The 136,747-nt window shown below is 36.0% G+C and overlaps 9 protein-coding genes, 3 long non-coding RNA genes and 2 pseudogenes across 14 annotated transcripts; 7 read left to right on the top strand and 7 right to left on the bottom strand.

The window, feature by feature from the left end:
* Window positions 1-2,936: 2,936 nt before the first annotated feature.
* On the bottom strand, window positions 2,937-5,532 carry LOC106374204. 2 transcript variants are annotated; one of them, XR_007320431.1, is made up of 6 exons: window positions 4,971-5,532; window positions 4,833-4,894; window positions 4,624-4,741; window positions 4,068-4,520; window positions 3,623-3,905; window positions 2,937-3,524 (listed from the first exon to the last, which is right to left on the bottom strand). It is a non-coding gene; the product is annotated as an uncharacterized LOC106374204 (long non-coding RNA). The 2 variants fall into 2 exon arrangements; XR_001274850.3 differs by having other exon boundaries at window positions 4,068-4,567; window positions 4,971-5,527.
* Window positions 5,533-45,069: 39,537 nt separating this feature from the next.
* Window positions 45,070-48,858, top strand: LOC106375311 (cytokinin riboside 5'-monophosphate phosphoribohydrolase LOG5). The gene is made up of 7 exons (XM_013815184.3): window positions 45,070-45,286; window positions 45,381-45,478; window positions 45,589-45,619; window positions 45,699-45,798; window positions 47,367-47,437; window positions 47,557-47,700; window positions 47,832-48,858. The coding sequence occupies exons 1-7, from the start codon at window positions 45,179-45,181 to the stop codon at window positions 47,964-47,966; spliced, it is 687 nt and encodes a 228-aa protein (XP_013670638.1). The 5' UTR covers window positions 45,070-45,178; the 3' UTR covers window positions 47,967-48,858.
* A 1,878-nt stretch (window positions 48,859-50,736) lies between these two features.
* On the top strand, window positions 50,737-56,538 carry LOC125583434. Its single transcript, XR_007320430.1, has 2 exons — window positions 50,737-53,505; window positions 53,596-56,538. It is a non-coding gene; the product is annotated as an uncharacterized LOC125583434 (long non-coding RNA).
* A 21,783-nt stretch (window positions 56,539-78,321) lies between these two features.
* On the bottom strand, window positions 78,322-79,653 carry LOC111198417 (lysine histidine transporter-like 7; the record flags this gene model as incomplete). The annotated part of the gene is made up of 3 exons (XM_022697965.2): window positions 78,322-78,517; window positions 79,006-79,137; window positions 79,240-79,653. Coding segments are annotated over 3 exons (678 nt in total), but the record flags the coding sequence as incomplete, so codon positions are not given.
* Window positions 79,634-81,427, bottom strand: LOC106434619 (lysine histidine transporter-like 7). Its single transcript, XM_022698325.2, has 2 exons — window positions 80,021-81,427; window positions 79,634-79,847 (listed from the first exon to the last, which is right to left on the bottom strand). The coding sequence occupies exons 1-2, from the start codon at window positions 80,290-80,292 to the stop codon at window positions 79,703-79,705; spliced, it is 417 nt and encodes a 138-aa protein (XP_022554046.1). The 5' UTR covers window positions 80,293-81,427; the 3' UTR covers window positions 79,634-79,702.
* A 934-nt stretch (window positions 81,428-82,361) lies between these two features.
* Window positions 82,362-88,009, top strand: LOC125583433 (annotated as a pseudogene).
* Window positions 88,010-88,223: 214 nt separating this feature from the next.
* Window positions 88,224-89,506, top strand: LOC106434621 (annotated as a pseudogene).
* A 4,261-nt stretch (window positions 89,507-93,767) lies between these two features.
* On the bottom strand, window positions 93,768-95,572 carry LOC106434623. The gene is made up of 2 exons (XR_007320429.1): window positions 94,874-95,572; window positions 93,768-94,308 (listed from the first exon to the last, which is right to left on the bottom strand). It is a non-coding gene; the product is annotated as an uncharacterized LOC106434623 (long non-coding RNA).
* Window positions 95,573-99,613: 4,041 nt separating this feature from the next.
* On the top strand, window positions 99,614-102,550 carry LOC125583432. Its single transcript, XM_048750360.1, has one exon. It carries the CDS (start codon window positions 102,067-102,069, stop codon window positions 102,541-102,543), a length of 477 nt encoding a protein of 158 aa, XP_048606317.1. The 5' UTR covers window positions 99,614-102,066; the 3' UTR covers window positions 102,544-102,550.
* LOC106434631 lies at window positions 101,395-101,829 on the top strand. Its single transcript, XM_022698324.2, has one exon. It carries the CDS (start codon window positions 101,395-101,397, stop codon window positions 101,827-101,829), a length of 435 nt encoding a protein of 144 aa, XP_022554045.2.
* An 836-nt stretch (window positions 102,551-103,386) lies between the features above and the next one.
* BNAC03G65350D lies at window positions 103,387-105,233 on the top strand. Its single transcript, XM_013875492.3, has one exon. It carries the CDS (start codon window positions 103,433-103,435, stop codon window positions 104,189-104,191), a length of 759 nt encoding a protein of 252 aa, XP_013730946.1. The 5' UTR covers window positions 103,387-103,432; the 3' UTR covers window positions 104,192-105,233.
* Window positions 105,234-105,338: 105 nt separating this feature from the next.
* On the bottom strand, window positions 105,339-107,880 carry LOC106434625 (zinc finger BED domain-containing protein DAYSLEEPER-like). Its single transcript, XM_048750359.1, has 3 exons — window positions 107,734-107,880; window positions 106,788-107,498; window positions 105,339-106,708 (listed from the first exon to the last, which is right to left on the bottom strand). The coding sequence occupies exons 2-3, from the start codon at window positions 107,496-107,498 to the stop codon at window positions 106,394-106,396; spliced, it is 1,026 nt and encodes a 341-aa protein (XP_048606316.1). The 5' UTR covers window positions 107,734-107,880; the 3' UTR covers window positions 105,339-106,393.
* Window positions 107,881-108,909: 1,029 nt separating this feature from the next.
* Window positions 108,910-111,549, bottom strand: LOC106434640 (serine/threonine-protein kinase BSK1-like). Of its 2 annotated transcripts, none has more exons than XM_013875495.3 (9): window positions 111,122-111,549; window positions 110,901-111,036; window positions 110,629-110,762; window positions 110,431-110,536; window positions 110,232-110,317; window positions 109,967-110,155; window positions 109,734-109,898; window positions 109,543-109,656; window positions 108,910-109,340 (listed from the first exon to the last, which is right to left on the bottom strand). In XM_013875495.3, the coding sequence occupies exons 1-9, from the start codon at window positions 111,452-111,454 to the stop codon at window positions 109,086-109,088; spliced, it is 1,518 nt and encodes a 505-aa protein (XP_013730949.1). In that variant the 5' UTR covers window positions 111,455-111,549; the 3' UTR covers window positions 108,910-109,085. The 2 variants fall into 2 exon arrangements, with proteins under 2 accessions (XP_013730949.1, XP_013730950.1); XM_013875496.3 differs by having other exon boundaries at window positions 110,485-110,536; window positions 111,122-111,544.
* Window positions 111,550-119,499: 7,950 nt separating this feature from the next.
* LOC106421804 (protein ALTERED PHOSPHATE STARVATION RESPONSE 1-like) lies at window positions 119,500-122,909 on the bottom strand. Its single transcript, XM_013862624.3, has 4 exons — window positions 121,249-122,909; window positions 121,010-121,164; window positions 120,712-120,935; window positions 119,500-120,632 (listed from the first exon to the last, which is right to left on the bottom strand). Exons 1-4 carry the CDS (start codon window positions 122,495-122,497, stop codon window positions 119,915-119,917), a joined length of 2,346 nt encoding a protein of 781 aa, XP_013718078.2. The 5' UTR covers window positions 122,498-122,909; the 3' UTR covers window positions 119,500-119,914.
* Between the last annotated feature and the right edge of the window lie 13,838 nt (window positions 122,910-136,747).

The raw sequence follows: 136,747 nt of genomic DNA, 5'->3' as shown, positions 1-136,747 counted from the left end.
CTCGAAATCTTTGCAATACCATGTGACAAAAAATATGAGCAATCATGTTCCGATATATCCGCCGTGCACTGGACCATACCGTTCAAACGATGTCCCACTCGTTTCTCCCACACCAAAGTTCTTCATTCTTCTACCAGTCACGGATGCTTTGCCTTTAAGCCCTTCTAGTAAACCCCTTAATGGTTTCTCCCAACCGTCGCGATCTCCAGGGAAGCTTTCTTGTCCCGGACGATCTCCCAACCGTCGCGATCTCCAGGGAAGTTTTTCTTGTCCCGACGTAAGGGGTGTTAACCGTGAAGTCACATGTGACGTTTGAGCAAATTTGTTTTGATGGCACCGGTTGTGACTGAACGGTGTGGCATTGGAACTTGTAATGTATTCTTAAAATATAGAGTTGCAAGTTCATAAGAACTCACTGATGCAAGTGTCATGATCTATGATGTAGAAAGGTCACCGCTACAGACTTGTAATGTACTTTTAAAATATAGATTTGCAAGTTCTTTGTTGTATTTCTTCTCCTTCATGGGACATATGATCTGAAAATTAGTGACATAATCTCACCAGACCCGAGGTTTCCCTGTTTCATTGGCCACCTTGAAAACTCAAAGCTGTCTCAAGTGTTCCATAACCACCTCTTTCCCATCGTTTTGAACCGGAGCCATGTTTGTTACCATGCTGTTTGCATATATTATGGTTAAGAGTATTAAGTTGTTCTTATATTTGAACTAAATGATTTACCAGAATTAGCAATCGCACAGATTCCATGAGATTTGATTTCACTAAGTTACAAGATGCCACGCATCAATTTTCAATCGAGAATAAACTTGGAGAAGGTGGATTTGGGGCAGTTTATAAAGTGTATTTGAGAAGGTGAAATCAAAATTGGATTTGAAATCATAGGATTGGAGACTCCAACTTGACAAACAAAGCTTTCTCTTTTCTCTGTAGGAGACAAAGAAGGAGCCGATGGACGGCGTTCACAAAACACTTGTTCTCTTCCTTGTTAACTGCGACAGCTTTTTTTTCTTCTGTTTCCTTTTTTTTTATTTTTGATTTTATTTCCTTTTTTCATTAATCTTTCATGGCATAATGATTGGTGGTAAAAGTTGAGGTGAATTAGAGAGTTCACCACAGGGGGTGAACCCAAGTTTTGTTCAAGTGCATATTATACGCAAGAAACTAAATATGGCAAGCTTTAATCCAAGAAACTAACGAATAGAGAGTGAGTTTCATTTGATATGAGATGTTACCATCCCAGTGCTGAGAAACACAGCAAGGAGAAGAAGCACTTGAAAACCAAGTTCTGAACAGAGAAGATGAAACGTCGCCGTATAAACATTCCCTTTTCTTGATTCTGTGATCGGCAGCCACTCTTCTACCGGTATCCGTCCACCATCTCCGCCGTCGTTATCGTTGGAGACTGACTGTGGATCCTTGGAGAGTGTTTGTGACATGAATGAAGGAGAACCACCACTTTGTTGTGATTCTACACCAAACAACTTGGCCAATGCCTTTTTTGACATTGTATGAAAATTTTAAAACCCCTCTCAACATTGTGTCCCACATTGGATGTTGGAAAGATACTTAGTAATATATAAGATAGATGGGCCATTCCACTTATCACCAATTGGTTTTAGGTTGGAAGCCTATTTAGCTTAACATGGTATCAGAGCCCGATCCACGCAGTCCAACCAAATTCACATTGATCTGGCCCAAAGTTGGCCCATCTAGCTTATCTCTCTCTCCTCTCTCTCTCTCTGCGAGATTCGGAAGCTCCGTTATTAATTTATTGGGAGTATTTTTGTAGGGAGTCTTTTAAATTTTCTTAAATACTAAGGATAATCTCAATAATTTAACGCATAACTATTTCATATTATTTTAATTAAAAAGATACATAGCACTAAAACACAATTTTTATTTTTAAAATAACATATAAGAGTAAATATCCCAAAACAGTATTAATTATTTAAAAATATTTTATATTTTTAATTGAGTTTATTGATTTTTGTTTAAAATTTAATATTTTGGAGGTGAGATTAAGGTTAAGATTTAGGGTTATTAGAAGTACTAGGGGCGGAGCCCCGCGCAAGCGCGAGGTTATTGATAATTAAAGGTGTTGTAATACTTAAAAATGTAATAGTAAGTGGATTCAGATGTTTTTTTTGGTTTAGTCGTAGTGGTTTTAATTGATAAATTAAAGTTTCACATATTGTTTGGCGGTAATGGGTTTTACTGTAAACATAAGTTAAAGGTAAGTGCAGAGTTTGAAATTGAATTGGAGTTATGGAATTAGGCCATGTTCGTTGTTCGTTGATGAGGGAAATTGAATAGTTGTTCTTTTCTTCGAGTTTTGAGTTGTCCCGCTGAGATTTCGTCACCATTCCTGTTGTAGAATTTGATTTGTCTACTGAGTAATTTATCAAATTGAGAAAAGTGATAATTATATTGCAATGAATTGCTGACTTTGGTGGTTGGTATTGATGGAGATTTTGAATTGTTGGCAAATCTTTCATGGTCTTCTTCTAAATCTGCAAAAATATGTTTTGTAGATATCGGATTTATCGTATTTACGTTGGTTGATAGAGAAGAGAGGCAGTGACAGTGAGATTAATGGTGGGAAGGAATCTTTGGAATCTACTTAGTCAAACAATGTAACAAAGTAAGATAAAGATTCTTATTATATCTTGGTCTTAAATCATTGAGATCTAAGCAAGAGATAGTCAACCACATGAAAAAAGAATTAAGCACTCTAAATTTAAAGATAACATTTAAGCTAAAACTCTGTAATGTTTTTTTTTAAATTATGTTTTCAGTGGTTTATTTGTTACACTAAGGAGATAATTATGAGATTATTTGTGTTGTTTACTTACAATTTTATGAAATTACTAAGTCTAATATAGACGCAAGATTCCTACTATGTCAACCTCTATAAAACAAAGTACGAATCTCAAAGTATATAGACGACGTCATTTCATCTCTTTCTTTTATCTGTTGTCCATTATATATAATAGGTAACCTTCTTTAAAACCACATCTCGCTAATAGAAAACAAAACAAAAACTTATAATGGAGTTCTTGCGTAACGTAAAAAACAAGAAGTAACAGTGCTAAATTAATATGAAACTACTTTCTTGCGTGACTCCACAGCAGTACCATGCCTGCCTGGCAAGAACACTCAGTTCCACCTGACCTGGTTCTCGAATGACCCGTCAACGAACACCGCCTTCCCAGTGGACTTTGGTCTCTCTGTTGGTTGTGGTAGCTCCTTGCTTTATGTTTTAATGCATCATCATTTCGCTGCTTGTCTTTCTCCTTCTAGTTTTGGAACTATAGACACAAAATGAACATCAAACTTTTTATTTTATAAACCATCGTATTATAACCGACAAATAAAAAAAAAGATTCTAAATAATTATCAACTGAAAAAACATGAACTCATGTTTGCCTGAACAGATCGGATCTGCTCATCGATTAAAGCTTCTTTTGATTGAAAAGGAACCATAATATGTTGTCTCCACCATAAGACTGAATCAAAAAGAAAAAAAAGAAAGATTAATAAGGAATATGAGATTGAATAAAAGAGAAAAGAATCGAATCTTGTTGGGTTTTAAAAAAGTTTGTACCTTCTGATGCTCATATAGTTAGTCATCTGCCGAGTCAACTCTACGACGTACTCGTCTTCATCCTCGTTTTATGGCTTTGGTGAATCCGGGTCCGAGTCAGATCGGAGCGAGCTTGTGATTGGAGTGAAGAACGTTGAGTGTAAGTGCTCAGAAAAAGAGCTAAAGAAATCTGTGTCTTGCAGTTCAGTGGATCCCATTTGATGATTCTTTGGACAGATACAGACAGAACAGAGAAAGAAACAGAGGAAAGCATGTTGGCGAAACTCTCAGTCTTCTTCTAAACCTAAAAAAGTATGTGTTGTAAAGGAGACCGTTTTATCGTATTTAGTTTGGTTGATAGAGAAGAGAGGCAGTGATGGTGTATGCAGTCGTATTTAAGGTCCAACAGATGAACATTGGCGATGGTGTATGCTATGACTTTTAATAAAGAAGGCAGTTAACATACCGGTGATTGTGGGAGGCAATTGAAGGCCTTTCTGTAAACAATGTTGGCAATGTAACCAATTCACGCGACCCTGGTAATGTTAAAATCCCCAGGATATATGTACTGGAAACTGGCGGCTTCTTAGAGTGAAAAAATGTTTGGTTTATGTCGGTGATAGTATGATTCTTGGTATCAACACACACACACTTCTGCTTCGATAACTCTTTCTCAAGCCTTCTTCTTGGTTTAGGTTGCGCGGCAGCATGATTGGGACACCAACTTTCATGCATAATCGAGTTGTTGCAGCATAGTTGTTTATGTCGGAGCCTTGAACAGAACGGATTTGGCATAGGTAATATAAGTAGATGGTGGTTGAATTCTAATATGCAAAAGGAAATTTAAAAAAATACCGGGGAGTTCAAAGAAAGTGTTTGCAAGAGCTTGAAGATGGTCGAACTTCAGAAGCATGAATTTCTGGAGGTTGGTCACAATAGTAGTCGTGGGGACTTCATCAATAGTACCTATACGATAAAATGAGAGAAGGGAAGCTGTAACAAAACATAAGCTATGTACCTACCTGTTTCGGATAACCAAGGACTTGACAAGTGTGTCTATTGTATCTTTTGTCTTTTGCGTTATTCTCAAAAAAGGCAAGCTTCAGCACATCATCTTCCTCCAATCTTATGTCGGAAACCCTGGATAAAAAAAACAATAAATAGACTCAGAAAGATTGAAAGTTTAGTGTTAGAGAACGCCAAAAGACCAAATAACAAATAGTGATCTCACAATTTAAGCGATGCCAGCTCCTTGGCAAGAGCCATCATTCGGTCTTGTAGCTGAGCACATTCCTGTAACAAAACACAATAACGATAAGAAGTTTCTACACGGGTTGCAAAACCTTTCTGTTGAGTTTGGTTCTAATACCTCTAAATTTAACTTAAGCAAGTGTTTGTTCGTTGATATTTCATTCCGAGACTCCCACCTCTCTCTCTCTGATGTCGACTCTGTCGATAGCCATTTTCTGCGGCGGGAGGCCTGAATTGGTTAGCCATCTCTGAAGAGAAGTGGCATTCTCGACTGAATATATATCGCAGCCCCATGATATGTCAGGGACATCCTCCATGGATCGTTTTGTTTGTCTCACCGGCCGAAACAGAGCAGTGGATTCCGGGACGACATCGGGAACCAGAAGAGGTGGTAAAGAGAGGGTTAGATGTTGGGTACGGAGACAGCGATGTCAACCTTTACGTTTGCAATCATTAGGTCTGCAGATTAAGATAAGTGTAGACGGCGAGGTTGAATGGGGAAGAAAGATAATAATGAAGCCCTAATTGACTCAAGCATAAAACGCAGATTTTGACTTAATTATGGAACCAAATGTGGAAAACCCAAATCAGACCAAACACAAAACCTTTACGACCAAAATAAACTGGACATAACGTGGAGCCCACAAATAATAATGGAGAGCGATTCATCGTCTCATCCTCAGCGTTTTAGGGCTTCTCTTGGATCGGGTTTATGGGCCAAATACCTCACATTACGGATAAAAAAAACAGCCCAACGCCAATGTGACGTGGGAAAAAACTGGTTTCTCATTGGTTGATTTTTGAAGCCGACGTGGATAGGCTCAATGGAGCTCATATCCCTCTTTTATTTATTGCCATTTTGGAAATTTTCGGTTTGTGTTATTTTGTTATAATTTTATGTTATTCTAGAGATTTGTCTTTTTAACTATTAATATATTTTCGGTTGAAGCTCTATCAAATCAACTTTAACCTACAAGAAAAAGTTTAGACATCTATAATGTCATCACATTAGTCATCATCATTCCTTGATTATGTAGTGTAAACTAGTGGGAATTAATTATAGAACCTTTCAAAATCCCCTTGACTATATTTACGAAGTGATTTTGTCACATGTCATTTCCACAATCAATTTCACGAAACAAATATGACATGGCTACTGAAATTGATGACATGACTTCCAGAAAAATATGACATGAATAATTTTCTTTAATGTTGATTTATATTTTTGGAAAACTTATTAGAATATGGTAATAATTCATATATTACATTTAATATTGATATTTTTTTTGGTAAACTTTTTAAAAAATATGGTAATAGCTCATACATCAATTATAAAACAAATATATTTATATATATAACATTTCAAATTTTGAAATATTATTATTTTTGTATAATTATACAATTTGTATTACTAAAGCTTTCAAAAATTTATACAATTTAAGGGGGGTTATTGGGAGATGAATTTGTGTAGAGTTTGTGAATTTTGAGAGTTGATAGATTAAAAAAAGTTAAGTAGATTGTGAAAATTTATATACATTGATTTATGAAATTTGATCATAACTTTTTTAGATTGATATAGATTTTCATTAGTTTGTATTACCTCTTTTCTATCATTTTTTTGTAAAATAAATATAAAATATATTTATTTTCTAAATCATATAGCATGATTATTTATTTTTTGCTTTCAAATTAAAAAGAAAATAATACTGATACATACAAAACTGAACAATTTTCTTAATATTTTATAAGATTTTGTCACAAAAAAAACATAATGACCGAAAGAAGTTTCATTAAAAATATAAAAGACTATTTTACCCCTTGCGGTATAGATGTACAAGTAATAAAAAGTAAAAAGATAAAAAGTTTTTTTTATATTTTTTTTTCAAATTCGAACATTTTTATAATTTTTATAATATTTCTATTTTATAAAATAATATTTTTTTCAAATTTTCTTTTTGAAATTCCAAAATGTTTTTTGAAACTATTTTTTTTTAAAATATTTTAAAATTATTAAGATTTGTAAATGTAATTATTATTATTTATATTAATAATATAAAATTTTTAAAAATAATAATATATTCAAAAATGTAAAAGTATATAAATGTAATGAATTATAGTTTTGAACATATAATTTGGATTTAAGGTGCAATAGATATTTGGTAAGAATAATTATTTTGTTTTCTAGTATTTTTATCACAAGGATTTTGAAAATTACATGGATACATATGATATTTTGAAAGTTGAGTCTTATGAGTAAAAATGAATAGAATTCATCTCCTAATAACACTAAATTTAGTTAGAATTAGAGAATCAATAATAACTAAACTTTTTGAATAACAAGAGATTTGAATGGATTTTAAAAATTCTTAAACCAATAATAATGGATTTTACTAAGATTTTTGAAATCCAAGAACCAATAACAATGGATTCTTAAAATCACAAACTCTACACAAATTCATTTCCCAATAACCCCCTAAAAAAATTATATATCTAATCGTAAGATCATTAGTTTTTTATATATCTACAAATTTTATAAATATTGTTTAGGTTACATTTTTGATAATAATACAATTTTATATCATTTTTATTAGTTTTATACAAATTGATTTAATATATATCAAATCTATATTAAATATTAGTAAGAAAATAGTAAAATCTATAATATTTAATAAAATGTAATTTTAAATATAAGTTAAATTTAAAAAATTTCTTACTGCACGTAGTGCCCGAAAACACCTAGTACTAATTAAAAAAACTTTCTCTCTCATCTTTTCTTGAAGTTTCCGGGTTTTGGATTTGCAGTCTCTGGCCAACGCCCGGTTCGCCGGCATTGTGCCTTGTAAATTTGTAATTAGTTTATTTTGTTTTGTCACCGACTTGTTTGGGGTTTGTCTCCGGTTTTAATTCGGTTTTGTTCTTCCGTCTTGTACGGATCTTAACTCCGATTGGGTTCGGTTTATCTTTTGTTTAATCGGCTTAAAATCTCTAGCCTTTGTGTGTTCTAATCTCTTTCTGGTCTTCCCCAATCGATTGAACAGATCTGGGTTTTCACTAATGCTTGACTCTGTGCTCATGAGAATGTAAATCCTTACTTCTTGGCTATGGCGATTTAAAGTGTAGGTCATCCATGCGTGAAGATTCAAGGTGTTGCGGTTATCCGGAGAAGAGTATGAAGATTTAAAACTATGGTCGTGTTCAGACGGTGTTTTAAGGAATGCTCTAGTCCGATTAACTGGGTTCTTAACTCTTGGTGTTTAAGCCTAAATCTCAACAATCTTTTGGGATAATCAAAGCAAAGGCTTCAAACGATGCAAATAAAACTGAGTACGAGCTTGTTAATTCTAAGTGGCTTTGCATTTTCCGGCGATGATGGTGAGATGGTGATGAAGACTGCAGTGGCGAAGTCACGATGTGGTGGGGATGATGTCACGATGAAGTCAACATGATGTCATACCTCTGGATTCCTTTAGAAGCTCTACCATTTAGGTTACACGTGTAATGCACTAAAGATATATATTTCTTGTGTAATCTAGAATCTGGGCTTGCTTTTCTTTGCATTGTAAACTTTAAAGCCCACGTGGGCAATAATGAAAATGTTGACCAAAAAAATAAAATTATAGAACCTTTGATATCATATGACATAAGCATGATGACGTAATCAGTTATGTCACTTACGGATACTGAAAAGAGGGACCTACGGGCAAACACTGAAGTCATCTACTTTTGTCGGATGGCTTCTTAACTCGCATGGTCCGGTGCAAAAGCTGCCAAACTGGTTTCCGTTAGATTTGTTATTTTGCAATTGGAATTTATTGCTGCTCGGTTGTTTTGGACCTTTAGGTCAAAACAGGCGTCACTACTGAGCCGAACATCCTTCAATGTTTCTTGGATTACACGAACTTAATAAACATTTGACTCAATAGTAGGAGATGGTAAGACCATCTTTAACGCACTATGTTATGCGTTTTTTAAAGAGTGGACCCCACACTTTTCATAAAAACAGGTTTCAAATGTCGCGAAATAAGGAACTGCTTCGGTCCGTTTGTTACACTATTTCGCGGGTTCCACGACATGTGGCGGTCCGCGATTGGTTCTATTTTTAATTTTTTTTTAATCAGATAAAACAAAAACGAAAACAAAAAAAAAAAAATTTTAGAAACCCAAACGGGTTTTACCGGATAATCATGCCCTAAGAGGTTGAAGTTGCTTTTGACACGACTTTTGTTCTTTTTCTTTTATACAAAGTATACAAAAGTAATTAAGATATGTATATAAAGATATAAAAAGTAGGCATAGTCATATACTTTTACAACACTAACTGTAAGGATTAATTGCATTTTAATTATATGAAGCCAACGTTTTAAAAGTAGTTCAAGTCTAATTGCTCACCAGTTACGTGAGGATCATTTGCATTCTACTATCGGTATCGATAATTTAGGGTTGGTGGGAAGTGAGTATCTTGTCTTTATTGCGTATATGTGAGCAGTCCAATCCTTATCTGTTTTGAAGCTAAGCTAATATTTGGTATCTTAATATCCACTAAGATTGGGATATTCAACCTGATTTTTATGTGAAATTCAAAATAGTTTAAAATATTCAGTATTCAACCAAATTTATTTTAATATTTATTTCCAAACTCATTTCCAGTTTCTACTCCAGATATTTCAGAATCGTAAAATATGCATGTATGTGTGTTTATATAAACCTTATGTTTATAAATGATTTTTTAATTAAACTAATTCAAAAGGTACTGTTTGTTTTTCTTGCTTGTGAGTTGTGATTTACTTATATACTAGTGGTCTTCCGGCGCTACGCACCGGGTTCGTCTATTTTATACTTAAATGAAATTACAATTTATTTTATAGTCTTAGTAAAGAAAATATGTTCAAAATATAAAGATGAATATATGTTGAAAGAGAATGATATTTTTTTTATTATCTATTTGATAGTAATTAGTGATAGTAGTGTATTATTTTGTTTTGAAGTTGTATAGATCAATGTAGAAAAGTATAAGTGATTGTGACTGCTTGATTCAATAAAAGTAGAATAAAAAGTTGATAGTCATAACAAAGTAAATTCATTTGAAACTGAAACATAAAATAAAGTTGATATTAAAATGCTTGTGTTTGTTTTTGTGATTATCTTGTTTAAAGGAAGATAATAAATTGTTTCATCCTCTTAAAGTTGTAACAATCTTCGCCTACTTTGTTTATGTCAAAGATGTGGCAATTTGTTGGGGGCTTTATTGGTTAAATACTTTGTCTTCAAAAAGATCATGAATCGAGTAAATAAATTCTTAATCATGCTTTTACATTGCTCGGATTTGAATTGATTATTTTCTCAGGATAGCTTATTCAAAAATTCTTTTTCCTCTTCAAAATTGTCTATGTGTAACATTAATATATCATAAAGATATGTATCATTATCATAGTTTCCGGATTGGCGAAGATGGTAGAGTTTTTTGAGAGATTGAGGTGGAAGAAGTATTGATTTAACCACTCCGTGTAATGAGTTTCTGGATTGTCATTATCCCAACATTGATTAATTAACTAAATGTATTGATTCATCATCCTGAGTGGTTCCGCTGAAAAATATTGTAGGCTAAGGTTTTTGAAATAGACGTCAGGGTCTGTGTCTGAAGAATTTCCATCATAGCTGTCAATGCTTTCGTTTGAGTTATAGTTGTTGACTAAAGTATTTAATATCATCTAATTTGTTCTTTTTGTGTTTTTTTGAATATAGTTGAGAAATATGTTTTCCTGCGAATCTTAAATATTTATTTTATATTTAATTAAAAATAATAATAACTTTTAAAATTTTATTTTATTTTTCTTTTTACATATCATATATTTATTTCATCATTTAAAAATCATGAAAATTTAATTATTTATGATTTGTCTACTTTAATTTTAGTAGTTATATATTGAATTATTATTTAAAACAGTTGTTGCTTATATTTAACACAGTAAATATATAATTGTTTTTGTACGCTAATTTATTGAATCGAATAACACTATCTTCTTCTTTTAGTTTCTCAAATTATAAATTGAAACGGTGGAAAACAGCGAATCTATTATTAAAAGTTAGCTAAGCAGCATTAAAACCTAATAGTAACTATTATTCTTTATAGATATACATGTTTGTTTGAATCTATATATGTCGATATTTTGAAAACCAAATGAACTATGTTAATAATATGATCAAACATTTTTTTCTAAATTTTGAATTTTCCAAAAAATGTAACGAATTTCCAAAAAAAAAAATAATATATATATTTAAAATAGTGTATAATTTTATATTTCTTGTATTAATTCATAAGACTATAGATCTTTAACTATAACAATATAATAACTGATTTAAATAACTGATTCATAAGACCATATATAGATCTTGTAGTAATCCAGCTATTCACTTTTATAGGCATTTAGTGTGCCTCTTTACATTTGTGATTTGATTTGGTTATCTTAATCAAGCATGATTTCAGCTTTCTGCAGCCTTCCAGCTTCTATTATTCACGTGATTATCACTTCCATTATATTGCGGACAATTATCATTTCTTAAGGTCACAATTTGTGAATATTAAATAGTTATGTTGAGAATAAATTAAAAGCATTCAAAGAGGTTTGTATTTCTTAGAGGATCATGACGTTGATGTTAATTTAGGATTGATTCCACTAAAATGTAAAAATGTTTTGTTTCTTTCCAAACATTTGATAGTCGGTTACAAATTTGATTTTTTTTTAAATACGTAAGTTCAATAATAAGAAGTTCGGTTGCTATCAAAGTATCCTTGGGGCGAGTATCAGTTCTGGAAGATCTGGTTTTGGAAAGTACCAGTAATCGACTCAAGTTAGTTGATGGTGATATGATAAAGAAAAACAGATATAGATACTGCAGCGAGTTGCTCAAAAAAAAAAAAAACTGCAGCGTAATGTATATTAAGCCCTTCTCTGGTTGTAGAGAAATGCTTGTTTTGATCTTCCAAAGTCAACTTTTGCTGAAACGCACTAAAGTTCTTATTATACATTATAATCAAAAATGAATGAGTTGATCATATCTATTCACATGTTTAACTCATAATATACAAACGACAAAGAAAAAAAGTAGATTGTTGACTTTAGTGACAAACTTTAGATTAAACAATCGGATGGATTGATATATTAACATCGCAGTGGAGAGCGCCTTCTGCATATTCCCAATATTTTCTCCCAAATACCTCATATGGCATCAGATTGAATCCCACTTCTTATATGAAGTTCATAAACAATTTTAATTGCATGTATCAACCCCACAAGTGCTCCTCCTTTCTTGACATTACGGGCTTCCCAAAATCAGAGCATGCACGGGTCAGAAGATCACTAACCATGTAGTAACCAGCCAAATATTCCGGAGTGGCACCGATTGGCACTTGTGAATCATAAACTACAAGTCCGAGCTACAATACGTATAACATGTTAATTATGGAACAATCATAAAATATGACAAACAATCTAAGAGCACAACTTACTTTTGACCACTTGCTTAATGGGTCTGGATTGACTCCTCTGTTCAAAAGCACATCAGTAAGATCCCGTCTCCGAGTCTAAAAACAAAACAAACATCACGCTTGCATAACAACAAAAGACATAAGCTATAACCAAGGACATATCAGAACCAAGATCACCTTAAGTGTGTTTGTCCAGATAGATGAAGGCCTTTGCTTATCAAAGGCATCAATTATTTCCATAAGTTTAATTTCCATAAGTTCAACAAGAAGAAACAGCTGCATGAGAAAACCCCAATTCAACCTCCATAAGTAGAGAGCATTGGCAACATCAAAAAAAGGAACTTGAAATAAAAGAAAAGAGAGAGTAAATAAACCTCAAACAAAGTTCCAATAAGAAGACTATAGCATTAATAAGAAGCAAGATCAGATTTGAGCTGTTCAGCGCAATCTTTCCTGCTCGCTCCCTTTGGCCTCAGACCGTTAAAATTCGTCAGAGCTCTAACAACTGAAAGAAACATGAAATGACTATTATACAAACATTCAACAGTATATAAAGAAACAAACTTTGAGAAATGTTACTGACTCTCTTTGATTCTACTTTGCGGTAGAGGAAGATCAGGTGGCCCACGAGATTCTTCTTCAAGCTCCTTGACACATAACAAAACAGCAGTTAGTTCTTGTCTCATTCTCACGGAAGGAACCAAGATTCGTTACCTCTTCAGTTGGCAGGCGAAACGTATCCTGTTCAGATTCTTCACCAGGTCCAACTTCCTTGTTGAAATCGAGATGCTCAGCATCAGCATCTTCCTCCTTCTTCGCTTTCGCTCTGTCAATAAATTTCGTTTGAGATGAACTGTACATTGCAGGAAGTTGGGATGCCATAATTATAGCTGAAGCTGAAGCCGGTTACGGTGGGATACGAAGAGGTAGATTGATTGCTTCTAGTGAAAGGAGTGGATTAACTACGGGTAATGCGGAGTAAAGAACAGAGTTATGGATGGTGGAGACGTTATGTATTTCGGAACGTCGCTTTAGGCTTCTGTGTGTTTTCATCGTTGAGTTCGCGGCGCTAAAAGAAGACGATAGAGGGAGGAACCCTAATGCACGTGGGTTTCCAACATGTGTGTTTAACTTTGGGCTTCCGGTTTGGGCTAAATGTGCAAAATAAATAAAAGCCTAGATCATATCAATGTATTAAGAGACCCAACAGAAAACCAAAAATCGCAAACAGCTTTAGGTGTCGACACGTATCGGCGATTGCCCCTCCCTCCATGGTGACGTGGCGCAAGGAGGATGGAGCAAATCCTACTTTATTGTATAAGATATGAACTTTAACAGTCATCATCCAAATTATTTTGAACGAAATCAAAGCAAATAATAGAACATAGAAAATATCGCATATATATATATATATATATATATGTTATGATATGATATATGGGCCATGGACATCCATGGGTTTGGATTGATAACTTGGGAAATGTGCAATTTTTGGGAACACGGAACTATCCACGGCGAGAGTCTGCCTTGCATTTTGAAGTGGAAGCACTACGATGGACGATGGAGAACATGTTCCAACATTCGACATGTCAGAGCTTTGAGACGGATTGTTGATTGCCATGATTAAGGAGTCCCAAGCTTGGTCAGACTTTGCAACTAGCTGGGAGGATAGAGACTCTACAAATATGCTTTCTGGACTTTTAAATCATTCACATTCCAAGAGCGCAAAATAAAATTTTGGATTCTTTAGCTAGGACTGCGAGGTCTTTCTATAGAGATCTATGTTTTATTGGTTGTTCTATTCCGGTTTGGTTACTAAACCACTTCAAGTTTGAGTAATAGAATAGCTTTTTGACGTAATTTATATATATATCTATGTCTAGTACCTTATGATAAACATGTAAACGAAATACAATTTAATTGATTCGCTGCTTCCTCATTTCGTAGTGAGAAATTCAAAATCGAATTATAGGAAGAAACTACGATCAGTCAACTAGAAAAGTTTCAAGTAGTCAACTGAATTATTTGAATAAAAGTTTATAATCAAGTTGATCATGACCAACTAAGGGATTAAATCTATTAGCTTTAGATAAAATGTTTACACCTTTAGTTCAGTAGCATGCATGGGCATTCGGGGTCCCAATCGGATTTCAATCGGATTTCGGTTTTGTCCAATCAGGTTTCGGTTTTTTGGATTTGTCAAAATCAACCTTCTTCGTATTATATGAAAGTTCGGTTCGGGAGCGGTTCGGGTTCTATCGGATTCGGGTCGGGATTAGTAAATCTTCAAAGAACTGGTACAACCCGATATATTTTTGGGTTCGGGTCATAATCGGGTTTTCGGTTTAAAAATATTTGATTTGTACCTAGTTTGTAACCAAAACATAAGTAAAATCGATTATTCTTTTAAAAGTACCTGATATGTACCTATTTTATAACCAAAACACAAATAAAATCAATTCAAAAATAAAAAAGGAACATCAAACGTGATCATTCAAAATAGTTACTGATAGAAATAAAACCAAATAAATGAAAGCATAAAATGAAAAGCAAGTTCTCATGAAATGAAAAACATTATTCAATGAAAACAAAACCAAAATTTAAAAACTTCAAGCTTCAATCGCCATCTTCAACCATCTACCTTCATGTAATATATAATTATCTTAGATGTTCAATATATTAAGTGTATTTTGAATACATATTAGAAATTGAGATCATGTTTGGTACAAGATCTTTTTGCGATTTTGAATGTTTTGGGTTCTATGAGATATCCATTTAGGTTCGCGTTCGTTTCAGATAATACCCATAACCCGAAATACCATAAAACAAGATACATTCGGTATTTATGTCGGATTTGGATCGGTTCAGATTCAATTTTATTGGATCGGATTCGGTTCTGGTTTTTGGGTTCGGTTTATTTGCTCATCTCTATTCAGTACTCTTTGTCTCCCATACTAGCTAGCTGTCATCATATATATTAATTCTCATATGAATAACGGATTGTGTTCGCAAAATATAAAATGTATCGTCAAATTGTAGTAGATAGCGCAACTTTAATCAAAGCAACTTTGTTTCTAAGTGGATTTTTTATTTTTTTTTTGTAAAATGCTAAGTGGAAATTTTCGTCTATTTGAACATTACATTTTTCAATTTCATAGCAATTCCATTGACTTGCCAAATTTTCTTAACCAACCAAAATAAACATATAATATATTTAATTTCCTTTTCAAATATCCATTTTTTGTATCTACAGAAAATAAACAGAGTAAAACAAATGCTATAAACTAAACTAAAGTTTGACCCGCACACGGGTTTTAATTTTTATAAATTTCTATATTTATGTGTGGTTATATTCACATTTTCATAAATGTTTATATTTGAGTTATAAGACAAAACTATTAAATATATTATTTACAACTTAATATTATATATGTAACTTTATATTAGTGTTCCTCATATGTCTTTTTCGACAATATTAACATACATATGTTTAAAGTTTGCATACATTTAATTTTCAAATTTACTTACATATACTATAGTTTTTTCATAAAATGCATTACTAACAATAGACATTAAATGTTACCATTACTTTGCTTTGTATTTCCTGTTTATGGAAATGCTATATACTTTCTATACAATAGAAGATGAGATATTGTTTTACATAGAAGCATAATATCAAAAAAATAACAATCTCGGTTAACAAATATAAACCCATGTGAAGTCTTCTCTATATGGATCAAAACTTAGTTAAAATATATATTATATTTGTAATATGTAACTCTAAAACACTATTATTTATATGCCTTATTTGAGATTATTTTATACAATGTAGTATTTGTTTGATATGTAATTTTAATTAATATCAATTTATTTTCCTAATTTTTGGTACACAATTTTTTTTATTTGAAGTAATTAAATGATATTTACCTTCACGAAATGAGTAAACAAAACATAATTTTTATAGTTTCCTAACATTTTGTTGGTTATATTCCAAAATTATCATCTTGTGCATTTTTCTTTATATTGTTACAAAAAGTAAATTTTATAAAAATATTTATTTACAAATTTTTCTTTGTATTTTTATAAAAAAATTAAATTTTATAAAAATATTTCTTAACCAACCATGAGAAACATCTTATATATTAAAACAGAAGTTACAACCTTGATTCATGTGTGATTTTTTAAAAAATGGACCTAATGGACTTATTCCTAGAATGTCATGTTACATTTAATATCTAATCTTATTATTTAAATTTTGGGTCTACCAGAAATTTTTATTGGGCTATCAATAATTGGATTTAAACAATAGATGATCCATTGTATTTATAGATACTATAAATTAAATACATATAATTTAATGTTGTAATGTTATACCTCTATATGCTAAATATTTAAATATTTGTCGATGTTAACTTTTAAAATTATAAAGATTTTTTTTTAAATAACAAAAATCATATTATCTAACAATGATTAATCTTTACTACCCTAAAACAATGAAAACAAATTTTAAACTATATAGTTTATTTTAAAAATTAAACAAAAACTAAATGTTTAAACTACTATAGTTTATTTACTCGATAATATAAATCTATGAAGCGAAAAGTTTAATTTTTTTATAAACTTTCTAAATTTTTGAAATGTTACAATATCTTTGAATATGACAATACAACAATATTTTACTAATCTTTATATATATAGTTACGATTTTAATAATGAAATAATAATTCAAAAATATATATATATATAGAATAAGCAGTGCCGTCTTAAAAAATTTAATGACCTAAGGTGAAATATAAAAGAAAGACCTTTTTATAAGTTTTTTTTTAAACTTTAATTTATTCCATTTCCATGAACTAAATAAAAAATTGTGGTATTCAAAGAAAAAAAATAAAAATGTGTTTTTGTGTATAAATTAGATTTTGTTAATAGAAAAATTGAGAATGGTGTAAGTTAATTTTTTTGTTCTTATTGTACTTAAATTATATTTATTTAATCATACACGTTTTTATTATAATTTCACCAACTAATTGATATTTAATAAACAAAAATAGACCTTCTTAATTAGTAAAATAACATAAATTTTTTTCGGACCTATGGACCCATGGCAATTGTCCATGTTGCCATGGGTTAGAGCCGGCTCTGAGAAGAAGATACAAATACATGTGAAAGTTTGAAACAATCTATTCAATGAAAAAATATACAGTAAACTTATTATGTTTTAAAAATTGATAGACACATATATAAATTATAATATATACCAATTTAGAATTAAAAACAAAATATTTATATAAAAATAAATGAAAACAAAAATCTGCGCGGTTGCGCGGGTCGAGATCTAGTTTATATATTAAAACAGAAGTCACAACCTTGATTCATGTGTGATTTTTTTTTAAAAATAGACCTAATAGACATATTCCTAGAAAGTCATGTTACATTTGATATCTAATATTATCATTTAAATTTTGGGCCTACCAGAAATTTTTATTGGGCTATCAATAATTAAATTTAAACAATAGATGATCCATTGGATTTATAGATAGTATAAATTAAATAGATATAATTTAATGTTGTAATACTATGCCTCTATATGCTAAATATTTAAATATTTGTCGATGTTAACTTTTAAAATTATAAAGATTTTTTTTTAAATAACAAAAATCATATTATCTAACAATGATTAATATTTACTACTTTAAACCAATGAAAACAAATTTTAAACTATATAGTTTATTTTAAAAATTAAACAAAAACTAAATGTTTAATTATTTACTCGATAATATAAATCTATGAAGCAAAAATTTTAATTTTTTAAAAACTTTCTAAATTTGTGAAATGTTACAATATCTTTGAATATGACAATAAAAAAATATTTTACTAATCTTTATATATATAGTTACGATTTTAATAATGAAATAATAATCCAAAAATATATATATAGAAGAAGATACATATACATGTGAAAGTTTGAAACAATCTATTCAATAAAAAATATATACAGTAAACTTATTATGTTTTAAAAATTGATAGATACATATATATTATATTATATACCAATTTTGAATTGAAAACAAAATATTTATATAAAAATAAATGAAAACAAAAATCCACGCGGTTGCGCGGATTGAGATCTAGTATAATATTAAAATATAAATTTCTTTTAAAATATCTGTTTTCTATATCTTCGGAAAATTAACAGAGTAAAACAAATGCTATAAGCTAAATTAATTCTAAATATATATTCTGCATGGGAAACAATAATTTTGAAATTACATAATTACAATTTTTTGAATACTAGGAAGTATAGGACCGCCCATAATTTTCTCAGACTCAAAGCCATAATATGTAATATTAATTTCATTTTTGTGAGCTAATGACCTCTGGTGACAATTATCTTATATATGGGTCTATAATTTATTGTGATGGCTTTGATTTTTCTACAACATTGTAAGACTTTGTTTGTTGCTTTCTTTTTATTCCTTCTTCCCATTGATTTGCTTTTTTCAGTTTTGTGTTGTGTCCTCAGACATGCAATGGCGTGAAAAAACTAAGCATCATGTAGGGTCTTCTATGGTGTCTGATTCTCGAGACATTATACCTTATGAACATATCTCGCAGACTCATAATAATCACCAACGTGATAAGCATTCACGCAAGGAGAGTAGCGAGCTTCGGTCTGAGGATGCAGCTCCGACCTCAAGCAAGAAACTGGCCAGCAAAATAGTTACTCCATCTCATGAAAATGTCACCATTCGCAGCAATAGTGCAAATTCTCACCTCTGCCAGATTCAGTCCCAAGGAGTCCGCCAGGTGATGCTATGATTATGGGAGCCTTAAAAGACATGGAGTTAACAGAGCCAATTAATGTTGCTGAGAACGATGGTGGGCACTTGGACGGAGGTGTAAACATGGATGATCTGTTAGGAGAAGATTTAATGGAGATGGAGCAAGATACTATAACGAATGTTATGCAGGATGCAAGAACGGCTAGAAAAGGAAAGACTGTCAAGGCTAAGAGAGCAACAAGTAACAGGTCCAGCCATAAAAAGAATGCCCCTTTGGGCATCCTTAATAAGAAATTTGAGTTCCTGCTCCGAGGATCACCTAGACAGCGATCAGTGACACCGTCTGCTGTACCTCCTTATGAGGGTGACGGGAAATCTCGGAATGCAACAAAGAAAGAGAGAGTTGGTTCTTCCAAAACTGATGGTTCGATGAGTTCCAAAAACTCATCCAAACATTATCTATGAAGACAATCAGTTGGAACTGTCGAGGGATAGGGAACAACTTCACAGTTCGACGCCTTACAGAGATGTGTCAGAAGCATCACCCATGACTTGTGTTCCTTTCTGAAACGAAGAATATGAGGCTGCTGTTGCAAAACATTCAGGTCGAGTTAGAATTTGATCATTTGTTTACCGTTGAGCCACTTGGTTTCAGCGGAGGTTTAGCTCTTTTTTCTATGGATGAATTTCAAGTTAATGTTTTATTTTCAAATAACAGAATGATTGATATTAAGGCAGTCATTGATGGAATAAAAATCTTTATGACATTTGTTTATGGAGACCCTGTTTTAGAACGTAGGGATCAGGTCTGGGAACATCTTACGCGTTTCTCAACAACACGAAATAGACCTTGGTTTATGATAGGTGATTTCAATGAAATAACTGATCATAGTGAAAAGGAGGGAGGCAGAAGGCGTTCTGATAGCTCCTTCTTGCCTTTCAAGCAGATGTTGAGTGATTGTGGCATGCTGTTATTTCCATTTACTGGGAATATGCTTTCTTGGGTCTGGAAACGATCAGGAGGGACAACTGTTAGATGCCGACTGGATAGAGCAGTGGGGAATGAGGATTGGGATGAAAAATTTCCTCATACAGCTGTTAAGTATCTCAGGCTTTGGGCCTCAGATCATCGTCCGGTCCTAGCGGACATTCTCACAAAACCAGTAAAGCAAAAAAAAAAAGAAATTTAAATTTGATAATGAGGAATTAAGGCATGTCATTCTGGAAGGATGGAAGTCAGAGGATCTGCCTCCTGAAGCGAATATAATGGAACATATTGCTAGTTGTCGAAAAGCTTTGAGCCAATGGAGGAGACAAAACAATGTGAATTCAGAAAAGCTAGTGGAGGAGCTTAAGGAGAAGGTGGAGGGTCTATATTCGAATGATGATGCTACTTCCAAGGAAATAGCAGATGCTCTAAAGGAACTATCTACTGCTCTTAAGGCAGAAAAGATGTTTTGGAGACAGAAATATAGGGTTCTCTGGTTAAGGGAAGGTGATAGGAACTCAAAATATTTCTATGCACTAGTGAAGCAAAGAAGAGCAAGGAATATGATCACACAACTCCTAGATGAAAATGGAAATATGGTGGAGGATGAGGAAGGATTAGTAGCCATTGCTACTAGTTATTTTAGACAAATATTTGAGTCTTCCAACCCGGAGGATATAGCTGATGCGCTAGCAGGGGTCTCGATGACGATTACTGGGACAATAAATGAGGATCTAACAGCACCAGTAACTGAATGGGAGGTTAAATTAGCCCTTTTCGCTATGCACCCAGAAAAAGCCCCAGGACCAGATGGAATGACAGCCTCTTTTACCAGAAGTTTTGGAATATTTTCAAAGATGACTTAACCTGTATGGTTAATCAGTTTCTTTTTAAGGAACAATGGCGCAAGGGCTAAATGATACCAATATCTGCCTAATTCCTAATGTGGGAACCAAAATTCGCACTGTCGATTTCCGTTTAAATTAGGAAAGTAGGAGAACCCTAATTTCCCAGAGGTCCCGGATATCTGCTAATACCACACGCCAAACAATCAGAACACGAAACGAGAACAGTAATAAAATAAGAAATAAAAAAAGAGAGCAAGATAGTTCTTATTCCGAATCTGCGTTTGAGCATTTACAACAAGGTAAGTGCCTGGGCTACGAGAGCTGTCGGCGAGATTCCTACTTCTAAAACCCTAAGACGGCAAAAACCTAATTGAGTCGCAGCTCGAATAACAAAAACGGAAAATTGCCTAAAATCGCTCTAAGTGCTAAGTTTGCTGTGAAAAAGTCCTCCTCCATGCCTCTCGCCTAGGACTCCTTATATACTGGCTCCAAGGTCGGTTTATGCTTTTCCCCTTCTGCCCTTAAGCCGCCATAGCATAAAAATGGAGATATTCCATTTTTTCCGATCTTCGTAATTATCTTCAAAATTTCGTATTTATCCGCGGAAACTTGACATTTATCTTTCCTTACGAACCAAGCGTAAACCGTCATGCGGCTTACGGGCTGTTGGTTAAGAAATCGTAACTTGGGCCTCGAGTCATGTCTTAGGTCCCTTTGGGCCGTCTTCCGACTCGAAGCGTTTATTACGGCTTCTTTCGATAAAGAACGAACTTTCCACGGTTTTTACGGTAAAGTTTGATCAATAACTTAGAATGGCGGGGAATCGTGAAATGGGTTCACTACAGTCTTCGGGAGATAGCATCGAAGGGTAGACGAGAATGCATGGACTAATGTCGTATCGACGTTTCGGAAGAGCTTGGTCGCTACGCTCGATCTCTACGTAGCGACCGAACTTCGGTTCGAGAGCTCGGTCGCTACGTAGCGACCGAGCTTTAGCTCGAGCTTGGCCGCTATGTAGCGACCGAGTGGAACATGCGTTCGGTTTCTGCGTAGCGACCCTCTTCGAGCTCTTGTCCGATGACTCGCGTTTCTTCCGCAAAGCTTTTCGTAAAGAAGAATCTATTTCGAAAAAGTATTTCTCGAAGAAGGTTTCTACGTTTTCTTCTTCGGGGATTTTGACGTTAACTTCGTTGCAACCATTTTTGACCCCAACAGTTAGCCCCCCAGCTCGTTAGAGTCGAGACTCTTGCGGGCGGTTTGACGATTTTGGCAAAGTTAGGCGTATTGAACGAAGTTTACTTCAAACTCCGCGGAAGAAAATTCTCAAGAAAGTGTTTATTATTAAAAAATATAAAATTCCGAGCCCATACTTCTATAAGTAGTGAGCTCTTGTCATTCATTTGCTTCACACCTTCCCTTCTTCAAACCTTCAAAACCTCTCTAGCTCCAAATCTCTTGTTTTTAACATGTCTTCTTCCCATGGTGACAAGCGAAGTTCCGATGTGGAGATGGGCGAGGCTACATCTTCGGCGCCGATTCCGACTTCTCCGGTCGAAGCGCCGGCTTGCGTTGCCGATCATCTCTCCTTTCGAGAGAAATTAGTTCATCCCCAAGCCGAGAAAGAACAGGTTCGAGCCGGCGCCGAGTTACCGTCCTCTTCTGCACTGGCCGTTGCTCCGGGTCATGGGACCGAGGGCGTAACTCCGCGAGATACGGCAACTCTCGCAGGCTCGGTCGTTCCGGATGCTTCGGCTTTACCTGCTGGATCGTCCACGACTCTGATTCTTGTCAAAGATAAGGAGAGGGCTGCCGACTCTATGCCGCCTCCTCCGGCCAGGAAGGAGATCGTTCTAGCGCTGCACGCTCCTAGTGTTGTTCCTGTTGCTCAGCCTAAGGGCCGGAAGAGGAAGTTTACCAAGGGCGGTGACGGGGAATCTTCGCAGCAAGGAGACTCGAGCATAGCGTCGGGGCTTCGCGGAAAAGTTTGTCGCTCACTTACTTTCTTGATTGTTACATATTTTTCTAAAAGACAAAGAATCCCTAAATTTCTTCTCGTTTCGCAGTTCATGTCGTTGATCGACAGGATGATCAGCGAGTGCGGTTCGGAGACCAGTCGTCTTGCCGGGGAGTTGTTGGAACTGAAGGGTAGATGGTCTGAAACCGAGGCCATGCTGACGGCTGTCAAGGATTCTCACTCCGTGAAAGTGTCGAAACTTGAGGTCGCGATAGGGGAGCTCGAGAGGGACCTCGGGATGACGGCGAGTTCATTTCTTAAGGAGAAGAAAGCAAGGAAGGCCAAATCTTCGGAGGTGCGTTGTCTTCAGCGTCAGATCGAGGGCGATGCAGGATTAGCGAGCCGCGGTTGAGGGCGGGATGGCCGTGGTTCAGTCGTTCAAAAGTGAGACTCCTCCGACCTTAGAGGCCGAAGAGGCCCGGCTGTCCGGCTGCAAGGGTGATTTGGCAGTCGTGGATGGAGATTTCGATCATCCTAGCTGGCCTGAAATCCGCGTGCTTTCTTCCGATGTGTTCAGAAGGCCCGGAGGGGAAGGATCCGGTGCTCGGAGGTGATGCGGCTTCAGGTTTAGACGAAGCGACGGGTGAAGAGGGAACGTGAGCTCTGAGGATGACTTTGGTTAGATCTCTTGCGGGAGATTTTTTTTATGTTTGATGTTTCGGCCTTAAATGGCCTCATTTCGTGTTTCGGGACTGGCCGTATGTGGCTTTGAATCCCTGCCGCTCTGCGGCTTTTTATGACAAGATGGTTGAGTTGCATTTTTCATAAGCTTACGTATGGCGTGGAAGAAGGGTGATGAGTTGTCGTCTCATATCCTTTTTCGATGTGAAATGTTTTGTTCGAGATCTGTTTTGAGAGTTTTTCCGCGAGATATCGACTTCGCGGGATATCTGAAGATGTCGAATATAAACATAGATGCATGGTTTTGGGATCTCGTATCTTTTTGATATCATGCCTTGAGATGTTAGAGACCAGTGTGATGGGTTTAGGGCAAGACCTAGGTTTACTTTCGGTTTAAGATTTTATGCGGTGACTAGCCGGCTATCGATTTATCTGTCGCGATTTTAACCTGATTCGTACCGATTTAAAGTCTGCGATAGGTTCTTGGCTTATATGACTTGTTAGATACGAATCGAGCATCTATCCGGAGAAAATTTTTAAGCCAACCGGAAGTGCTGGACCAAAATTTCGGGTTTCTTTTATAGCGCTATTATCCTTGTGTCGGATGTACGAGACTCATCTTCGTGAGATGGCTATGTCTGTTTAGGACGTTCAAGAGTTCGATGTGATCAGCACCGAAATTGGCGGCAGATGCCGTCGTTTAGATTTTTTGCGCAAGATATGTGTTAAAATGTTCATCATTTTTTTGACGGAGTGTTTGTTTTCGTTGTTCGGAAGAAGTAACCCTCGAGGCATCTTTCGCGACGTCTCGCAATGCTAATGGCTGCTTCTCCCTAACGGCTGATTTATTTTCGAATATCGAAAATGTTTCGCGGATAAATGATAATTTGCTTGGTTAAGATATGTCAAAACATCAAAGGCGTGGTCGGATGTTTTCGAGTTTGAGAGTATACGAGTATACGTATCCACTCCCCCCTTTTTTGATGAGGGGGGACAGCTGAATTTGCCTTTCGACGAACTGCCTACGTACTCCTTACGGAGATCAAGCCGTCTCGTAGTTCGGTGATTGTGAGTTGGTTAGTGATAGTATTTTTTTGAGATGCATCGCGTTCCAGGTCCTTGGAATTTTTATGCCTTGCATGTTGGCTACTTCGTAGGAGCCCGGTCGGACGAATTTTTCGATTCTATAGGGTCCTTCCCAGTTTGCTCCGACTTTTCCCGCGTTTTGTTCAGTGGTGTTTTGGAAGACTTAGCGAAGGACTAGATCTCCCTGATTAAATCTGCGATTCCGTACGTTGGAATTGTAGTACTTTGCGGCTGCGTGTTGGTAATTTTGGATTCGGATGAGCGCTCGATCTCGGCGCTCGTTAATGAGATCGAGATCGTCGAGGAGCATTGCGTTGTTGAGCTCCTCTCGTTCGGGAAGTAATCTTCTTCGAACACCGGGGAACTCTACTTCTACGGGAATCATGCATTCTGTTTCGTACACCAGAGCGAAAGGGGTATCTCCTGTTGCTCGCCTCGGGGTGGTACGGTGGGACCAGTGGACTCCCTCGAGTTCGTTGGCCCACCTGCCTTTTTTGGCCTCTAAGAGTTTCTTCAGTCCGTCGAGAATGGTTTTATTAATCGTTTCAGCTTGTCCGTTACACTGCGGATACCTGGGCGTTGATTTGTTAAGTCGTATCTTCCATTTTTCGCAGAACGCCTCGAACCAGGTGGAGATAAACAGAGATCCGTTATCGGTTACGATTTCGTAAGGAACTCCATGCCTACAGATGATGTTTCTCCATACGAAACTTTCGACTTGGACATCTTTTATACTTGCGTACGAATCTGCCTCTACCCATTTTGAAAAGAAATCGGTGAGGACTAAAAGGAAACGCTTATGCTTTGAATTATGAAGGGGACCGACGATGTCCATGGCACAGCGCATAAAAGGATAGGGCAATGTGATGGAGGAGAGAACTTCGGCTGGTTGTCGGATGGTTGGAGCATGCCTCTGGCATTTTTCGCATTTTCGTGCGAACTTCTTGCAATCTCCGATCATCGTTGGCCAGTAGTATCCATGGCGCTTGATTTTCACTGCCAGTGATCTTCCGCCGGAATGATTGCCGCAGGACCCAGAATCTACTTCTTCCATCACTTTTTTCGCTTCTTCCCCTTCCAGGCACGTCATGAGTGGTCTGGAGAATCTCCATTTGTAAATTTCGCTGTCTACTGTTACGTAACGCGCGGCCTGTGTTCGGACTTTGCGGGGTGCCCATTTCTCGATGGGCAGGCATCCGTCGATAATGTAGTCTCGAATTTTCTGCAGACATGGGGTATCGCAGCCGTAATCAGATTGCTCTGATTGCGGTCGTATTGTAACTTTTTCTTCTTCGTCATCTTGACCTTCTATGAGGTATGACGATTGGTGGTCCGATGCTCGGGTGTTCAATGAACTCGACCGGAATTACCCTTTCAAGTCCTGGATCAGAACTTGATGCTAAGGCCGCGAGAGCATCTGCCTGGCCGTTTTCGAAATGGGGAATTCGCGTAAGGGCAAAAAAGTCAAACTTTTGAGCTAGTTTTCGGACCAGTTTGAGATACGCGTCCATCCGTTCGTCCCTGGCTTCATACTCTCTGCTGTACTGACATGCCACTAACTGGGAGTCGAAGTAAGCGTGGATGTTTCGTATCTTCAAGCCGTGAGCCAAACGCAGTCCTGCGACGAGTGCTTCGTATTCGGCTTTGTTGTTTGAGGCGTGGAATTCCAGCCTAAATGATTGCTCTAAGATCTCGCTCGTTGGAGATGTGAGGCAAATTCCGATGCCTGATTCCTGCTTGGACGAGGATCTGTCGACGTGAAGGAGCCAAGTGGAATTTGGTTCCTTGTTGGTTATGGTCTCTGTCGGTAATTCGACCAAGAAGTCCCCAAGCACTTGTGACTTTGCGCTTGTTCTCGGTCGGTACTCGATATCGTATTCACTCAGTTCGACCGCCCATTTGGCTAACCGGCCCGATTGACTCGGGCTATGCAGGATCGTTCGTAGGGGAAAAGTCGTGAGGACGACGATCGTGTGGGATTGGAAATATGGTCTTAGTTTTCAGGCCGATGTGACCGCGCATGCTAATTTTTCCATTAGCGGGCATCTAGATTCGACATCCAGCAAGGTTTTGCTTATATAGAAAATAGGTTTCTGTTCGCCGCGTTCTTCCCTGATTAGCACGCCGCTCACAGCTGTTGCTGATACAGCGATGTACAAGAACAAAGGTTCCCCCTCCACTGGTTTTGCGAGGACTGGAGGGGAAGCCAAATACTGCTTCAGCTGTTGGAAAGCGTTTTGCATTCTTCCGACCATTCGAATTTTTTATTTCCCCGTAAGACATCATAGAAAGGCAGGCACTTGTCTGTTGATCGTGAAACAAACCGGTTATGTGCCGCGACTCTACCAGTCAGCCTTTGGACTTCCCGCTTAGTCTTCGGCGAAGCCATCTCGATCAGTGCGTTGATCTGTTTTGGATTAACCTCGATGCCGCGGAATGTGACTAAGTAGCCGAGGAATTCCCCTGATGCTACGGCGAATCTGCAATTTGGCTGGTTGACCTTCATGTTATGGGAATTTAACTGCTCGAAATATTCCTCGAGATGTGATACGTGATCCTTTTCTTGGAGGGATTTGACGAGCATGTCATCGATATAAACCTCCATCGTTTTACCGAGTTGTTGAGAGAACATACGGTTCACGAGTCGTTGGTAAGTTGCGCCAGCGTTTTTGAGGCCGAAGGGCATTACCCTGTAGCAATAAGTTCCGCGATCGGTAATGAACGCAGTCTTTTCGCGATCGTCAGGGTTCATCATAATTTGGTTGTAACCTGAGAAGGCGTCCATGAAAGACAGAAGTTCGTTTCCTGTCGTTGCTTCTACTAATCGATCTATGTGTGGCAGGGGGAAACTATCTTTTGGACAGGTCTTGTTTAGGTCGGTAAAATCCACCCAAACTCGCCATTTTCCATTTTTCTTTTTGACTACTACAGGGTTGGCGAGCCAGTCTGGATACCTCACTTCCATTATTGACCCGACTTTAAGCAATTTTTCGACCTCGTCGTTGACCGCGGAAGCCCGTTCAGATCCTAGCTTCCGCCTCTTTTGTTTGACGGGTTTGAAAGTCGGATCGATATTTAATTCTTGACACGTTATGTTAATGTCAATCCCTGGCATATCTTCCGCGGCCCATGCGAAAGTATTGAGGTTCTTTTTTAGACAGGTTATGAGCTCTGTCCTCAAAGGCTCGCGGAGATTGGCTCTGATCTCGATGCATCGGTCCGGAGATGCTTCGTCGAGATAGACTGTGACTACAGGTTCGCAAGTTGGTTCGCGTTTTTCCTCTAGGGCCGCGATGTTACAAGACTGCCAGAAGAGTTCAGCCGAATCTTGACTTTGCGAACCCTGGTTAGAGACCTTTTTCTCCGTTTTTGTAGGAGTGGTTTCGAGGTCTGGTCTTTTTCGTTTTTGTTCTGCGGCGAAACACACCTGTGATACTCTTGGGTTTCCCCATATTACCTCGATTCCGTTAGGGGTTGGAAACTTGAGGCAAAGATGGTACGTTGATGGGATGGCATGCATGGTGTTCAACCATGGCGTTCCCATGATAACGTTTTAAGATGCAGGACGGTCAACGACTAGAAACTCTGTGACTTTTGTCACCGTTCCGGCTTTGACTGCGAGATTAATCGATCCGAAGGCCATGGTCGTTTCTCCCGAAAGTCCCAGTAGTGGGCTAGGGTATTTCACGATTTCAGATTGATCGATCCCCATTTTCTTGAGAGTATCTTTGAAAATGATATCGGCCAAACTTCCGGTGTCGATTAGCACCCTAGCGACGTCAGTTCGATAACAAGGAGATTGTTTTGAGGTTTGGCTCGATCGACCGTTGCTCCCCCCCCCCCTTGAACGAGATGACGGTCGCGCACGTTGAGTCTTACATATCGTTCCTGATCGTTGAGTGGCTTTTGCGGGTTAGATTGATCCGTACCCCCCCTCCTTCTAGCGCCAAACTGTGGGAACTGAAATTCGCATTGTCGATTTCCGTTTAAATTAGGAAAGTAGGAGAACCCTAATTTCCCAGAGGTCCCGGATATCTGCTAATACCACACGCCAAGCAATCATAACACAAAACGAAAATAGTAATAAAATAATAAATCGAAAAAGAGAGCAAGATAGTTCTTATTCTGAATCTGCGTTTGAGCATTTACAACAAGGTAAGTGCCTAGGCTACGAGAGCTGTCGGCGAGATTGCTAGTTCTAAAACCCTAAGACGGCAAAAACCTAATTGAGTCGCAGCTCGAATAACAAAAACGGAAAATTGCCTAAAATCGCTCTAAGTGCTAAGTTTGCTGTGAAAAAGTCCTCCTCCATGCCTCTCGCCTAGGACTCCTTATATACTGGCTCCAAGGTCGGTTTACGCTTTTCCCCTTCTGCCCTTAAGCCGCCATAGCTTAAAAATGGAGATATTCCATTTTTTCCGATCTTCGTAATTATCTTCAAAATTTCGTATTTATCGGCAAAAACTTGACATTTATCTTTTCTTGCGAACCAAGCGTAAATGGTCATGCGGCTTACGGGCTGTTAGTTAAGAAATCATAAGTTGGGCCTCGAGTCATGTCTTAGGTCCCTTTGGGTCGTCTTCCGACTCGAAGCGTTTATTACGGCTTCTTTTGATAAAGAACGAACTTTCAGCGGTTTTTACGGTAAAGTTTGATCGATAACTTATAATGGCGGGGAATCGTGAAATGGGTTCGCTATGGTCTTCGGGAGATAGCATCGAAGGGTAGACGAGAATGCATGGACTAATATTGTATCGACGTTTTGGAAGAGCTCGGTCGCTATGTAGCGACCGTGCGCTCGATCGCTACGTAGCGACCGTGCGCTCGATCGCTACGTAGCGACCGAACTTCGGTTTGAGCTCGGTCGCTACGTAGCGACCGAGCGTTTGCTCGAGCTCGACCGAGCTTTGGCTCGAGCTCGGTCGCTACGTAGCGACCGAGCTTTGGCTCGAGCTCGGTCGCTACGTAGCGACGGAGCTTTGGCTCGAGCTCGGTCGCTACGTGGCGACCAAGCTTTGGCTCGAGCTCGGTCGCTACGTGGCGACCGAGCTTTGGCTCGAGCTCGGTCGCTACGTAGCAACCGAGCGGAACATGCGTTCGGTTGCTGCGTAGCGACCCTCTTCGAGCTCTTGTCCGATGACTCGCGTTTCTTCCGCAAAGCTTTTCGTAAAGAAGAATCTATTTCGAAAAAGTATTTGTCGAAGAAGGTTTCTAAGTTTTCTTCTTCGGGGATTTTGACGTTAACTTCGTTGCAACCGTTTTCGACCCCAACACCTAAGATGACTAAGCCAAATGAGATGACAAAGTTTAGACCAATCAGTCTATGCAATGTCATCTATAAAATAATATCTTATGTCTTATGCCAAAGATTGAAGAAGGTTCTTGCACAACGGATATCTGAAACCCAGTCAGCTTTTGTTGCGGGAAGACAAATCACAGTTAATATCATGATATCCCAGGAGATGTTCCACGCGCTGAGAACCAAGCCAGGTGGAAGAGTTAAGAGAATGGCCATAAAAACGGATATGAGTAAAGCATATGATAGGATGAAATGGTCATTCATTGAGGCTGTCATGCGAAAGATGGGTTTTTCAGAGATATTGATTGACTGGATTACGAGATGCATCACCTCGGTCAAGTACAAAGTTCTCATGAATGGAGAACCAAGGGGAAATATTGTCCCATGAAGAGGTTTATGTCAAGGAGATCCTCTGTCTCCTTTCATATTTATTCTATGCACGGAAGCGCTCGTTAGCCTTTTTAATCATGCAGAGAACCAAGGGAAGATAACGGGGATGCGAGTCGCACGCGCTATCCCCTCGGTATCACACCTTGTCTTTGCTGATGATAGCCTTTTCTTTTGTAAGGCGGAGCCCCGTGAATGTGAAGAAGTTATGAAAGTAGTCAGGAAATATGGGCGAACATGAGGTCAATGTATCAACTTTGATAAATCTTCATTACTCTTTGGTAAGAGGATTTCAGCAAATGATCGACAGCTAATTAAAGATACACTTGGTATCCAAAACGAAGGGGGAATGAGCTCCTACTTAGGAATTCCAGAGGATATTAGTGGCTCAAAGTGTAAGCTTTTCGCTTTCTTAAAAGGAAAACTACTACACAGAGTGAATGGTTGGACTGGTTGATGGCTATTAAAAGGAGAAAAAGAAGTTTTAATTAAATCTATTTTGCTAGCTCTTCCGACATATGTCATGTCCAGCTTCTTGCTTCCTTTGGAGATATGTGAGAACCTTGCAAGTGCCATCGCACAATTCTGGTGGAGCTCAAATCCACCAAAATGAGGAATCCACTGGGCTAAATGGGAAAAGATGTGTGCACCTAGAGAGGAGGGAGGAATTGGTTTTAGCATGATCCATGAATTCAACCAAGCTCTTTTAGCGAATCAGCTTTGGCGTCTTGTTCAATTCCCAGATTCATTAGTGGCGAGAGTTCTTCGGAGAAAATACTATCGCCTGAGTTCGCCTTTGCGAATCGGCGCAGTGGATAATCCATCTTATGTGTGGACGAGTATTATAGCGGCAAGGAAGCTATTACTTTTGGGTATCAGGAACAAAGTGCACTCAGGATATGAAATTAATTTTTGGTAAGATCCATGGATTCCTTCAACGCCAGCAAGGCCGGCTCGTCCCAGGGCCCCAGTAGTACATCCAAGGATGAACGTCAGTAGTCTTATTAATTTTGAGTCAAAGGAGTGGACAAACCGATGATTCAGATCAAGAGGACATACCGATGATTCAGAGTCTAGCCATAAGCCATGCTCATCGAAGAGATACGTTTTGCTAGAGCTATACCAAAAATGGTCAATAAGCAGTCAAGTCTGGATATTGGGTAGCTACAAATATACTGACAAATGATGAGGAAAAAACAGTTCTATAGTCTAGTATAACCAAACTTCAAGCCTTTGCTTGGAAAGTGAATGCACCACAAAGGATTTGTCATCTTATATGGCAATTAATTTCAGGGCAGGTAGTGGTCATAATGAATCTGGTACGTCGCAATATGCGATGTGATAACTATTGCCCAAGATGTGGAGAGCCAGAAGAAACTGTTAATTATGCGATCTTCGATTGCCCACCGGCCTTACAAGCATGTGCATTATCATCAACACCGTCAAGCTCTCAAACTTTCCCTATCTCGAGTATATACACCAACATGGACTATTTATTTTGGAGGAAGAATAGTATTATGAAGCCAGAAGATGGTAGAGACCCTTATCCTTGGATAATCTGGTACATTTGGAAGGCTAGGAATGATAAACTTTTCAGATGATTAGACAGGGATCCACTGGAGCTAGTCAGATATGCAGAGAGTGAGTGTCAAGCCTGGCACAATGCAAAGGATACTATACTTGTTCCTCCACATGCACAAATTGTTGAAGAAACACAAGCCTTAAGCTTGGGTAATATTTGCATGGTGGATGGTTCATGGACCTCCACAAATCAATTCAGTGGAATTGGATGGGTTTGGAAGGATAGCATGAGAAATATCCAACCAATGGGCACACGGAACTTAAGGAGGCGAGAGACAGCACTACACTCGGAACTGGAAGCGCTAAGATGGGCAATGGAAAGCATGCTACAACATTCGACTTGTCAGAGATTTGAGACAGATTGCAAGGACCTGATTGCAACGTCAACGGACCCACAAGCTTGGCCAAACTTCTCATCTGAGCTAGAGGGCATTCAAATTCTCCAGATGTGTTTTCCGGACTTCAAGATCAGCAACTTCCCAAGGGTGCAAAATGAAATTGTTGATTCGCTAGCTAGGAATGCCCTTTCTTTTCATAGATCTCTTTGTTTTGTTGGTTGTTCTATTCCGGCCTGGTTACCCAGACCACCTCAGGTTTGAGTAATAGAATAGCCGTTTGTTGAAAAAAAAAAAAAACTCTCTTAACGCTGTTTCTTCGTGATTATAGTATTGAAAATTCTTAGGAATTAACCAAGTGGTCTTGGCCTACTGGTAAAGGGATTCTAGCTAGAGTTTCTGCCATGGTTTGATTTCCCTTGGCCACCCATAGACGCTTTAAGTGGCAAGAAAATCCGGATTTCTATGGACACCTTGATGATTAATCGTTGGACCTAAAAAGCCTTTGGAATCACACAAATGATTATTTGCTTAAAGAGGCTATAATTTAATAGATGATCTATAAAGATGACGCTTAATGATTGTTGTTGCTTCATCTTTATCCTCTAAATTTGCAATTCCTAGATGAATCCTTATGAACGAAGGCTTTTTTTTTATCTTGATCAAACGTTTTCGTTGCTGAACAGATTTAGTGCTTATTTTTCTTGTTTAAGTTAATTGTCAGTTTATCTCATGTTTGATTTTGTTTATATCTAGTTATTTTTTGTTTGTTTGCGTGTAATGTTAATAAAAATATAGAGATAACATTCTCGGCCCGTTTTACATAAATTGTTTTGCGCATCTCTAGTGTGACAAATAGTCATTCTTTATGTAGTTCGACTATAATTCAATATCGCCAACTTCCATTGTGCTCAAGTGAATTAGTAAATCGGAGTTTTTAATTCAAACACATTAGCGATGCGTCATATATCTCAAAACACATACAGTGATCAACTTTAAAATTTCATAAACGGAGACAATTTTTCTTTCTTTCTTTTCAGATTTTGAATCTTTTGGTTTAGGTCGAGAGTGTCTTCCAAACTTACTAATTCTGAATACCCGGACGGAGACAATATAAATACCTACAAAGACATCACTTTATTTTCAGAGTTCAAACGAACAGGGGGGGGGGGGGGGATGTAGGAATTTTTTAATATGGGGGCAAATCATGTATAAATACAAACATAAGGCTAAGATATGAAGTTTAATCGGAAAAAAAGGTAAATTATGGATTGAGCAATAAAGAATTTAGAAATTTTGTGGGGGCAAGTGCCACCTCCTTGACACATACACAAGTAGATTCGCCACCGAAGGGCCATACCTTTTAAAGGTATGAACGATAAAGTTAAGCTCGGTAATGTTTCATTGCAAGACCCAAATCTCTTAAAAACACTTAAGGTTCAGCTTCAACTAATCGAAGCATCTATGCAAGAAAAAAGTGTGGCGGCTACCTTGCATCACCAAATTGTCTACCGAATTCAAGACCACGCTCTTGATCTTGTACTACCCTCATCAGACGAAGCGCTATATCTCGAAGTCACGTCTGCGTCCCAAGCACCAAACTCAATACAAATCCCTCGACAAATTTCTCGTGAAGAACTGTTGTCCCGGCTACCGGAGTCATGGGTAACAAGTTACGAGAAGCTTCATCAAGCTACCTAGTCGCCTATCCAATCATCCGATGTCAGCTTTCACACTCGGAATGATGGAACAACCGAGATCAAATTCGAGAAACCCCGATCATCGTCTTTTCGAAGGCAGCTGTTCACTCAATTCGCGATACAGATCGATGAACGAAGCTTCCACGGCCCAGCGAAAGAACAAAATCCTAAACCAAGTTCCTTTGAAAAACATGGAACTGTAATCTATCCTTTCAAAGACGAAGATGGACATTGCTATTTCGATGTTTGTTCATGTGCTGCTTGTGATGAAGCAAGCTACGAATCTGATGAAGACATCTGCACACGTCGAAGAAAAAAGAAAGACCCGCTCTACAAAAGATATCTCGAGGGAGACACTTCGGTCGGTCCGCTCGGCGAAGGAAAATACGACTTTATAGTCCAATACTCCGACAAAAGGGAAGAACCAAAGCAGCAGATCATGATGATCAATCCAGACGAGTTCCCACCGCAAGAAGATTTTTTAAAGAACAACATCGCACATTGCCCAAAGATTCTTTTTCAAACTATAGACTCTTCTGGTCCCAGCCAGTTAAGTCAAGCGGAAAAGGTCCTCAACTGGCAAACAGAGAATTCACTTGCGCAAAATCAACTTTTATCAACAATAAATCATAAGGTTGATCAATTGGCAGAAGGATATAATAGCAGATTACTCAGCCTCCAAAATTCAATCGCTGAGATACATGGACGACTGGGCAGTCTCCATCAAGAAATGATTACTATGGCAAAACATATGATGGCAAACATGACTCAATTTTGCAACAAAGAAGCGGAGACGACTAGTCTTAAAAGCCAATTACGAGATCTCCAAAAGTGCCTAGAAAGTATGATTCATAATCAGCAGCAAACTAATACATACTTTAATCCCCTCAGAGGCACATCTTCAGGCATGCCAATGTATCAAGGATCCTACTCTCCCGGCTTCCTCTTTGGTCATCAGACTCAAAAGACAACATCTCCATTTCCGAGATTTCTATCCTTCGACGAAGCCTTTACATCTCGTTATGGCTCGACGTCAACCAACTATCATCCCAAGACAACTCGCTCAAAGCCCCGGCGTCAAAAGGAATCTGAATTTCAAGTAAACTCCAATAAGAAACCGACTCTTACATCTTCCTCTAGTCACGAGTCAGTTGAAGACAACAAAAGGAAAGGAAAAGACATTGGAATAATCGAATTTTCAATGGCCAGCCTACTCGATAACCTCAGCAAGCTTCCAGAGTCGCCTGATCAAAAGGATCAACAACCCTTATCTTCTCAACAATCCTCATCTTCTCGACAGATCGCAAAAATCAGTCACTACTCAGATACAAGTTCCAGTGACTACGAAACCGAATCAAACGAAGGATCCCTACCAAGACAATTCGCGATCGGGGAAGGATCAAGCACTCCAAAAAAGGAGCCAAATAGTAATGAAGTCTATTCCAGTGATGAAGAAATGATTATGTGCCTCCTAGACATGAGATTCCAAGTAAGCAATTTTCTTCAAAGATTATGGGGTTCACATTCGATGATATCCCATTTGAAAAAAGGAATGATCGTCTTGACGAATTTCATGCATGGATGAATTCTGAGGCTATCACATCCCCTTTGCAAATGTTGATCCAATAATTCACTGCAAGACTATCCGGAGCACTTAAAGAATGGTGAAATTCACTCGGCGAGTATAGATAGCAGCAAGTATATCAAACAACAATACCATTGCTCCTTGGAGAAATTCATAGAGAATTCATCGGTACGCCCACACACCAAAAGGAACAGCTACAAGAGGAATTCTTCTCAGCAAAGTGCTGTTCGTTGAGAAAGAAAGATCTTGCAAAACAGTTTGAGAGACAAACAGGGAGATACTACGCACTGAATGGCCTTAACAATCCAAGCCTGAAGCATGTATACCTCTCCTCCATCGATGACTATCTTAGTCAGCAGACTAAGCTATACATCAGAGATCAAGGACAAACAATCGAAGAAGTTTCTATCGGACAAATACAGCAATATGTTTTCAGAACACTGGACAAACTCTGCAAGCAGAAAGAATTCTGGACGGAGTTCATGGATAGATCGAAGCAGCTATCAAAGATATGCTCCAGACGGGATCTATCAATCAAGTGTTCAAAGTCCAAGAAATTTGTTCGTGTGGCCCATGAGAGAGACGTCGAAAACTCAAAAAACGATTCTCTAAGCGCCCCGACATATTCAAACGCAAGAGATTCTTCCGAAATAAACAGAGCTTCAAGAAATCAATGAAATGCTTTCTATGCTGAAAAGAGGGACACTTCGCAAAAAACTGTCCAAACAAATCAGCCAAGAAGAAGCAATACTTAATCAACTCAATATCTGAAATCGCACCAGATATTGATCTCGAAGGCCACGATTTATAATCGGTTCTATCTTATGACAGTGACGACAACAACGCTATTTGTGGTTACTCAGATTACGAAAACTCTTCTGAGTCATCTCCCGACGAAGATGATGATTGTTGCTTCAAAATCACAAAATTGCCACGTCATGATGAAATACAGACTCCGCATTTACCAGTGACGATCTTCAACCCATCTTGTCAAGAAGACCCAGTGCACGCCACTGCATTCATAGATACTGGAGCCCATACAACAATTATAAATCCCAAGATTCTTTCTCCGTCAATGTGGCTACCTCATCAGCAAGAATTTCGTGTCGCAAACTCGGGTTCGCTGACAATAAAGCTCAAATCAAAAGAATCAAAATCGAACTTTTCCCCGGGTGCCACATAACTGCAGAAGTACTTGGCTCTGCCGCACCTTGAAAGGATCTAATACTAGGATTGGATTCTTATTATGCCTTCAAGAAAACATTTGATATCTCAATCGAACCATGCGGATTAAGATGGAAAAATCACTTCAAAGCCTTCACGACAATTCCACGACTTTTCACAATTGAAGGATTAGTCTCTCAAGAGTTTACAAAGATCAAAGAAGAATTGACGGAAACATCATGTGCAGACTCTCATACAGAATTCCTCCAAAAATGCAACAACTCACTATGGTTAAACTCGGAGTTCTTTGTTTCCTTGCCTTTCAAGGAAAATATACAAACTACCCGACAAAAGCGAGTCATGCAGGAATGCCGCAAACCCTGCTGCAACAAGCAAATGAAGAATGCGACCAGCTAGTAAAACAAGGAGTAGTCTCTGCAACCAACTCTCCCTGGGCATGCAAAAGTTTCTACGTTAATAATCGTGCGGAACAAGCAAGAGGGAAGCTCAGACTAGTCATCGACTATAAGCCGCTGAATCAGTATCCACAGGACATCAAATTTCCGCTACCAAACAAAAGAGCGCTTCTTCAACATCTTCATGGGGCGACTATATTCTCCAAATTTGATCTTAAGTCAGGATTCTGGCAACTTGGTGTTCATCCTGAAGAAAGATACAAAACTGCATTCTGCCTTCCCAATCGACATCTTCAGTGGAACGTCTTGCCTTTCGGCCTCAAAACCGCACCATCATTATTCCAGCAAGCGATGCTTCGTATATTCAAGCCTCTGCTCCACACAGCCTTGATTTATATCGATGACATACTATTGTTCTCGTCTACCGAAAGAGAACATGTTCAACTTCTTCAACAATTTCAAAGCATCGTTATACAATATGGAATCATGCTTTCGGCCCGAAAAATGGTCATAGCCCAGCCCAACATCGACTTCCTTGGAATGCAAATCACAGATGACAATTTTACACCACAGGCCCATCTTGCTACAACACTCTTAGATTTTCCGACGAAAATCTCACAAAACGACATGTCCAACAATTCCTCGGTGTAATCAATTATGTTAGTGACTTTATTCCGCAAGTTTCGCAACTGACAAGACCGCTACAGAAGATGATGACAAATAATCCACCACAATGGACAAACCGACAAACCGAAGCTGTCAGGAGCCTAAAAATAGAGGTGCATAAGCTACCACCTTTAAAGATTCCCTCCACTGGGACACGCATTTTATAGACTGACGTGAGTGACAAATATTGGGGAGCCATTTTATTTGAAGAAATAAATGGGAAACGTCAAATCTGTGGATATAAAAGCGGACGCTTTAAAGATTCCGAAATGCATTATCACTCCACGTTCAAAGAAATACTGGCCGTCAAGAAGGCTATCGAGAAGTTCGAGTTCCATCTGATAGGACATCGATTTCGCATCGAAATGGACATGTCATCTTTCCCAAAGATGTTACAATTCAAACAGAAGATGGTCCCACATCAGTAATTATTACGATGGAGCGAATGGTTCTCAAAATACGATTTCGAGTCCGTCTATTTAAAGGGCTCGAAGAACACCCTCGCAGACATGCTCAGCAGAAATCCAGTAAAAGAAATACAAATAATGGAGAGCTCCTCAGCAAAAAGCTACTATGACTTTGCTTCAAACATGCCCGACGACGCTCACTCGCTCATCAACAGAGATGCCCTACACGAACACCTCCGCGACAAGATTTTCTTCTATCAATCCATCATTCTGTCAAGATACGGAACCCATAATCGTCTTATTTCACCAATGGGAATACACCCAGACTACCCCTTCGCTCATCTCTACAGGATCGAAAACGCGTTCATGCCAGAAGAAGTCCTCTGTTTTCTCTGGTACCTTTGCTCTATCTACACTATCGGTTTGACCTTTGATTTTCAATGGTTATACCACTACATCAGCACACAATTCACCGACCCTCAACGAGGACACAAGGAATGTCTCTCGACATTTCTAACATGGTTTGCGCCATTATCTGTCTGGAATGGTAAGTTAAGGAAATCAGCAAAAGCAACAGGCTTATCATTCAAAAAGCTAAAAGGTCAAGGAGGTCTCAACCCCTTCTTCAACCCTCACACAATATACTTCTTCCACCGCCCAGTACAAGTCAACAAGAAAACCGGCAAAATTCACGCATTACCTACTCTTATTCACCACAACGACTACCAACGAGGAGTCAGACCAGATTTCAACCTCAATGACAACAAGGCATATGAAGACTTTCAAACACATGTGTTCATCCTCAACAGTGCCACACAGAAATTTCCCATTCCTTTCATCATGAATTGGTTCTATTACCCGATAGATTACCAAATGAGTCTCGACGAAGATCTTCAGTTCTATTTAGATAAGCGTGCCAATCCGCCGATTGTTCAAGATATCCCAAAGAAAGAAAAACGTAACTTTGAATCCCAAGAATGCCCGCCAGAGTATTTTCAAGACGCCCAGCTCCCCGATGACTCAATGAACATTGATGAAGTCAGAAGAATGTTTAATATTGAAATAAACGACGACTCACAACAGCCTCAGGAAGAAGAGCCAGAAAATGTGTACGAATATCCAGGAGATGTGTACGAATGTCCAGACGATCACTACGGATGTTGTGAGAAACACATCATTGAGTTCGAGATGAACCACTAAGCAAGTCGTCTGTATAATTATGTAAGATAAGTGTGTTTAATTATGTAAAATAAGTATGATCAATAATGATGTAAGCGATGATGTAATCGCTACAAGCTTATGTAAGCATGTTGTAAGCAATGATGTAATCGCGGAGGTAAGCGTTTATGTCAGCGCCTTATCTTGCACTATAAATATGTGTGTACCGCCATTGTGAAAGGGAGATATAGAATAATTTCATAAAAAACCCTCTCTCTAAAGTTTCTCTCTCCAATGTTCTTCTAAGCTCTCAAAGTTTTCCAGATCTTCTCTCATCTTTGATAAGCTTTGTTTTCTATCTTCGATCGCAAGTCCCGATTCTGTCTATTGCATTAATTAAGCGTAAGCGTTTCGGTCAATAAGACTTTGTCAACACGACTTTCGTGGGGAGGCGATTTCCTAACGGTGGTTGAGCCAGGCTAGAGTAGTACCCATTGCTCCAATTACTTGGAACTTGTCATACCCTCTTCTGTCAATAAGACTTTGTCAATACGACGATCCGTTTACCGCTTAGCATAATGGTATCACACCTTAATATTAGTTATCTATAATAAAATAATTTTTCTTTCCTTTTTAATCAATGTTTTACCGGACAAACGCTTTATATAATAATATACTAGGGGTGGGACGAATCCGGATCTCTAAAAAAATTTAAGATCTTCGGAGGATCCATATATCTAGTAAATTTAGGGTATCTAGATCCGTCAGATCTGTGATTTTAGTATTTGAATTTCAAATATGTGTCTTTCGGACATCCGAGTTTCGGATATCCGTCTAGATATTGTAGTATCATTGAGTATTTGGATCCATAAATAATTTAAAATTCTAAAATTCTAAAGATAATATATAAATGAAATATTATACAAAATTTATAATTTATTAAAAACTAAAATAAAATATTATAAGATTAATTATATATATAAATATTAATATATAAAATATAATTATTAATAAAATTTAATATACTAAAAAAACAGATCTAGATAACTAGACTTAAAAATCAAGATATACAGATCTAGATCCGATTATGATGGATCCAATATTTTATTAACTGTATCTGGATCCGGACCCCCCGAATATCATATTTCTGGAGCGGATCAGGATCCTACGATCCTGGATAATAATTCACAGCCCTATAATATACTATATAGATAGATCCCGTGTTAAATTTAAAATATGGAGATTTAGTCAAGTACTCTCATTTGGAAATGAAATTAAAAGAATGTACATGATTAGACATAAAAACATATTGTTGTAACACTTTCATACCAAACTTTTTTTTAAATGCTCAGACTGCCACTTTTCTCATTTCTTTATCTTCTTCTTTTCTTCTTGTTTTTCTGTTGCATTTTTTTTCTTCTTCTTCATTGTATACGATTCTTCTTTTTCTTTTTCTTTGCAAATTAATTCACATAATTGTTTTTAAGTTCAATTGAATCACGTGTAAATAGATTTCCAACAATCATTTTTCATCATTCATCAACATTGAAAGTTTTTAAAAAATCTGGGTTAATCAATTTTTTTTCTGAATCTCCCAACTGGTGCCAAATTTAATTTCGACACCATTTTTTATGTCGACCCTCTTCCTCCTCTTATCATATTTGACATTGTGATAAGAATTTGACAAAAGCTGATATAGGAAGTGTTAACAGTCAAGAATGTAAAAGTAAAATAGTTAATGATTAACTTAGCAAGTTACGACAATTGTTACCATGTTAACAAATAATATAACTGATTATGAAGATGATTGAGAATATATGACAAAAAAAATATCAAATTATTTTAATTTTTAATATACTATATTTTTTTAAGATGTTATCATATGTGTAAAGTGTTAAAAGAAACAATAACATAGCGAGTAAGGAATATTATTTATTCTTTTCTACCAACTCATGAATCAACTAATAAAATATGTATCATATAACAATTCGGCTCCGATTGGTAACCATCACGTAATCGCGGAAAAAATAGTTTAGCTGTGGAAAAAACTAATTAAGCTGTGAAATTTTTTAAAATTCGCAGAATGATGGAATACATGTTAAATTGAACAAAATATTTATATGTTATTCACTTTGTTATAAAGAAAAAAAATGTGAAAATAATTAAAATTTATTAAAAATACTTTAGTTCTTATTATAAATATTTAATTTATCATTCAATGCGTTTTAATAATAGATTGACATTTTATAATATTACAAAACAATTTATAGTATAACATTATTTATAACATAACTATTTATCACTACAAAATTATTGCTATTTATTTAAAAATATAAAATGTTATTAGCATATAATTTAATAATATGAAAGTATTAATTTTGTAAAATTTTCCACAAAAATCTACTAAAACTCACTTTTTCACCTAATGAAAATTCTCTTTTTTTCAGCAAAAACGCGAATCTGCGTTTTTGTGTTTTTTTTTCATTCCACAACTTCTGTTGATTGGTAAAATATTTGCGGAATTGCGTTTGAGACGTGATTCCGCCATTCCGCAAAGTTACCAATCAAAGCCTTCATCTATCAAATAACAAAGTATATATCAAACAATGTATCAGCTAACTAATTACTTATAAGCTAACTAAGAATCCATTAGATGACAATAATTATTTGGTAACATCTTGCAAACCATTATGTCAAATATATATAAAAACAAGCAAAAAATGTATCAAACTATTTATCCCTAACAAACAATGTATCAACTGAAAAACATTTATTTGTAAAATCTTACTTATCATTTATCAGTTAGGAGCAATATTTTGTAACAACTAACAAAACATGTATCTAAAAAAAATGTAAATTGGGGTTTTACTAAAACATAATTAATATCAGATATAAAAGAAAACATATTAACATTGTTGTTATCCAAATCATAAAACAACGTTACGAATTCACTTTTCTCTTCTCTGTTTTAGGCTGGAACAAGTTTACCGGTTTGGTTTTCTAACGAATGAATTTTTGGAAGATTATGTAGGAACTTAAATTGAACACAATAACTATTTGGTAACATCTTACCAACCATTATATCAAACAAAACCATGTATCAACTGAAATATTCCACTATCCCCTTCATCAATCTCCCGTAAATCTAGATTTTTTCAGCTTCGCCTCAAAAATGGTGTGGCCTCGACGGTCACATATGCGGAGGATTCCAGACAAGTGACAAAGACAATCGATTCTTGGATTGCATCCATGGTCTTGTGATTCAAAATCAAAGGCAAGATAGTGGTAGGAAAGCGAGGTGATGTCGGTGGAGTAAATCATCGTTGCGGTAGTAATAAAATTAATAAGAATTAAAGGAGGTGGTAAAAATCTGGGAGTGATTTGGATAATGATTTAGAGTTGGTGAAGAAAAAGAAGAGATGAAGTTTCAGAAGAGAGAGATAAGAGAGAAAACGAAGAAGAAAGAGAAGAAAGAGAACTAGGAAAGTAGGTGTAGGGGCAACCTTATAATCTAACAACTCACAAGGCATGTCTTAAGCCTAAATCAGGCTCCTTTGCCTATTTGTCCCATAGTCGCAAGTGCATTTTATGTGTTATAAAGAAAACTGGTTGGTCACTTAGTCTATATTCGTTCTCGGTTACAAACCCAAACCAAAAATCGAAAGTCACAGCCGATGGATATTTCTCCCTTAATCTCATGGCCATGGAAAAGATTACGAACTCAGTGTTGTATGTATATATGTGTGTGGTACATAATAGTCTGTTTTGGTAATTTCACACATTAGGGAATACAACAGGCCTCAAGACCCGTTAGTAGACCGATAGTACAAAGAGGGTCAAGTTGATCTATTATTTTTGCAAGGAAGATTATGCGAAACGCTGTTGCTAAGGATCGCATGGAAGAACACAGTATTGCGTCTCTGCTCATCCTTGAATGAGAGAAAGGTCTATTTTGTTCTATATAATAGTAGCGGTGTAAGTATTAAATATGATGAATTGATGATGAAATCTTGGAGATGTTTTCGGGAAGACTAATCAAGCCTTTACTTCCAGTTTTGTGAGACAGTCTTGAACAAAAACATGTTTTCTTGGGAATCAGACATCAGTATTAACTTATCCTTCTGCTCTCTTCTCCTCTTTATCCCTAATCTTTGACTGATGCTCTTAAAGACTAAAAAAATTTAGCATAATGAAACAAAGAGAGAACAAAGTAAACCATTAATGGATTTCCCATTTGTAGCACCCGGTCGATATGAACTGTATTCATTGAGTTATTATTAGTTAGTACTTAGTAGTAGAACTATAAGTTTTTTCCAATAAATATGAAGAAGAATGTTTTATACTGATTATGCCTTTCTTGAATGAATTAAAGTTGGTACAAGGCTGGCCCTGAATTTTAGGGACTGTAGAAAATTTAGTAAAAAATTTAAAAAATTTATTTTTACAAGTTTAGAGATTTTTATCTATATAATTTTTTTTAAAAAAATTGAGGATTATAGGCCAATGTTTCATTTGGCTATGCCCATGGCCGACCCTAAGTTGATATTGCACATAGTTTCAACTGATTCTCTGTTTTTTTTTTTTGAAGCAGTAATGTTTAAGCTTTAACTTGTTCTTATGTTAAAATAGAGAACAATTTCAAAATGTAATACTACTGGGTTCCAAGTTTAGTTATATACATAGAATAAAAATATATTCTTTGATTTGAGAAAAAGTGAATAATCATGCACAGATAGAAGACTCAAAGATGTCTTTGTATCTAATCTAATCACAAAGCAACCAACTTTGCAGTACTTACGGGTTAACTAATCTTCATAGTTCCGTAAAGAGGGTCAATGAAGGTTTGGTAGATGATATTGATGATGGTGACATTTTGGTTTAAGTATATGAAAGGTTGTTAAAAGGGCGTTATCATTTCTTTGACCGAGTCAAAGTTAGGCATTGACCCAATATAAGCAGATAAGAACTGTGTGTTGTTTTGGTTTCAGAAACACGAACTACGTGTCGGTTGAGTTGCAATCTACCATAGTTGCGAATTACATATAATGTGTAAATCCAACAAACTAATAATGGAATGTTGTGTCAGGAGAAGTACACTCCTTACATGTTGACACATATACACCAAGAGTATGGGTCATGATGTCGGACCCATGAAAATTTAGCCACATTAGTGTGGATCAACCCGAACTCGACACGTTGAGCCAAAGGACGAAACATTGTATGGAGAAAAGTGGAGACAAACGGTTCGATGATATGATGAACCATCTTGCTAGAAAAAGGAAAAAAATTGATAGACCTAACACACAAATGTATTATGACATCATCACACCAACTTTGAATATGAAGTTAGGAACGTGAGAAATCAATCTTTGTTATTTTGATTATTATAAAATAAAGAGTTCTGATTGGTTTGTTATACTTGTTTAAGTTCCCCTCCAAAATTTTTAATTTTATTTTTGAACTATTTTAATTTTTGTTCTATTCTTGTAATTTCTTTTGAATTTTAGTTTATATCCTAAAGTGTTTTCTTTATTTAAAAAAAAAACGTTAAAAGCAACCACTCTTTAAACCATAAAAAGAAAAAGCAGAAAGCTTGTTACTTGAATGCTATTGGATATACGTGGAACAGTACTGTCTTTGTTGCTTTGTTGTGCGACTGTATCTATACAATTTCTTGTCTCATTGTCTAAGTTGCATCACAAAGTGAAACAAGAAAGAGTTAGCTTGAACCACACGTTCTTCTTCCTATAAAGAAACTTATTTTCTTCAAATCCACAAGACAAAAACTGTTTTGGTTAAGAGAATGGAAATAATGAAGTCGAGATTCAAGAGGGTTTGTGTGTTCTGTGGAAGCAGCAGTGGAAACAGAGAGTGTTACAGAGATGCTGCCATTGATCTAGCTCAAGAGCTGGTTCGGTTATCTTTATGCTATAATGAGAGTCTTGAAACCTTTGAAAAGGGTCTTGATTTTTTTTTTTTTTGTCTTTCTCTGTTTTATGAAACAGATTACGAAGAGATTGAATCTTGTGTATGGGGGAGGAAGCATTGGTCTCATGGGTTTGGTCTCACAAGCTGTTCATGAAGCAGGATGTCATGTGCTAGGGTATGCTCCTTCAATCAATGATCTCTTCTTTAGATGTGTGCCCTTCACTGCTTAATGATTTGATATTGTTGTGTGAGTTGCTTCCATCTTGCTTTGCTGTTATGGGTTAGGATCATACCAAGGACTCTTATGGACAAAGAGGTAGGATTAAACTACTTTTTTGCTTGAATGAATACTTAGTGTTCAAGTAAGTTCTTTAAAACGTGATTTTTTATAATAGATCACTGGAGAAACATATGGTGAGGTAAGAGCTGTGGCAGATATGCATCAAAGGAAAGCTGAAATGGCAAGCCACTCCGATTGTTTCATCGCATTACCAGGTACGAAGTAACTAAGTAGCTAATACGTGATATCTTTGCAAAGTATGTAGCTTGTGCGGTGAATAAAGACAAAAGGATATTTCTTAATGAATGACCAAAATGTTTACAAGAAAAGAACCCTGAGAGAGACACTCCTCTCTTGTATATGAATGATCATCCAAATGATAAAGCAAACGTTACTCCCTACTCGCTACTTTAACGTACTCCTCAAGATCCTTGCTCCAACATGTCACGTGAGCCGTTGGAGCACATGCTCTTGTCTCCCCACGTCAGCAGCTTATTCCTTCCTTCTAGAAACCGTCACAAGATGGAACCAACCCCACTTGGGCTCAAACTGATATGATAGAGGCCCTCCTAGGTAGAAGAGGCCTTCCTCTTCTGAGTATTGGTAAATGATAGACGGTCGTGAGGCTTCATAAGTATCAATACCCTGCCTTTCAAAATCGACCTTGGCCTCAAGGTTGAAGCCAGTGTATTTCTTCTGCATCTTAAGCTTATTCCTTCCTTCTAGAAACCGCCACAAGATGGAACCAACCCCACTTGGGCTCAAACAGATATGATAGAGGCCCTCCTGGGTAGAAGAGGCCTTCCTCCTCGAGTATTGGTAAATGAAGGGCATGGTATTGATACTTATGAGGCCTCACGACCGCCTATCATTTACCAATACTCGAGGAGGAAGACCTCTTCTACCTAGGAGGGCCTCTATCATATCTGTTTGAGCCCAAGTGGGGTTGGTTCCATCTCCGGCGTCTGTCTCGTCTCCATCTTTTTCGGTGCCCATGATTCTCCAAGATCGCAAGTGCTCTGATACCAAGTTAATACGTGATATCTTTGCAAAGTATGTAGCTTGTGAGAGAGACACACCTCTCTTGTACATGAATGATCATCCAAATGATAAAGCAAACATTACTCTCTACTCGGTACTTTAACGTACTCCTCAAGATCCTTGCTCCAACATGTCACGTGAGCCGGTGGAGCACATGCTCTTGTCTCCCTACGTCAGCAGCTTATTCCTTCCTTCTAGAAACCGCCACAAGATGGAACCAATCCCACTTGGGCTCAAACAGATATGATAGAGGCCCTCCTAGGTAGAAGAGGCCTTCCTCCTCGAGTATTGGTAAATGATAGGCGGTCCTGAGGCCTCATAAGTATCAGTAGCTTATATACTTTGTAGACCTTAAAAAGTGTTTGTTACTCGTTAGGCTCTGTTATAATAACTCTCAGCCCATACCACATCTAACAACTTCTATAAATGGAGAGTGCCCATAAGAAGGTATTGTCAAACTAAGGGTGTCCATAACTTTACAAGAGATTAGTTATGTCTGGTTTGTAAATTTGTAATATAATCTCTATGTCAAGTTGGAACATAATAGTATTCCATTACCACTGCAATTAAATGCAAAAGATGGGTTCTTACTTGACAGTTAAGAAACAAGAGACTATAGCAGTTATATATGATCAAATAATCCTTGTAAACTTGAAACTCGGCCAGGGTTTTTCAAAGTTCACATCTTTCTTCCAAAAGAAGATTTATTAATAATTGATCTGTTCATGCAAATTGATATCAGGTGGGTATGGAACACTGGAGGAGTTGTTGGAAGTAATAACATGGGCACAACTTGGAATCCACGACAAGCCTGTAAGTAATAAAAGAAGACACTTCACTTTTCACTGTGTTGCTCTCTGAATCACTAACCAAAATCAAAGTATAATAGTCTTGATATTTTGTGTTTCCATTTTGGGGGAAAAAAACTGTAGGTGGGTTTGTTAAATGTGGATGGTTATTACGATTACCTCCTCACCTTCATTGATAAAGCCGTTGATGATGGCTTTATCAAGCCATCTCAGCGTCACATCTTTGTCTCTGCCCCTAATGCCAAAGAACTTGTTCAAAAACTTGAGGTGGGTGCCCACCAAAACTTTGCTTTGCCTTTTTTTCCCTTTGAGATTCTGACTTAGTCTTGTAAAGATGAAGATAACAAAGATAAAAACTTTGCATCACAAAGTTGACTTTTGTTTTTGATTTTACTCAGGCATATGAGCCTGTGAGTGATGGAACAATAGCAAAATCAAAGTGGGAAGCTGAGAAGAAAGTGCAACAGCCGCAACAACAACAACAAGTAGTGTTCTGTTCTAACACAAGCATCCAGACTGAGATTGCTCTTTAGACTTTTAGAGGGTCTTTGTCGAAAGAGTATTCAAGGTCCATGGATAAAAGTCAGTGGGAATTATAAAGTTTGTTGTACTACATATTATTTTGCTTCTATCAACTAAACTTCTAATTTAGATTAAGAAAATGCTGCTACAAAATTCCAATATTCAGAAGATTAAAAGTTGCAGATTGCCCTTAATTCAATCAATGAAAATTTTTCTTCAGAGGATTTATATAGTTTATGTTAGTCAAACCTTCACTTGGAATCAGAACTTGCATCTACACCTGAGTTTTTTATCTCTTGATTTTTTGTCTGTTCTTATGTTTAGGAAGAAAGAAGAAATGAAAGAACTTAGCATATGAAATATTCTTCCTGAATTAGTTTATGTGTAAGCTAGCATTCACATCTCCTATATTGTACAAAACTTTGTGGGCACAATGACCTATTAGATGTTAAGAACTGAGACTCTGTATTTGATTAAAGATTTAGAGAGTGACTCAATTCCATCGTCAAGATCTTGAATGCATGTCTCTAAGATCTCCACATCCTCCATCTTCAAGGACTTTGAAGATTGGAATTGCGAATCCACTTTTGTGAATTCATTTGCTTCAGCTTAACATGTAGCTTTGTTCTGGCTCATCAGCTTTGAGACCAATAACCATTTTCCAAAACCCTCCGATCAGGACATGAAGCTAAACATAGATTCAAATACACACAATTGTTGTGGCTTCTATTTATCCAAACATAACCAAAGCCAGAAGCACTTAAAGACAAAATCGAACAAGGAGTGCGACAGCTCGACGGCCAGCTTGCGCCCTTGCTCAAGGAAGAAATGTGTTGACCCGGTCAGCGAGTATGGGTGAAGCAGTCTGACCAGTATTTAATGATGGGACGAGCGACTCAAAAATCAAATATGTAACCTCATCAGCAAGGACAATGAGCTGTCTTTTGTCTCATTCGGATCATCTCACAACTATAAAAGAGGCCCTGTTGATCGAACAAATGACCGACTTTTCTCCCAAGGAATCCTAGAGAGAGATTTTAGAGAGATTACTTCGCGACCTCGATTCATTGCACGTCTGCTTCTTGCTTCAAAACTAGAATTGGAATCGAAACTTTGTGGAGGTTTATATAATTTTGCTTCCAAAACGCTTCTAAAATAACCTATTTAAAACATGTTAAAAACTTAAGATTCTATTTTGGAATCAGGCTTCCATTTAAGAAAACACAATGTAAATAAAAATAAAAATTGTTTTTAATATGAAATCTGAAATTTAATAGTATTAAAATAGTGAGAATAGAAATATGCAAATATTAAAACTAATACTACAAATTATCTTTATGCACTCAGTTTTTTTTTAATTAGAGATATACTATATATATATATATTCAAATAAATTATGTCAATTATTTATGAAATATTAATATAGTTAAGTGGATGATAAATTTTATAAAATTAATTTATTTGTATTTTTAAAATTATAATATGAAATCATTTTAAATTATTACAAATGGATAAATTCTTAATTTTAAATTGAATCATACAATTTTAGTAATAAATTTTGTAAAATTTTCTTATCTTCTAATATACATATATATATGGATTACACTTCCAGCACATATACGAATCCTAATTTTTTTCAAAAATTTCACTTTCTGCGCTTCTCCATATCCGCTTCCAATTATAGAGCATCAGTTTCAATGGGGGATAAACTTGGCAAGAAACATGATTTCTTTAAATTTTCTCTGATCTTTGATATATATTTTATATTATTTTCAAAAATAAATAATCTATCTTATTAAAGTAGAAGTACTTTAAGCTTTTGTTTGGCAACATGGATAAAAAATAAAATAAAAGATTAATCATGTTGCTCGGAAACATTGAAAGTAGTATATTAATAAAAAAGTAATGGACTTATCTCATTAAGAAAAATTGAAAGTCCATTATGTTATATTAAAAAAGTAATGTGCTTTGTTACTTGGTATACATAGTTCAAATCAAAATAATAATTTAAAATTTTTATATCAAAAATTTATTCAAAAATATACATATATTCAAAAATTAATTTTTAATAAAATATTTTCAAATAACCATAATAATTTTTTTTCAATATATATAAGAAAAATACAATACAAAGCTTAATTTCAAACACCAACTTAAATTATGATTTTATATTTCACATAAAAATTTAAAAATATAATATATGTGATTACTTATATGATGGTACGTATAAAATACTATTAATTATATGGTTACTTGTATGATGATACTTATAAAATACGACTAATTATATGATGACACATATATGATATATAATAGTGACTAGGAGTGGGCGTTCGGGTACCCATTCGGGTTTGGGACAGGTCTGTTTGGGTTTCGGGTTTTTGGGATCAAATATTTCAGCCCCATTCGGATATTTCTAAATTTTGGTCTGGGTTCGGTTCAGATCTTTGCGGGTTTGATTTGGATTGGAATAACCCATTTAAACTATTTTTAATTTTTAAAATTCATTATATAATCTAAAGTTCTCAAAATTTAAAAACAAAATAATATATTACATATAAATTTGAATAACATATGTTAGAGTACCTAAACTTAACATATAAATTGGTTTGGTTTAAATATTTGGACAGAAAATCAATAATTATTTTAAGTATTTTTGATGTTTTGAGTATACTTTAACTATTTTAGATATTTACTTTTGACTATTTGTATATATTTTCAAGTATTTAAACCAACTTAAAAGTATCATATATATTATGGACGTTTTTATGTACATTAAATCTAAAAATAATTAATATATATAAGTATATAAATCTATTTCAAATATATTCAGATACCCGAAATACTTTAGTTCGGATCAGATTAGGTTTCAGTTCTCTAAATACCAAAAATTTGAATAATTCAGATATTTAATTAATTTCGATTCGAGTTTAGTACTACTTTTTTGGATCGGAATCGGTTCGGTTCTTCGGATTCGAGTTTTTTACCCAATCCTAAATAGTGATACAAAAACAAATAGTAACATATTTTTGAAAAATACCGCGCGGTAGATCTAGTTAATAATTAAAATAATTATTTTAAAAAAAATTAAAATTAACCACAGATCTGGCGGGTTAGCCGAAAATTTCGGCGGAGCGGGTGCAGTATTTTTACTAGGTAGATTATGTAGATCAGATTTTTGAATCAAAAAGATGATTCAATCTGCGGTGGGCGGCTTAGATATTTTATTCAGTACACGCAGCGTATTAAACTTGGATTTATAAGTCTCAGATCTATGGAATTCAGAGAATACGTAACCGATTAACATATTTTCAAAAGGGGTGGGAGAGTTGGATTAAACCAACTCATGAATTTACACACAGAAAAAAATCATTTATGAATAAAAATGATGGAAAACTAAAATATTCAAACTTTGTACTTAAAATAATAAACATTTCTCACAAGAAAGAGGTAAACTTAAAAGTGATTTGATTTTAATGAGTTTTTAGATGATTTTAGATGAATATTATAATTTGGTGTGATTTTTGTTAAACAACTTTAGAATCTCATCTAAAACAATGAGATTTGGATTTTATTTTTATAACTAAGAAATCCCTCTAAAACACCCTAAAAATATTTAAAGCACTCTAACATCTCAAACTTAAATTTTGTTCAATAACAGTGGATTTTCAGAGTATTTTATAAAATGACAAGTTTAATAACACTGGATTGGTTTTTAAAATCCTCGTTTGAATAACAGTGGATTTGTCATTTTAATACAAATCATCTGAAACTCTTAGTTGAATACACCCTCTCTATTTTGAAAGAATGTTAAATTGATTCAAACAAAAAAATGGTTTTACAATGGATGTTGCATTGTTTCTGAGTTTATAATTTACTCATAGTGGTTACATGTCGAACCTTGCTTGTTCTTAGTGTCGTTGTAGTGGCTGCTCTCTAGTCTGAAAAATTAAATCTTATAATGGAAATGCTGCAAGTTTCTTTTCTAAATGCTACTGTATCATGTGCTCAAGTAGTATGTATTCTGTTGTATATATATCCTAATTAAGATCTCAGATTTCTGTATTTTAGTGTTGTTAATCTCTAAAATGAATGTATAGTGCGTTATTGTATGCTCACAACAAAAAAAGTATTGATAGCACATTATGATAGCTTTGATTCTCAATCTGATATGAAAGATAAATTTTTCGATTTCAGTACATATAAATATTAGTTTCTTAATTAGCGCTATCATGAAAATTAATAAGCGGAATAGAAAATCACGCGTACCGTTTATACTTAGGTGAAATTTCGACAACCACGAATAAATAAATTGTTTTCCTCTCTATGATACTTAAGGTAAAAAAATTGGGCCAACATAGAAAGTGGAAAAGCAAATAAAGTGACTGAGAAAACTCTCTCTCGAGCACAAAGCGCACCGGAACCCCATCTCTGCCGACGAAACTCTATATTGACACCGTCAAGCTCAATTTCATGCTCTGTAACCGGTGATATTCTCTAGCTCGACTTGATTTGAGGAGGGTTGAAGCTCGTAATCGAATCGAATGAACAGATTTACGATATGTTTTGTTCAATCTTACAGATTCCCCCGATTTAGGGTTTGTTTCAGTTTAAAGTTCTTAACTTTGACATGCATCTGTTCTGTTCCATTTCGTCTTTAATTCAAACTGATTTAGCTTTTGTTTGGTGACAAATTATTTCCAGCAATCCTGCTTCACTCTTGTTCTAACCACACCACAGGTTATTTCCATCTTTATTTTTTCTTAGTAGTATGTTCATCGGTTAAGTTATTACATGACTTTGGTGTTGATTGAATTATGTTTGATTCTCATTATTTAAGTAGTGATTGTTGTTAAAATTTTGTGATTTTTTTTTGTCATTATATGTTATATGCTCAACATCGTCTGCTATTTGGAATGTGTTCTATCTGTTATCCTTTTGCTTGGTCTTACGGTTTTAAATAAGGATAGGTCAAACAATGTTAGAGAAGGCGTGGGTTCATCTTTCGAGGTATGAAATTAACATATATAAGTTACATTTCAGTTGGGGATTGGAGTGCTTAATGATTTGTTTTGTTTTGTTATAAACGCAGAGTTGATCCTGCTTATGAAAGAGGTGCTTGGGACTTTGTCGAAGCTGTGTCTGCGGGTAAAGGAGATATGGAGTTGATCATTGCCCTTGTACAGACTGTCACAATGTAGATCGCCATTCAGCCACTAATATAGTTGATCATCTTGTTAGAAGGGATTGGATGAGGTTTACAAGAGGCATAATGACTAGTACTATCATGGAGAAGTGAACTCTGTGGCTGAAGGCGAAATGAAAGTAAATCAGTGGAATGAAGAGATTGTTGGGTTATACAGAGCTGCTAAAAACTTAGATGAAGAGTTGGATACTGCACATGACTTCTGTGAGATGGAAGAGGGAGAGGACAAGAAAGAAGCTACATGTGCGGCATCATCACCAGGTTCTAAATCTCCAATGCACCCACTTTCTCCAAAAGCTATTCTGAAGAATACTCAAGCCGCCTCTTCTGTTTGAAGATCTCAGGTAAAGTTTGTAGTATATGGTCTAAGTTGATGTTTGTTTATTGTTATATCTTTTATTGACATAAACTGGTTTATCTTGCAAATATTGTAGCGTCATTGTCAAAATGATGCCAAAGAGAATAAGAAGTGTAAGTTGATGTCCATTGCCGGGAAAAAACAGGTGGTTGCAGAAGGACGGTGGGCTTCAAATAATCCAGAACAAACAGTTCACTTTGTTCCCTTGGGACATTATGAAGTTAAAGTTTGGATTGATGTGGTGAATATGACTTTGGCAGGGGTTTGACGTCCATCTTCTGAGATCAAGTGTTTGGGAGACGCAATTGGCTCTTGCATTGCATGGTCAAAGGACAACGTGATCTTGTGTTAAGATTACTATCAGATCTAATGTACTACTCTTCTATTTGGATATTGTTGAGTTGTAGTTTGGATTTAGACTTGTGGTTTGGGTTATGCTCTAGTTGACTAGTATTGTTTCAGATTCAGACTTTGTATTCTATTACTTTTTTTACTATCAACGAATGTGGCAAGTTATGAGATTTTATATACAAATCATCGAGGTATAACAGATAACATATGGCGTTACAATATATTTTATGACACAAGAAAGACTGCTACGAAAGTGCGTATAAATAGCATGTATAAAATTTCTATCATATAACTTACAACAATATATGAAAAGTGTAATAACGAAAGATATAACAACTACTAAAACATGCTATCAAATACAATATATAGCATCTTCAATGCACGCTATTATAAAGGTTGCCAATTAATAGCAAACCATATAAAATGCTATTATATTGTAAAACAACAATAGCATGTAAAAAAATGTTATAATATAGGGGAGATCTAAGATATCCGGGGAACATATAGTGGTTTCAATAACACTAACAAAAACATATAATAGATGTTTCCTTACGCTAAGAATGGACATTTGTTTTGTAGTGGCCTTTCCCTTGTTATGATTATTAGGGTTTTGTTGACTTAAGCATTGTATTTCTTTGTTGGGTAGAACATGCTGCAAACTGGAGTGAGTTACATAAAAATACACTTTTGTCTTTTTTACTACACAAAAAGACACATTCTGCTTTCCACACACAATTCGTGAAATGGAAACACATCGTAAAAATGGCATACCCTACGCCGATCTGCGAACGCCTTCATCAACTTGCACGATGCTCTGAGGCCATAGAGATCTTGGAAGGAGTTACCGGCCACACGTTCAACCACCAATGCCTGAATTTCTTCAGGTATTTCAAGAATCGGGAAATATTCCATTGATGAAGAGAGGGGTGATAGAGAGTAATTGTGTAAAATAGAGATAGAGAGTAATTGTGTAAAATAGAGAGTTTAAAATTGTACTGTTCGAGTACACACATTATTTATAGGCAGAGAACGGTTATATTATCGCGACGTTTTGTTTGTCTATGCCCTTATGCTGAGTTGAGCTGGTCCGTGTAGTTAGAAAAATGAAAACTAAAGATTATTTTTAATTATTTTAGTTTTTACAAAATCTCTTACACTATCTCCTTCACTTTTGTTATAACCACCGCCTCCACTATTTCTTTCAACTCCGTTACTACCTTCGTAACCACCACCACCATCGTATCCATAACCATCACCATCACCTTCACTACTGTATCCACTGCCATCTCTATTACTACCACCGCCTCCACTATTTCCTCCACCATCGTATCCACCACCGCCACCTCCATAACCACCATCGCCATAACCATCATCACCTCCACTTTCACCACGGTATCCACCTCCACTTCTTTAATCACCACCACCGCCTTTCCGTATTAATCACCACCTTCACTATATCCTCCACCTCCATAACAACTTCCGTATCCACCACTGCTACCTCTATAACCACCACCGCCACCTCTACCACGGTCGCCATCTCCACCGCTTTAATCACCACTTCTATAACCACCATCATCTCCATAACTACCACCGCCTCGACTACGGTATCCACCGACACCTCTACCATGGTCTCCACCTCCATCGCTTCTACGAGTCTGAGCCTTGTTCGTAGCCACCACAGCCTTTTTCTTAGCCACCATGCCAACTCCATAACCACCACTGCCTTTCACCGCCATCTCCACCTCCACCACTTCCACGGGATTGAGCCACAGTTTCTCTCCTCCATCTCCCTTACCATTATTCCCGTCAATATCCACGTTTCAATCACAAAAAGGAATAAAAGCAAGTGAGATTTCCGGCGACGGTTCGTACGGTGGTCTCCCACCCTCCCTTTTCCTTCACTCTACATGATAGAACAGACATCGCTCAGTCTATCAGAGGCATTTGGCTTCTCTCTCCGTGTGTCGGTGGAAACATTGGTGCGGCGGTTCCTTAATAGAGCTCTTGGACTCTGGTGACCCGTCGGTTACGGCGTCTGGCTTCACTGTTAGAGGACGATGGTAACCCTGTCGGACTATGCTAGTTGGTCATCGGATCTTGGGGTTCATCCCGATTGTTGTGAGCTTTTTTTTTGTTGACGGTGGACCTTTCTTAACGATGGCGGTTCGCTGGGATCTGTAACCTCCGGCACGAAAGACGCTCTTGACCGGCTTGATTGAAATGAAACGCGTAGATCCGCGGACCCGTGGGACGGCGAGTTTCAACTGCGACTGCGGCGGCTAGGGGTTCTTGGGAGTCGGATCCCCCGCCGCGGGATAACTCCGACAGTGGCTATACACTGAAGATACACCGTCAGCGAACCTTTCTGCTGGTCTTGGACACCCGGCTACAGTGGTTGCGGATAATTGGATTTGGAATCTTGGTGTTCAATCGGAGCGAGTAGTTATGCCCCTTTGTCTTCTTTCCCTCCCCAATTTTGTTCTCTATTTGTTCTCAGTTGTTCATTGTTGTTAGATCTTGCTAATCTTCTCCTTGTAACCTAGGATATAACGTTTCTCCGACTTACCGGAAACGTCTTTGTTCTGATATTTATTTTTCAAAGGGAAGATATTAATGAAATATTTTATTTAGAAAAAATAAAATAAAATAAAAAACAGTTATGTCTTTAGTTAAGAAGAAGTAACAAGAGAGATATAATTGAAGTGTAAAGAAGACAAATACTACAAAGAAAGTGTGTGTCAAGCACAAAGTGTCTAATTGTGTTAATAGAAAGAGATAAAGTGTCTATAGGAGTAATTTTTGCTGCAAACTGGCCTCATAGTTGGTGGCTGGGATAAGTACGAATGGGATTCCACTTGGTGGAACTGTAGTGGAGCAACCGTTTGCTATTGGAGGTCCTACAAACCAGACTGTTCTGGTCTCTTATGACCTTTGTGTTTTGACATAGCTGTATTCAATTAAGTTCTCTTTTATGATACTTAGCTTTCCTGCTACTAATTAAATAGTTGAGTTGTGTGTGTTTGTGTTTGTGTTTGGTGTAGGCTCTGACTCGAGTTACCTCTACGAGTTCTTTGATCAGGCCTGGAAAGAAAACATGACCAAAGAAGAATCTGAGGTAAGGCGGTTGAGATCAGTATATCTGTGTATGCCAAAATCTCACAAACCCCCCGTTTGCTGCAACTGATTCTTGCTATTGTATTTACACTGTGTATTTTTCAGCAATTTGTTGTTGGAAGGCAGTTTCACTACCCAGAACTCCTTGTTAGACATCCTGAAGACCAATGGCCATGTGATGCAACATGCATTTCTAACTCTATTAAACAATTATTTTAGCTGTTTGTTTGCATTCGCCGATGTCTAACTTAAACTGTGGTTCCTTTGGAATGGCCCCTATCCCTCCATTTTTAAATGGATCCCTCCATTTTTAAATGGATATCATGCTTGTTTATGGTTGTGGTTTTATCTCTTCAGTCTTGAAATTGAGTTAGTAGAAACGTTGCTATCTTTTTTGTAATCACAACCAAGAAGTTCAAGGTGAACATGGCCGAACAATCGACACTTCAACTTCTATAAAATGGTAGATTAAGGACGCATGAACTGGACTGAGCTGGAGAGACGGAAGAAGATGAGTATCTTGTCTGGGAATGCTGGTTATTATCTATTTTTCTAAGCCAGTCTCTAGAATTCAAAAGAGAAATGAATATGATAACCAGGGCTGAACTGAACATATACTCAAAAACCAACATCACAAAAGAATAACATCACCATAGTATCTTCTAGGGTAAAACTGTCATAGAACCAAAAAATAAAGTAACTCATCAGTAACTTTTAAAGTATCGGTGCATACTGATGGTACATCACAAAATGGAAGTACATTTTTTTTGTTGACAAAGAAGAGTTATTTTATTATTCAAACTTGAGATGGTCTGGATAACCAGACCGGAATAGAATAACCAATAAAACAAAGCTTTCTATGGAAAGCCCTTACAGTCCTAACTAAAGAGTCCAAAATTTCATTTTGCGCTCATAGAATATGAGTGATCTTGAAGTCCGGGAAGCATATAAGCAGATTCTTTATCTTCTCCAATTTTGTTGCAAAGCTTGAAGCTCTTTAATCATCGCAATCAAATCCTTGAAATCCGTCCTAAAACTCTGGCATGTCGAATTCTGCAGCATGCTCTCCATCGCCCATTGTAGGGCCTCCACTTCTGAAAGCAAAGCAATCTCTCACCGTCTATAATTTCGTGTCCCCATAAGTTGAACCTTCCCCGAGCTATATATCCTTCCAAACCCAACCACACCCGCTGAACGAAGCTGTGGAAGTTACAATGCAAATATTACCCAAGTTTCAGACTTGAGGGTCTTCAAAATTATGCTCTTGTGTAGTTGGCGTTACCATCTTGTTTGCATTGAATCAGACTTGACACTCACTCTCTGCATAGCGAACTAGCTCCAAAGGATCCATGTCTATCCCTTAAAGAGTTTTTTCATTTCGAGCCTTCCGAATATACCAGATTATTCAGGGATAAGGATCAATATCTAGTTCTGGTTTGACAATGCTATTGACTTATGTTGGTGAATAGAAAGAAGGGAAAATGGCTATTTTCGACCCAAACAATTTCAGTCGTGCCAAATACGACCTGAACAAATGATCAGTACTAAATATGACTCCAACTCAATTATAATTCAAAAATATTATCTAAATTTTTTAAAACGTGCCAAAATCTACATTGACCGTAACAGAAGTTAGTCACCATTAAAAAAACGACGTCGTTTTGGTTTAATCTTTAAAAAAAAATAGATACTCATTCTGGGATTCGGACTCATGCATTGACACTTTAAAAGAGACTCTCTAACCACTAGACTAAGGTAAATATTTGAAAAATAGTTACAAATTTGAAACCATATATACTACTATAGTTTTTCTTCTTCTCCAATAAAAACTTTGGTGATAATTATTTATGTTTTGTATAAATACAGTAACATTTTTTTTTTAATTACCGTATCTTTAATAAACTTATCTATACTAAAATATAAATAATAAAATATTTTAAATGATACAAAAGTAAATATACTTAAAATTTTGAAACTATTTTTTTTGTCAGCTATTTTGAAACTATTTATAAAACTTTCTTATATAAATTTTTGTAATTTTAAAATTTTGAATGGTAATTTTTTCCTTTTAAAAATTGATATAATATATTTGTGATATTTTGTTCAAAATGTTGGTTGTGTTAAAAGGACTTTTACCTTTCTTTCACTAAAATATTTTGTTCAAAATATTAGACACATTAAACAAGAACTAAAATATATAAAAACATAAAATATATAGTACAATATATTAATTTTGAAAAATAAAGTAATAAATCTAGTTATTTTACCATATGCAAAATCTGGTTATTTTACATTTTTATTTTATAATTGGCACAAATTTAATGTTAATTACCTAATAAATAAAAATCTGCACTATTATTATTATGTTAAGGTAATTTTTAAGGTAATATAACTAATAAAATTGTTAAAATGAGTAAAACATGGAAAGACAATTAAAGTAATTATATTAATGAAATTACTAAAACGACAATATATTTCTTTTTTATACTGCTATCTATGTTTCCAAATAATCCTTATTTATAATGATATTCATGTTTTCAAAGAGTACCAAAAAGTATTTATATAGATAACAAAACTTTATTTCAATTCATTTCTAATTTTTCTCTAGAATAGATATTACCATTTTTTCTATATCTAAAAGAAAAATATCATTATCACATTACAGAATCATACTTTTTATTTTAAAAATGATCATAAAAGTGTTAACTTGTTATAATTATAACTAAAACAGATGCTTTTAAAGAAAACATGTACAAACGTTATATACAAAATAGAAACGCAGTTTTTGTTTACATAATAATCCTTTAAATTATATATATATTTTTTACAATTATAACTAAATAAAGTAATTTTAAGTCAATTTTTATTTTGAAGATGATTCTTTATAGGTCTGTGATGATTTTACAAAAGTTAAAGTGAGTAGAGATAAAAAAAAAAAAAACTTAACTGTCATAACTAAACGGTATTAAATGCAAAATCACAATAAATATGGTACTAAAATTTAGTGGGGCACAGCGATAAGAAATAGCGAGTTGAAGAAAAGAAAAAGAGAGTAATTCCACTAAACAATTCATTTGGTCACACATATTCATTTGATATTGTAAACTATTCCGCGTATTTCTGTTGGTAGGGAGGGAATATATATGTTTAGACCAAAATGCTAAGTTTACCGTCTTTAATTACAGACAAAATTCCGCCAGTCCCATCAATTCATTTATAATTTTTCTCTAGAATATATATTACCGTTTTTTCTCTATATCTAAAAGAAACAAAATACATTACTATGTAAACTTTTTATAAAGGAGTGTGTTGGTTGGCCACATTAATTAGGGTTGGACAATTTATCTGTTAATTTTGAATCTATTCGTTATTTATTTTGATTCGAAAAATACGAATATCCGCAAATTTTCGAAGTAAAGCAAATATTAAAAATTAATATCCGTTAAAATCGAAACAAATCACAAATACTAAAAATTTCAGAATTGGATATCCGATCCGCTTCGACAAATATATATATATGTGTGTGTGTGTGTGTGTACAATTTTATATAGAAGTATAAATGTATAGTTTTATATATCTATTATTGAAATATATAATTTTATTAATTTTATTTAAAAAATTACTAATTGAAGTATTAAATTAAGAAAAGAATATAAACTCTTTATAAAAAATATATAATTTTCCAAAATTTTATGTTTTATAAGAACATTTAATTTTTTTTTAATTATGAAACATATAGTTTTACTAATCTTTATTTTATATAATGTTAAAGATATTTTTGAAGATAAACTTGTATGTTTTTTTCTGAATATATTTGTATTGAGCAAAGTGGATGAGATATCCGTAAATATCTGTAAATATTCGCAAATATCTGTAAAGTTTTTGAATATCCGAAAAACCGGATATCTGTATTTTTTCAAAACAAAGAAAATTAGAAAATTAGATATCCTTATAATACAAAGCAAATCTCAAATAGTTAAAATTACGGTAGTATTTGATTCACGCCCACCTCTAATATTAATTCTTTGGGGATGTCGATTAGAACGGGTCCAGGTCTAACGGAAGTGGCTATTTCCAAACCAGTTTCCGTGCTATTTCTTTTCAATAATATGGGGTTTGTCCCATTTACTAAATGCCTTTTATTTACGTACCGTGTGACTTCTCTTGTTGTTTGGTTTCCTCTTTTAAGTAATACTAGGTGGTTGTTCCCAAATTTACGGGTATAAATATTATATGAAAATATATATTATGTATAGTATGTCGTAAAGTTTCCATGAATTTTATTTAAAAATAACTGATTAATATTTAGTAAAAACAAATGCTTGTAGAATTATTTATGTAATTATCTCATTAACTTCTCCAACACATATTATGCATCTTCTCCGGTCTCTTCTTATTTTGCTCATTATCATTTCGTTTTTATTACATTTTTGCTAATGTTTTCCTAATTTCTTACATATTTTTTTCAAATATTTATTTCGCTCTCTAAATAGTAAATCAAACCATATAATCAATGAACCAAAAATCCATCTTAGAGTTCTTTTCGGTTATAACATTACCTTATTCACTATATTATTTGACTGAAATACAAAATATTTTTAAATCAAAGTTCTCACTTGTTCCGTTAAATATAATCCGTTCATTCTTCAAAGATTAATTATTAATAAAGCATATTTGGACATTATAAGAGATTAATAATTATCATAGATATTACTATATTTTTATATGAATACGAAATCATTATATCGATTTCTATAAAAAAATTTCTATTCATTATTTTATGTAGTATATAAATATAAAAAGATCTGATCAAACATTTACACTTTCTATAATATTGAAAATTAGCTACCATAAACTATTATCTGTAATATAATTTAGGTTATTTGGCAAGTAATGATAATTAATTTTAGACTTACTTTTTATTTTAGATCTTGTTAAAATAATTAAAAATTATAAAAGTTTTGTTCAATATGTTATGTAGCTTATAAATATAAAAAATAATTGATCAAACGTTATTATTCTTTATATAATTTCAGCAATTAGTTACCATAAATTATTATTTGTAATATAATTTATATTATTTGGAAAGTCTATTATTTGGTTCGAGATATCCTATTTGTAATTAATATATAAGATTTAGAATAAAGATAAATCTAGAACCAATTAATATCACTTACCAAATAATCTAAATTATATTACAAATAATCATTTATGGTAAATAATTGTTGAAATTATATAAAGAATTGTTATGTTTGATCAATTCTTTTTATATTTATAAACTACATAACATAATGAACGAAACTTTTTATAATTTTTAATTATTTTAATTATATCTAAAATAAAAGTTAAGTCTAAAATTAATTATTATCACTTGCCAAATAACCTAAATGATATTACAAATAATAATTTATGGTAGCTAATCTTCAAAGTTATAGAAACTGTAATAATGTTTGATCAGTTATTTTTATATTTATATACTACATAAAATAATAAATAGAAAACAATTTAAAGAAATGAATATTATGATTTCATATTCATATAAAAATATAGTCTTATCTGTAATAATTATTAAACTCTTATAATGTCCATAAATGCTTTATAAATAATTATGTTTTGAAGAATGGACGGATTATATTAAACGGAACAAGTGAGAACTTTGATTTTAAAAATATTTTGCATTTAAGTCAAATAATATAGTAAATAAGGTAGTATTATGATCGAAAAGAACTCTAAGATGAATTTTTGGTTCGTTGATTGTAAAGTTTGTATTACTATTTAGAGAGAAAAATAAATATTTGGAAAAATATATATAAGAAATTAGGAAAACATTAGAAAAAATCTAATAAAATGAAATGATAACAAGCAAAATAAGAAAATGGCCGAAGAAGATGCATAATATGAAATTAATGTGATAATTACATAAATAATTCTAAAAGCATTTGTTATTACTAAATATTCATCAGTTATTTTTACATAAAATAGAATTAAGAATCACTACAAAAAAATGATGAATTGTATCACTTAATTTGTGTCACAAAATTAAATGATATTATTTTGAATCATTTACCTATAAATGAAACAAAAATAAATAATTTAGCATTACTTATAATAACTGATGTTAATATTAACTAATTTAGCATCAGTTCAATAAATTGATATAATTTGTTCTAATTTGTATCACTTTAACTAAACTGATATTATTACTATATAAAGTTATATCAATGAAACAAATGATGTATTTATTTGTTTGACTAATATCATTTATTAAAATGATACAAAATTTTCATTAATAGAAAATGATGCAAATCAAAAATGTTAATACCACTAAAATAATTAGATGAATTAGCCTTAATTATAAAACGAAGGTGACTGTTTCTTTTTTCTTTGCAACTTTTACTGCTTTTCTTTACTTGTCGAATGTCTCTAACGTTAGGTCTTTTGAATACTAGAGCTACCTTTTTCTTATTATCTGTTTTGTGCTCAATATGCTGTTTTGTGTTTCCAGTTTTATCCTCTCTTTTTTTCAAAGAACCGATGTCCGCTGATTAATCGCTGATCGTTTTGTATTGCACTTTGATTTATTTCCAGTTACATAATATATAGATATAATCACGATTAACTACTTCCTAGTTAAAACTTAAAATAGTTTGAAGAAATTAAAAAAAAAAAAAAACTACTTCCTAGTTCGTTATCTTAAAAGTCTAAATTTAAACCATAATATTTTTCCCAACTAACTATTTTCTCTGTTCCTGAAAGTAGGATTTTCTAGATTTTTTTTTTGTTCCAAAATGATAGATTTTCTAAAATTTTAAGGTACTTTTAGTAGTTAATGTTGAAAAGTTGTATACTTTTAAGAAACATTAATTGGAAATATTTGAATTGGTTGAATACTATTAGTTGATATTTATTGGAAATGTATAGTAAAATAAATAATAAATTCAATTGTAAAAAGTTAATTATTTTTTTAATATGCGTGAATACTCTAGAATATCTTTTTTTCAGGAACAGATGGAGTATTAACTAGCAGTTAAGATTGTGATCACGAAATGATTTTTTTCCTGCTGAAAATCCAAAATATCTCCAAGAAATATATATTTTGCACTATCCCACTAACCTCATTTCTTCCTTGCAACAATTTATTATCTTCTTTTAATTTGCTCTTTCTTCTTTCTTTCGATTAGTTCTTGTACTCTCTTCTTCTCTCTTGGGATTTCAATAGGATTAATGATGACAATCTCCGCTACAGTCACCTTCCACCGTAACAACCGCCACCATAATCCCTTCATCACCGTCCCCTTCCACTGCCGTCGTAGCCGTTTCTTTTAATTTGCGAATCTGTTTTTTTGTGCGTCTATGTTGGTGGATACATAATGTGTTTATACTTTTTCTTATATTCTAGTAACAATGTGCATATAAGCCTCTTGGAAATAAGAAACTTCCTTTTAGCTGAATGAAAAACCTTCAATTTAAAACTTATGTTGTCAATTTTTTATTGTGATATATTTCTGGTTGCTTTAGTTAATCATTATATTGTGAAACTGTAGGAAATGGATGGTAAACCCTTGAGAGTTAATGCTGGTCCTCCTCCACCAAGGAGGACAGATCTTTGGAGAGTAGAAGCTTTCCCACATTTATCTACTAACTAATGAAGTTAATGTAAAACGTTATGTTCATATAGTTCTCTCTGCTTAAATTCTTTGTTTGGTTCTCTTTTTTGATGTTCAAAGAAGGATATAATTTAAGTTTAAACAATGAATAAGTAATTTTTTCTTATTTAATTTTTTTTTTGTATTTTGCTTATTTAAAACAAATCAAATAAAATATTAAATTATGAGAATTATTTTTTACGTCATCTTTATTTATGTAAATATAATAATTTATCATCATTTTTTAAATGACACAAATATTAGAATCATTTGTGAAATTGATACCAATTTAACGTCACTTATATAGAAGTGATAATAATATATTAAATCAGTTATCGTAAATGATACTAATAATAACATCATTTAGAAAAATTGATGCAAAAGTTAACATCACTTTTTCATAAATGATATATACTCACATCACTTATTTAATTAATGCAAATATTCAGTATTCTTACATCAATTATTACTAAAATAATGTCAATTATTTGCATCACTACTTTCAGAGTCATTTATCTAAATGATGCAAAATTCTTTTACATCGTTTATAAGTGATACAAATATATAAAATAAATGATGCAAACTAACCTTTTTGTAGTGAATTATATATAAAATTTGTGGGCAATCACGTAAGTGACTTCTTAATATATAGGAGGATATATAAACCGGTTTGGTTTAGTTGTTGTGAAAGGCTTTGTTTTGGCTTTTTTTCTTGACATATGAAAGGCTTTGTTTAAAATGGGAAATTGAGTAGTTGGAATGCACTATTCTTTTTAACATTGATTTACTATCTATTATAAGTTATTAGAATATATTACAGCGACAATTTTATCTTTATATGAGATTATATTTATATCAATGCTTGATCAGAATTTTTATCCTCGTAATTTTGACGTTTCATATCTAAAAAATATATTTTTAGAGTGTATTAGACTAAATTATTAACAAGAAGAGAGATTAAGTTGGTTTTTTGAGCTAGAAAGAAAAAAAAAGTTGATTTTTGGTTTGTAATATATATTGTGACCTGAAGATGAATGCACAAATAATTATTATTTTATATAATCAGTTTATTATTAATATGCGTCTCTATTCCTTCATCTATTGCTTTCTTGGCCATCTTTATCGCCACTGGACCTTTCTCATTTATCTGCTGAGCCACAACAACAACGAAAAAGAGTATTAAGAATCATCCTTTCTTTGGTGGGTATATGTCAATTCAACTTTAATACACGTTACTTACAGCTTCTCTTGCATCAATCTTTCGACCTGTGAATATAAGTTTCTTTGATACTGATCTTCCAACCAGCCTTGAGAGTCTCTGTCCCACCATCACTGAACAGAAGCCGAGAGAAAGAAGAAATCATCAGAAGATTTATAAAATGGGGAGTCATGGAGGTCAGGTTATTATATATATATATATATATATACAAAGGGAATACAGCGAGTCTTGTTTCAGGCAAACCAAATGCTGCATTATTTCCGCCTGAAATATTCAGAACATTAACAATAATTGGACATTATATCCGAAAGACGACTCTAAATAAGAAAAATAATATAAGAAAATAGAATACCACAAATTCGAAGATCACCTCCTAGTGGCACACCTTCTATTGCAGCAATAGTTTGGATACACAACGCCTAGAAACACAAGTCTTATAAGTTACTATAGCATGAGAATCTCGCTGAGAGTCAAATCCTAGAGCATTTACATAAAAGTAAAGTAACACATGAAGCTAATAGTTTCATCTCACTAGAACCATTGATAAGTATGAAGACTAATAACAAAAAATTATATCTTGATAAAGCAGGTAAGTTTACAAAATTATTTCATCTCACTAGAACCATTTACAATTATGAAGACTAATAGTTTCATCTCACTAGAACCAATTATAAGTACGAAGACTAATAAAAAATTATATCTTGATATCCGCCTCTAACCAGAAATCGCATTTTCCCGCACAAAACCAGAAAATCACAATTTTCGTCAAAAACGAAAAAATCGCATTTTCCACAAAAATTGAAAAACTATTTTAGATATATTTATTTGAATATTATAATCAGTTTATTATTAATATACTTTTTAGTTTGAAACTTTAAATTTTTTAAGTACATGTTTATCAAACTTTTGGTTTATTGGAAGTTATTATTGTAGTAAATTTTAATACAAATCTAAATAAAAATTTATAAATTTATATGAAATAATAATTTATCAATGTCAAAATGCTAATTTTAAAATAATTTTAATGTAAATATATTAGGAGGGGTTATTGGTTTATATATTTTGATTGATTTAGAAATTCATATAGTATTTTATAAATCCAAGTAAAATATGCAAATCCGGAGGTTTTCCCTCGGATTTGAATCTTTGTATTTTTAACTTAAAAATCAAAACAAATCCATTCAAATCCATTATAAAATCAAATATATTAGTAAATCTGTACGATTGAATAACACTTGATTTGATATAGAATTTATGAATCATTAAACCAATAACACATGATTTTAATACAGGTTTGAAAATCACAGAACCAATAACACTAGATTTAGTTCGGATTTTCAAATCCATTAAAATACAACAACCAATAACCCCTACTTAGACTAAATAATAAAAGTTAATATAGTTAAAATTAATATCAAACATATGATTAAATCAAAACAAGAATATTTTAATAATTTGTTTATTAAACTAATTTAGATTGAAATGGAGATTAAAAAATATAAGTCTATTTAGATGAATTTATCTAAATGAACCATCTGGATAGACAAACAAACTGTCCCAGAAAATCTGGATGGATCATATAAATGGATCAGCAGGATGAAGATGACATATGGTGAAACAAACAGCCTCGTACTTGCTAACAGTTGCAAGAATATGCTCTAGGGTTTAAAGAAGTTTGCATGTAAACCGTTATCAGCCAAACGCAAAGCCGAGCCAACCACAAGCAAAACGCTGAGAGACGCGCCTAAACTTCCCACCAAAACGTTAAGCAACCACATCAAGCTTTTCCTCTGGGGCTTTTTGATAGATACCCACATGAAACACGGGTACGTAGACGTAACAAGCAAGCCTACTGCTCCGATAAGAACAGCAAGATATGTCAAGAACGAGAATCCAACGGCTATAAAGAAACCAACCGAACCCAATAACACGCGCAACATCATCCGGACAAAGAAGGAGCAAGGCTTTTGTGTCTTGGTTATGTACACCATCTCCAAGTTATCACATGATGGCATCAAGTATATCGGATATGAGCAAAAGCACACTACAAGAAAACATCAAGGATTCTGAGGGAAAAAATCGTCGGAATTTCGTCGGAATATCGTTATTCCGACGAAATTCCGACGAAACACGTCGTCGGAAATAATTCCTCGGAATTTCTTTTTTCCTCGGAAATCCCTCGGAATTTTCCGACGGAATTCCGAGGAAATAAATTTCCGAGGAAATTCCGAGGATCCCTTGTTTGTCGGAAAAGTCCTCGGAATATATCGAGGGAGAACTTCGTCGGGATAATTCCTCGGAAGTTCATCGATCGATGCGTGTTTGGACATATATACATCGATCGATAGGAGTATACCGACGGACTTTTTCCTCGGTTTATTCCGAGGAACTGTTCCCTCGGTATATTCCGAGGGAAATGTCCCTCGCTATATTTTTTTAAAAAAACGGATCGATCGATGCGTTTTTGTTCAAAAACGCATCGATCGATCTAGTGAAAAATATAATTAATTTCCTCGGAATGTAAAAAATATTAATTTTTTTGAAAAAATAAAATTTCTGAAATTTAAATTCGAAAATATGAAATTAAAAGTAAAATTGAAATCATATTAATTAATATTCAAAGTTTCACAAATAAAAATAAAACATTCCGAGATTGGGGGAAAAAAAAACTACGGGTCTGGCACGTCCGGGAACACCTCGTTCGGGTACATCCTCTGCATCATCTCCATCATTTGCTGGTTCAGCCTCCTCTGTGCCTCATAGCCCGCCTGTTGAGCCGCCATCTGGGTCTCCAACAAAGATATACGATCATCTTTGTCCTTCAACTGAGCCGTAAGTACTTCTGGATCAACAAAGGGCGGTGGTGCAGAAGAAGGAGGAACCGACCGGGTGCGACGACCCAAACCGACCAAACGTCCCTTCTTCTTTGGAACCGACTGAATAGAAAAAAGCCAAATTTAGAAATTTAAACCAAGAAATAAATGAATTGAACTTTAAAAAAAAAAGAACTTACGGATTCAACGATTTCGTTGATTCGAAACCGGGACAAGTTGGTCGAAGCCGTCGAAGCGTCATCCTCGGTTTGAAGCTGAGACACTTCGTCTACCACCTGAGTTTGGACCAGGTCGACCACGTCCCTCACAAGACCGTCATCAATCTGGCCGGTCTTCTTGTTGGTATACGCCCTCCTCATTAGGGCGAGATCATCAACCGGCTCGCCATCATTTTCTTCCGCCTTGAAAAAAAACATAAAATTAAAGAAACATTAGAAATTAGAAGAAATGCACAATAAATTTAAATTCTGAAACTCAAATAATTGAAGAAAAAGCGGTTGAACTTACCATGCGATCTCCGAGAGTGGCAATAGATTGAGCACCCAAGTTATGCTTGTAGATGCCCTTCCCTTTACGGTCGCTCCTGCGGTTGGTGGAGTTGGTGGAAGAAGTTTCTTTCGTCTCCTCCTTATCCCAATGCGCACACAACTCCTTCCAGACCGTGTCGTTCATCGACTTTGGGACCTTTTAATTAAAAAAAAAGAAAAAGTTTAATAAATTAAAAAATAGTTTAATAAATTAAAAAATTGTTTAATAAATTAAATCGAACCTTATTGATTTCCCACTTCTTCTTCCACTCGTGGATCTGCTTCCCATAGTTGTCCATTACTTTATGGACGAAGTGGTGATAGATAAAGAGCGTCTCATCGGAATTCCAGTTGAACTCTTGCTGAAAAAAAAAACACAATTAGTAGAAAATTTATATTAAAGATTAAAAATATAAGTAAAAAATTAGAATACTTACCGCAAACTGACGAAACCACAGAACCTGCTTGTCGGTTGGGAAGTGAGTGAAAGTCGGATGTCCACTGTCGAGGGCCGAGTACATCATACGGTTGATCCATGCGCTGATCCCGTTCCCGGATCGGTTGAACCTTATTAAAAGAACAAACGGTTAATAATGAATCCAAATTTAAAGAAAAAAAATGTTTAATTACCATGTTTGACCCCGTCCATGTGGATACGGAGTGAGATACGGAAGATGGTCACGACCGGGCTGTTGAACCAACTCCGCAACACTCATCACTCCCGGAGGACCCGGAGGAACAGGAGCGGATGCAGCAGCGGGAGCGAGAGGAGCATGAGCGGGTGCAGCAGAGGGAGATGTATGGTTGGAGCTGTGGGGCGAAGGGGAATCCTGAAAATGGCTGGAATCCCGAGACTGGCTCCCCGTACCACCACGACCACGACGCTGTCGAGGCCGGGTCTGATCATCATGAGACCTGTAAATTAAAAAAAAAAATATTTAATAAAAACAGAAGTATATAAATTATTTTTTTTATTAAAAAAAAATCCCAAATAATTTAATCACAGAAAAAGATTTATATATATTAAATGTTTTTTAATAAATATATAAAAATAGTTCTAATAAACATAAAATTGTTTTAATAAATAAAAATTGTTTAATAATTACAAAAAAATAGTTTTAATAATATATATATATGAAAAATATTTTTAAATCCTAAATAATAGTATTTAATCACAAAAAAAGTTTTATAGATATTTAAAATGTTTTGTAAACTCCAAAAATCGAATTTATATAGAAATTTTTTTTTGTAAAATCCAAAAAATCGAATTTATATAGAAAAATCGTTTTGTAAAATACAAAAATCGATTTTATATACAAAAATCGATTTTATAAATACAAAAAATAAAAAAATTATAAAAAAATTCTAAATCAATTCAACAAAACAAATTATTCAACCAAATCACAATTCTAAACCTATTATACAACCAAATCACAATCCTCACCAATCACCCTAACAAAAATCTATCAAAACTACACAAAAACCTAACAAATAGAACCTAAGAGAGTGGGATAGGGTCCTTACATGATTTGTGTAAGAGAAGAGGGAGATCGCCGGAGATATCGTCGGATTTCAGGGGGAAATCGCCGGAGAGAAAGAGAGGAGTCGCGCAGAGGAAGAAGAGAGAAATGGGGAAGAAGAAGGGGCTCGTGGTTATAAAACCTAGGGTCCGACGGACATTATCCGTCGGAATTCCGTCGGAATTCTAATTTCAATTTTCGCGAAATATTTGCCCGGTAAAATGAAAATATTCCGAGGAAATTCCGACAGATAGTAAAATATCCGTCGGAATTTCCTCGGAATATTCCGAGGAAATACCGAGGAACTAGTGTTTGGGGTTTCAAAACATCAATTTTTTTTGCCGTATTTCATTTCTTATACAATTGTAATGCATACCATTGAGGATTCTTTGTATACATGAGCATAAACCATGAAATAACAAATTTCAAAACTAATTGAAAGTATTCCCTTTACCGTTCATTAAAAGGTATAAGTGTTTCTCTTATGTTGCGAGATTTCGTTCATACAATCGGAAAAGTGTTAATTATACGGTAAGGAACAAATTTTTGACTTCATAATGAACGTAAGACACTTAATAAGGGTTATATAGGTGTTATTCAAACGGCAAAACGTTGTTTTCGGTTTAAAAACCCTATTTCCTCGGAATTTCCTCGGATTATTCCGAGGGAACTCCGACGAAACCCTCTTCTTCCTCGGAATTTCCTCGGAATATTCCGAGGAAATTCCGACGAACTAGTGTTTGGGGTTTCAAAACGTAATTTTAAAAAAAAAAACGCATCGATCGATGCGTTTTTGAACAAAAACAAATCGATCGATTACTAAGATGGACCGGGCCGTAAGATTGTGATCGATCGATGAGAGTATCCCATCGATCGATCGAGAATCTGAATTGTTCCTCGGAATGCCCTCGGAAAATCTTGTATGTTTTTTTAAAAACGCATCGATCGATGCGTTTTTGAACAAAAACAAATCGATCGATTACTAAGATGGCCCGGGCCGTAAGATTGTGATCGATCGATGAGAGTATCCCATCGATCGATCGACAATCTGAATTGTTCCTCGGAATGCCCTCGAAAAATCTTGTATGTTTTTTTTAAAAACCCATCGATCGATGCGTTTTTGAACAAAAACAAATCGATCGATTACTAAGATGGCCCGGGCCGTAAGATTGTGATCGATCGATGAGAGTATCCCATCGATCGATCGACAATCTGAATTGTTCCTCGGAATTTCCTCGGAAAATCTTGTATGTTTTTTTTAAAACGCATCGATCGATGCATTATAGAACAAAAACACATCGATCGATTACCAAGATGGCCCGGGCCGTAAGAATGTGATCGATCGATGCGTTATAGAACAAAAACGCATCGATCGATGCGTGTTCGGAAAACAGAATTATAAGGAAAAACCCGACCATTTTTGGATCTAAACCTTAGAACTCTCATCCCCTCCGATTTCCCCTATAATTCGCCCCCCCTTTCTCTCTCTATAATCATCCGATTTGAACAATTTTGGGCTCTATTCCACTTGATTTTTCGAGCTCTACCTGATTCCTACACTCGTCTTCACCCTAAGACAGGTATACTCCGCGAATCTCCACATTCTGAAATCGTGTTCTTGAGCAATTTTTTGGGTTTTGTGAATTTCTTATTTCCGTGTTGATTCCTTGATCAAATATGCATGAAACAGATGTTTAAACATGGAATAGAACACAATTGTCTGTGATCAACGAGTTTGGAACATGATTTGAGATGATTTAGGGATTGAGAATTTTTTTCAATTTCGTTTTTTTTTATCACAACTCGATTTCGCTTTTCATTTTCATGTTGCTTTGAGTTCTTAATTGATTATAACCATGTTGAGAGCAATGATTCTATTTTGTAGAGAATGAAGCGCACGAAAACATCAGCAAAGAAAAACACACAAGAAGAGGGTTCGTCTCAGCTGGAGAAGCAAAGGCCAAAGAAGTGGGATAAGTCTGATACCACCCACTACAACAACATGAAGAAGGTAGCCGTTCCGGCTACACAACTAGCATGTCCTGAGACGATGACAATATTGGGAATCAAAGCAGACATTGAAGGACTGTTCCAGAACATGGGTCTAGGCCAACTATGCAACCTCAAGGAACCCACTTATCCGGAGTTGGTACGCCAGTTCATAGCATCCGCATACGTCACCCGTCCCGATGATAGCCATCAGGAAGGTTTTCTGGCATTCGTAGTGCAGAAAGTATACTATGAGGTATCTTTCACAGACCTCTGCGGACTATTTGGATTGAGTGCGGGGGAGAGGACATCTGGTCTTTATTGGACTTCAGAGCTGTTGAACTTCTGGGAAACGATTGGCACAGGGGTTTATAGATCTTCTCAGGCAAAGGAGTCACTTATCCGGAGCCCAGTACTGAGATATGCGACACGCCTCATTGGCTCATTGCTATACGGGACAACCACAGCCGCATCAGTCACGCAATGGGAGTTGTGCCTCCTGTACCAAGGTGTGAGGCATTTGCTACCGGCATTTGGAAACTCTACATTCCCACCTGCTACTGCCTTCAACATGGGAGCGGTGCTGGCCGCAAACTTAGCAGGATACAAGGGGAAAGTAACCAAATCCAAGAGCAATGCATGTGGATTTGGTGCAGTGATTACTCGGATCCTTAGACATGTGGGTGTAGACTGCGAGAACCAGCAGGTAGCACTGGACAGATCGAACAACATTGCTTGGAACTACCTGGATGTCATTTCTCTAGTAAGTAAGGAGTTCATAGCTGGTCCCCACTCGAGGATCCATCGGGATGGTCCTTACGTCTACGTATTCCAGGACCGAGCGAAGAAAACACTCTACTGCCACCTGCCTCAGATCGGCCTGACTGCTCTACTTTCAGAGGCTGCAGTTGAGTTCCTACCCCCTGCTACCGCACTAGTAGACAAGCCATCCTTCTTCACGCCAAAATATCAGACCAAAGGCAAGGGCGTGGTTGATGAAGAAGGACAAGATGAGGCTGCACAAGCCATTCCAGATGATTCACAACCCCATCAGCTACTCCCATCAGACTCCAGCCAGTACAAGCTGCAAGAGCTTCCACCGAACGCCACTTCGCGCCAGCAACAACATTGGAGAGATCAGAGCATAAAGACAAACAACGACATGCTACACAAGATCTGGGCTGCCATTTCACGTATCAGGCCGTGTCGTTGCCAAAAGGATGATGTAGTTCATCGGGACAACTCTCCATCCAGCTCTGGTTCGGGTTCGAGTGGTACACACAGGGTAAGAAAGAGGTCCAAGAGACCCAACGATGCAGGAACATCTGGAGCAGGAGACGAGGAGTAGGAGCTATCACCGGCTATTTTATTTTCTTTTCTATTCTAACGTTTTATGGTCTTATTTTCTGTTAATTTTGAACTGAGTTTTTTTTTAGGTTTCTTAATTATGAGTTCGTATTTCTTTTACATGGTTTCTTCGTTTTATTTGGTTGTGTTTTGAGTAGCTTTTAATTCGTATTCAGCTTTGCCTTGCTAGATAAACCAAATAACTATTATCCGAGGAAAGAGGTTATATCAAGTGTTCCTCGGAATTTCCTCGGTATTTCTTAAAAAAAAAAAAAAAATAAGTTCAATGGTAGTCTGTTTCCGAGTCATCATCACCAGATGAATCTGAATCTGGATCTTGGTGAAACTCTCCAATCACTGGTTCATCCTCTACGTGAACGACGGCTTCCTCTCCAAAGTCGGTTAAATCGACTACAAGGCCAACTCCAGCTAAATCTTCTGCTGCACTACAGTTGCCGGATGTGCTTGGTTGTAGTGGGTCTTCCAGCTCAGAACTTCCCTGAACTCGGCCTCTCGGGTTGAGTCTTGTAACAGTAACCCATGGATCATCTCTGTTCCTTACCCGGGGGTACTTGATATAACAAACCTGTAACATTTAGAAAAATTATAAATTAATACACATGATGATGAATCATTCTGAATAATTAACATTTAATTACCTGATCGGCCTGGGAAGCAAGAATGAAAGGATCATAATATTGCAGCTTTCGCCTCGAATTTACTGATGTAACACCAAATGCATCTGTTCTCACACCTCGATCTGGGGTGTTGTCGTGCCAATCACAATAGAAAACAGTACAGCGCAATCCAACCATGCCCAAATACTTGATTTCCAAAATCTCATGTATGTGTCCGTAGTATACATCATCTCCTGATGCAGAACAAACGCCAGCATCATAAGTCGTACTCGAACGTCTCCTCTTCTGAGTTGTGAATGCATATCCTCGAGTACAAAATCTCGGATATGACTTCACAACAAAGTTTGGTCCAACGACCATCTCACGTATCCAATCGTCAAATGTTTCACCTCTGGCCAAACCAGCAGACACCTATTAATAGCACATATATATATATTATATCAATAAATGTGAATTAGTATAAATATGTGATAAAATATATTTTAATTTGTTTAAAGCACTCACATAAGTAAACATCCATCCAGTAAATTCTCTCTGCTTCATTTCTTCTAGTTCGTCCTCTGTGGCGTATCTATACTCGAACCGCTTTTCTGCCATGAAAATCCTGTATATGATGACAATAATGTAATTAATTAAGATTTAAATTTCAACTTGTTAAAATAAAAATTTGTAAGCTCATTTATTTACCTCTCATATTGAAGAACGTCTTCGCAGTTGGTGAGCAAATATGTTTGCAAATGACTGCGCTCCTGCTCAGTAAGTCGACGGTCCTTTGGTTTTCCGCTAAGTCGTCCAACGTCTGTGAAAATGTCTGGAACCGTAACATGATATGTTGCCCGTTCGCCTCTATCATCATGCCGAGCAGGTCTTCTGTTTTTGGTCTGAACTTCTGCTGGAAAGTAGTACTCGGCAAAGTTTGAAGTTTCTTCATTGATCATCTGTGCGACTATAGAACCTTCCACCCTACTTAAATTTTTCACCATCTTCTTCAAATGGAACATATACCGCTCATACAGATACATCCATCTATACTGCACAGGACCACCAAGTTCCAATTCTCTTGCCAGGTGAATAACAAGATGCTCCATAACATCAAAAAATGAGGGAGGAAATATCTTCTCAAGGTTGCACTGAATCACGGCTATGTTAGTCTTCAAATTTTCAATACCTTCAAGAGTCACTGATCTCGTGCATAAATCGCGGAAGAAACCACTTATCCCTGCAATTGCTTCATGAACATTTCGTGGTAATAGTTCCTTGAAGGCGAACGGAAGGAGGCGCTGCATCATTACATGGCAATCGTGGCTTTTCAAGCCAGTAAACTTTCCTTCCTTTCTGTCGATACAGTTACGCAAATTTGATGCGTAACCGTCTGGAAATTCCACATCGTTTGAAATCCAATCAAAGAACGCATCTTTTCCCGCTGCATCAAGTCGGTATATGGGAAAAGGAGCCCTACCATTCTCATCAACATGAAGTTCTGAACGAGCACATATATCGACTAAATCCAGTCTTGACTTCAAATTATCCTTTGTTTTACCTTGAACATTAAGGATCGTGTTCATGAGATTGTCAAAAAAGTTCTTCTCAATATGCATGACATCTAAATTATGCCTTAGCAGATGATCCTCCCAGTATGGCAGATCCCAGAAAATACTTTTTTTGTGCCAGTTATGTAGTTCTCCAACAGCATCTACCGGAAAACGCTCATGTCCACCGACTTCTGGCGTCCTTTCTGCACCAAAATCTCTTAGTTGTATCTTCAAATCTTTCCCACAAATTTCCGGAGGTGGACTGTCAAACACCCTCTTGTTCTTCGTAAACAAATTCCTACTCCTACGATATGGATGATCAGGTGGTAGGAATCTCCTGTGACAGTCAAACCAACACGTTTTCCTTCCGTGCTTTAGTTGGAAAGCATCAGTGTTATCTTGACAATATGGACATGATAGCCTTCCATGCGTTGTCCATCCAGACAACATACCATATGCTGGAAAATCACTTATTGTCCACATTAGTACTGCCCGCATTTGAAAGTTTTCTTTACACGAAACATCGTATGTTTCAGCACCTTGAGCCCATAGTTGTTGCAACTCATATATTAGTGGCTGAAGAAACACATCAAGTGATCTCTTAGGATGCTCTGGTCCGGGAACGAGAATCGAGAGAAACAAAAACTCTCGTCGCAAGCACAAGTTTGGGGGGAGGTTGTATGGTGTAAGAATGACGGGCCATAGAGAATACTGTCTTCCACTCTTGCCAAACGGACTGAAACCATCAGTACATAATCCAAGGTAGACATTTCTTCTCTCATACGCAAAGTCGGGATACTTTGATTGGAAATGCTTCCACGCTTTTGCATCTGAAGGATGTCTGATCTCACCATCTGTTGAGTGCTCCGCATGCCATCTCATTGGTTGCGCTGTGCGTTCAGACAGATACAACCTCTGCAACCTTTCCGTCAAAGGTAAATACCACATCCTTTTATATGGCACTGGAACTCTTCCACTCGTATCTTTATAACGAGGCTTTCCACAAAATTTGCATGTAACCCGCTGTTCATCCGCCCTCCAATAAATCATGCAGTTGTCGCTGCATACATCTATTACCTGATACGATAAACCAAGACCAGCTACGAGTTTCTGAACCTCGTAGTATGAACCAGGAGCTACATTATCCTCGGGTAGAATACCTTTTACAAAATCAGCAATCGCATCCACACAGTCTTCAGCCAAATTATAATCTGTTTTAATGCCCATCAATCTTGTAGCAGATGATAAAGCTGAATGACCATCTCTGCAACCTTCGTACAATGGTTGCTTTCCAGCATCCAACATATCATAAAATCTCCTAGCTTCTGCATTGGGTAAATCTTCCCCTCTAAAATGATCATTTACCATCTGCTCAGTACCTACACCATAATCTACATCCGTTCTAATTGGTTCTTCTAATCTAACCGCTGGCTGAGGTTCACTAGTACTACCATGTTCATAATCAGTTTCCCCATGATGATACCAAATTTTGTAACTTCGTGTAAACCCACTCAAATATAGATGAGTCCAAACATCCCACTCTTTAATAACCTTTCTATTTTTACAATTAGAGCAAGGACATCTTAACATACCTGTTTTTGCTTCCGGTTGTCGGTGAACTAACCCCATGAATTCGGTTATACCTCGTTGGTATTCTTCCGTAAGCAATCTCGTGTTCGGATCCAAATGAGGTCGATCGATCCAAGAACGAAAATAATTTGAAGAAGACATATTTTTTATGAATCAAATTCGTGTGTAAATAGAGTAAGAGGGAGGATGAAGATATGAAGTGAATGAAGAGGAAGAGGAGTGCTTGTATTTATAGTTTAAATCCTGCCGACATACCGAGGAAATTCCGACGGAATCCCGACGGACAAAACTAGTTCGTCGGAATTTCCTCGGAATTTTGTAAAATCCCCCAACGGCTCTCCAACGGCTATAATATTCCCTCGGAATTCATCGGTTTTTTCCGAGGAACACAGTTTTCCTCGGAATTTCCTCGGAATATTCCGACGGACTGTAGTTTCCTCGGAATTCCGTCGGTATATTCCGAGGAAATTCCGAGGAAACCCAATTTTGTGTTTCCTCGGAATTTCCTCGGAAATTCCTCGGTATATTCCGAGGATTTCATTTTCCGTCGGAATGTCCGTCAGAATATCGCTGTTTTCTTGTAGTGGCAGTAGAAGATAAACGTTAGGTGTATGAAACAAGCGGCTTGCTTTGAGTAGTCTTGTTCGTAAAGTTTCAAGTAGTTGCCTATTGGACCTCCCGTAGCCGGAATCTATCATATACAAGAATTAACATTAAAGCATCAATTGTTTTTTTTTTTTTTTTTTGATAATCCAGGGTTCCCCGCTTCGCGGGTTATTCCCTGGGCCCGGTTAGGCAGCGGGCCAGCTTCACCCGGGAGGTTTTTCCCTGAGCCCGAAGGCCCAGTACCCACTTTAGTGACAGGGATGAGCAGTTCGCCTCCGGCTGGCGTCGAACCCGGAAGCATGACAATTGGCCCCCAAAGCTCTAACCAGTAGAGCTGACTCATCCCGTCAAAAAGCATCAATTGTTTCAAACAAATAATTTAACGCAATGGCAACAAAAATATATACTACTCGTAAAGGAGTATATTAGTGTATTGGAGATATCGTAGGGAGACAAATATTTATCTTGTGGATCGTAAGCAAAAAAAAAAAAAAAAAAAAACTATTATGAAGTGACTTATGTGAAACCTACACCAAAGAATATTATATAAATCATAATCATACTTTGACATACCTTGTCCCCGTATGCCCAATATACAACAATGGCTACTAGAAACATGCAAATCGCGATGATCACATGAGAGATCACCACGGCTCTCCACATTGTCTTACTCGAAGGATTATTTGAATCGGAAGGTAGAGTACCCTAGAAATATCACAACAAACCTTGTCAATACTAACCGAAAGAGAACTTAAGTTGAAAAACGTAAAAAACAGTTTTAAAATGTGATTTTCTCAATCTTAAGACCTGTATCTCTAGGACGAGGTTGCTCCCGCGAAACGCAAGAGCTATAAATCCAATAGCGTTGATAATGTTATCGAAACTTGCATCCTTTATAGTGTAAGAGACATTGTTTTGATTCCTTTCACTAGCTAGAGGTAAAGTCCATACTGCGGTGGAATATGCTACGGCCATAACACTACCGACCAAGGAGAGTCCAAAAAGAGAGTTCATGTTCGGAAACTGAGACATGAACACCGCGAGGATGCTGAAGATCAAGAAGCATTGCAAGGTAGTAAGTGGCACTGTGACATCTGCAGACATAATATCTAGAAGTTGTTTTATTGTTTTCCCTCCGGTTATAACCAGAATTGCACAAGCTCCTCCTGAAAGATACATCACAGGGAATATTCCCAGAAGTTTCCCAAGCTTCACACCTATATATTATATTATTTCATGACAAAATTCGAAAGAATTTGATAGATTTTTTTTATATATTACCGAATGAAGCAATTGCGAGTCTCAAGTATCTACTGAAACGTATTCCGTCTACGGCTTCGTGGAGATTAACAAGAAGCCATATCGTGTAAAGCTTCCATGCAAATCCAACCGTTAAAACTATCATTCCCCATAACCTGGACAAAAGAATCTTTAAGTGAGTACATATTATATACAAAAAAAAACTAAATAGTACATAGTATACAACTTACAAATTAAAAACGTATACGTTACTACATATTACTAATCGGAACTTTAGATCCGAGAAAGTGATGAATAGAGAGAGTTTAAATTTGATAAGATATTTTACCATCCGAGAACTGCGAAAGCAGCAGGGAGAACAAGCACTTGGAAACCAAGTCCCGAACAGAGAAGATGAAACGTCGCAGTGTAAACATTCCCTTTTCTTGATTCCGTGATCGGCAGCCACTCTTCTACCGGAATCCGTCCACCATCACTGTCATCGTTACCGCCGGAGGTTGCATGTGGATCCCTGGAGAGGGTTTGTGACATTAATGAAGGAGAACCTTCACCTTCTTGTGATTCTAAATCAGATAACCTGGCCAATGTTAATTCTGACATCTTATTAAAGATTCAAAACTTTTCTCTCTCTCTCTCTCTCTCTCTCTCTCTCTCTCTCTCTCTCTCTCTCTCTCTCTCTCTCTCTCTCTCCGGAGGATTTAACGTACAGGCACAAACCGAATGCGTTATCTTTTACTATATGTTTTCTCCATTAATACTAAACTGAATGCGTTATCACATTGGGAAGCCGCGTTATTAATGACGTAAGATATGATATAAGCATAATGACGTAATCGGTTATGTCATTTTCAGACATTCAAAAGAGGGAGAAACTGAAATCAGCCATCGAGTCAAAACCAATTATAGTAAGAAACTACGATCAACTAGAAATCTTTTTTTGGTGTAAATCAACTAGAAATCTTTCAAGTAATCAACTGAATTTTTTGAATGAAAATTTATAATCAAGTTCCAACTAAGATATTAAATCTATTAGCTTTGAATAAAAAGTTTACATCTTTAGTCTTTATTTATGGTGTAATTGGCACTTTACTAGAAAAGGAAAAAAAGAAAGCTATTTGCGTTTTTTTAGAAACATATTTAGCAGGGGGCCGCCTTTTTATATACACTCACCAATTACCCAGCATATTTACTAGAATTCCACACTAGAGACACTAAAATATTTGCTGTCATTCTTTTGTATTCTGTCATAATTTGTTACTTTATATATTTAAAATGAATTCGAAACAAATCTTTACTACCAATACATTTTGGGGCATGTCAATTACGATTTTGATACTAACCATAGTTTTCCAAATGTTTTGATTTCTTTTTTATTTAGTAATTATATATACTATTTATTCATAATTGGCATAATTAAACTGTAAAACGTTTATGGCGAACCACATTTTTAATTACTTCTTGATATTTAATTTTAATTAGGTGTCTGTGAAAATTCACGGATATAAATATTGTATGAAAATATTTATTATGCATACAATGTCATATAGTTTGAAACACAAAAATATAATTTTTAATTTCAAATAGTTTAAAAATTACTCGTAAAGTTTCTATAAATTTGTTGTAAAAATAACTGATGAATATTTAGTAATAACAAATGTTTGTGGAATTATATATATGTAATTATCACATTTACTTCCCCAATACATATTATGCATCTTCTTCGGCATCTTCTTATTTTTCTCATTATCATTTCATTCTTTTTATTAAATTTTTGCTAATGTTTTCCTAAATTTTACCTATTTTTGCCAAATATTTATTTATCTCTCTAAATAGTAATACAAAACATACAATCAATTAACCAAAATCCATCTTAGAATTATTTTCAGTTAAAACATTAAATTATTTACTATATTATTTGCTTAAATGGAAAACATTTTTTAAATCAAAATTCTCAAATGTTCCATTAGATATAATCTGTCTAATCTTCAAAGACTATTTATAAAGCATATATGGACATTATAAGAGATAAATCTATACTATTAAAGCAGAATCCTATTGTCATAATTACCTTAGGGGCATGTTTCCTTCACTAACATTGCATGTTTCATTAAGGGCATTAAGTAATATTAATAACAAATCTATATTGGGTCATTATTTTTGGATCCAGCCCAAATCAAATCTCTCTTGGGTCATTTGGGCCTATTAAAAAATCAGATTCAATTCTCACCTTTTTTTTTCCTTTGGACCATTGAGTCCAAGTTCAAATAATTTTTTTTCAACTATTCTTAATTATTATTTTTTTTCTTTTCTTAATATAATTTAAGCATTCATAAAAATAATTGAATTTTTTTATTGAAAAGTATAAATCTTTATTAAAAGTATATAATTTTTTAATTAAAATATTAACCCCATAATAAAATTAATTTATCAGAGTTATACCAACTTAATTCATTAAAAAATAAAGTTTAATTTTTTTAACATAAATAGTCATTTAAAATGAAATACGATAAATAAAGATAAAATTTTTAAGTCTTTTATAAAATAAAACACAAATATATGAAAATGTGACATTTACTAAATATTTGTCAATTGAAAAAAAAACAAAAATAAACCCGCGCTTTGAAAGCGCGGGTCAAAATCTAGTAATTATTATAGATACATCTATATTTTTATATGAATATGAAATCATTATATCGATTTCTATAAATTATTTTCTATTCATATTTATTTAGTATATAAATATAAATAAATTTATAAAACATTATTACACTTTCTATAACTTTGAAAATTAGCTACCATTAATTATTATTTGTAATATCAGTTAGGTTATTTGGTAAGTGATAATAATTAGTTTTAGACTTACTTTTTATTTTATATCTAATTAAAATAATTAAAAGTTATAAGAAGTTTCGTTCATTATATTATTTAGTTTATAAATATAAAAAGAATTGATCAAACGCTATTATTCCTTATATAATTACAACAATTAGTCTCATAAATCATTATTTGTAATATAATTTAGATTATTTGGTAAGTGATATGTTGGTTCTAGATTTATTTTTCAATTTAAATCTAAACTAATATAAATAAATTAAAATTTATCGACCAAGAAGCATAAAAATGTTTTTAAGACTTCACAAATGATCGACATGTAAGAAAAAATCACTTAAGTCACTTCTCATTTAATATATAGGAGAATTTATTTTTTCTAAATGTTTTATAAACTCATATAAATAATTTAAAATTAAGATAAAATTATTTTCTAAGCCATGATAGATAATTTTATAAATGTTTAAAATTTTTTATAAATGACTTATAGGACATATATGGACATTATAAGACACTAATAACTAGTATAATTCTTTATATGTGAATATAATATTTTATATAAGAAAATAAAATCGTTATATCGATTTCTATAAATTGTACTCTACTAATTATTTTATGTAGTATATAAATATAAAAAGATTTAATCAAACATTATTATACTTTCTATAATTTTTACAATTTGTTACCATAAATTATTATTTATAATATCATTTAGACTATTTAGTAAGTGATATTAATTAGTTATAGACTTACCTTTTAATTTAGATCTGATTAACATAATTAAAAATTGAATATCTTTCAACTAATTAAATTATAACAAATTTTCTTAAATTCCCACTATGATTGACACTTAAGGAAAAGTTAACTTCTCATTTAATATATAGGTATAAAACCGGATAATCATAAATATTCAAATGGTTACTACATTTTACAACCTGAATCAAAAACTATCTTATTTAAATTTATCATCTGAAAAATAAAAAAAATATTTAAATTACTTGATTTTTTTTTCAAATAAATTTAATATTTAAAATTATTAAAATAAAAATATTATGACACTATCACCAAACAATTTTTTAATTATATATATTAATATATTTATTTACATTATTTTCTATCAAATTCACTTTACTTTTATCAAATAGAGATGGGTTTTTCTCTATAATAGAAATGGGTTTTTCTCAAATGTATTTCTCTAAAATAACAATTTCCAAATATAGAGAAATACTATTTAGAGGTAATTTGTTGAAAAACCATAGAAAAATATAATAATTTCTATTTTAAAGAAAGAAATAGAGTAGAGTTGGAATAGTTTTGGCTCTAAATACTATTATATAGGTACATACAAAGATGAGTTGAAGATGTTCTTACAACTTTTATTCTCCTAGTCCATATTTCGAAATCTGACTTTTGCTTTTGATTTTTTTCAGTCATAGGAGCCTGTGAGTGATGGAACCATAGCAAAATCCAAGTGGGAGGCTGAGAAGAAAGTGCAACAGCCGCAAAAACAACAACAAGAGTGTTTTGTTGTTATTAGTGAGACGCGCTCATCGACCATAACTTCTGATTTAGGTTAAGGAAATGCCTGCTAAAGACAAGTGAAAACAAAAGTCCAATATTCAGAAGTTTAAAAATTGATATGACTAAAAGACAAGTTGTACTTTTTTTTTAGTTCAATCCTAAACGAGACATGGGATTTTGGTAGGCCGCAAAACCACTCATGTGTTACCTTTTAGAAATCCTTGCCATTTTTAAATATCTGGTACAACAGAAAAATATATATATGCAACTTTTATATATTATTACCAGGCCGCAAAACAACTCATGTCCTTTTAGAAATCATTGCCATTTTTAAATATCTGGTACAACAGAAAAAACATATATGCAACTTTTATATATTATACAATCGAATTTTATTTTACAAATATTATTTTAAAATATAAAAGAGCATCGCTAAAATATTATTTTTTAGGTTTGTCAATTTTCAAATTTAAAGCTTACCTCCGAAAGAAAGCTTTAAATTAAAATCCCAAAATTTTAAAATCTCTATTATATCATAATTAGTAAAAATCATAAATTCTTATATAGATATATAAACATATTAAGTAAATATTATCAATAATGTTAACTCATAAGATATTACATTATAATGTAAAGTTACTTAAAATAATAATAAAACGCATAACAATCTTTATTTTTAATTGAATTTGCTTAATATAATATTGTTTCTGTGTGATGACACAAAAAAAAATTGTTTCTGCGTAAAATTTGCTTTTAATATTATGTAACATCTCTTCTGTCTTAATATGTTTAAGTCAAAGGTCCTTCACTTAATTGTATATGTAAAAATAAAATTTATGAAGCTATAAATTAAATAAATATGGAAATAGGAAATTTATGAAGCTATATGTTAAATAAATATGGAAAAATAGGAAATTTATGAAGCTACATGTTAAATAGATATGGGATATAAAATTGTAGAACTAAATTTTCCAAATACCATGTACAACTTCTACTCAGAAAATATATCCCCTCCTAATGCAGTAAAAAAATCGCTAGGTTTATGAGACACTAAGCCTAAATCGACATCAAGTTTTACAAGTAAAAAAAGTTGAAGAATAAAATTTTGGAATCCACCAAATAAAGTTTCTAATCCACCAGAAAAGGAATACCTTGAATTAAAAGAAAAACTCAAAGATCCATAAAGGAAAAAAAAATCACTTCTACACACCTTGTCATATTTTTCATTCTTATGGTGGTGAGGAATGTTTGGTCATGCCTATATTATTGGCGCTGTTTATCAATTGTCCCCCTCCAGAAATATAAGATGTGATGATTCATATTTCAAGAAAAATGCAAGTATTTTGTATAAAACAAAAAAGATGAATGTGCACGAGGGATTCTAATCCTTATTGGCTTTGTTTAAAGCAAATCCAGTGCGGCTTGTCTCCTTTGAGTTGATGATAACAGCACTATTCATGCATATATTCACTCTCAAAGCCTCATGTGCAACCAATAGATATTAGTATATTACAGTTCATGACACAACTACAAGGGCGTTCAAAATACTTGAAAGAGATCAAATTATGCAGTGTAGGAGGCAGACAAGATCTGCAGCATCCTTCAAAAAGATTAAGATTATAAGCTGGTACAACAAGTGGTGCTGATATCATATGCCTCAAGGAGACAAGCCAGGCCATGCTGGCTTTGCATTACAATATTTTATAAAACCATTTCTCTTATGCACATTGGATGATGCGTTAGGGTGAATGGTTGGAGGAAGACATTTCACAAACATCGTTTTCTATGATTTAAAATTTGGACTACCTAAAGATTCTTCATGTCTCCATGTCTCTCTTCCTTAATTTTGTATATATGTATTGACCAGAGAGCCAATGAAAACAGAACAACAATCTAAGTAGTTTCTTCATATCAAGCCAGAGAAAGAAAAGATCAAACAAGAATGTCTATTTCTTTCCATGGTCGTTCTAACAGTGTTCCCTCTATGCAACATCCACAAGCTGCTCATGTTGATGAGCAGTTGACCAGATTGAGATCTTCTGAGGCAGCCTCTTCATCTTCCAGCTCTTCTATTTATCAAAGACTAAGCAACCTTCAAGACTTACATGATTCTCTTGACAAGATGCTTCGCCTATCTATCACCAACAAGGCTTTATCTCAGGTTCAGGTTGAGAAGCTTCTTGATGGATCCCTCAGGATCTTGGATTTGTGCAATGTGGCCAAGGATGCTTTGTCACAGATGAAAGAAGGTCTCAAGGAGATCCAGTCTACATTACAAAGAAAGTGTGGAGATTTATCAGCAGAGGTCAAGAAATACTTAGCCACAAGAAATATCTTGAAGAAGTCACTCCAGAAAGTACAAAGAGAGCACCAATAAATCTTTGGTTGTGTTTGGAGAAGCAGAAGCTGTAACAGTCGCTCTGTTTGAATCTATGTTTAGCTTCATGTCTGGATAAAAGGCTTGTAGAAAATGGTCTTTGGTCTCAAAGCTGATGAGCCAGAACAAAACTACATGTGAAGCTGAAGCAAATGAATTTACAAGAGTGGATTATGTGTATCAATCCGAGAAGTCACTGAAGATGGAATGTGCAGATGCTAGAGTCGTGCATTCAAGATCTTGAAGATGGAACTGAGTCACTCTCAAAGTCATTGATTAAATATAGAATCTCACTACTTAACATCTTATAGGTCACCACGCCTATAAAATTTTGTACAGAAATTAAAATGTTAATATACCTTTAGATGAGAACAGAAACAAAACAAAAATTGTTTGCCATATAACCTTTTCTTCTCTTGTCTATCTGTATTCATATTGATTGCTTAAATCTTTACTTATCAAATAACCTTCAAGAAACAGTGAACTACAAGATGGGAGAAATGTAGGAACCTCTCTCTAAAATCCTCTCAAGAGAAAAGCCTTTTTTTTGCTGTGCTAGGGTTGCCGGGGGCGCTTGCGTCTCAGCCGTAATCGCTGGTCCCCCCCCTTCTGTTTATCTTTCTTTCTTCGCCTCTCCTCTTCTTCCTCCTCTCTACTTCCTTTCTCGGTGGCTCTGATTCCATGCGCCTCCGCGCGGACTAGATCTGGCGCGTCGTATTTGGATCTCTGGAGAAGCAAGGCGGAGGAGTGGATGAGCGGTTGGGCGCATGGAGTGGGATCGGGACTTGGGTAGCGGGATCTATCTCCTTCCTTTTTTCTTCTTTGTTCGCCCTTCTCCCATGGGTTAAAAGGTTCGCTTGGCTGGATGCGTCTTGGGTTCTTTCAGGCGGGGGAACTGCGGTCCTTCATCTTCTTCTTGTCTGGCGGGTCTCCGGTGGTGCATATTTGGACCGGTCAACCTCTTTCTCGGAAGCCTCTCAGAGTTGCTTTCGTTTCCAAACCAGTTTGATCAACGGCGGGTTCTCCATCGTCGAAGCTTGTGCGAGGAGGTTAGTTGTCGGTCTTGTCAACTGCGGTTAAGCTTCTCCGTGGCGGCGCGTGTTGAAGCAGCAGGGGTCTTGGATGATCTAGGGCTTCCTCGGCTCCTCCTCGCCTTTGGGTGTAGGTTGTTATTTCTGTCTTCTTGGTGTAGGTGCGATGGCGTGTGGTGGCTCATAGGTGCTTCTTCTCCAAATAAAGCTCGACCTTTTCTATTTCGGGTTCCTTGGTCACGAGTGTAGTGATCTGTCCTTGTATGGCTGCGGATTAGGTGGACTTAGCAAGCTGTTTTTCACATACCGATCTTAAAGAGTTGGTCACCGGGGAGACCAAAATTATTGGGTCCAAGCTCTCGTTTTAACTGCGGTTTCGATTATGTGGCAAGCGAATGTTCGGCCTCTGATGTTTCCTTCTTGTGGCTGTTGTTATTCTTGTAGATAGGTCCTGTAATGGTTGATCTGAGTCTCTGTTAGTTTTTATTTTTGTTGCCATGTTTCTTGTCTTCACCGTGCGTCTGTAAAAAACTGCAAAAATTGGTAATTTTTTTTTTTTTTTGCAACAAAAAAATTGGTAATAGTCTTGACATGTTTACCAAAAAAAAAAAAACAGTGAACTACAAAAATCTTTGGAAAATGTGTCCTGCGACTTATTATTTGTTACTTTCACTCGAAGAAACTAGAGCCACTCGAAAAAATAAAAGCCACAGCAAGTCCTTTATTGTAAGTTGATACTCTGACATACCTTCAGGAAGGCTTATGCATTGTCCCCTTCTCCAGGCAACTCTGCATATACCATCTTGATATGATTTTATATTTTATCATCTTATTATAAATTTTATGTCCACATATCAATTGTAAATAATAAATGAATGTGCAGGACGGTTCATGCATATATTCTCTCTCAAAACCACTCTGTACTTCCAGCTCATGTCATTACCACTAGAGCTTTAAACAAACATATAGAAACAAAAGTTTGCAGTGTAGGAGGCATACAATATTTGAATCAATCTCCAAAATATTAAGTTTAAATTGTGCACATTAATGTATCCACGAATGCTTCAATGAGCTGTAGGGAGACATTGCAGAAACATCGCTGAACCAACTTTATTTAAGATTCCAAATGGCTCACTTCTCTAAAGGTGTACATATATGTAATCACCAGAGAGCCAATGAACACACAACAAACATATTTTAGCTCTTTAAACCTTCTCTGAATCTAAGCAAAGCTAATCAAGAAAAATGGTACTTTCTTTCCATGTTCGTTCTAACAGCTTCCCTTCAAGGCAACACCCTCAAGCCGCTCATGTCGATGAGCAATTGAACCGATTGAGATCTTCACAGACAGCTTCTTCATCTTCAAGCTCTTCTATCTGCCAAATACTTAGCAACCTTCACGATTTACATGATTCTCTTGACAAGATGTTTAGATTGTCCATCTCTCAACAAACTTTATCTCAAGATCAAGTTGAGATGATTCTTGATTGATCTATCAAGATCTTGGATTTGTGCACCATTTCCAAAGACGATTTATCAAAAATGAAAGAGTCTCAAGGAGATCGAGTCGATTTTAAGAAGAAAGCGTGGAGATCTATCAGCTGAGATCAAGAAGTACTTAGCTTCTAGAAAGTTTCTCAAGAAATCATTCCAGAAAGTACTCAAGAATTTGAAAACTGGCCAAAACAAAAACAAAGAGTCTTTGGCTGTGTTTAGAGAAGCAGAAGCTGAACAGTTTCTTTGTTTGAATCTCTATTCAGCTTCATGTCCGGACCAAAGTCTTGTGGCAAATGGTCACTGGTCGCAAAGATGATGAGCCAGAACAAAGCTGCATGCGAAGCTGAAGTCAATGAGTTTACAAGAGTGGACTTGGAGTTCCAATCAGAGAAGTCCTTGAAGATAGAAGATGTGCAGAACTTAGATTCATGCATTCAACATCTTGAAGATGGGATTGAGTCGCTCTCTAAATCATTGATCAAATATAGAGTATCAATTCTTAACATCTAATAGGTCATTTTGCTCACAAGTTTTTGTACAAATAGGAGATGTAATTGTTTCCCAACTCAAAATCTAATACAAGAATCTTTCATATGATTAATTATATATTTTCTTCTTTAATTACTTTACCTAAGAAGACATATGTTTAAGAAAAAAGGAAACTTAATACATATCACATGCCATCTCTTTTCAATACTTAATATCTTTTTCAAACCATCTATATTATTAAAACTGTAGTATTTTTTGGTACCGTTTGAAAACAAAGATAGCAGTATAAATGAGAATTGTTTGAAAACATGGATAATAGTATAAAAAGAAAACATAGTGTCATTTTAGTAATTTTATTAATATAATTATATTAATTGTCTTTCCATATTTCACTCAATTTAATAAATTTATTAATTATATTACCTTAACAATACATCACATCATTAATTATATTATCATAATAGTAATAGTGCATATTTTTACTTATTAGTTAATCAGCATTAACTTTGTGTTAATTATAAAATCAAAAATATAAAATAACTAGGCCTAGGCTTTGCATATGGTTAAACATCTGGTTTAGTTTGTTTTAGTAAAACTTTTTTATTTTAGTTTCAATCAGTGAAAAATTATGTAGTCAAAAACATAATTCAAAGACATATTTTTGTTAATAAAATAATAAATTAAATCAAAATAATAAAAATGTATTATATTTATTTTCACTTAATTTTTCACTCCATATAATTATTTTACTAAATAAAAAACTCTTTCTATTTCACTTAATTTAGCCAAACACATAGAAAGAGTCTCTTTTATTAGTTTATAAAATCAATTAGGCATGAACATTGGCTATTCATTTAGGTATGAATTGTTCTTTTTGGGTATCGTCTTTTTTTTGGTTTTGAAGTTAAGTCCCGTTTGAATATTATAAATTTATGTGTGCTTTTTGAGCTGGGTCTTTTTGGATCAGGATGAGTTCGATTCTGATGTATGCAAACCTACAAAATATCTAAACAACAAATATATCTGAAACGAGTTCGGATATTTGTACCAAAAATAACCATATTACCCTCGAATCTAAAAGCTTGAGCTCAAGAGATGAAAATGTCTTTTCTTATTACTCTTTTTCTCTGATCGTTTTACAATACGATTGCTTACATTATATAGTAAAAGCTAAAACCCTAGTTCCTTGTACAGTTGTCTTCATCTTGTATCCTCCAAAGAATCAAGGGCTGCAAACGCATTGTGTAATGCAGGACCACACTTCTTCTTCTCCGTACCGCAGGTCGCTATCATCTTTCCTCCAAACAATAGAGCCGTTGGTGAAGGCTTTTGAATGTTAGCGGAATGGGCTTGAATCGGCTTGGGCTTGTCTGATTTGCTTCCCAAAACTGTGTCGTTTCGGCTTGCCGTAGGTGAGGCTTGCTTCTGACTGATATCCCCTCTCAAACTAGACGTGGGAGGAACGTCAACGCCTAGTTTGAACCTGAGACTAGTGAAACTGTGTGTAGGCAGCGATTTGGTGAATATATCTGCTAACTGAAGCTGTGCCGGAATGTGTTTCACGACCAAGGAGCCCAACGCGACCCTTTCCCTTACATAGTGATAGTCTGTTTCAAAGTGCTTGGTGCGCTTGTGAAATGCGGGATTGGCTGTCAGATAGATAGAAGATAGATTATCTCCAAAGAGCTGAGGTGTAACCGGAAGAGAGATCCCAAGTTCTCTGAGTAACATGCTTATCCATGCCATTTCAGAAGCAGTTTCAGACAACGACCTATGCTCGGCTTCTGTTGAGCTTTTGGAGACAGTTGGTTGCTTCTTTGACGACCATGATATCAGGTTCTGTCCAAGAAACGTGCAAAACCCTCCGGTAGACCTTCTAGTTGTTCTGCAACCGGCCCAGTCGCTGTCACTATAAGCCCTCAGCGTGCAATCAGTGTTATCAAGAAGAGAAATTCCCATCGATACGGTTCCTTTGATGTAGCGAAGAATTCTTTTCAAGTTGGTGAAGTCGGAGACAGAAGGAGCGTGCATTTTCTGACACACATAGTTCACCGCAAACTGTATATCTGGCCTAGTGAGAGTGAGATATTGTAACTTCCCAGCCAAGCTTCTGAAGTACCGAGGATCACTGAAGAGAACGTCTTGATTCGGTACATTGTTTAACTGAAGCGGTAGAGGTGTTGCTATAGGAGAGCAATTTTCCATCCCTGCAACCGTTAGTAGATCTATGGCATACTGCTCTTGAGAAAGAAACATTCCCTGATCATGAGAGGTTGCTTGGATCCCTAAGAAGTAGTGGAGCTTTCCGAGATCTTTCATCCTGAACTTTAAGTTCAGTTCGTCAAGAAGCTTTGTAAGTGTAACTGAGTTGTTTCCAGTGATGGCCATGTCATCTACATACAAAAGAAGCATGATGATGTTTCCATCTTTTGAGTATATGAAGAGAGATGGATCCTTCACACTGCACACAAAGCCAAATTCAATTAGGAAGTCACTGAATTTGTTAAACCAAGCTCTCGGAGACTGTTTAAGACCGTAGAGCGATTTGTGCAAGTGACACACATGATCAGGCTTCTCTTTGTTCACGAACCCCGCTGGTTGCCTCATGTATACCGTTTCTATTAAGTCTCCATGAAGAAACGCGTTCTTAACATCTAGTTGCTTCACATCCCACTTCATGATGGTGGCTAGGTGCAAGACGATCCTTACCGTTGCAGTTCTAACAACGGGGCTGTACGTCTCTAGGTAATCAACCCCTTCTTCTTGGTTGTTTCCTTGGGCGACAATGCGAGCTCTGAATGTTTTGACTGTTCCATCAGCATTAAGCTTGATGCGGTAGATCCATTTGTTACCAAGAACATGCATATCAGGAGTTCTTGGTACCAGAGACCATGTGTTGGTGATAGCACAATTATCAATTTCTTCCCCCATTGCATTATTCCACCGAGGGTCCTTCAGAGCTGCTGCCACTGTGGTTGGAACGGTATCTGTTGTTCTATTAACCAGAAGAGCATACTTCGGGTTAGGCTTCCTTATTCCAATCTTGGACCTGGTGATCATGGAATGTTGAGATGCTGAAGCAGGAACATTGTTCACTCCAGTCATTGAGGTTGTGTTCGAGTTGATTCCAACAGACTGACTACTCGAACTGACACTTGCTTCAGTGTTACTTACTGAAGTAGACTGGGAGCTGCTTCTATTTGATGTAGATCTGAGCAACCTTGTACTTTGTTCAAGTGAAGGAAAGTCTGTTTCTGTGAAGATAGAGGATGTTGGTGCTGAAGTAGCTACAGCCGTTGGTGGAGACAAACGAACGGATGCAGTAACTACAGGAGTGGGAACAGAGCTTCTATCAGGCTGCGTTGCTTTATCAGGAGGCATGAAGCTCTTCTGCCATGCTGCCAGAGATGGAGTTGCAGCCTGTGGATGGAACTGCGAGTATACATATGCAAAGGGAAAGCTCATTTCATCAAAAAGGACATGGCGAGTGATGTAGACTCATCCTGTAGGTGGGTATAAGCATATGTAACCTTTGAATATGTCATTGTAACCAAGGAAAACACAGTGTAACGACCTTGGATCAAACTTTGTTGCCACGTAATCTCTCAGCATCGGATAACACGAGCAGCCAAAGGACCTTAATGATGAGTAATCAGGAGGTTTGTTGTAGAGAACCTCATAAGGACTTTTCTTATCATCAAGAACAGAGGAAGGGAGAAGGTTACTCAAGAAGCTTGCTGTGTAGAACGCTTCCACCCAATATCTTTGAGGAGTCTTGCTCTGAAACATCATAGTCAGTCCCAGCTCAGTTATGTGACGATGCTTTCTTTCGGCTAAACCGTTTTGTTGCGGAGTGTAGGGGCAAGAGACATACTGTTGAATTCCACAGGCTTTGAGATGAGACAGGAACTTGTTGCTGATGAACTCACCACCCCCATCACATTGAAAAATGCCTATCTTTGTTGACAATTGGTTTTCAACTAACACTACAGGAAATGTGGTTAGTAATAGCGGACGAAAAGCGCTATTATTTTGGTTTAATAGCGTTTTCTTAGACGCTCTGACATCACCCGTTATAAAAAGTCCAACCCTTTTAATAGCGATTTTCCTCTGTGCTATTACTAAGTGTATAACAATAGCGCTTTTGTGTTCGCAATTGTTAGTATTTATAATAACGTTTAATAAATGTTATTAGAACCAAATAATTTGATTTTTCCTAGTAGCAAAGATAGCAAATGTTTCGTGTTATTAATTAGTTTTATAATTATCCCAAAATTAATTAATAATAATTATTGAATTGATTTTTAAATAATTAATTCGAAAATATGAAATAAAAACAATATAAATTATTAAAATTCCAAAAATCAATATAATTATTCAAATCCCATAACACAACATTATCACATTCATACAAACCATCACACAAGCATACAACATATCATCAATCTACCACTAATAAACCTTCACAATCATCCCTAACATATACACTATCATCATCCATATCATCACCCATATCATCAACTTCTTGGACAGGTAAAGGAGCACCACCTAAATCCTCTTCTGTTTCCAACTCATGATAACCAGATTTCGATCTCTACCTGTCGACAAAAAAAAAAAATCTAAGCCTCTGCCTACAACCCTAATTCCTCCGCCTCTAGCCTCCAGCCTCCAGCCTCTAGCCTCCAGAGCATCCGCCTTCAGCCTCCAGAGTGCTGTCGTCGCATCACCACAGAAAAAACAGAGCACGAGTTACGTTCTGTTCTTGAATCACCAGCCCTTTGTCTTCTCGTCTCGAGCCATGCTTCTTCTGATATGGAGTCGGTGGCGAGACCACCACCACCAAGCTTCTTCAGCCTCCTCCACTTAATTTAACTAAGAACACAAACGCAAAACCAGAATCAGAACACTAGGATAGAGAGAGAGAGAGAGAGAGAGACAGATCGTGCGAGAGAAGTTAATTCTTACATAATCTCAGACAGAACAAAAGAAACAGAGATGGACGTTGATTCTTACATAATCTCAGACAGAACAGAAAACACCAATAGAGACAGATTCAAAACGAAATTCAAATCTCAATAAATCAGATTGATAATCAGAAACAAGTTGATAATCAGAAACAGAAACAATAGAAAAGAAGCGCTCAATCTTACACTTTAACAGAAACAGATCAAAACGAAAATCAAACCCACCCTTCTCAGATCAATTTTGAATCCAACCAAAGACAAGTATAAATCAAAGAGAAATTTCGAGAAGAAGAGAAGTTTCGATCAGACTTGTGAGAACATATTAAACACAAAAACAAAATCAGAGAACCTTAATCTATCAGATTTCGACAACCACAACACAGATCTATCAGTTCTTAGCATGAATATGAAGAGATAAATAAAAAATCAGAGAGTTTAGAGAAAGAATAAGAGAAGAAGAGAAGGAGGCCGACGAGGAAGAAGAAGAAGAAAAGGAGGCCGAGGTTTGCTAGGGCGTCGAGCACAGTACCCAGTCGCCTTTCTCTCTTTTTTTCTGCCCCTCTCTCTCTATCTCTCTCCAACGCGATCTGTTCTCAGAAAATAATTGAAAAAAAAAATCTCAAGCGTTGGCTCGTTATGATCTAACGGTGCAGAGGGTGATCCGCGCCAAACCAATAGAAAACATGGGGGAAAGATAGATAGGAGATTGATTTTGGACCTTTGATTTAAAAATCAATCAATGGCTCATAAAAAACAGTACAAATTATCTTCTTATGAAGTATGTGGTTTGGAGTTTAGGGATTGAAGTTATATTATGAATATACTGATTTTATTTAGATTTTATACTTTGTATAATTTCATAATTTAGTATAAAATAAGTGTTATAATTTTAAAGTGTTATGATTTAATACTTTTTGTATAGAGTTTGGAATATGATATAGGGTTTGGAGTTATAAGTAAGGCTAGGGGTATGTATATGTAGGGTTTGTATTATAATCTTTAAACTTGAATATTTCTGTATGATATATAATCCAAATGTTTGAATTAAAATGTTTAAAGTTGAAGATTTATGTATAAAATGAAATTTAAAATATAGGGTATTGAGATATGTAGTTAGGGTTTAGGGCATGTTTAGGGTTTAGAACTTAAGGTAAACAGGTTTTTTATTTTATTTTTATAATTTATTATTAGTGTTGGATTTTCTTTTGGGCAAATCTCCAAAATAGCACATTTCTAAGTTTATATCACAAAAATAGCACTCAAAAACTAAAATGACCAAAATAGCACATTTCTAAGTTTATCCTTTGAAAATTTTAATTTTTTTATTTTTCAAAATTTGAAATCTTATCCCCAAAACCTCATTTCTCAACTCTAAACCCTAAACCCTAAACTCTAAACCCTAAACCCTAAACTCTAAACTCTAAATCCTAAACCCTAAACCATAAACCCTAAACCCTAAACTCTAAACCCTAAACCCTAAACCATAAACCCTAAACCCTAAACCCTAAACCCTAAACTCTAAACCCTAAACCCTAAACCCTAAATCCTAAACCCCACCCTTTAACTCTAAACCCTAAGTTTGTGACTTTTGATAAAACATTAAGTGTTATTTTTGTGACTTTTGACCTTGAGTGCTAGTTTGGGAACAAAAACTTGATTTAGTGCTATTTTTGTCTTTTTTCTTTTCTTTTTATCATATTACTTTTGTGTTATCTTTAGATTTTATGATTTAATAGTGGACTTTATGATTAAATTTAAAAATTTAAAGTCAAATAATTAAAGATTTGAGTTTTAAAAATTTGTATGCAATGTTTATGATGTAAATTTACGATTTAGTATTTGAGGTTTATAATTTAAAGTTTAGATTGTATTTTTAAAATGATTAAATTTTGAATTCAAATTAAAGATTAAAGCTATATCATGAAAACATTGAAGTTTTAAAATTAGGTTTAGGGGTTAGGGTTGAAACCCTAAACTTTAAACACAACTCTTAAAACTTAGATATTTTATTATTTTAATCTCAAATCTTAAGTTTAAATTCAAAATTTAATATTTTATAAAATTAGTTTCAAATATTAAATCTAAACCTCAAACCACAAATGCTAATTTAATTCCTAAACATAATTTTTATTTTATTATGAAATTTCAAATTCATTGAAAAATCATAAAAGAATGTTATTTACAATCAAATTTTTAAATATAGTCTGATTCCACTTATTGAACAATCATATAGTTTTCCATTAAAAATTTAAACATGTAAACATGAATTAAAAGCATCAAGCTCTAAAATATGGATTTGCTTAAGTATAACCATAACCCCACTTTCTCACATAAGGAAAAGGCAAACCACTAAAATGAAAGCAAAGAAACTTCGCAGTTGTTGAGATCAACCTGTGTCAATGAATCAAGCTCATGGTTCCAAGCTCCCTCTCTGCTGTCGTAACAATCAAAGCACCATACTTTTATCTAAATCGGACTTAACATGAGAAAACTGGTGCATTTGGCAGTTTAGCTACAGCTTTATCCGTAGTTGAAGCCGCCACTACAAGCCAGAACACGACAAGAATAAATCAAAGAAAAAACTTTGGCCAGGTGTTCTTCATGACCAAAACAGACAAGAAACAGAGTAAATACATAAAATGTTGCCAAGCAAAGACTTAAAATCGTAACATAGAGAATATAGGTGAAACAAAAACAAGGAAAAAGCCAAACTTTATCCAAGAACCGGGCAAAACGATAAACTTTAGCCAAGAATAGAGATTCTGGTGTTTGTAAGACTTCGAAAATAATTAAATTATTGAACTGAGATATGGAAGATGAGAGAACAAACCATGATCATTGCCGGAAGACTTAGCAACTAGCAAGCTGTTCTCGGAGAATTCTGTGTCATATGAAACTTAAAGACAAACAAGAGATGTTTTTGATGAATTCTGGATCCTTCTTTCTTCTTGTCAGTCCACAACCATTTTCAACTCTGCTTCTCAGAAACCTACTTGTCTCAAGTCCACCTTTGTAGCCTGTGTGCATAGTTATATCATCCACTTCCATTTCTAAATCAAACATACAAAACACCCACAAATCATATCATCAGCCATCAAGCATCCAAGAGAAACTCACCAGAAAGTTGGAAACTTTTAAGGTTATTTTACAAACCTTAATGGCAACATAAGTAACTCCTTTGTCAACACATAAGTAAGTCCCTGAGCGCCGAGTGTTCTTCTCCGAGAACTTCCTCAATATCTCTTATGGTTCCGCTGCATCAAACCCACAAACAACAATAAGATAATCCAAACCCAAATATCAATATCCCGAAGGTTGAATCAACAGGGGATTGAAGAAACTTTTACATTGGTGGGTCTGGAGGGATTGGTGGCTCTGGAGGTTCAGACGGTGGTAGAGAGAGCAGCGGCTGATGGTGGTGCCACTGCTAGACGAAGCGGCGGCGGGGACGTCGCCGGCGAGATCTGAGTTGATGGTCGCAAACTCAGTGAAAGAGGATGGAGGCGTGCGTCGTTATCATCACCAGTCTGTACGCCGTCGTTCGAGGCTCGTTCATAACCAGAACCAAGAAAATGACTTAAGAAAAAAAAAGCAATTTTTATCATATCGAAATATTTTTTCAAAGCCAAATTTCGCTAAGGTGGCTAAAAATTTATTTTCCCGCGATAACAAATATAGCGTTTAAAATTGAAAAACGCTATTAAAAAGCAAGTATTGTTATATAATAGCAAAAATGTCATAAACGCTATGATCTAATGCTATTAATACTCACATTTCCTATAGTGTAATTTCTGGAACATTATGAAAGTGTTGAAGAAATCGGATTTCGCTTTGAGTGGATATAACCAAGAGAAGCGAGAGAAGTTGTCAACAAAGAGAACATAAAATCTGAATCCTTGATTTGAAGTAACAGGAGAGGGACCCCAGAGATCACAATGGACTCTCTCTAGAGGTCTTGACGCAACAAAACTAGAAGCAACAAAAGGTAACCGACTACTCTTCCCTATCTGACATGATTCACACATCTTCAAGGTACTCTTATTGACTCTAATAAACTTGTTCTGGCAGAGAAGCTTCAAGACTTGATCATGAGGATGTCCCAACCTCCTATGCCACACTTCATCACTGGTAGGTATTTGTCGCGTGGAATAGAATGCTTGGAACTTCGGATCCTGCAGCACATATAAACCTTCACCGGTGCTTCCTTGTTTCAGGACACTTTGAGTTTGCTTGTCCTTAACACAAACGCCATCACAGTCAAATTCAAAACGACAAGGGTAGTCACGTGTGAGTTTAGATACAGATAACAATGACTTAGTGATGTCTGGACAGACTAGAACATCACGAAGTGGGAGAGTACCTGAAGTGGAAGCAATGTCTGATGATCCAACATGTGTTATTGGGAGGAAGTTACCATCACCAATGATAACACCATCATTACCTCTGTATGGCTGATTGTAAGACAAGTGGTTTGTTGAGTTTGTGATGTGCGCAGTCGCTCCAGAATCAGGAAACCATTCAGACCCGCCATGATCAGATACGTCAGTTATACGCATCGCAGCCATAGCAACAGGCATGTCTTCTTCGTTGTTAGTGTTGTTGAACCTGTGCCAGCAACGCAGAGCGCTATGACCATACCGACCGCAGATTTGACAGGAAGGTCTATCTTCTGATGACACTGATGAAGCTGAGGGAACAGACTGAGAGCCATGTGAAGACAGTTGTTGGTGAAATCCTCTGCCACGTGTGGAGAAGTTTCCACGACCTCTGTTACTACCAAACCTTCTGTTTGACTGACCTCTTCCACGCTGATTGTAGTATCCAGACTGGTAGTTTGTTCTCTCCGTATTGAAAGCTAGATGTGGGCTAACCTCAGTTGGAGTGTTGTACCTTTGAATACGAGCATCATAGCTGTGTAGCCTCGGAATCACCTCTTCTAGAGTGGGATTTGGCATCATATCAACTGCTCCTTCGATGCTGGTTATGAGCGGTTCATAATCCTTCCCCAGACCTTGTAGAGCAGCAAAAATCTTCATTCTTTCTGGTACCGGACTACCAATAGAGTTCAACTGGTCACATACCAACTTTATTTCTGTGAGATAATCAGTCATCGACTTCTCTTGCTTGGTGACAGTTTGAAGCTTCCTTTGTAACTCAAACAACCGAGACGAAGTGGGTCGGTTGTAGTAGCATGCTAGAGTAAGCCAGATCTGGTGTGAGGTGTTACAGGAAATCACCAGACTCTGTATGTCTTCGGAGAAAGACCCCAACAACCAAGATTTGATGACTTGATCTGTTTGAAACCATGTATGATAGTCTGGGTTTGTTGTCGGAGTTACCGTACCATTTATACCGGGAACGTTGATTGTTGGTGGTGGTTGTGGTGTAGATCCATTCACAAACCCTAGTAGCCTCTGGCCGTTGAGAAAGGCTTCAAATTGATTCTTCCAGAGTAAGTAATTTCTCTCAGTGAGCTTAACTGTAACAGAGTTCACTATATCTAGTGTAGGGGGTGTGTAGAGCTCAACAGCCTCCATGGCTCTGATACCATAAAAGCTTGAGCTCAAGAGATGAAAATGTCTTTTCTTATTACTCTTTTTCTCTGATCGTTTTACAATACGATTGCTTACATTATATAGTAAAAGCTAAAACCCTAGTTCCTTGTACAGTTGTCTTCATCCTGTATCCTCCAAAGAATCAAGGGCTGCAAACGCATTGTGTAATGCAGGACCACACTTCTTCTTCTCCGTACCGCAGGTCGCTATCATCTTTCCTCCAAACGATAGAGCCGTTGGTGAAGGCTTTTGAATGTTAGCGGAATGGGCTTGAATCGGCTTGGGCTTGTCTGATTTGCTTCCCAAAACTGTGTCGTTTCGGCTTGCCGTAGGTGAGGCTTGCTTCTGACAGATAGAATCTAGGTCTTTTTGAATACAATTAATTATATTACGACTCATCTAAAATATATAACACTAATTATGAAAAACAAATATCAATATATAAAAATGTAAGAATTAATATCCGCACTTATCAATATCTAGTGTTAATTATGAATTAAATCTTAGTATAATCTTATTTATTTTGCTTCTTCACATGCATTTAATCAACGAATACGAATCATGCTCATACTTCATCATGCATCCATACTTTAAAATAATTCTTATTTTATTGATTTTATACTCTTCTTTGTTTATTTATATTTACTCACTGTTGCTCTGTTTAGGTTTGTTAGTCCGGTTTATTAAATTGTCAATCTTCTCTAGTGGCGCTGATATCATATGCCTTAAGGAGACAAGATCTGCTGGCTTTGCATTACAATCTTTTATAAAATGATATTTGGTCATTCATGAAGGGTTAGTTGTATATAAGATGTGATTGATATTCAAGAAAAATGCAAAATAGTATTTAATATAAATCAAAAAGATGAATGTGCACGAGGGATTCTGCACCTTATTGGCTTTGTTTAAAGCAAATCCAGTAAGGCTTGTCTACTTTGAGTTGATGATAACAGCACCATTCATGCATATATTCACTCTCAAAACCTCATGTGCAACCAGTAGCTATTAAGTATATTACAGATCATGACACAACTAAAGTACCTGAAAGAGATCAAATTCTGCAGTGTAGGAGGCAGACAAGATCTGCAGCAACCTTCAAAAGATTAAGATTATAAGCTGGTGCAACAAGTGGTGCTGATATCATATGCCTCAAGGAAACAAGCCCAGCTGGCTTTGCATTACAATCTTTTTTAAAATCATTTCATGTGATCAAATCTGAATCATATATTTCTCTTATGCACATTGGATGATGCGTTAGGGTGAATGGTTGGAGGGAGACAGTTCACAAACATCGTTTCCTATGATTCAAAATTTGAACTACCTAAAGATTCCTTATGTCTCTCTTCCTTAACGTTGTATATATTGATTGACCAGAAAGCCAATGAAAACAGAACAACCATTTCTTCATCTCAAGCCAGAGAAAGAAAGATCAAACAAAAATGTCTATTTCTTTCCATGCTCGTTCTAACAGTGTTCCCTCTATGCAACATCCACAAGCTGCTAATGTTGATGAGCAGTTGACCAGATTGAGATCTTCTGAGGCAGCCTCTTCATCTTCCAGCTCTTCTATTTACCAAAGACTAAGCAACCTTCAAGACTTACATGATTCTCTTGACAAGATGCTTCGCCTATCTATCACCAACAAGGCTTTATCTCAGGTTCAGGTTGAGAAGCTTCTTGATGGATCCCTCAGGATCTTGGATTTGTGCAATGTGGCCAAGGACGCTTTGTCACAGATGAAAGAAGGTCTCAAGGAGATCCAGTCTACATTACAAAGAAAGTGTGGAGATTTATCAGCAGAGGTCAAGAAATACTTAGCCGCAAGAAATATCTTGAAGAAGTCACTCCAGAAAGTACAAAGAGAGCACCAATAAATCTTTGGTTGTGTTTGGAGAAGCAGAAGCTGTAACAGTCGCTCTGTTTGAATCTATGTTTAGCTTCATGTCTGGATCAAAGGCTTGTAGAAAATGGTCTTCGGTCTCAAAGCTGATGAGCCAGAACAAAACTACATGTGAAGCTGAAGCAAATGAATTTACAAGAGTGGATTATGTGTATCAATCCGAGAAGTCACTGAAGATGGAATGTGCAGATGCTAGAGTCGTGCATTCAAGATGAAAGAGAGTCTCAAGGAAATCCAATCTATTCTAAGAAGAAAGCGTGGAGATTTATCAGCAGAGGTCAAGAAATACTTAGCCACAAGAAAGTTCTTGAAGAAATCATTCCAAAAAGTAGTCAAGAATTTGAAAGTGAGCCAAAACAAAGAGAGCACCGATAAATCTTTGATTGTGTTTGGAGAAGCAGAAGCCGTAACAGTTGGTGTCTTTGAACGTATGTTTTGCTTCATGTCCGGATCTAAGGCTTGTGGAAAATGGTCATTGGTCACAGAACTTATGAGCCAGACCAAATCTACATGTGAAGATGAAGCAAATGAATTCACAAGATTGGACTTTGTGTTTGAATCCGGGAAGTTACTTAATATGGAAGATGTGCAGTTGCTAGAGTCGTGCATTCAAGATCTTGAAGATGGAACTGAGTCACTCTCAAAGTCAATGATTAAATACAGAGTCTCACTTCTTAATATCTTATAGATCATATCGGCTATAAAATTTTGTACAGAAATTTAAATAAGATCAGAAACAAACATAAACTTTTTTGCCATATAATCTTTGCTTCTCTTATCTATCTTTATTCATATTTTTGCTTGAATAATAATTTTCAAGAAACAAGTGGTATCATTATCAGACCAAAGGGCTTGTTAGTTGTTACTTCCACCCAAGAAACTACAGACACTGGAATCTTCTTGATTGTATTCTTTAATTATAAAGCGTTATGTATTATGCAACTCTTGTTCTACAATTAAAAGCCACAGCAAGTCCTTTATTATAAGTTGATACTCTTGACATACCTTGAGGAAGGCCTATGCATTGTCCCCTTGTCCAAGCAACGCTGCATATGCCTTCTTGATATGATTTCATATTTTATCATCTTAATATGAATTTTATATGTTCACATATCAATTAAGAATAATAAATGAATGTGCAGGAGGTGATGGCAGCAGCACGGTTCATGCATATATTCGCTCTCAAAACCACTCTGTACTTCCATCTCATGTCATTAGACTCATTACCACTAGAGCTTTATACAAACATATAGAAACAAAAGTGTGCAGTGTAGGAGGCAGACAATATCTGAAACAATCTCCAAAATATTAAGTTTCTATTTTACCAAAAAACATATTAAGTTTAAATTGTACACATGAATGTATTCACGTTAATATCATATGCTTCAATGAGCTGGAGGGAGACATTGCAGAAACATCATTGAACCATCTCTATTAAGATTCCAAATGTCTCCCTTCTCTAAAGGTGTATATATATGTACTCACCAGAGAGCCAATGAGCACATAACAAACATCTTACATCTCTCTAAACCTTCTCTGAATCTGAATAACAAGAAACCAGAGCTAAACCAGAAGAAATGGCACTTTCTTTCCATGTTCGTTCTAACAGCTTCCCTTCAAGACAACACCCTCAAGACGCTCATGTCGATGAGCAATTGAACCGGTTGAGATCTTCAGAGACAGCTTCTTCATCTTCAAGCTCTTCTATCCGCCAAAGACTTAGCAACCTTCAAGATTTACATGATTCTCTTGACAAGATGCTTCGCTTGTCCATCACTCAACAAACTTTATCTCAAGAACAAGTTGAGATGATTCTTGATGGATCTATCAAGATCTTGGATTTATGCAACGTTTCCAAAGATGGTTTATCACAAATGAAAGAGAGTCTCAAGGAGATCCAATCTATTTTAAGAAGAAAGCGTGGAGATCTATCTGCTGAGATCAAGAAATACTTAGCTTCTAGAAAGTTTCTCAAGAAATCATTCCAGAAAGTACTCAAGAATTTGAAAACTGGCCAAAACAAAAACAAAGAGTCTTTGGCTGTGTTTAGAGAAGCAGAAGCTGTAACAGTTTCTTTGTTTGAATCTATGTTTAGCTTCATTTCCGGACCAAAGTCTTGTGGCAAATGGTCACTAGTCTCAAAGATGATGAGCCAGAACAAAGCTGCATGTGAAGCCAATGAATTCACAAGAGTGGACTTGGAGTTCCAATCAGAGAAGTCTTTGAAGATTGAAGATGTGCAGAACTTAGATTCATGCATTCAAGATCTTGAAGATGGAATCGAGTCACTCTCTAAATCATTGATCAAATATAGAGTCTCAGTTCTTAACATCTAATAGGCCATTGTGCCCACAATGTTTTTGTACAAATAGGATAATGTAATTGTTAACTAACTCAAAACTAATACAAGAGTCTTTCATATGATCAATGCTATCTTTTCTTCTTTAATTTCTCCACATAAGAACACGCTATCTTTAAAACAAACAGGAAACTTCAGTATCATCATATCATATGCCATCTCTGTACTTCAACATGTTCTTCAATACTTACAAAACTCTGAAACCATGTTACTCATGAATTAATTCTTATTCTAATCTCACTTCGTTTGCTTCTTCACATGCTTTTAATCAGCAAATGCGGATCTTGATCATACTTCATCATACATCCATACTTTAAAATAATTCTTAATTTACTTACTTTTCTCTGTTTACTTATATTAACTCTGTACCTTACTCTGTTTTGTTCTGGTAAATAACCATATTAAAATAATTGAATGTGCACGAGAGACTCTGCATGTTATTGGCCTTGTTGAAAGGAAATTCCAGCACCATTCATGGATAGATATGCGCTCTCAAAACCATAACAATATTTGGAGAAATCAAATATTGGAGTGTAGGAGGCAGACAAAAATCTGCATTAACCAACGAAGTTTTTAAGATAATTAAGATGGTGCACATGAATGCATCCACGAGTTGCGCTGATATCATAGGCTTCAATGAGACAAGCCTTGCTGCTGATATTATTTTTAGGTTTGTCAATTTTGAAATTTAAAGCTTAAAGTGTTGACCTCCGAAAGAAAGCTTTAAATTAAAATCCCAAAATTTTAAAATCTCTATTTTATCATAATTAGTAAAAATCATAAATTCTTATATAGAATTATAAACATATTAAGGAAATATTATCAGTAATGTTAACTCATAAGATATTAAATTATAATGTAAAGTTACTTAAAATAATAATAAAACACATAACAATCTTTATTTTTAATTGAATTTGCTTAATAAAATATTGTTTCTGTGTGATGACACAAAAAAAAATTGTTTCTGCGTACAATTTGCTTTTAATATTATGTAACATCTCTTCTGTCTTAACATGTTTAAGTCAAAGGTCCTTCACTTAATTGTATATGTAAAAATAAAATTTATGAAGCTATAAATTAAATAAATATGGAAATAGGAAATTTATGAAGCCATCTATATATCTATTTATAATAATAAAATTGACTTGCATCTCTCCTACTGCGTGCACGTCATCAAGGAAGGAGAGGCAAATCATGCCACGTGTATCATTCTGCTCACCGTTGAAACTTTCGTTTGCAAGCAAAACAGCTGAATTGGGCCACTTAATTTACTTAAAATTTTTAAAGCCCACTTAGCCATTACCTAAGCAGCACACTTACCTTACGAGTCTTCCCTTCACTCTTCGTCTTCTCGATTCTTCTAATTCTGATTGCCTCTACCGGAACTGCCATGTAACGCTTCTAGGGGTATCAAATGGGCTGTCCAGACGGATTTGGATGTGTCCAGATGGGCTTTTTTTTTACGCTTTTGGTCGAAGCCCAAATAAGACCATTTCCAAATAGGACCATAACCAAATAGGACCATGACCAGTTGGGCTGCCCATAAGGTCCAGATGTCCAATTAATGTAAAAAGTCTAATTTTCAATTTAAAAGATGTACAGATTCTAAATGTCATATATTACATCTTAAACTTACTTAAACTTCATGTTTTAGAAAAGATACTTAGACTTAAATTTCATATTTTACAAAAGATACTTAAAGTCTTAAATTTAAACTTAAACTTGTTGTCTTACAAAAGTCAAAAGATACTTAAATTTAGAATTAAACTTCCATTCTTCATTCATTCACTTAATCTCACTTCATTCTCTTCTATGTTCCACCTTCTTCTTCATCTTCCTTCTCTTCTTATTCTTCTTCTTCTTCAGAATCACCTAACATGTAAGCAAAATCATAACAATTCGCAAGTAAACATGCAAGCAAATCAGCAATATGGACAAACGAACAAGTTAATCCGCAAGTAAACATGCAAGCAAATCAGCAATATGGACAAGTGAACAAATCAGTATAAAAATCACAGCAGCCAAGTAAAAGACATATCAACAATGCAGCCAAGTAAAGAGACATATAAACACTAAAAGACATATCAACAAATTTAACCAGACATCTAGAGTCTTAAGCTGTTTAAGCTAAGCATCAAACTAGTGTACAAGCTAAGTATAAAATCAGAAAACTTACTCGTCATTTCAAACCCACGCAGCAAATTTCTCCCACAAATGAGAGCTTGTACATTTGATGGAAGAAGTCGGCTCCTATACTTGCTAAGAACACGGCTTCCAGCACTGAATGACGACTCAGAAGACACGGTTGTAATGGGAATTGAAAGAACATCACACGCCATGCGGGACAGCTCTTTAACCCGTGTTGCATTGTTTTCCAATATCTCAAGACATCTAAAGTCTTAAAGGCAGCCATATCTAAAACCGGTTCAGGCAAGTACACATCTAAAGCTGATTTTTCTGTTCCCGCATTTTGAGAAAAGAATGCATAAAACTTCTGCATTATGAACATAAAAACAGTAAGAAACACACCAGTCACCAAGTACAAAGACTCATGTATTATAACACTATCTTACCCCATATCCAGCAGGTATATTGTTCACCAATGTGGTTTCTGAAGGGCTCGCAGTAGTGCTCTTAGGATCCTTCTTGTATACACCATACAACTTTTTTATCTTCTTTCGGATATGATCGACTTTCCGCTTGCTTGTTAATGGATCTAAGGTGTCATAACAATATTCCAAGACAGCGAACTTCAACCTTGGATCCAACACTGCATCAATAGAAAATATATCACTGTATTCTTCCCAGTACTTGTCAAACTTCAGCTTCATTGTTTCCACCATTTGACAAATTGTCTCATCATCTGAAGTCTCATGCGCTCTCAGCCAGCATTCTATTTTCCAGACTTGTATAAAATACAGATTCGCAGTAGGATATGATGAGCCTGAAATCAAATTTATCATCTCAGCAAATGGAGACAAAAACTCACAGATGAGTGCTCCTCTAGACCATTCCAAATCTGATGGAAAGCACTTGTAACTCTGATCTACTTCAGAAAGATTACGCAATGCTTCTCTCAACGGAAGAGCTCTAGATAACATCCTAAATGTTGAATTCCACCTCGTTGCCACATCCAAAACAAGACCAACTTCTTTCTTGCTCCCAACAGTTTCAACACAGGTCTGAAACATTTGTTCTCTCGACTCTGAAGACTTTACAAACTTCACGCTTTCCCTGATTTTCTCTAAGGCATCATTTAGGTTCAAAGTATCATCATCATCCATCTGAACAAAAGAGATTAAAGACAACCATTACAGACAAATGAGACAACCCACTTACACAAACTCGTACCTAAACTCGTGCCAGTGACAATAAAAATGAGCAAAGAGAACAAAAACAGAACCAATAAAATCTTAACAGTTTCGTTTCCTTTACACAAAATGATTCACAGAAAATGAGCAAACAAAACATACAGTCACATAAACGAAAGCTAAACAGTGGAAGAGAGTGATGAGTTACCTTGAATTAGAGAGGATAGAGTGGGAGCAGTGAGTTCGAGCTCTTATTTGGTTCCAAAGCCTGAGTGACAAGCCTGCATAAACAAGATGATAACAAAGCTTAGCATTTATTTGAGAGACAAACCCATATCTAGAATCGCAAACCCATCAAATCTAGAATCGCAAACCCATCAAATCTATAATCAGAAACATTGAATCTAGAAAGACCCATTACACCTTAGAGGCTTAGATCGAGATCTGAGAGAGAAGAAGATGATATCCCTAAATCCCTAAATCATTAAATCTCTAAAACCCTAAATCGAGAGAGAGACTGCAACAAACCTGAAACAAGTCGGTTAGATAGAGAAGAAGATGAAGTGAAGATGGGAACGTTAATGTTTAAGCTTGAGTTACGAGAGTGAAGAAGATGAGGTGAAGATTAAAGAAGCTCAGAATCGAGCTCTCTCGTGAGTCTGAAAGGGAATTGTGATTTTTTCTCCAAATATATTAATCCTAGGCATTTTTAAAATTTGAATTGTTCAATTTCCATCTGGTTTTGCCCATTTGGGCCATGGGTGTATTTGGGCGTCGTCCATTTGGACAAATATTTTTCGGACAAATATGGGCGTATCCATATTAGTCCATATTGATTTGGACATGAGTTATCCATGGACAGCTGAGCCATTTGACATCTCTTGCTGGTTTTGCATCAACCTAATAAACTAATAACATGTAGAGTCGTTTGTGCATTAAACATTACTCCCTCTGTTTCATTATAAGTGTCATTTTAGGTTTTGGCACACGGATTAAGGAAACAATTAATTTTGTACATTTCCTATAAAAACACTATTAACTATACACCTAACCATATTTCAACCAATAGAAAAATAAATTTTGCATAAAATTAATAAATTTTTGCATTGAAAATCGAAAACGACACTTATTTTGTAACGAAAAAATTATCTAAAACACGACACTTAATATGAAACGGAGGGAGTACTTTATAAGATAATTCATGTGACTAAATCTGAATCATATAATATTAAATTAGTATTAGTGCTTGACGGCATTAGGAGATGTATATAAGCTTTTGAAAAGATATCCAATGAAGGCAGAACAATACATCTTTTAGATCTCCTAGCATCGGAGGAAGAAAGCTCAAACACAAATAACATCCAGCGAGCTTGGCTGCTTTGGATTCTGATCGAACATTCTTATAAGATGTATATATCATTACAAACAAACATTTAACATTTTTTTCTCTCCCTCTATTGTTACATTACATCCCCTATCAACAATCACAAGGACAAGAAAGAATCTCTTGATGCTCAACAAACTTTACAAGAAGATGTAACACAGGTCTTGTCTCAAGAATCAAGATCCTTTTCCACCTCTTTGTCTCTTCTCTTCAAGCTGAGCTGCTTCGTTCATCATATCAGCTGCGTCAGTGTTCATGTTCAGCTTCGCTAATGCCACAGACTGCATGTAGAAAGCCGTTGGCCAGTCAGGATACACGCATTGCGCTTGCATGGCGTCGCGTAGTGCTGCGTCTGGTTGATCGCAAAGTAAGTAGCATAGACTTCTCCGACCAAACACAGTTGGCGACACCATTGTTCCAACGTCTACAAACTGTCCAAAAGCAAATGTATGTAAACTAACTGAGATTGATTTTAACCGGTTTAAACCGACTTGAAACATATAAATTGGATTTTAAGAAAAGGATCGAATTGGACGCGGCCCTGCCACCTATACCAATTTTTAGAACCATGATGTAAACCATATGAGTTCTAACACTATCCAAAATAACAAATAAGATTTTAATCAATAATACCTGTGAGTAACAGTCTATGGCGGTTTTGAAATCTTTCTCGCGGAAAGCTTGATCACCACGTTTCCTTGCGTCAAGCATATCTTTTATCTGTTGAGTCCATTCTTGGAAAGATAACTAAAAACCATAGATAAAGAGTTAGCTTCTTTTACACGCAATGTTGTATCTGAAACCTAAACGTATCATTTGTTTACCTCGTTGGTCCCTTCGTCGTCTCTGTAATGTGCCATGACCAAGATCTGATGAATAGCTGTGAGATCCAGTCTCGAGCAAGCTTCACCTAATGACGAAAGTGGCTTTTGTGGCGTTGAAGGTGCCTCTTCCTGCTTCTTTATTCCAAGCATTATACAAGAAGCAACCTGTATTCAAAATGTTTTAACACGAATTCAAGAAGAGGGAGAAAGTTCAAGAACTTGATCACACTTGCCTCTGATTTAGTTTGCAAGGGTGCAAGTGTGGCGACGAGATCTTTTGTGTTAGGTCTCTCTCGAGGCTCATATTGCAAACACTGAGAGGCGAGTTCGACAACTACGGTAGCTTCTTCTGTTGAGAACTTTCCCTCGAGGTGTGAATCCATCAACTGGATAATATTCTTTCCACGTATCATATCCAGAGCCTAGAAGAAAGAGACATCACTAAGTTAATATCACAGAACCTATCCACATATCTATGATCATAGATAAGGAACTAACATGGCTTGGAGGGATGTGTTTGCCGCTAAGCAAATCAAGAAGCACAGTTCCAAAGCTGTAAGTAACACTTTCAGGTGTCACTCTTCCTACAACACATAAACAATTTGATCACACTGAGACTTTTACTATATAGATATACCTAAATATTTGCATATGATGCACTGTGATAATCTCAAGAGAGATACATAAATTGATTCACCATTTCTTAGATATTCAGGTGGTGTATATGCTAGATTTGTGCTATAACTTTTACCATCCCGGCTGTTCTTCATCAAGCCGAAACACGAGAGACGAGGATCACCATCCTACAATATACATTCAAAAACTCACCTCAGATCATAAGGAAGTATTAAAAAAACTTGTAAGCATGAAATGAATCTAGAGAAGAGAATGTAACCTCATCAAAGAGAACCCTGTAAGCATTTAAATCATGGTACAATGGAAGACCCTCAGTACTACAATAATCCAAAGCTTCAGCTATGTAATACCCAACTCGCAACCTCATAGCCCATTCAATTGTCTGATTTTCCCCTGTGGATATTAATAAAAAGAAAAAGATTCCAATTAAATCAATTGAAGTAGTACTCACTTTTAATCCATCAAACAACACAAAACATTAATGCAAACTCAATGCAAGACAGAGACAGACAGGGTATCAAAAAAGCATACAATGGAACAAATGCTTAGCGAGAGTATCATTAGGCATGAACTCAGCAACAAGGAGCCTCTCATCTCCGTCACAACAATAACCAATCAAATTCGCCAACCGATTATGCCTCAGCTTCCCCACACCCCATGCTTCTTCCTGAAAACATTGCAAGATTCCATTAAAAAAAAAAAATCAAATGAATTGAACCATTGAAGAAGTGTGTTTTCTTTCTTTTTGGTACCGCGAATTGTTTAGGATGAGGCCAAGCCATCTTAGTAAACTTCTTGACGGCGATCCAGCGACGGTTCTGAAGTCTGCCTTTGTATACAAGATTTGGGGCTTTCTCTCCGCTTTCTGATACGATGTTGTCTGAGCTGAAGTTGTTCGTGGCTGCTTTTAGGTCGGCGAAAGAGAACTCTGAGAAAGACGGAATTCCTCCTCCATCTCCGCCGTTATCGAGTCCAGCAGCCGTCGTAGCGCCGCCGCGGTGGGTTTGAGCCAGTTGTGGCGGCTGAGCTCCATCTTTCCGAAGTGGGTTTTGTTCATCCGGACACAAGGATTGACAACAACCCATGAAATGAAAGTTCCAATCTTTTTCTCTCGCGAGTCGGAAAGTGTTAATCTTTTGCTTCTTGTAATAGAGAGAGAGAGAGAAGAGAAGAGAAGATATTAATGGAAATAAAATAAAAATTGTTATATTTTTTTAAGTTTGTCTTTTTTGACTCCTGTGGTAAGTTTCCGAGACATTGTCTCCTCCTTGTCAATATGGTACCGCTACAAAATAAAATAAAAAGTTAAGAAAACTTTATAATTATAAATTTGTTATAAAAATAATGGAAAAGTCTATTTTTATTCATAACATAGACGTTCTTTATATAGGACATTACACCGTCATAGATAAATGGAAAGATTACAAATCATAAACTTTTGGTTATGAACCATCCACAATCTGGTTCATAACACTCCTCCTTGGATGTCATAATCATTTAGAGCTTATAATGTACTTTAATGTTGCCTCATTAAAACCTTATCAGGAAAACCTAATTGGGACAAAACCATGGTGAAGAAAAAAGAGTACAACACACATTACTCCCCCTGATTTGGACATTACTGAAGGTCCCTTGGAACTCTCCAATTTTCTGCAATCTGTGGGTGATGAAGATCTTGGGCAGAATATGCTTCGTCCTCGAACATGATAGTTGGTTCTTCTTTACCATCGGCCATGCCACAATCTGATCGAACATATTGAGTCATCGACCTCAAATACACACACACGAAATCTTGGATGATGTTGATGTGATATGCGTGTACCACCATGTGTAAAACATAACATGTCTGAAAACAAATCAACAAAACCAAATAACTCCTCTTTGGGCTGGTTAGTATAAAATAAACCAAAATCAAAGGCTTTTTCATCGTCCTTCTTATGGACCAATCAGATCAGTGTCTAAAACAAGACTTCTGCATCGTCCATCTCAGGACTAAATGGACTTCTTTATCGTCTACCTTTGGACTGAATGGATCAGTGTCCAAAACAAGTGATCTCACGCCCATGTACTAGATAATGGGTGAGACTGGTCCATATTAAATCTCTTGAGTACCCTTTTCTATATATACTATTTGATGCACAAGGATTTCATTGTTAATGTACTCAAGCTGTAATCTCAAACAAAATTTTGTCTTCCAAGATCTTTCATCTCAAACTCTTTCTTGAGATATTCAACTGTTTAGAAAATTGTATCCAGAGGTTCCTAAGATATTCAGATCATATACTTTGATGATTATCAATATTGTTCTCGAGAACTTGATGTTCTTTCAGCTCAATACCTCTAGTACTTTCATTATCCAGTGGACCATATAAATATGCAGTCACTACATCAATTTGCTGCAAGTCTGATTTTTCCTCGTATATAGCCAGACTTATGAGAAATCTAAAAGTAGTTGCATCTACCACATGGGAGTATGTCTCCTCATAATCTATTATTGGTCTTTGTGAGAATCCTTGTGCAACATCAGCTTTATATCTCACGATTTCTATTCCTCACAAGACCCATTTATATCCACTGGTTTTAACATCATATGGCGTCTTAATCATATGGTCAAATACGCCTTTCTTCTTTAAACTATTTAACCCCACGTTTCCATTCAATCCAATCTGTTCTACGAGTGCGCACTCTTATATTGACGTGGGTTCATGATCCTCGCTCATATTCATAAATTCAAGTGCTACCTTGTATGCAAATAAATCATCTTATGTCGACATTCCTTATTGGTTTTATTATGTTCCATACATGATATAATCGATTGAGATTCATTATTATCAGGACCTTTAATACTTTACAGCTTGGCGCCCCAAGCTACATTGTTTGGTACCTGTACCTTAGAGCCAGCCGGCCTTATCTCCATGTCTGGGATGGTTTCCTTAGTAACCTCGGATTTGGATTTTGATTATCATTCTCTGCACCTTTCTTTTGTTTCCGAGGATTCTTATCTTTTGGATCCTATTTGGTCTACCACGTTTCATACGTTGTCTAGACTCTGTAGCAACTTGACTGTGTTTCTTCTTGGACATCAAATTCGTTGGTGCTTTACAAGCTGGTTTATATATGACTTAGTCATTCTTTTTTGGGTCAGCAAATGTGTCTGGCATTTGATTAGCTAGCTTTGTAAATGTATAATCTTTGGACATCTATTTCACATTCTTTAGTCTGAGGATCTTGCCAAGACATTGATGGTTGATTCCATTCTATTTCTTTTACCATTCTTTTACCAGCTTTATTATTTTTTCTCCTCCTGGTCTTAAAATAATCTGTGTACCTGGCCTCAAATATAATCACCCATAGTTGGCTCAAAGTACTTTATTATTGTGGAAGAATCATATCCAACATATATCCCCATCTTCCTTTTGAGGTCCCATCTTAGTTCTCTGTGGTGGAGTAATTAGTACATAGACAGCACATCCAAATGTCTTATGATGGGGTATGTCTAGCTCTTGAACCGTTAATAATTGTGATAGGGGATATCTATGCTCACTAAATGGCCTGATGCGTATTAACTTAGGTGAATGTAAATTTCGTGTGGCCCAAGCTGTGAATGGGAGTTTTGACCTCATAAGTTATGGTCTATCAATCAGCTATTTGCGTTTTAAAATATTTCGGCCAAGCCGTTCTTGGTATGGACATGTATCACAGAATTCTCCACACTTACCCCCATGGACATACCATAATAATTTAAACGCTTGGGACATGTATTCACCACTATTATCTAGACATATAGTCTTTATTTATGAAAAAGGGGCTCGTAGCCGTTTTACTGGTGATGGCCTAATGAGTTTTCCTTGTGTACATGCTACACACGTGAGATTTTTTGGGATAACTCTTCTTATCTTTTAACGTGTGCCTTTTAAATATCAATTTTCGCATCATGTTTAGACCAGGATGGCCAATCCGGTCGTGCCATAAAGTGTATATTTTCGCAGGCTTTTAGCCTCTATCATACTGATCTATGCATAGTCTAGGTCAGTAGAGAATGCACGTACAGTCTTTAGGACTTATTATGACCTTGGGCGATTTTATACATATATCTGAAGGAACTCTTTGTTTCCTTCGCCCTTTGTTTCAATATGGAAACCATTCATTCTTATATCTTTAAAACTCAATAGGCTGCTCTTGCTCTTAGAGCTGGGTGAATATAAGGCATCACTGATTTCTAGATGCATACCCTTAGGTAATAATATATTAGCCTAGCCATAGTCTTCTTTCAGACTGGCGATACCTGCTTTACTACTTATATTGGCGTTTTTAAGTGTACGCATATAGAAAAATCATTCATTCATTTAATCTAAATAGACAATGTAATAGAAATAAATTCAAGGAGATAAAAAGGAGAGAAAGCATAAAAGCAAAGCAATCACACAAGTTTGATGTCGAAATCAGATTATCAACTTGATTCTTTTAGGCAATCATAAGTCTCATATTCCATAAGATCATATTGATCATGTTCGAAATTATTTTCACCATCTTTATAGACCAAGTGGGTTTCAAGATTCTTCCCTTTCAGACTCTCTTTGATAGAGGTCACAAAAATGTTTGGGAATCCTTCATATCTTAGCCCAATGGTTCCCCATTCCACATCTATGGCACACTGATTTGGTCGAGCTTTGTGGTTTAAAGGATATACCACGGCCACTGCCTTGACCATGACTCAAATTGGGTTGATACCCACAGCCTCTGGCATAGTGATTCCCATGGCCAAATGTGTTATAGTGGTCATGGCCACGTCCTTTCCACCCTCCACGGCCATGATCGTGTGGTCTATCATTTTGGACGTGGTTACCTTCTTTTTTTTCTTCCGCTGCCTTATTGGTATCAGGTAATGGGGTTAATCCAGGAGGTCTCAATTCACTGTTTATCATCAGTAATCCATTATTTTGCCCAGCTAGCAATAGACTCATCCACGGACTTATAGTCCTAGATTCTGGGATTCCTCCAATCAAATAGGGTCTTTGGTAATAACACTGTTCTTTAGTGATCATATCTCGATTTTAACTCTGTCCAAAGGTCTAGAGGATTCTCTATAGTCAGATACTGATCTTTGAGACTCTTAATAAGATGATGGCTAATAATTAATATTGCCATGTATCAATCTTTCTCATTGGCATTATTGCCTTCTATGATACATTCACCAAGTCTTTTTGACTTTAGGATAATCTTTGTATCCAATGCCCACCGTAAATAATTATCTCCAGAGAGATTTAGGGCAGCAAAATCCAGGTTGATTTTCGACATCTCAAATCATATATCACTCAATATTTAGGTATAATTTTCATGCGGCCTTACTCTTAAAAACAATCAATTTCGGATTTCAATCTTGTGAGGACAATGAGACTATCAATCTTAAAGGTATTTAATCAATCAGTCAATTTCTAGCAAGTCTCAACAATACTATTTCTATGTGCTCATAATATTATGGTTTATCAAGACTAGCAAAAACGGATTCAATTAATCATGCGGCCTTACTCTTAAAAACAATCAATTTCGGATTTCAATCTTGTGAGGACAATGAGACTATCAATCTTAAAGGTATTTAATCAATCAGTCAATTTCTAGCAAGTCTCAGCAATACTATTTCTATGTGCTCATAATATTATGGTTTATCAAGACTAGCAAAAACGGATTCAATTAATCATGCAATTAGGGTTTAACAATCAATGTATTTTAGCAAGACTAGTAAAAATATTTATTAATCACTCAGTCAGTTTCAAGACTGATTTTAGCAATACTAAAATATAGATTTCAAGCATGAATTTCAATGAATCAGTTTCAAGGCTGATTTTAGCAATACTAGAATATAGATTTCAAGCATGAATTTCAATGAATAAGTTTCAAGACTGATTGGTATTTAGCATAAACCATGTGTAAATAATTTATCTAGTATCCGAATTTATCAAACCTCAAAAACATATAATCAGATCAATCAATTTAATCGAACTTAGCATACAATCTTAAACCTCAAGACATTAGATTTTATCATGAATCTATCAACCTAGCATACAGATTCTCAATTCTCAAAGACATCCAAATTCAGATCAATATAACCTATCATACGGATTATTTAGGGTTTCTATTTAAAACAGATCAGATTACAAAACTATCAATCCTAGCAGATGATATTAAACCTCAAGAATCATGCAATCAGATCATTCGGATTTTAAACAAGTAAACCTCAATCAATCTATCAACCTATCGAATTATATAAGAAAAGCAAGCTAGCAACCTATCGGATTCAATCAATGTTTTAACAGGTTGGTCGGTTTAAACAATTTTAAATCAGATGAACAATTAACCAAGCAGGATGAGAAAATAAATCTATCAATTTAACTGTCAAACAATTCTAGCAACATAGCATCAGATTCAATCAGATTTAAAACCTCAATGATCAAAACCGAAAACAGTTTTGATTTCAAAATATTCTATTAGGGTTTTAATATGTGATTTGATAATTATAGTATAATTAATTCTGATATTTATATTATTTAGGGTTTATAGATATAGGGTTAGGGTTTATCGGATTTTAACTTGTAAAAACCGATTTGGGGTTTTAATCATGTAGGAACATGATTTAGGGTTTGGGGTATCGAACTTTTAGAGCTTCAATTTACTCAATTAGGATTTTTGATCTATTACCCTATGGTTTTGATTCATAAAGATTACGATTTTAGGGTTTCATTCTTTATCAATCAATCCATGTTCGATTATGGGTTCTTAGGTTTTGAATTACCTTTTAACCTTAGATGATTGTTGAATCATACCACCAAAGGAGTTGAGCCGCGAGCTGGACACGAACGGGACGCGAGCTGGACACGAACGGGACGCGAGCTGAACACGAACGGGACGCGAGCTGGAATGGATCGAGTCACTTATATCGGGTCGCGGACGTCCTTTGTTGCTTGATCGGGAACGCCTTAATCGTCGGACGCGAGCTGTCTGATGCTGACGCGAGCTGTCTGATGCTGTCGTGAACGAGGAAGAGGTCGCGTGCTGGAGCTGCTCTCAGGTCGCGAACGTCTGAGCTAGGATCAGGAACGCCTTGGGCTGAAGCTGATCGGGGACGCGAGCTGGAACAGATGCGGGAACAAGAGACGCGATCGGGGTTTAGGGTTCGTCGGATCGCCGGCTAGGGTTAGGGTTTTAGGGTTTTTCGATTTGGATATTAGCTTAGGGATTTAGAGTTTCGTGCTGATAACGTGTTATAAAAGTAATGGAAAAGTCTATATTTATTCTTAACATAGAGGTTCCTTATATAGGAGATTACACCGTCATAAATAAATGGAAAGATTACAAATCATAATCTCTTGGTTATGAGCCATCCACAATCCGGTTCATAACAAAATTTAATATATCATCGGTAAAAATTAGATTTTAGAATTTATATAAGGTCTATAAAACAAAGATTTTATAAGGTCAACTCTGAAGTCTGCATCTCTTTATGTTTTAGTGGGATTTATGAGTTTCTAAATGTTTAACCAATGGATTTGAAAATTGAAAAGGCAAAAAAAAAAACAGCACAAGTAAACTTCTTTTCTTTATATACTATACTATATTACAATATAAATTGATTCCTATGTTATTGATAATGATATACGCTCCGTGGTACCAAATAAGTTTTTTGGGAAAATATCATTATCGCCAGCTCAATGTGTTTTGTGATTGGAGTGACTTATCATCAACCATTCCTACTTTCTTTCTCGATTTTTATTCATTTTTCATTTGTTTTTTTTTATGTAGCTAACCTATGAAACCCTGTGACATTTCTGGATTATTGACGTGCCTTCTAATTAGAGTAATGTGAAAATCAATTTTCTCTAAAGGGTTTGAACAGACTGTGACATATTTCCATTTTAAGAAGTTAACTTTTGAAACTCTGAAACCAAAAAAATCTTCACTCTGAATGTGTTACCATCTATTTTTGGAAACCACAAAAACTAATATGGCTAAGTGTTCAAAATTTGTTTAAATTGTGATTTGTTAACAGTTAAAATGCATATTGCAGATTACCACATTTGAATTGGATATGGTTATACGGTGCTTGCTGATATAGACCGCTAGACTAAACCTCATGGTCATGAAAATGGATCAACGGCGAGAAAAGTAGTTTGTATATTCTCAACGTGGATGTATGCAAATGAAAAGTTCTTGCAATGTGTGTTTCCTATTATTAGCTTTGGAGAATGAAACAGGGAATCAAGCTTTCGAGGACACAAGAGCTGTCTCTTTGTGTAGAAAGGAAGAGAGTGAAGTTATCCAAAGATTCTCTTATGCAATTGCATTTCTTATATGATTAGATGCTCAAGCACTATCTCTAATTTGTAATAAATACATAGTTCTGGTTGGGTCACAACAATAATTTCTTATGGCACTTATTCTCTACATGTTACATATTTTTTTCCAATTTATTACTTTTGCAACAAACAAACATGACATAAAGATTGACACACGAGACGTCAAGTTCACGCTAATCATGTTTGGCACGGCAACACAAGTCGTTAACTGTTGGCGCAGGGACTAACTGAAAAAAGAATGGACCATTGGGTGGGTTTATTATAGTTTACTCACATGAATCAATAATGTTTAGAGCTGGTCAGGTAAATGATTGGAAATAGTTTGTAACTTCTCATGAAATGATTATGTATTTATTCTTGTGCCTAGTAACTTTTACATGCAACCTATAAAGCTATTATAGTATCAAGATTACGTTATTTTAGTGTGATTTCAACAATAAAAACGTTTTCTTCTCCAACCCAACTCCAAAACACTATTTTAGTGTGATTTACACACTAAACCTCTTTAATCCAATATTAATAATTACACCATTTTAGTGTAACATATTGTTTGGAATTGGGTTACAGATGGCCTTGCAACGAGAAAACGTAAATCATTCACCCATTTTTCCCACTTCATGATATCTCGTGTATATAATTTTTTATTTTTTATAAAAATTTTATCATGTGAGCAAAAAATACATATACAGGGAGAATAATGCGACAAAACAAAAGGCCACATGTTAAATACTAGTACTAATAACCTGGATTAGTGAGAAGCTCAATGCTGCTTAGGGTGATCTAGTTTCTGCAACCAAAAGGTCACATCTTTAATACTTCAAAAGAAAGAGAGACTTGCCTGAGCTACCCTCGCATTCTACAAAAATAATTGCTGAGAATCTTCAAAAGTTTAGTCCTAAACGCCTAATGTACATTGCCTGAATATAAAAGTTATTAGAACTTAACTAATATATGCTACCTGCCTCATATGTGGTTTATGTTAACCATCCGGTTCAAAGCCAATTTGCACTAAACCGTATCTCTTAACTATTAGAACTGGCCGTCTTTTTACAAGGTTTCTGCCTCCTCTTAGATCATCATCCACTTGTGAGGCTCTTCATGCATGACTGCATGAGGCTCAGAATGAGACGCAGATGATTCTGGTTGGTTCCACCATTGCAAGATCAAGCAAAGATCTTCCTCTAGTTTTGCTTGTCATTCCTCACTTTCTCTCGGAGCAGTTTCTTCTTCAGCACGCACCAAGAGATCATCATAAGCTCTCATACACTCATCAGTGAACCTCTCCATAGCTTCAAAAATCCGCTGCAAACTACCTTGTAAGCTATCGTTACTAGTATCACTTTGGTAAACAACGTTCCCAGATACCAAAAGACCATCACCAGGTGCAACCAGAACCATTTTCTTTTCCAGCGCTTGAATCTCTCTGTGTATCCTCTGCCCTTCCCGGTCCATGTTCCTAACTTTCTCCTGCCCCATCACCGTCGTCTCTAACCGATCTTGCTCCCAAAGCTGAAGCACACTCGTGGTGAAACCACGCATTGCCTCAATCACTTCCCTCTCAGAGATCCTGTCCAGAGCTTGAGACCATTGGTTACATATCACAAAGATCGGTGGAGCACCAAGCCGACCAGGCGAAAAAGGAGCGATACCATCGGCTGTTTCCTCGGGTTCATAGAGAAGACACTTCATGAGCCATTTATTCAACTCTCTTACATAACCTTTCTGCGAGTTTACCCAGCTAGAGAAACCCATTATCCAGTTTATAAGCTCATGTCCAAGCAAACTAGTTGCTTCAAGATGCTCATCGCCTAGCTTCTTGCTAGCTCTTATAGACCCTAGCCCTCTAGCTTCCTTTATAGCCTGGCACTGAATCTGATGACACTCTAGCATCTCTTTCCACATCCTTGTAAGCCTGAGAAGCAAACCAAACACAGAATCAACATCTCCAAACGCAAATATCTAAAAACATGTAGGGGCAAGGTTATTATTACCCTTGGATCAATGCATTGAGTTGCGGCCATAGATCTTCATCTCTAATCTTATTAATAGTCACAGAGATTTTATCCACAACCTGAATCGCAATCCGTATCTTTGTGTTCATGTCTCTTACTAGCTTCCTTGTTGTATCCACTTTGTTAGCTTCAGCACCTCTTTCATCCAAACGCTTTAGCTTCCTTACCTTCTTCTCGTGAGCTACACGCAATTTTTCCTCAGCCTAGACAAGAGTAGAAGCTTTATTCAGACAAAGGAGCTGAAACACATCGGAGTGTTATAAGAGATTAACGTTACCTTCACTTCTCGGTAAAGCTTCTTCTCCCAGAGATGGAGTTTGTGCAATGTGGAAGAAAGGTTCCTTGACCTCGAAGCAAGCTCTTCTTCAATGTCTGCATACGTTGGCGGCTCAGCAACAGAAGGAGTAACCCCGTGCAACAACTGCGAAGAAGCTGGTCCAAACAAAAAGTTTCATTTTTTACTTAATTATTGAAAGATCACAAGATCATTCGGACAAAACTGAAAAGTTTTATTACCATGTTTCCGACCGTAAGGACGCTTCCCAACTTCAAGTAACTTAGCGATCTCACTTCCTGACTCCGCAGCTTTCAGGAACTGATTCTCAATCTCTTTAGCAACCTCAGGCACCGCACGTGGCCCACCTCCTCCTCCTCCTCCACGTGTCGCCGTGGCATTGCTCTCGTTTCCGCCATCTTCAACAACCGTCTTCTCGACAACGTGCACTTCGTACTCAACCCCTTTCTTCTCCACCGACACGCTCGGCCTAGTCTGATACATAGCCGCACCTCCACCACTAGTGCTGGCTCCAGATTTATCAACAGACAGCCGCGGAGACGGAGACGGAGAATCAGACTCTTCCCTGTAAACAACAGCAGGAGTCGGTTGATTATCACCACCGTGAACTTCCTTAACAGCCTCGTACTGTGAATCGTCGTCTTCCTCCAGCTCGGGTATACCTTCTTCCTCTCTAAGCTCCCTCGAGTCTCGACTCGGAGTATACGAAGGATAGTAAGTATCAAACGGGTTTAAAAAATCCCACCCGTTGGACCTAGGCGGGGACGGAGGAGGCGGAGGCGGAGGCGGTTTAGAGGCTGGAGCATCAGTTGAAGAACCGTAGTATCCGGGTCCGGGTCCGGGTCCGGAATTGTAAGGGTAAGTAGAAGAAGATGATGATTCGCCTATGTAGACTTTTTGAGGGCTACTTGGTCTTTGCTCGTAGATGACTGAAGGAGGCATCGAACTGTTCTTCATGTAGTTCATGTGCATATAAGGAGTAGGAGGAAGATGATGACCCATCATTTCCGGGTTCGGGTACCGGGTATAACCCGGTTGTGCTCCCATGTAAGGCCCGGTTTCAAAATTTCCGAGATGGTGGTGGTGGTCCGAATCCAAATGGAATTCTTCATCATCGTCTTCGGAGTCCGAATCGAACTCGAGATGACCCGAATCAGTACCCGAACCCGGATGGTGAGGAGAAGGTAGCTTTGCTTTCTTAGGGGAATTTTCTACTCCTTTGTTTTCTTGTTCTTCGGGGTCGCCTTTTCTTTGAGGAGGAAGGTTGAGTCTGGGAGAAGCGACGAAACGGTGGTGGTGGTTGATGAAGAGATGGAGTGAGTGACCTATTCCTTTAAGCGAGTGTGTGTACGCCACGTGTGATTCGGCTAAATGGTAACGTTGCTGAATCGCCGCTTCTAGGAAATTGCACCGTTCACGGCAGAGAGCAACCGCCGGAAGATCGTCCAGCTTAGAACTTGTACAACCCATCACTAGTTAATTTACCAACAAAAAATTAAATTAAAAAGAAAGACAAGATTTGAGAAAATAATAGGGAGAGATAGAGAGAGATGAAAGGTAGGTGAGAGGAAGAAGGGGAGGCGAGTAAGGTGCAAAGAAGGTGTGTGTTGATAGTGATAGAAAGAAAGAGTGAAGTGGTTGTTTTCTCGAGAGAGTATTATTTCAAATTTAGGAGAGAAAGAGAGATCAAAATGAATGATTTAGTTCAAAAATGAAGAAGAAGAAGAAGGGAAAACAAACAGCAAAAGGACTGTGAAGGAATCTTTGCCAGCACCGAGATTTTCGTCTGTTTCTCTCCACAGGATCAGTCGGTGTTTTCTTCTTTATCATCTAATTAATTACTATTAATCTCACCAAATTAATTTACCCAAATCCGGAAGAAAAAAAAAAGTGAAAACCTTATCTCGGATAGTACTTTGAGAGGTTCAGACACAAGACATGGATCTTAAAACAAAGATACGGTTAGTTCTGGTCTTTTAAGTATAGTACTACTCTAACTTTGGCTTTGTGTTTGATGGTAACTTTGACCCGTTTTGACCATTTTGTTATATTCTCCAGAATACCGTTACCTTTAGTCTCTAATTACGTAACGACAGTATTTGATTTGGACACTCATTATTACATGATGGTAACGGGTAACGTCAGAAAATAAACGAGGAATGTACACGACTTCTTTTTCTAATAAATGAATTAGGTGTATGGAAAGTCAAGATTTAATATTTATTATGGTTTAGGGGAAAATAAATTATTCTTTTTTTTTTTGACAAAAAATATAAATTATTCTTTTTAAAAAGTCTAGTGTGTAGTTAGTTTGGGTGTTCAAACTAAAGACGTAACTGAATGGATGTTGTTACCAAAACAGATCTTCAGGCTTCAGGTGTGATGCTCACGTCGTCATGGTTTGTTCTTCTCTCATTGACTAGACTTTTTGTATTTTTCTTTTTTTCCCGAATTGAATTAAATTAAAAAGACCAAAGCCCGTTAGCCTTACAAAGGGTTTGAAGGCCCAGACCGAAAAACCGAAACAAATAAAATAATAGCCTAAGGCCCATACCATCACCACCGACACTAACCTAAGCCCAAAATACGTGACGCCATCCAACGGATTCGCCTGAATCAACACGGCGCCACATCGGAGCTAAGCGCTGCACAAACCTTCACCAACGGAGATCCTTCCACAAAGAGCATCAATCGGACACACCGAGAGCTCATCCGGATCACTCAATCACCCACTCGGGAATGAATCCCGAGCCTACAGACTTTGCTTTCTTCTCTTGTAATCGTCATCGCCATTGAAGAGCTTTAACATCTCACGAGATCTCATCCAATCTGACCCAAACAAACAAACTGAAAACAATAGACTAAACCCAAACCACCTATAAGAAAACACAATTACTAAAAACCCAAAACTAGTACGGGTATCAAGCCGACAGCACAGAGATTTGAGAGCCTCCACCCTTCGGAAACAAAAGCCGGCGACGGCAGAGCTGTGTGAACCTCCCCTTCCGAGCGACACAACCGGCGGCGACAGAGTTGGGTAAGCCTCCATCTCCCGGAGAAAGGCCGGCGGCGATGGAGCTGTAGGAGCCTCCACCTCCCGGATTCGAACCTTGGTCTGACGGACTGACTTTCCTCGTCGAAGTCCTCCTCGCGACCGCGTCTTTACTCCAGAACCGAGCCACAACGAAAAATAGGGACTGAAATAGAGCTCAGACAAGGCGGAAGGTGAGAGGAGACGAAGGAGAAGCAGACATGAACATTTTAAACGGAAAAAAATGGGCTCGCCATATGCCTGACCCAAGCAGATCTATTTTCTCTCTCTTTCTCTGTGTCTCCTAACGAGAAAGGGCTCCACCACGAGACTTTTTGTATTTTTCTTTATTGATGTTTCATATCATCTGAATATGTATATGTTAGTAATTACTCATTCTATTCCTAAAAGATTTGTATTATAGCTTTTTCGCATATTTTAAAAATATTTTTTGTGTTTATTTTTTTTCATAATTTTAAACCAATAAAACATCAATTAGTGCAATTAAATTTTTTGAAATTTGCAATTAGTTAATAAAACATGTATTGAAAATGTAAAAAATGGATCATTTTTAAACAAAATTTTTCTCTATAATATATATCTTTAAAGAACTTTGAGGAACGGAAGGAGTAGTATTTAAAGGTATATAGGTAATGGTCAATGAAATTTTAATTGCACGAGTCAACCATTCAAGTGTGGAGAAAAACATAGGTAGGTTAATTTTAGACCATTAAATTTTAGATTTTCGATAATCTTTTGGGGGTAAGAAATTAATGATTATATCTAAAAATACATTTTTTATTAAGCTGTTATTTACTATTATCTTCGTAATCTGGAGAGACGCGAGAATTTTATTTTCATTATTAGGTTAGGACATTTGCATTAAAAATGCAAAATACATGTTTTTATCTCTTCAAAATACTTGCTTCTACATGATCTCTTATTCTCTTATACCTTAAATCATTTCAAAAAAAATAAAATTACTGAAACTAACAACCCTCATATAGTTTTCTTCTCTCGTATATCTTGTTTAACCGGATTCACACAATACTACTAGGTGTTTTTCTTACTTGTCGTCGACTAATAGGAGACTGTCCAGAACACGAGTACGCACATTATCACAACAAAACAAATCAGTTCCATTGCGACTTGCGAGTACATTTGGTGACGAGTTTATATCACAGCATTATTCACACAAAACCCCAGGAATCAGAACTCGTAGAGATACTTAGCATCGAAGCCTTGTAACTGATATCTAGATGCTATTTTAACTTGGTGCAGAAGCAACCCGTTTTGTCCCTTCTGTTTTTTTTTTACGTTTAATAACAAACTCTTTCTACTTTTCATGTTTGTCTTTTTCTTGTCACAAGACTTGGCTCTTTACTGAATGCTAAATCCTTCATTTTCCAAAATTAAGACATGGTAACTGTAAGTGTTCCTATTTTAGGCTCATATGGTGGAGTCATAAGGCTAAAAAGCTTCTACATCTTTAGACCTAGTGAGTCTTGGTCATGCGGATGTTTTATATATTGTAAAATTTTACGATTTCTCAAAGAAAAAGAGGATGATCCGATGGATTTCAAATTTTCACCTAAAGAAGAAAACACTTATAGGATTCAGACTAACTGTTCTTATTAATTTTTCCGTTTCAGATTAATTATCGTTTTAGAATTTAAAATTTGTTGTATTTTAAGTGTCATTTATGTTTTCAATGCATTTAATTGCTACATTTTTCAGTTTAATTATTCCATCTTTCTTTTATTAATTTTTAAGTTTTCATTTACATACACTTCAACTTAACTATATAAAATTGACTTCATCACTCTTCCTCCAAAACGTAACAATAAATTGATTAATTGAAGTTTGGCAAGGACCAAAGTAGCGTTCTCATAATATCACTACCTCTGAATCAACATGATTTTCTTATATTATCCACCTAATATCACTAAATTTTAGACATTTGCCAAATAATTACATATAACTTCTCTACTATTTTGGATTTTTAGGTTAAACATGCATTGTATCAAGTTAGAATCATATAGGTTTTTATTAGTGAGTTGATTATGTTAATATACTGGTTCAAACTCGATGCAATGCATGCATTATCTGAAAATCTAAAATAGCAGAGAAGTCATATGTTATTGTCTGGCAAATGTCCAAAATTTAGTGATGTTACGTGGAAAATATAAGAAGACCATGTTGATTCAGAGATGATGATATTATGAGAACTTTACTTTTGTCCCCGCCAAACTTCAATTAGTCAATTTATTGTTACATTTTAGAGAAAACTTGATGAAGTAAATTTTAAATAGTCAACTTGAAGTGTACGTAAATGAAAATGTAAAAATAAATAAAAGAAAAATGGAATAATTAAACTGTACAAGTACTAAGACATTGAATTAATTAATGTATTGCGATGTCGCCTTCTTCTTGTCCCTTTCACCTTTTTATCTTCCTCACTTTCTTTAGCTTATCAGGTTTAGCACGTTCAAGTTCCAACACCATTTAATTTGCTGATTCTAGAATCTAGCTTACTGTATTGTTTGTATTTTTGTTTTATTTTTCTGGTTTGGAGATGACAGTATTTGAAAATATCTTCTTCTTCTTTTTTTGGTTAAAGGACATGAAGTTATATTATACTGTACAACGTAGCTATGAAGTTTGCTAAAACTAAATAAAAAGTTTGTAGCAACATCCTGTCATAGCAAAAGTTCATCGCCAAATTATATGGTTTTATGAGCATTTGCTAGTGATAAGTTGCTATCTTTTCAGTCGCCATTTCTATGGCGCTCATTATTTTAAGTAACCATGTTGTGAACAGCCACCAATTAAGCAATAAGGCAGCAGAGAACAAAACATATTGAGGCAAGCAAGAAGGCAGTAGAGAACAAAATATATTGAGGCAAATACCCGTTTAGGGTTTTTTTATTATTGTGTGAATGAATAATTTTACAAACGCTTAGACCCATATTTATAGTAGCCTCAAAACCCGATTTTCTTTTTCCTTTATGAATACATACTTATCTAGAAAAAGTAAATTTCCTAAACTTAAAAAAGGCATACCGCACCGCGGGGCCTACGGCCTCCGCACCCCCAGATGTCAACCTTGATAGCGAGTTTATCTTCCTTGCGCCCACGAGTGCTGGGCTTTTACTGGTGCACAAAGATTTAAGACACACAGATGCAGAGAAACATCACCTTGACGAAAAAGCTCTACAAAACTATTTATCCCGTCTATCTTCTGAGGGGAACCTCTTTTGCTTCTCAGCATTGGCAAACACGGAGCAGATCCAAGCAATGCTTGAACTTCTCCGTTGTAACAGGCTTGGTCAACATGTCAGCAGGATTCTCTGACGTATGCACCTTTTCCAACAAGACTTCTCCAGAAGCTGCCAGCTCCCTTATCTTGTGAAACCTTATACGAATGTGCTTCGTCCTCCCATGATACACTTGATTTTTAGCCAAACATAATGCACTTTGGCTATCACAGTGTAGCTGAACACCTTCTTGATCAACACTCAATTCAGATACAAGACCTTGTACCCATACTTCTTCCTTAGTTGCTTCCTCAAATGCCATGTATTCAGCTTCAGTGGTCGACATCACTACAATAGGTTGTTGTACCGACCTCCAACATATAGGTGCTCCTGCAAGAGTAAATACATACCCTGTAGTCGACTTGCTATTATCAAGGTCTCCACCATAATCTGAATCCACGAACCCAATAACTGAATCATGCACTTCTCCTCCAAACATAAGCCCATAGTCACTTGTCCCTCGCAAGTACCTTAGGATCCACTTCACAAAATCCCAATGTCTTCTTCCAGGATTCGACATGTGCTTACTGACTTGACTAACTGCTTGTGCTAGATCCGGCCTTGTACACACCATTGCATACATCAAACAACCAATTGCGCTAGCATAAGGAACCTCTGCCATATCCTTGAGCTCTTCAGCATACTTTGGACTTTGCTCTGCTGAAAGTATGAAGTGCTTCACCAATGGTGTAGAGACTGATTTTGACTTCAACATATCAAAACGTTCTAATACCTTCTCGATGTAACTCTTTTGGAAAAATTAAGCCATAATCTCTTAGAGCTTCTATCCCTGCGAATCTCCATTCCAAGAATCTTCTTTGCAGCACCAAGATCCTTCATCTCAAACTCTTCTCCTAGTAACCCCTTCAAACGATTTATGTCCTCCATATCGTTTGCAACAATGAGCATATCATCAACATATAACAGCAGGAATATGGGAGAATGGTCGTCAAGGGACTTGACATAAACACATCAATCATACTCGCACCTTTGATAGCCAATCTTCAACATATATGAATCAAACCGTTTGTACCACTGCCTTGGAGCCTGTTTCAAACCGTAGAGAGACTTCTTCAATCTACACACCAGATGCTCTTCTCCAGGCTTAACCAAACCTTCAGGTTGCTCCATATATATTTCTTCCTCCAACTCTCCATGAAGGAAGGCCGTTTTCACATCCATTTGCCCAAGAAATCCCAAACAGCTACCAAACCCAACACAGCTCATATGGAAGTGTGTCGTACTACAGGCGAGAATATCTCATCGTAGTCTATACCTTTCTTTTGCGAGTATCTTTTTGCCACCACTTTAGACTTGAACTTCTTAGGTTCTTTCACAAACATCCCGTCCTTCTTCTTATAGATCCACTTGCAACCAATTGCTCTCTTCCCTTCATGTAACTCCACAAGATCCCAAGTCTTGTTTTTATCCAGACTTTCCGCCTCTTCCGTCATAGATCCAATCCATTCCTCCCTATCATCGCTATTAATAGCTTCTCGATAGCTGGTAGGATCATCCATCTCGATCATAAGAGCATAATTGACCATGTCTTCAAACCCGAATTTCACTGGAGCCTTTGTTGCACGTTTAGGTCTCCTAGAAGCCAAACTCTCCTCTGTTCTACGTTGAGCCTCTTTATGTACTACTTCCACAGGCCGCTCATCACTAACTTCATCTGGTTTATCCCCCCCAGACTCCTCCTGAGTAACTTCAGAATCCGTGATAGTCTCAATGGTCACAGGCACTCGGTCTGATATCGCATGCTGCACCATATACTGCTCGACTAAACATCCTCTTCCTCGGCTCAGGATCCCATAACTTGAACCCTTTAACACCTTTCTCAAGCCTAGAAAAATGCACTTCTTGGATTTCGAATCCAGCTTTGATCTTTCGTCTCCCAAAAGTAGTATGTAAGCTGGACATCCAAATATCCTCAAGTTTGATAAATCAATATCTACCCCAGTCCATACCTCTTCTGCGACCTTCCCTCCTAAGGAACTCCTTGGCGATCTATTGATGAGATAGATTGCCATGTTTACTGCTTCCGTCCAGAAATGTTTTGATAACCATGCATTCAACCTCAAATACCTTGCTTTCTCTGCAATCGAACGGTTCATTCTTTCACTGACACCGTTTTGCTGAGGTGTTTTACGGATTGTAAAGTGCCTCTGAATACCATGCTCCTCACAGAACTTCTGGAACTTCCCATCAGTATACTATGTGCCATTATCCGATCTCAAGTACTTCACCTTTCTCTCCGTTTGATTTTCAACTTCAGCTTTCCAAATCTTGAAGTTTTCGAACACCTCAGATTTCTGCTTCATGAAGTACACCCAAACCTTCTTAGGGAAGTCATCGATGAATAAAACGAAGTATTTTGATCCTCCCAATGACTGCACCCGAGTTGGGCCCCACACATCAGAATGGACATAGTCAATAAGACCTTTTGTCGTGTGTTGACCCATCTTAAAAGATACCTTGGACTGTTTTCCCATCACACATAACTTGCAAAACTCCATCTTGCAGTCCTTTAACCCGTCCAGAAGACCCCTTCTCAGGAGTTCTTTCAAACCGTGTTCCGCAATGTGACTCATACGCATATGCCACAAAGTTGTGCACTCTGACTCAGAAACTGCAGCTGCAGCACCACCTTAAACCACATTCCATATCAACCGATATATGCTTCCAGCTGTCATCTGTCCCTTCATCACCATCATAGAACCTTTGAAAACCTTCAACACTTCACCATCATCAGATTTGAACTTGAAGCCATTTTTATGTAACATCCCAAGAGATGTTAGATTCTTCTTCATGACTGGTATATACGTGACATCAGTCAAAGTCCTGATAGTCCCATCATACATCTGAAACTTGACTTGTCCAATGCCTACAACACCACACACTTTGTCATCCGCAAGTCGAACAGAGCCCATGTTTCCAGCCTTGTACGTTTCAAACCACCCCTTGTTAGGAGTCATGTGGAATGAAGCGCATGTATCCAATATCCAGGAATCCGAGTGATCACCTGACGTAACAGCAAGCATATCCGAATCAGCTGATCCTTCTGAGTCAACATTCTTCTGAACTATGTTTGCAGAGTTCGTTGTCTCCTTCAAATTCTGCCTTTTTTCGGGACAGTCTCTCCTATAGTGACCAGGCTTGCCACACCTATAGCAGGCTACCTTCTTCCCGAACTTTAACTTTGATCTTTTCCTGCTAGTACCATCCTGCTGCTTCGCCCGCTGCCTTCCTCTATCCTGACCGACATACAATCCATCACTTTGAGAGTTGTCACCCACCCCAATATTATGGCTTCTCTCATGATGAGAGAGTAATGCGGCAGAAACTGTCTCTAGCTTTATAGTCGTTTTGTCGACTGTTAGAGCTGTCAGCAACGTCTCATATTGAGGAGGCAGAGAACACAACAAGATCATGGCTTGATCTTCATCCTCAATCTTCACATCCACACACACCAGATCCCCGATGATTTGATTGAAGTTGTTGACGTGTGCGACCAGATCTCCGTTCTCAGACATCTTCAAACCAAACAACCTCTGCTTGAGGTATAGTTTGCTAGATAACGATTTCGACATATACATCTTTTCCAACTTATCCCACATCTCCTTACAAGTTGTGAGGTCCATCACCTGATGTGTTATGTCACCCGACAAGCAAAGTTGAATCGTTGAGACGGCCTTATCCTACATCTCTTCCCAATTAATCATGATCCAACGCTTCCGGTTTCGATTCCAACAAAGCCTTCTTCATCCCTTGCTGCGTAAGAAAATCCTTAACTCGTCGTTTCCATAGACCGAAGTTCCCCTTCTCATCGAATCTCGGAACATCGAACTTCAGAGAACTTCCTCCGGTAATTCTTTAGGGTTTTCGTAACCTAAAGCTCTGATACCAGTTGTTGTGAACAGCCACAAATTAAGCAAGAAGATAGTAGAGAACAAAATGTATTGAGGCAAATACCCGTTTAGGGTTTTTTTATTATTGTGTGAATAAATAATCTTACAAACCCTTAGACCCATATTTATAGCAGCTTCAAAACCCGATTTTCTTTTTCCTTTAGGAATACATACTTATTTAGAAAAAGTAAATTTCCTAAACTAAAAAAGGCATACCGTACCGCAAGGCCTACGGCCCCTGCAACCCCCAGATGCCAACCTTGATAGCGAGTTTATCTTTCTTTCGCCCACGAGGGTTGGGCTTTTACTGGTGCACATAGATTTAAGACACACAGATGCAACACACCGCCAACCATTGGTCACCATAACTAAACCTTTCCACTTAGAATAAAGTTGGGTTAACATAAATTATAAATTTGCAAATTAGCTACAAAATTAAGAATCATGTCGTAAAATAGTCTTAGTTTTTATCTTAATTTTACTTTCTATAGTGACAATTACCCACTATAACAAAAGAATAAGAAAAGTTAATAACAATTACAGATCATTAATTTTTATCTCATCTGCTAAACTTTCTCGACTTTCACTCAAATCTACTTCAAATTCCGGTGACAGACAGCGCGGAAGCGCGCGTTCCGCCATAGGTAATATGCTCTCTCTCTCTCTCTCTCTCTCTCTCTCTCTCTCTCTCTCTCTCTCTCTCTCTCTCTCTCTCTCTCCCCCATATCTCCTTTGTTTTTGCTTTGTTGCGGTCTCCTCTCTCTCTATCCCTGTTTTGCTCGTGGTTCTGTGTCCGAAAGCAGCTCTGGTTCATGGTCTCTGCTCGCGAAAGGATATCTCCAGTGTGGTCTTGCTAGGATTTTGGAGTCTCAGCGCGGTGGTTGGTGTGGGAGATGTCAGTGAATTCGGCTTTTGCCACTTGTAGAGTCGCGCGCGGAGTGAGTTTAACAAATCTGGTTGCAGATATGGGTTGTGGTCTCGTACTGCTTTCGATTTGTAGTTGAGCGGCAGCTGTGTGGTTTGGTGTCTCTTCCTCGGCATCTTGGATGAGCCACATCCTTACACCTTAGCCATGGGTGCTTTGAAGGTCTCGTAGTCTCGAAGGTGTGCTTAGCCTAAGGTATTGTTGTGTGTTGTATCTCTCGGTGTTGGCCCGTTGAGTTTTGAGGTGTCGGAGAGTTCGTCTATGGCTTCTATGAGGCGGTCTCTCTCTCTCTCTCTCTCTCTCTCTCTCTCTCTCTCTCTCTCTCTCTCTCTCTCTCTCTCTCTCCTCTTCCCGACGCTTAATTCAAGGTTCATCGATATTTGTCACAAGTTATATGGTATTATGCTCATGTTTCCTCTGTTTTGTTGGTTCCGATGTCACCGGTTCCATAGTTAGCGTGTCAGATTTAAACACCCTTCGGTTCTCAAAGGTGGTGATCTCGTGAAGTTTGTAGTGGCTTTCGGTGGTATGCGGTTCTTCTACTTTCCCTCAGTGATTCCTTGGCGCACATCCCAGTGTTGTGAGCTCTCAGTTGTTTTCCCATGGTAGTGTTGCCGCTAATACTTTTTGCAGGTCTTAGAGCATGCATGGTTCAAGTTATTGTAGTCCTCTCATGCCCGCCTTTGTGTTACCTTCGTGGTTTGGAGGTGCTTCGGTCCTAAACGGGTTTGGCACCAGAGGCGACTTGTATAGCAGGGATATTGGACTAGTGTCTTCTCACTCTTTTCTCCTCTAGTTCTTTTAGCGTTTCATCGATGGTGATGGTTATAAGCTTCGTGGCGTTCATCGTGAGCCAGCTACTCTTGAAATGACACGGGAACTTCCGGTATCCGAGAGAACAAGGAGAACCTCACTTTTCCTTGGTCATCATCGAAGGTTGAGAATGAATATTGATTCCTATAGATATCAAAATGCGGACTAGCTGAATGTATCGAGTTTAGTAGATGGACAAAATTAGTTTTGTAATAGATTAATTTGTGATTTTTTGTTCAAATCGGTTTACATCAGATATGATTTCCTAATGTTTTCTGGTTGAATAAAATTTATATAATTAAAAAAAATTATAGATCACTACAAGTAGAATATGTATCGCCTTTTTGAATATAACTACAAAAAATTTAACTACAAAGTTGTCAAGATTGAAGAATTTCTGTAATAATAATGGCATAGATATCCTCCTTATTCTCTGACTTATTTAGGTACCAAACGGTACTAACGTTTCAGCTTTTATAGTTGAATGCCTGATTTTTTATTAAAAAAACTTTCTTAAAACTGCTTTTTCATGGTATCTTAATTGATGATTTGGCTGAAAATACAGAGAAAGAAAACGTCAAACTCAGACCAGCACAAAAAGAAGAAGACGTCAATCAATTGTGTAAGATTTTTCTTTTTTCCTTTTATAGATTTATAAAGCATAAAACATCATGAAAGTTTAGGACCTTTAAGCATATTCCCGGAAATTGTAATTGTTGTTCTCATATTCAATTAGGTTCAAATATTCATATGTAATGTAATCTACACAAATTATGTAAGTTCTGGCCAATTATGTATATGCCAATCAATATGTAACTCTCATCTCATTATTTACTGTCTGTTTTACTTATGCTTTATTTAATCGTAGATGCCAGTTATAGATTAGGCCCTATACATTATTAACATGTATACTCTAAGACAAATAACAATACTATAATACAACTATTTTATTTCTCTGCTATTTAGTGGGTTTGGAGCAAAGTTCTGGTCAGTAAGATACATTTAATGTTTTAAATATGGTGTTCAGTGGTGGAAGCTGATTCAATTTAGGGTTTATAGAGGAAGCATAAACAAAACACAGAAAGGCTTTGAGAGATGGGCAAAATTCGGCAGGCACTGAATAATAATTGGGGACGACAGGTCACATGTGCTACACATTTCACTAGTGAAAAAAGGTTCACTATACACATGCTTTTCATTTCATATTTTCACGTAGTATTTCAAATGTGTATATAATAATGCACAGTCTTAGGTTTACGACGAACACAATTTTACTCATCCAGATTTTAGTGAGGAAATTGTAATTTTTTGTTTATCGTTTTCTAATTGAATTTATCTACTTTATTAAAACAGAAGTACATATATAGAATACCTCTAAAAGTTACACAATATTTACAGTCAAATACCATTAAAAATTTAAATTTGTCTCACGTTAAATATGAGTGTATTTTCCATATATTAATTGTTTTCCTAAAATAACTGAAACGAACTGTAAAGAAGTAAACAATTATTAAATGGCGGTTGTTTTTTATTCCGACAATATTTTCCTTACCACCATATTGGTTACCCTGCAATTTCAAAACGATGTAAATTTTATGAATAACTATATACATTGTCAAAAATCAACTCATAGCAACTAACAAATTTAAATGGACAACTAATAATAGATTAAAATTCACAACCAACAAAAAAATCTAGCAAATCTGCAAAATTCCTTATTTATTTGCTACATATCGAAAATATCATAAACAAAAGCATAAATTTAGAATCCAGAATATTATAATTCCCCTATAATAATTACATTTACACCTATAATAAAGAAACACGCACAAAATCTTAGATAAACAATCTCATTTACGCTACACTTGCAGAACAAGCACAAGATCTTATCATTTCTTATTTCAAATCATAACCATCAAGTATTTAAGGAAAATGTAATATATGATGGCACACAAAATTCAACAAAATCTTATATTTTCCTTTTTTTACATTTTTTAAAAAGCTTAGCTCACATATATTTATGAATTAACTCAATTTTGTTGTCAGTGTGATCAAATGCACGTTTGCTTTTTAATGACTATTAGGGGAATTATGTTACATCAATATTTGTATTATGTGATGTATTTTGTCACATTTGTATTAAAATTTTTATGCATTATATAATGGTATAAAAAATATTTTATTACATTACGTAAACAGAAAAAACACCCGTTCGGTCGGGTGGGTCTACATCTAGTTAGGAATTGTTAGAAAAAGAGTTTTGTTTCTTGCTGGTTCTAGTTATAATGCCATAGTCTTTTTTTGAACATTATTTTAATGCCATAGTTAAATTAAGATCTAAGTTGATCGAGGCAACAAAAGAAAAGTGGCTGAGCAAACTGAAGATGTATTTTCCGAAGATGTATAACCTTTTTAACATATGAAATACTAGTATTTGTCTTGCGTTTCAAGAACTTCAATGTACTATGATTTCGTGGTGTTACTTTTTTCAATATAAACCTTTAATAATGAAAAAGAGAATAGAAAGCATCAAGTGGTGTGAATCACAAGGGAAACGTTTCTGTGGGTGTGTGAATATTTTGGGTGGCTTGTTGTGACATTGCAGGAAAAAAAACACTCTCCTAGATATGCCAATAGTGGACGAGATGTTGTTAGGCAACTTTTACTTGTGTAATAAAAAAAATACTGAAGTGACTAAAGGTTTAATTTAGGATTACCGTGAACAAAGCTAAAAGTTTTGTAGACTTTTATTTTCATTGGACCATGGTGGTTATTCAAGTCTCAATTTGGGAGAGAAACTAAATCCATACCAAAGTTCAAGCTTTACCACTTCTGTCTTTCTTCGGTGATTTAGTAGATTTATATACGAACCTTTAAAAGGACATTGCATCCAGTAACCAAAACTACAACAGTTAACAAAGTAACTAGAAAGGATTTTGTTATAGTATTCTCTATATACTATATAATAATTTTTACTAAGCTCTTGTGACACATTCATACTTGCATATATTTTTTCCTTATTTTTCTTCTTAATTTGTTGCTGATCTATTTTAGTCTTTAGAAAAGAATCTGATTCAAAATAAAAAATACCCTAAAATATAGTTCTTACATATGCCATGATTTGAATTTTCATAAATTGGAACTTTATCCTTTTAAAAAGATAATTATCATAATATCCTACTTATTTATGTATGCTATATAGACACCATGATACGTGTAGCAACTCTTCCAACGTTAAAACACACACAATTTCAGATTTTGGATTTATTCACAGAAATTTAAATTTTATTTTTGGGTTAAGGTTTAGTTTTTATGTTCAGAGTTTGAGATTTTGGATCTAAAATTGGTTGTGTATAAATTATGGTAAACCAACACAAAACAAATGAACTAATGAATGTTCTAAATAAAATAAAATGTCATTTTGTTCTATTATATTTTATTTTGTAAGTTCTGTATAGATTATGGTAGGCATCAAGATTTGCGAATATGTACACTAGCAAAGAAGAACTATATAATATTTAGGTAATATATATTTCCCTGAAACGTGTGTATTAGTGTATATAATATAATTTTTAGAGTAACATAAAAAGGTCCTTTGTTTAGATGTTTAGCGAATATCACTGACGTATAAACAAACTTAAGAGCATATGATTAAATTACGGCAAAAATCACATCCATTTCTAGACAGTATCGAGATTGTATAAAGCATGATGCTACACTGGG

This window comes from Brassica napus, chromosome C3 (genome assembly GCF_020379485.1).
Source record: "Brassica napus cultivar Da-Ae chromosome C3, Da-Ae, whole genome shotgun sequence".
Lineage (NCBI taxonomy): Eukaryota > Viridiplantae > Streptophyta > Magnoliopsida > Brassicales > Brassicaceae > Brassica > Brassica napus.
This window is presented reverse-complemented; position numbering and strand designations above follow the sequence as displayed.

Coding starts and splice junctions, on each gene's coding strand:
- LOC125583432 (XM_048750360.1), top strand. CDS start 102,067: ATGAAAGAGAGTCTCAAGGAAATCCAATCTATTCTAAGAAGAAAGCGT.
- LOC106434625 (XM_048750359.1), bottom strand. CDS start 107,498: ATGGATGATGATGATACTTTGAACCTAAATGATGCCTTAGAGAAAATC. Junction 106,709..106,787: donor ATATACCTGCTGGATATGGG/GTAAGATAGTGT, acceptor TTCATAATGCAG/AAGTTTTATGCATTCTTTTC.
- LOC106421804 (XM_013862624.3), bottom strand. CDS start 122,497: ATGGGTTGTACAAGTTCTAAGCTGGACGATCTTCCGGCGGTTGCTCTC. Junction 121,165..121,248: donor TCCTTACGGTCGGAAACATG/GTAATAAAACTT, acceptor TGTTTGGACCAG/CTTCTTCGCAGTTGTTGCAC. Junction 120,936..121,009: donor AGCTTTACCGAGAAGTGAAG/GTAACGTTAATC, acceptor ACTCTTGTCTAG/GCTGAGGAAAAATTGCGTGT.
- LOC106375311 (XM_013815184.3), top strand. CDS start 45,179: ATGGAAATAATGAAGTCGAGATTCAAGAGGGTTTGTGTGTTCTGTGGA. Junction 47,438..47,556: donor TTGGAATCCACGACAAGCCT/GTAAGTAATAAA, acceptor AAAAAACTGTAG/GTGGGTTTGTTAAATGTGGA. Junction 47,701..47,831: donor AACTTGTTCAAAAACTTGAG/GTGGGTGCCCAC, acceptor GATTTTACTCAG/GCATATGAGCCTGTGAGTGA.
- BNAC03G65350D (XM_013875492.3), top strand. CDS start 103,433: ATGGCACTTTCTTTCCATGTTCGTTCTAACAGCTTCCCTTCAAGACAA.
- LOC106434619 (XM_022698325.2), bottom strand. CDS start 80,292: ATGTCAGAATTAACATTGGCCAGGTTATCTGATTTAGAATCACAAGAA. Junction 79,848..80,020: donor GCTTTCGCAGTTCTCGGATG/GTAAAATATCTT, acceptor TCTTTTGTCCAG/GTTATGGGGAATGATAGTTT.
- LOC106434640 (XM_013875495.3), bottom strand. CDS start 111,454: ATGGGTTGTTGTCAATCCTTGTGTCCGGATGAACAAAACCCACTTCGG. Junction 111,037..111,121: donor CTCATCCTAAACAATTCGCG/GTACCAAAAAGA, acceptor CAATGTTTTCAG/GAAGAAGCATGGGGTGTGGG. Junction 110,156..110,231: donor AACACATCCCTCCAAGCCAT/GTTAGTTCCTTA, acceptor TCTTTCTTCTAG/GCTCTGGATATGATACGTGG.
- LOC106434631 (XM_022698324.2), top strand. CDS start 101,395: ATGTCTATTTCTTTCCATGCTCGTTCTAACAGTGTTCCCTCTATGCAA.